Source organism: Triticum aestivum, chromosome 6A, assembly GCF_018294505.1.
Source record: "Triticum aestivum cultivar Chinese Spring chromosome 6A, IWGSC CS RefSeq v2.1, whole genome shotgun sequence".
Classification (NCBI taxonomy): Eukaryota; Viridiplantae; Streptophyta; class Magnoliopsida; order Poales; family Poaceae; genus Triticum; species Triticum aestivum.
The window spans coordinates 616,053,476-616,197,654 of NC_057809.1; the positions used below are offsets into that span (position 1 = coordinate 616,053,476).

At 44.5% G+C, this 144,179-nt stretch overlaps 4 protein-coding genes and 4 pseudogenes across 13 annotated transcripts; 4 read left to right on the forward strand and 4 right to left on the reverse strand.

Moving 5' to 3' along the window:
• Positions 1–26,988: 26,988 nt before the first annotated feature.
• On the forward strand, positions 26,989–29,783 carry LOC123129114 (F-box/FBD/LRR-repeat protein At3g52680). The gene is made up of 4 exons (XM_044549278.1): positions 26,989–27,552; positions 27,923–28,804; positions 28,912–29,064; positions 29,201–29,783. The coding sequence occupies exons 1-4, from the start codon at positions 27,547–27,549 to the stop codon at positions 29,552–29,554; spliced, it is 1,395 nt and encodes a 464-aa protein (XP_044405213.1). The 5' UTR covers positions 26,989–27,546; the 3' UTR covers positions 29,555–29,783.
• A 9,014-nt stretch (positions 29,784–38,797) lies between these two features.
• LOC123131424 (uncharacterized) lies at positions 38,798–40,578 on the reverse strand (annotated as a pseudogene).
• Positions 40,579–42,095: 1,517 nt separating this feature from the next.
• On the forward strand, positions 42,096–44,752 carry LOC123129115 (uncharacterized). The gene is made up of 4 exons (XM_044549279.1): positions 42,096–42,724; positions 42,888–43,781; positions 43,898–44,050; positions 44,170–44,752. Exons 1-4 carry the CDS (start codon positions 42,620–42,622, stop codon positions 44,542–44,544), a joined length of 1,527 nt encoding a protein of 508 aa, XP_044405214.1. The 5' UTR covers positions 42,096–42,619; the 3' UTR covers positions 44,545–44,752.
• Positions 44,753–45,407: 655 nt separating this feature from the next.
• Positions 45,408–49,097, reverse strand: LOC123129116 (uncharacterized). 10 transcript variants are annotated; one of them, XR_006463603.1, is made up of 6 exons: positions 48,394–49,087; positions 47,556–47,699; positions 47,412–47,453; positions 46,155–46,197; positions 45,897–46,059; positions 45,408–45,759 (listed from the first exon to the last, which is right to left on the reverse strand). XR_006463603.1 is itself a non-coding variant. In XM_044549283.1 (6 exons), the coding sequence occupies exons 2-5, from the start codon at positions 48,665–48,667 to the stop codon at positions 45,923–45,925; spliced, it is 597 nt and encodes a 198-aa protein (XP_044405218.1). In that variant the 5' UTR covers positions 48,668–48,847; positions 48,936–49,097; the 3' UTR covers positions 45,408–45,776; positions 45,897–45,922. The 10 variants fall into 10 exon arrangements, 6 of the variants coding, with proteins under 6 accessions (XP_044405218.1, XP_044405215.1, XP_044405217.1 ...); XR_006463602.1 differs by having other exon boundaries at positions 45,408–45,776; XR_006463604.1 differs by having other exon boundaries at positions 45,408–45,776; positions 48,433–49,077.
• Positions 49,098–57,052: 7,955 nt separating this feature from the next.
• LOC123129836 (disease resistance protein PIK6-NP-like) lies at positions 57,053–80,755 on the reverse strand (annotated as a pseudogene).
• Positions 80,756–93,910: 13,155 nt separating this feature from the next.
• LOC123129837 (uncharacterized) lies at positions 93,911–95,351 on the reverse strand. Its single transcript, XM_044549837.1, has 3 exons — positions 95,160–95,351; positions 94,581–95,046; positions 93,911–94,156 (listed from the first exon to the last, which is right to left on the reverse strand). The coding sequence occupies exons 1-3, from the start codon at positions 95,349–95,351 to the stop codon at positions 93,996–93,998; spliced, it is 819 nt and encodes a 272-aa protein (XP_044405772.1). The 3' UTR covers positions 93,911–93,995.
• A 10,098-nt stretch (positions 95,352–105,449) lies between these two features.
• Positions 105,450–107,410, forward strand: LOC123129838 (disease resistance protein Pik-2-like; annotated as a pseudogene).
• Positions 107,411–124,792: 17,382 nt separating this feature from the next.
• On the forward strand, positions 124,793–127,796 carry LOC123129839 (disease resistance protein Pik-2-like; annotated as a pseudogene).
• The last annotated feature ends 16,383 nt before the right edge of the window (positions 127,797–144,179 follow it).

Sequence of the window (144,179 nt, forward strand, 5' to 3'; positions counted from 1 at the left end):
ATGACTATTTATGGAATACATGCCTACATTATATTTATGAACTGGAGCTAGTTCTGTGTCGCCCTAGGTTAAGACTGTTATTTGATGAATATCATCCAACGAATTCACTGATCTAATGCCTACGAGTTTTTCTTGTCCAACTTCAACTAATTTTCTCAAGTTTGAAAATAATTAATGGGTACATCATAGAAGATGTCCAAGATAATATATTTGTATGTGAAAGTTCTTCTCTTGCTCATAGTAATCATTCATGAATTGCTTATATGACCAATATTGTGATTGTCAAGCTTCAATAGATTTCACTTTCTAAACCCAATGTGAAACTACTATTAGGGACAGAAATCACATATTTGACATGAGGGCGAAATCAAATCACAAACTGACCTGCTCTCGAAAAAATTTCACTCTGCTGACCCTTTAGTGTGGCGCCTGACAGCTAGGCGTCGCACACTACTATGCAGCGCCCTTCCCTTGGGCGTCGCACATCCAGCCAGCGTGGCAGCCCAGGTCCAGTTGCGGCCCCACAGACAGCACTGCAGCGCCTAAGGCTTGGGCGCCACACTGTGTAAAGTGCAGCGCCTATCGCTTGGGCGCTGCACATTGACTTAAGCCGCATAGGGCCAGCCCCTCCCAGGTAGTTCTTCCCCCTCTGAGGAAGTTGCTCTCTGTAAAGAGAGCGGCGGTGACGGCGCCCCCTTCGGATCCCCCCCCCCCCACACCCCTCGCAGATCTGAAGTTTTGAGGCCCGGATTCGATCTCCAATCCCTCCTACTAGGTAAACTCCTCTGTTTCCCTTTCTTTTCCTCCGTAAATGCGTTGCAATTTTAGGGATTTGCCCAAGATTAGGTGGAACCTTTGATTTGCTTGGTTTGGATCTTTGTTTGCCCAAGATTAGGTGGAACCTTTGGTCCCCCCCGCCCCCACACTATATGATTCTTGTTAGTGAAACCTAGATTGCAATTTTTTTAGATATATATGAGATGCCTAGTTTCGTAGATAATTATGAGATGTTGAGTTTTGTAGCTATATGTGAGATGTTGAGTTTTTTTAGATATATATTAAATATTGAGTTTATTTGAAATATGAGATGTTGATTTACTTGAACACATATGACATACTAGATATATATGAGAATTTACAATCATTTATTCATTGTGTGAGGAGATGTTGATATTCTTGTAGATGAATACATATGAGATGTTTAGATGAACACATATGAAATGTTGAGTGTTTACCGATATTTGAGATGAACTCATATATGTTTATTGTTTGAAATTTGTAAGGATGGTTTGGCTTCTCGACGATGTCTACGACACGAAACACCGGGCCTACATGACGCGCGAGAAGGAGATGGTAATAACGAGTAATCTAAATATTTTGCAAATTTGCCTTAAGTTGAAATTTGCATGCCCTAAGATTTGTCATTACTTGTTTTTTGCAGAAGCTTGTTTGAAGATTCGGTATCACGGGGTCTCTGGTCCTGCCATGCCTTACGATGAGCGGTACACACCGTACATCAAGCAGGCAGGACTACTCCCATGGATTCAGTTGGTCAGCCGGTCCACGCCGAATCTGAACGCTCCACTGGTGTCCGCTCTTGCTGATCGGTGGAGGCCGGAGACACACAGTTTCCATCTTCGGACTGGGGAGATGACCGTGATGCTCGAGGATGTCTCGTTGATCACCGGTCTTGCTATCGACGGGATGTCTCTCTGTATGAGCATTGATTCTGATGGGTGGCGCGAGCAGATGATTTCTCTTATCGGTATGGCTCCTACCGAGGCTGAGGCTGATGTAGAGGAGGGAGAAGAGAATAAGAAGAGGGAAAGGAAAGCAGCCGGAGCTGCTTTCACGTGGATTCAAAATAACTTTGCGACGTGCCCTCCGGATGCCACTGATGATGTGATCCAGACACATGCTCGTGTCTACATGTGGTACGTTGTGTCGAGGACTTCGTTTCCTGACTCCACTGGCAAGAACGCTCCATGGATGTGGCTGAAGGCATTGACCATCTTCGATAGCAAATGGAGCTGGGGTTCATCGACTCTTGCCTACTTGTACCGACAGGTAGTTGGTCTGTTTTGTGATCAACTCATTTCTTCATTAGCAATGCAAGCTTGCTGTCAAGTTAACATTGTTTTTCTTTCATATGCAGCTAGACGATGCGTGTTGCAGGATCACATATAGTGCAGGCATTGGTGGTAATATGCTTCTACTTTCTGTATGGAGCTGGGAGCGTCTGCCTGTTGGACGCCCAAAGAGCGTCAGGTTTAATCCTTGGTATGAAGATGAAGATGACGAATTACGGCGCCCCACTTGGGCTTACAAGTGGGATGTGGTTTCCGAGATGACGAACGATGTCAATCTCATGTACCAAAAGTACGTTGCCAAGTTAGACACGATTACTGTTGGGGAACGTAGTAATTTCAAAAATTTCCTACGCACACACAAGATCATGGTGATGCATAGCAATGAGAGGGGAGAGTGTTGTCTACGTACCCTCGTAGACCGAAGCGGAAGCGTTGACGCAACGTAGAGGAAGTAGTCGTACATCTTCCCGGTCCAACCGATCCAAGCACCGTTACTCCGGCACCTCCGAGTTCTTGACACACGTACAGCTCGATGACGCGCCCCGGGCTCCGATCCAGCAAAGCTTCGGGGAGGAGTTCCGTCAGCACGACGGCGTGGTGACGATATTGATGTTCAACCTTCGCAGGGCTTCGCCTAAGCACTGCTACAATATGACCGAGGTGTAATATCGTGGAGGGGGGCACCGCACACGGCCAAGGAACGATCACGAAGATCAACTTGTGTGTCCATGGGGTGCGCCCTGCCCCCGTATTTTAAGGAGTGGAGGAGGAGAGGGCCGGCCCTCTCTATGGCGCGCCCTAGGGGAGTCCTACTCCCACCGGGAGTAGGATTCCCCCTTTCCTAGTCCAACTAGGAGTCCTTCCATGTAGTGGGAGTAGGAGACAAGGAAGGGGAAGGGAGAAGGGAAGGAAGGAGGGGGCGCAGCCCCTCCCCCTAGTCCAATTCGGACTAGGCCTTGGGGGGCGCGCGGCCTGCCCTAGGCAGCCCATCTCTCTTTCCCGTATGGCCCAATAAGGCCCAATACTTCTCCCCCGTATTTCCGTAACTCCCCGGTACTCCGAAAAATACCCGAACCACTCAGAACCTTTCCGATGTCCGAATATAGTCGTCCAATATATCGATCTTTACGTATCGACCATTTCGAGACTCCTCGTCATGTCCACAGTCCCATCCGGGACTCCGAACTCCTTCGGTACATCAAAACTCATAAACTCATAATATAACTGTCATCGAAACCTTAAGCGTGCGGACCCTACGGTTCGAGAACAATGTAGACATGACCGAGACATGTCTCCGGTCAATAACCAATAGCGGAACCTGGATGCTCATATTGGCTCCTACATATTCTACGAAGATCTTTATCGGTCACACCGCATAACAACATACGTTGTTCCCTTTGTCATCGGTATGTTACTTGCCCGAGATTCGATCGTCGGTATCTCAATACCTAGTTCAATCTCGTTACCGGCAAGTCTCTTTACTCGTTCTGTAATACATCATCTCGCAACTAACTCATTAGTTGCAATGCTTGCAAGGCTTAAGTGATGTGCATTACCGAGAGGGCCCAGAGATACCTCTCCGACATTCGGAGTGACAAATCCTAATATTGAAATACGCCAACCCAACAAGTACCTTCGGAGACACCTGTAGAGCACCTTTATAATCACCCAGTTACGTTGTGACGTTTGGTAGCACACAAAGTGTTCCTCCGGTAAACGGGAGTTGCATAATCTCATAGTCATAGGAACATGTATAAGTCATGAAGAAAGCAATAGCAACATACTTAAACGATCGAGTGCTAAGCTAACGAATGGGTCATGTCAATCACATCATTCTCCTAATGATGTGATCCCATTAATCAAATGACAACGCATGTCTATGGCTAGGAAACTTAACCATGTTTGATCAACGAGGTAGTCAAGTAGAGGCATACTAGTGACACTCTGTTTGTCTATGTATTCACACATGTATTATGTTTTCGGTTAATACAATTCTAGCATAAATAATAAACATTTATCATGAAATAAGGAAATAAATAATAACTTTATTATTGCCTCTAGGGCATATTTCCTTCAGTCTCCCACTTGCACTAGAGTCAATAATCTAGTTCACATCGCCATGTGATTTAACAGCAATAGTTCACATCACCATGTGATTAACACCCATAGTTCACATCGATATGTGACCAACACCCAAAGGGTTTACTAGAGTCAATAATCTAGTTCACATCGCTATGTGATTAACACCCAAAGAGTACTAAGGTGTGATCATGTTTTGTTTGTGAGAGAAGTTTAGTCAACGGGTCTGCCACATTCAGATCCATATGTATTTTTGCAAATTTCTATGTCAACAATGCTCTGCAAGGAGCTACTGTAGCTAATTGCTCCCACTTTCAATATGTATCCAGATTGAGACTTAGAGTCATCTAGATCAGTGTCAAAATTTGCATCGACGTAACCCTTTACGACGAACCTTTTGTCTCCTCCATAATCGAGAAATATATCCTTATTCCACTAAGGATAATTTTGACCGCTGTCCAGTGATCTACTCCTAGATCACTATTGTACTCCCTTGCTAAACACAGTGTAGGGTATACAATAGATCTGGTACACAGCATGGCATACTTTATAGAACCTATGGCCAACGCATAGGGAATGACTTTCATTCTCTTTCTATCTTCTACGGTGGTCGGGTTTTGAGTCTTACTCAATTTCACACCTTGTAACACAGGCAAGAACTCTTTCTTTGACTGTTCCATTTTGAACTACTTCAAAAACTTGTCAAGGTATGTACTCATTGAAAACTTATCAAGTGTCTTGATCTATCTCTATAGATCTTGATGCTTAATATGTAAGCAGCTTCACCGAGGTTCTTCTTTGAAAAACTCCTTTCAAATACTCCTTTATGCTTTGCAGAATAATTCTACATTATTTCCGATCAACAATATGTCATTTACATATACTTATCAGAAATGTTGTAGTGCTCCCACTCACTTTCTTGTAAATACAGGCTTCACCGCAAGTCTGTATAAAACTATATGCTTTGATTAACTTATCAAAGCGTATATTCCAACTTCGACATGCTTGCACCAGTCCATAGATGGATCGCTGGAGCTTGCATATTTTGTTAACACCTTTAGGATCGACAAAACCTTCTAGTTGCATCGTATACAACTCTTCTTTAATAAATCCATTAAGGAATGCAGTTTTGTTTATCCATTTGCCGGATTTCATAAAATGCGGCAATTGCTAACATGATTCGGACAGACTTAAGCATAGATACGAGTGAGAAACTCTCATCGTAGTCAACACCTTGAACTTGTCAAAAACTTTTTGCGACAATTCTAGATTTGTAGATAGTAACACTACTATCAGCGTCTGTCTTCCTCTTGAAGATCCATTTATTTTCTATGGCTTGCCGATCATCGGGCAAATCCATCAAAGTCCATACTTTGTTCTCATACATGGATCCCAACTCAGATTTCATGGCCTCAAACCATTTTGTGGAATCTGGGCTCATCATCGCTTCCTCATAGTTCGCAAGTTCATCATGGTCTAGTAACATGACTTCCAGAACAGGATTACCGTACCACTCTGGTGCGGATCTCACTCTGGTTTACCTACGAGATTCGGTAGTAACTTGATCTGAAGTTACATGATCATCATCATTAGCTTCCTCACTAATTGGTGTAGTAGTCACAGGAACAGATTTATGTGATGAACTACTTTCCAATAAGGGAGAAGGTACAATTACCTTATCAAGTTCTACTTTCCTCCCACTCACTTCTTTCGAGAGAAACTCCTTCTCTAGAAAGGATCCATTCTTAGCAACGAATGTCTTGCCTTTGGATCTGTGATAGAAGGTGTACCCAACTAACTCTTTGGGTATCCTATGAGGGACATTTACATCTATGCCCCTAACTCGAACCCACTACTCATATTTGCCCCTAATTTTGAAGCATGCTCAAATTTGCCCCTCCGCCGTTAAGTCACTACTCAGAAATGCCCTTCCGTACAGTACTGTAGCACTTTCCGTCCAATGCTGTAGCACTTTCCATCTGCTACAGTACACATGGGCCTTTGACGGTCAAAGGCCTTTGACTGGACGGAAGGGCATTTCTGAGTAGTGACTTAACGACAGAGGGGCAAATTTGAGCATGCTTTGAAATTAGGGGCAAATCTGAGTAGGTGGTTCGAGTTAGGGGCAAAAATGCAAATGGCCCATCCTATGAAGACACATTTCTCCGATTTGGGTTTGAGCTTATCATGTTGAAACTTTTTCACATAAGCATCGCAATCCCAAACTTTAAGAAACGACAACTTAGGTTTCTTGCCAAACCATAGTTCATACGGTGTCGTCTCAACGGATTTTGATGGTGCCCTATTTAACGTGAATGCAGCTGTCTCTAATGCATGACCCCAAAACGATAGTGGTAAATCGGTAAGAAACATCATAGATTGTACTATATCCAATAAAGTACGATTATGACGTTCGGACACACCATTATGCTGTGGTGTTCCAGGTGGCATGAGTTTGTGAAACTATTCCACATTGTTTTAATTGAAGGCCAAACTCATAACTCAAATATTTGTCTCCGCGATCAGATCGTAGAAACTTTATTTTCTTGTCACGATGATTTTCCACTTCACTCTGAAAATTCTTTGAACTTTTCAAATGTTTTAGACTTATGTTTCATCAAGTAGATATACTCATATCTGCTCAAATCATCTGTGAAGGTTAGAAAATAATGATACCTGCTGCAAGCCTTAATATTCATCGGACCACATACATCAGTATGTATGATTTCCAACAAATCTGTTGCTTGCTTCATTGTTCCGGAGAACGGCGTTTTAGTCATCTTGCCCAAGAGGCATGGTTCGGAAGCATCAAATGATTCATAATCAAGTGATTCCAAAGTCCCATCAGCATGGAGTTTTTTCATGCGCTTTACACCAATATGACTTAAACAGCAGTGCCACAAATAAGTTGCACTATCATTATTAACTTTGCATATTTTGGCTTCAATATTATGAATATGTGTATTATTACGATCGAGATCCAACAAACCATTTTCGTTGGTGTGTATGACCATAGAAGGTTCTATTCATGTAAACAGAACAAGAATTTATTCTCTTACTTAAATGAATAACCGTATTGCAATAAACATGATCAAATCATATTCATGCTCAACGCAAACACCAAATAACACTTATTTAGGTTCAACACTAATCCCGAAAGTATAGGGAGTGTGCGATGATGATCATATCAATTTTGGAACCACTTCCAACACACATCGTGTTGGGGATCGTAGCAGAAATTAAAATTTTCCTACGCATCACCAAGATCTATCCATGGAGTATTCTAGCAACGAGGGGATAGGAGAGCATCTACATACCACTTGTAGATCGCAACGGAAGCGTTCAAGAAGAACGTGGATGATGGAGTCGTACTCGTCGTGATCCAAATCACCGATGACCAGCGCCGAACGGACGGCACCTCCGCGTTCAACACACGTACGGTCGGGATGACGTCTCCTCCTTCTTGATCCAGCAAGGGGGAAGGAGAGGTTGATGAAGATCCAGCAGCACGACGGCGTGGTGGTGGATGCAGCAGAGTTCCAGCAGGGCTTCGCCAAGCTTCTGTGAAGAGAGGGAGAGGTGTAACGGGGAGAGGGAGGCGCCAATGCAGCAGGGGTGCGGCTGCCCTCCCTCCCCCCCCCCTTTATATAGGCCCCCTAAGGGGGGGCGCAGCCCTGGAGATGGATCTCCAGGGGGGCGGCGGCCAAGGGGGTGCCTTGCCCCCCAAGGCAAGTGTGGCGCCCCCTGCCCTAGGGTTTCCAACCCTAGGCGTAGGGGAAAGGCCCATGGGGGGCGCACCAGCCCACTATGGGCTGGTTCCCTCCCACTTCAGCCCACGGGGCCCTCCGGGATGGGTGGCCCCACCCGGTGGACCCCCAGGACCCATCTGGTGGTCCCGGTACAATACCGGTGACCCCCAGATCCACCCCGATGGCCGAAACGACACTTCCTATATACAATTCTTCACCTCCGGACCAATCCGGAACCTCTCGTGACGTCCGGGATCTCATCCGGGACTCCGAACAACCTTCGGTTTGCTGCATACTAATATCTTTACAACCCTAGCGTCACCGAACCTTAAGTGTGTAGACCCTACGGGTTCGGGAGACATGCAGACATGACCGAGACGATCTCCGGTCAATAACCAACAGCGGGATCTGGATACCCATGTTGTCTCCCACATGCTCCTCGATGATCTCATCGGATGAACCACGATGTCGAGGACTTAATCAATCCCGTACTCAATTCCCTTCGTCTAGCGGTACGATACTTGCCCGAGATTCGATCGTCGGTATACCGATACCTTGTTCAATCTCGTTACCGGCAAGTCTCTTTACTCGTTCCCGTAACACATCATCCCGTGATCAACACCTTGATCACATTGAGCTCATTATAATGATGTCTTACCGAGTGGGCCCAGAGATACCTCTTCGTCATACGGAGTGACAAATCCCAGTCTCGATTCATGCCAACCCAACAAACACTTTCGGAGATACCTGTAGTGCACCTTTATAGTCACCCAGTTACGTTGTGATGTTTGATACACCCAAAGCATTCCTACGGTATCCGGGAGTTGCATAATCTCATGGTCTAAGGAATGATACTTGACATTCAGAAAAAGCTCTAGCAAACGAACTACACGATCTTTGTGCTATGCTTAGGTTTGGGTCTTGTCCATCACATCATTCTCCTAATGATGTGATCCCGTTATCAATGACATCCCCATGTCCATAGTCAGGAAACCATGACTATCTATTGATCAACGAGCTAGTCAACTAGAGGCTTACTAGGGACACATTGTGGTCTATGTATTCACACATGTATTATGATTTCCGAACAATACAAGTTATAGCATGAACAATAGACAATTATCATGAACAAGGAAATATAATAATCCATTTATTATTGCCTCTAGGGCATATTTCCAACAGTCTCCCACTTGCACTAGAGACAATAGTCTAGTTACATTGTGATGAATCGCACACCCATGGAATTTTGGTGTTGATCATGTTTTGCTCTAGGGAGAGGTTTAGTCAACGGATCTGCCACATTCAGGTCTGTATGTACTTTACAAATCTCTATGTCTCCATTTTGAACACTTTCACGAATGGATTTGAAGCGATGCTTGATATCCCTGGTCTTCCTGTGAAACCTGGGCTCCTTCGCAAGGGCAATTGCTCCAGTGTTGTCACAGAAGAGAGTCATCGGGTCTGACGCATTGGGTATGACTCCTAGGTCGGTAATGAACTCCTTCACCCAGACTGCTTCTTGTGCTGCCTCCGAGGCTGCCATATACTCTGCTTCACATGTAGATCCCGCCACGACGCTTTGCTTGCAACTGCACCAGCTTACTACCCCTCCATTCAAAATATACACGTATCTGGTTTGTGACTTGGAGTCATCCAGATCTGTGTCGAAGCTGGCGTCGACGTAACCCTTTACGACGAGCTCTTCGGCACCTCCATAAACGAGAAACATATCCTTAGTCCTTTTCAGGTACTTCAGGATGTTTTTGACCGCTGTCCAGTGTTCCTTGCCGGGATTACTTTGGTACCTACCTACCAAACTTACGGCAAGGTTTACATCGGGTCTGGTACACAGCATGGCATACATAATAGACCCTATAGCTGAGGCATAGGGGATGACACTCATCTCTTCTATATCTTTTGCCGTGGTCGGACATTGAGCCGTGCTCAATCGCACACCTTGCAATACAGGCAAGAACCCCTTCTTGGACTGATCCATTTTGAACTTCTTCAAAATCTTGTCAAGGTACGTACTTTGCGAAAGACCGATGAGGCGTCTCGATCTATCTCTATAGATCTTGATGCCTAATATATAAGCAGCTTCTCCAAGGTCCTTCATTGAAAAACACTTGTTCAAATAGGCCTTTATGCTTTCCAAGAATTCTATATCATTTCCCATCAATAGTATGTCATCCACATATAATATGAGAAATGCTACGGAGCTCCCACTCACTTTCTTGTAAACGCGGGCTTCTCCATAAGTCTGCATAAACCCAAACGCTTTGATCATCTCATCAAAGCGAATGTTCCAACTCCGAGATGCTTGCACCAGCCCATAGATAGAGTGCTGGAGCTTGCATACTTTGTTAGCATTCTTAGGATCGACAAAACCTTCCGGCTGCATCATATACAATTCTTCTTTAAGGAAGCCGTTAAGGAATGCCGTTTTGACGTCCATTTGCCATATCTCATAATCATAGTATGCGGCAATTGCTAACATGATTCGGACGGACTTCAGCTTCGCTACGGGTGGGAGAGTCTCATCATAGTCAACCCCTTGAACTTGTCGATAACCCTTAGCGACAAGTCGAGCTTTATAGATGGTCACATTACCATCCGCGTCTGTCTTCTTCTTAAAGATCCATTTATTTTCTATGGCTCGCCGACCATCGGGCAAGTCATTCAAAGTCCACACTTTGTTTTCATACATGGATTCTATCTCGGATTTCATGGCTTCTAGCCATTTGTCGGAATCTGGGCCCGCCATCGCTTCTTCATAGTTCGGAGGTTCACCGTTGTCCAACAACATGATTTCCAGGACAGGGTTGCCGTACCACTCTGGTGCGGAACGTGTCCTTGTGGACCTACGAAGTTCGGTAGGAGTTTGATCAGAAGTATCTTGATCATTATCATTAACCTCCTCTTGAATCGGTGCAGGCACCACAGGAACATTTTCCTGAGCTGCGCTACTCTGATTTTCAAGAGGTAGTACTTCATCAAGCTCTACTTTCCTCCCACTTACTTCTTTTGAGAGGAACTCTTTCTCTAGAAAGGACCCGTTCTTGGCAACAAAGATCTTGCCTTCGGATCTGAGGTAGAAGGTATACCCAACTATTTCTTTGGGATATCCTATGAAGACGCATTTTTCTGATTTGGGTTCGAGCTTTTCAGGTTGAAGTCTCTTGACATAAGCATCGCAGCCCCAAACTTTCAAAAACGACAGCTTAGGTTTCTTTCCAAACCATAATTCATACGGTGTCGTCTCAACGGATTTTGACGGAGCCCTATTTAAAGTGAATGCGGCTGTCTCTAGAGCATATCCCCAAAATGATAGCGGTAGATCTGTAAGAGACATCATAGACCGCACCATATCCAATAGAGTGCGATTACGACGTTCAGACACACCGTTACGCTGAGGTGTTCCAGGCGGCGTGAGTTGTGAAACGATTCCACATTTTCTTAAGTGTGTGCCAAATTCGTGACTCAAGTATTCTCCTCCACGATCTGATCGTAGAAACTTGATTTTTCTGTCACGTTGATTTTCAACCTCACTCTGAAACTCCTTGAACTTTTCAAAGGTCTCAGACTTGTGTTTCATTAAGTAGACATACCCATATCTACTCAAATCTTCAGTGAGAGTGAGAACATAACGATAGCCTCCGCGAGCCTCAACGCTCATTGGACCACACACATCTGTATGTATGATTTCCAACAAGTTGGTTGCTCGCTCCATTGTCCCTGAGAATGGAGTCTTGGTCATTTTGCCCATGAGGCATGGTTCGCACGTGTCAAATGATTCATAATCGAGAGACTCTAAAAGTCCATCAGCATGGAGCTTCTTCATGCGCTTGACACCAATGTGACCAAGGCGGCAGTGCCACAAGTATGTGGGACTATTGTTATCAACTTTGCATCTTTTGGTATTCACATTATGAATATGTGTAACATCACGTACGAGATTCATTAAGAATAAACCATTAACCATCGGAGCATGACCATAAAACATATCACTCATATAAATAGAACAACCATTATTCTCGGATTTAAATGAGTAGCCATCTCGCATTAAACGAGATCCAGATACAATGTTCATGCTCAAACTTGGCACTAAATAACAATTATTGAGGTTTAAAACTAATCCCGTAGGTAAATGTAGAGGCAGCGTGCCGACGGCGATCACATCGACCCTGGAACCATTCCCGACGCGCATCGTCACCTCGTCCTTCGCCAGTCTCCGTTTATTCCGCAGCTCCTGTTTTGAGTTACAAATATGAGCAATGGCACCGGTATCAAATACCCAGGAGCTACTACGAGCACTGGTAAGGTACACATTAATTACATGTATATCACATATACCTTTAGTGTTGCCGGCCTTCTTATCCGCTAAGTACTTGGGGCAATTCCGCTTCCAGTGACCAGTTCCCTTGCAATAAAAGCACTCAGTTTCAGGTTTGGGTCCATTCTTTGACTTCTTCCTGGCAACTGATTTACCAGGCGCGGCAACCTCCTTGCCGTCCTTCTTGAAGTTCTTCTTACCCTTGCCTTTCTTGAACTTAGTGGTTTTATTCACCATCAACACTTGATGTTCCTTTTTGATCTCCACCTCTGCAGATTTCAGCATTGAATACAACTCGGGAATGATCTTTTCCATCCCCTGCATATTGTAGTTCATCACGAAGCTCTTGTAGCTAGGTGGGAGCGACTGAAGGATTCTGTCAATGACCGCCTCATCCGGAAGATTAACTTCTAGCTGAGTCAAGCGGTTGTGCAACCCAGACATCTTGAGTATGTGCTCACTGACAGAGCTATTTTCCTCCATCTTGCAGCTAAAGAACTTGTCGGAGACATCATATCTCTCGACCCGGGCATGAGCTTGGAAAATCAATTTCAGATCCTCGAACATCTCATATGCTCCGTGTTGCTCAAAACGCTTTTGGAGCCCCGGTTCTAAGCTGTAAAGCATGCCGCACTGAACGAGGGAGTAATCATCAGTACGTGACTGATGGGCGTTCATAACGTCCTAGTTTTCTGGGAATGGTGCTTCACCTAGCGGTGCTTCTAGGACATAATCTTTCTTGGCTGCAATGAGGATGATCCTCAGGTTCCGGACCCAGTCCGAATAGTTGCTGCCATCATCTTTCAGCTTGGTTTTCTCTAGGAACGCGTTGAAGTTGAGGGTGACATTACCGTGGGCCATTTGATCTACAAGACATATTGTAAAGATTTAGACTAAGTTCATGATAATTAAGTTCATCTAATCAAATTAGTGAATGAACTCCCACTCAGATTTGACATCCCTCTAGTCATCTAAGTGATACATGATCCGAGTCAACTAGGCCGTGTCCGATCATCACGTGAGACGGACTAGTTATCATCGGTGAACATCTCCATGTTGATCGTGTCTTCCATACGACTCATGTTCGACCTTTCGGTCCTCCGTGTTCCGAGGCCATGTCTGTACATGCTAGGCTCGTCAATCCAACCTAAGTGTATTGCGTGTGTAAATCTGGCTTACACCCGTTGTATGCGAACGTAAGGACCTATCACACCCGATCATCACGTGGTGCTTCGGAACGACGAACCTTAGCAACGGTGCACAGTTAGGGAGAACACATTTTTGATATTTAAATGAGGGATCATCTTATTTATGCTACCGTCGTTCTAAGCAAATAAGATGTAAAACATGATAAACATCACATGCAATCAAATAGTGACATGATATGGCCAACATCATTTCGCTCCTTTGATCTCCATCTTCAGGGCGCCATGTTCATCGTCGTCACCGGCATGACACCATGATCTCGATCATCATGATCTCCATCATCGTGTCTTCGTGAAGTTGTCACGTCAACTATTACTTCTACTACTATGGCTAACGCTTTAGCAATAAAGTAAAGTAATTACATGACGATTTAAGTTGACACGCAGGTCATAAATAAATAAAGACAACTCCTATGGCTCCTGCCGGTTGTCATACTCATCGACATGCAAGTCGTGATTCCTATTACAATAACAAGATCATCTCATACATCACATACATGATTCATCACAACTTCTGGCCATATCACATCACAAAGCACTTGCTGCAAAAACAAGTTAGACGTCCTCTAATTGTTGTTGCAAGTTTTTACGTGGCTGTTATAGGTTGCTAGCAAGAACGTTTCTTACCTACATTGAAACCACAACGTGAATTGTCAATCTCTATTTACCCTTCATAAGGACCCTGTTCATCGAATCCGATCCAACTAAAGTGGGAGAGACAGACACCCGCCAGCCACCTTATGCAACTAGTGCATGTTAGTCGGTGGAACCGGTCTCACGTAAGCGTACGTGTAAGGTTGGTCCGGGCCGCTTCATCCCACAATACCGCTGAATCAATATAGGACTAGTAACGGCAAGAAGAATTGACAATTCAACGCCCACAACTACTTTGTGTTCTACTCGTGCATAGAAACTACGCATAGACCTAGCTCATGATGCCACTGTTGGGGATCGTAGCAGAAATTAAAATTTTCCTACGCATCACCAAGATCTATCCATGGAGTATTCTAGCAACGAGGGGATAGGAGAGCATCTACATACCACTTGTAGATCGCAACGGAAGCATTCAAGAAGAACGTGGATGATGGAGTTGTACTCGTCGTGATCCAAATCACCGATGACCAGCGCCGAACGGACGGCACCTCCGCGTTCAACACACGTACGGTCGGGATGACGTATCCTCCTTCTTGATCCAGCAAGGGGGAAGGAGAGGTTGATGAAGATCCAGCAGCACGACGGCGTGGTGGTGGATGCAGCAGAGTTCCAGCAGGGCTTCGCCAAGCTTCTGTGGAGAGAGGGAGAGGTGTAACGGGGAGAGGGAGGCGCCAATGCAGCAGGGGTGCGGCTGCCCTCCCTCCCCCCCTTTATATAGGCCCCCTAAGGGGGAGCGCAGCCCTGGAGATGGATCTCCAGGGGGCGGCCAAGGGGGGTGCCTTGCCCCCCAAGGCAAGTGTGGCGCCCCCTGCCCTAGGGTTTCCAACCCTAGGCGCAGGGGAAAGGCCCATGGGGGGCGCACCAGCCCACTATGGGCTGGTTCCCTCCCCACTTCAGCCCACGGGGGCCTCCGGGATGGGTGGCCCCACCCGGTGGACCCCCGGGACCCATCTGGTGGTCCCGGTACAATACCGGTGACCCCCAGATCCACCCCGATGGCCGAAACGACACTTCCTATATATAATTCTTCACCTCCGGACCAATCCGGAACCTCTCGTGACGTCCGGGATCTCATCCGGGACTCCGAACAACCTTCGGTTTGCTGCATACTAATATCTTTACAACCCTAGCGTCACCGAACCTTAAGTGTGTAGACCCTACGGGTTCGGGAGACATGCAGACATGACCGAGACGATCTCCGGTCAATAACCAACAGCGGGATCTGGATACCCATGTTGGCTCCCACATGCTCCTCGATGATCTCATCGGATGAACCACGATGTCGAGGACTTAATCAATCCCGTACTCAATTCCCTTCGTCTAGCGGTACGATACTTGCCCGAGATTCGATCGTCGGTATACCGATACCTTGTTCAATCTCGTTACCGGAAAGTCTCTTTACTCGTTCCCGTAACACATCATCCCGTGATCAACACCTTGATCACATTGAGCTCATTATGATGATGTCTTACCGAGTGGGCCCAGAGATACCTCTTTGTCATACGGAGTGACAAATCCCAGTCTCGATTCATGCCAACCCAACAAACACTTTCGGAGATACCTGTAGTGCACCTTTATAGTCATCCAGTTACGTTGTGACGTTTGATACACCCAAAGCATTCCTACGGTATCCGGGAGTTGCATAATCTCATGGTCTAAGGAATGATACTTGACATTCAGAAAAAGCTCTAGCAAACGAACTACACGATCTTTGTGTTATGCTTAGGTTTGGGTCTTGTCCATCACATCATTCTCCTAATGATGTGATCCCGTTATCAATGACATCCCCATGTCCATAGTCAGGAAACCATGACTATCTATTGATCAACGAGCTAGTCAACTAGAGGCTTACTAGGGACACATTGTGGTCTATGTATTCACACATGTATTATGATTTCCGAACAATACAAGTTATAGCATGAACAATAGACAATTATCATGAACAAGGAAATATAATAATCCATTTATTATTGCCTCTAGGGCATATTTCCAACACATCATCACTTCACCCTTAACTAGTCTCTGTTCATTCTGCAACTCCTGTTTCGAGTTACTACTCTTAGCAACTGAAACAGTATCAAATACCGAGGGGTTGCTATGAACACTAGTAAAATACACATCAATAATCTGTATATCAAATATACCTTTGTTCACTTTGCCATCCTTCTTATCCGCCAAATACTTGGGGCAGTTCCGCTTCCAGTGACCAGTCCCTTTGCAGTAGAAGCACTCAGTCTCGGGCTTAGGTCCAGAGTTGGGCTTCTTCACTTGAGCAGCAACTTGCTTGCTGTTCTTCTTGAAGTTCCCCTTTTTTCCTTTGCCCTTTTCTTGAAACTAGTGATCTTGTCAACCATCAACACTTGATGCTCTTTCTTGATTTCTACCTTCATCGATTTCATCATCATGAAAAGCTCGGGAGTCGTTTTCGTCATCCCTTGCATACTATAGTTCATCACGAAGTTCTACTAACTTGGTGATGGTGACTAGAGAATTCTGTCAATCACTATCTTATCTGGAAGATTAACTCCCACTTGATTCAAGCGATTGTAGTACCCAGACAATCTGAGCACATGTTCACTAGTTGAGCGATTCTCCTCCATCTTGTAGCTATAGAACTTGTTGGAGACTTCATATCTCTCAACTCGGGTATTTGCTTGAAATATTCACTTCAACTCCTGGAACATCTCTTATGGTCCATGACGTTCAAAACGTCTTTGAAGTCCCGATACTAAGCCGTTAAGTATGGTGCACTAAACTATCAAGTAGTCATCATATTGAGCTAGCCAAACGTTCATAACGTCTGCATCTGCTCCTGCAATAGGTCTATCACCTAGCGGTGCATCAAGGACATAATTTTTCTGTGCAGCAATGAGGATAAACCTCATATCACAGATCCAATCCGCATCATTGCTACTAACATCTTTCAACACAATTTTCTCTAGGAACATATCAAAATAAACATATAAAAGCAACAACGCGAGCTATTGATCTACAACATAGATATGCTAATACTACTAGGACTAAGTTCATGATAAATTAAAGTTCAACTAATCATATTACTTAAGAACTCCCACTTAGATAGACATCCCTCTAATCTTCTAAGTGATCACGTGATCCAAATAAAACTAAACCATAACCGATCATCACGTGAAATGGATTAGTCTTCAATGGTGAACATCATTATGTTGATCATATCTACTATATGATTCATGCTCGACCTTTCGGTCTCCGTGTTCCGAGGCCATATCTGCATATGCTAGGCTCGTCAAGTATAACCCGAGTATTCTACATGTGCAAAACTGGCTTGCACCCGTTGTAGATGGACATAGAGCTTATCACACCCGATCATCACGTGGTGTCTGGGCACGACGAACTTTGGCAACGGTGCATACTCAGGGAGAACACTTCTTGATAATTAGTGAGAGATCATCTTATAATGCTACCGTCAATCAAAGAAAGATAAGATGCATAAAAAGATAAACATCACATGCAATCAATATAAGTGATATGATATGGCCATCATCATCTTGTGCTTTGTGATCTCCATCTCCGAAGCACCGTCATGATCACCATCGTCACCGGCGCGACACCTTGATCTCCATCATAGCATCGTTGTCGTCTCGCCAATCTTATGCTTCTACGACTATCGCTACCGCTTAGTGATAAAGTAAAGCACTACAGGGAGATTGCATTGCATACAATAAAGCGACAACCATATGGCTCCTGCCAGTTGCCGATAACTCAGTTACAAAACATGATCATCTCATACAATAAATCTTAGCATCATGTCTTGACCATATCACATCACAACATGCCCTGCAAAAACAAGTTAGACGTCCTCTACTTTGTTGTTGCATGTTTTACGTGGCTGCTACGGGCTTAGCAAGAACAAATCTTACCTACGCATCAAACCACAACGATAGTTTGTCAAGTTGGTGCTGTTTTAACCTTCGCAAGGACCGGGCGTAGTCACACTCGGTTCAACTAAAGTTGGAGAAACTGACACCCGCTAGCCACCTGTGTGCAAAGCACGGCGGTAGAACCAGTCTCGCGTAAGCGTACGCGTAATGTCGGTCCGGGCCGCTTCATCCAACAATACCGCCGAACCAAAGTATGACATGCTGGTAAGCAGTATGACTTATATCGCCCACAACTCACTTGTGTTCTACTCGTGCATATAACATCAAACCATAAAACCTAGGCTCGGATGCCAGTGTTGAGGAACGTAGTAATTTCAAAAATTTCCTACGCACACACAAGATCATGGTGATGCATAGCAACGAGAGGGGAGAGTGTTGTCTACGTACCCTCGTAGACCAAAGCGGAAGCGTTGACACAACGTAGAGGAAGTAGTCGTACATCTTCCCGGTCCAACCGATTCAAGCACCGTTACTCTGGCACCTCCGAGTTCTTGGCACACGTACAGCTCGATGACGCACCCCGGGCTCCGATCCAGCAAAGCTTCGGGGAGGAGTTCCGTCAGCACGACGGCGTGGTGACGATCTTGATGTTCAACCGTCGCAGGGCTTCGCCTAAGCACCGCTACAATATGACCCAGGTGTAATATCATGGAGGGGGCACCGCACACGGCTAAGGAACGATCACGAAGATCAACTTGTGTGTCCATGGGATGCCCCCTGCCCCCGTATATAAAGGAGTGGAGGAGGAGAGGGCCGGCCCTCTCTATGGCGCGCCCTAGGGGAGTCCTACTCCCACCGGGAGTAGGATTCCCCCTTTCCTAGTCCAACTAGGAGTCCTTCCATGTAGTGGGAGTAGGAGACAAGGAAGGGGAAGGGAGAAGGGAAGGAAGGAGGGGGCGCAGCCCCTCCCCCTAGTCCAATTCGGACTAGGCCTTGGGGGGCGCGCGGCCTGCCCTAGGCAGCCCCTCTCTCTTTCCCGTATGGCCCAATAAGGCCCAATACTTCTCCCCCGTATTCCCGTAACTCCCCGGTACTCCGAAAAATACCCGAACCACTCAGAACCTTTCCGATGTCCGAATATAGTCATCCAATTTATCGATCTTTACGTCTCGACCATTTAGAGACTCCTCGTCATGTCCCCGATCCCATCCGGGACTCCGAACTCCTTCGGTACATCAAAACTCATAAACTCATAATATAACTGTCATCGAAACCTTAAGCGTGCGGACCCTACGGTTCGAGAACAATGTAGACATGACCGAGACATGTCTCCGGTCAATAACCAATAACGGAACCTGGATGCTCATATTGGCTCCTAGATATTCTATGAAGATCTTTATCGGCCAGACCGCATAACAACATACGTTGTTCCCTTTGTCATCGGTATGTTACTTGCCCGAGATTCGATCGTCGGTATCTCAATACCTAGTTCAATCTCGTTACCGGCAAGTCTCTTTACTCGTTCTGTAATACATCATCTCGCAACTAACTCATTAGTTGCAATGCTTGCAAGGCTTAAGTGATGTGCATTACCGAGAGGGCCCAGAGATACCTCTCCGACATTCGGAGTGACAAATCATAATCTCGAAATACGCCAACCCAACAAGTACCTTCGGAGACACCTGTAGAGCACCTTTATAATCACCCAGTTACGTTGTGACGTTTGGTAGCACACAAAGTGTTCCTCCGGTAAACGGGAGTTGCATAATCTCATAGTCATAGGAACATGTATAAGTCATGAAGAAAGCAATAGCAACATACTTAAACGATCGAGTGCTAAGCTAACGAATGGGTCATGTCAATCACATCATTCTCCTAATGATGTGAACCTGTTAATCAAATGACAACTCATGTCTATGGCTAGGAAACTTGACCATCTTTGATCAACGAGCTAGTCAAGTAGAGGCATACTAGTGACACTCTGTTTGTCTATGTATTCACACATGTATTATGTTTCCGGTTAATACAATTCTAGCATGAATAATAAACATTTATCATGAAATAAGGAAATAAATAATAACTTTATTATTGCCTCTAGGGCATATTTCCTTCAATTACGCCTGAGCAGGTAACGAGGTCATTACTTCAGTCATTTCTCATGCTTGCCTGAAAAAAAGTCACCAATTTTGCATTGTTGCCCTATTTCATAGGTGGAATGACAGCCATATGGCGCCGATGACAGACTTGGGTACACCCCGGAGTTTTCCATCAACCCGATGTGCTTGCGGGATAGGGATCTCTGGCTTATGCGGTGCCCACTGATATGCAACTGGGCTGTTGAGTTTCATTTGCCACATCGCGTGTTTCGTCAGTTTGGTCTGTTCCAGCCTCACCCACCGGAATGGGTGGATACGGACAAAGCACTTCATAGGTAAGAGAGTGTATTGACTAAGCATCATCAGTCCTTCTTGATTTTGCTAATGTTTGGTGTTGTACCATGCAGGTTGGACAGGAGAAGGCAACGGAAGATAAAGGACTGGGACAAGCATCATGCTTCGTATGTTACTCGCTTCTAGCTTTGCGTGGAGCAAGCTCGTAGCAATGCACGCGACAAGCTTCGTGAGCATAACTCACTTGCTTTTGATAACTACATACGATGGCTTCTTGAAAATACTCGAGTTGAGATATGCCCGCCGGCATATAATGAGGATATTCTTGAAGAACCCGTAAACTTTGAGGATCTATCAAAGGGGAAGTACAACAGAGATGTCAGGGTAGGGCAAGGAGTCCCTGCTGTTCTGGTGATTAACTATGTGGTAAAGTGTTCCTTCTTTACTTTCCCGTTGGCCGTATTACACATGTTTGAATGGCTAACATGTTCATTCTTTCTCATCCGCAGTGCACCGAGATCAAGAAAGCAGCTGATGAGAGCCAGTCTATTCTGGAGAACACACCGGTTGGAAAAGGCAATGATGATGGTTCACTACGAGCATTCCTCAAGGTACATATCGCATTCACTATGAGAGCCAGTCTATGTTGCGGAGTTTGATATCTTCCACACTTGTTCATGTTACAGCGTCAGGCCAAGAAGTTAAGGCGGTTATCGAATCTTCTCGGTTGCCGTGATCCTGAATTTGATGAACCATCTTGCTCTAGGTCTGGTACACCATCAGACCCCTTATCTGACCATCAAGGGGCCGATGTGAGTTCCTCATATGCTTATCTGGATGATGAGGGTGCGGTCACCCAAGAGGTATGACTAATCCTTTAGATGTGATTCTCACTTGATTGCGACGCCGGTCTTCATCATATTGTTTGATTGTGTGATAGGGCCATGAGCTTGATGATGACATGACTTTGGCGGACGCTTAACTTCGGTCCCCATATGTGTTCAAGCCTAGGCAGCCCAGACGCCGGTACACGCCCAACGACTTTGACAATAGAGGCAACCCAAAGGTGGTCGTAGGGACCTCATGGATGGCTAGCTTGGATGATGAGGCGGAGGCGGAGGCGGAGGAGGAATTGCAGGAAGAGGAGGCTCGTCCACCCAGGAAGAAGAAGATTGCTTGCAGGAATGGCACCAGGAACACACGCGGAAGGCATTAGTGCTTGTGTTTGTTAGTGCTCTTGTAGCCGTTTCATTAGGTTGATGAACTTGTGAGGTTATGTTATATGTTGGTGAACTCTTACTAGTGTGGTATTTGTGTTTGCGAACTAGTAGTAATGTTGAATTGTCCTAAATGATGTGATGTTCAAGTTATTAGTTGTCTTTGTTCAGTATTTGTGTTTACAATAATTTTAGTGATGTTCAAGCAAGTTATGTGAGTGCTGCATGGGCCAAAATGGCATCTGTTTCTGCAGTTTGGCAGTTAACAGCACTGCAGCGCCCAACAGCCAAGCGCTGCACTGTACTGTGCAGCGCCCAACGCTTAGGCGCCGCACCATACACTGCAGCGCCCCTCTCATAGGCGCTGCTCAACTGGCCATGGCTATCCAAAGAGCCACAGAAGGCTTGCAGCACTGACAATCCATGAAAATTACCAAGTCAGAGTGCAGCGCCCAAGAGCCAGGCATGGTCTTCCAACGGATGTGCATTCCAGAACCAACATTATGCCTTCTCTCGAACTCAACAACGTCACTTAGGTCCATCTAATTCAAATCCTTCCTCACTTGGTCCAAGAGCTCCGCATAGCTAGGACTACTCTCAAACACCATGTCAAGCTCATCCGGGTCCGGCTCAACATTGCCTTTCAAAAAGGCCTCTTTATCCACATGATGAACATAAACACATTTTCTCCCCATCCCTATAATAATCAAAAACACACATATATCAAGTAAGTACTTAACAAAAATATTTGCACAAAATACATATGCCATAACATATATATGAATTAATAACCATAACCCTCACATAACAATTACCACAACCCTAACTATAGCATAACCCTAACACCAACATCAAACACACACATAACCCTAACCCTAGCATACTATGAAAGCCTAACCATACCAAATTAGCAAAGAAACATAACATGATTCAACACAAATTTGCAAATCCAAGCCAAAACTAGGGTTTCCCCAAAGTAGCAAGATTTGAGCAAATGTGACAATTCCTATGGATGAAAACGAGGGGATCGGAGGAGATTGCCTTAAGCGAGGGATTGGCTTCGAAATCCACGGTCAAATACTCCGGATTTGCAAGATTTGAGAAGGATTTGAGAGGGGGAGAGGGGAAGAGAGGAGGGGCGCAAGTCTAAGGGTTTGGGTGGGGTGGGGTGTGTGGGGTGGGGTGGGAGGGGAGAGAGGGTGGGGCCAGCCTAAGTGAAACACGGACTGTGCAGCGCCTAAGAGACGGGCGTTGCATATTACAAGTGTGGCGCCTAGGCCTTAGGCGCAGCAGTGCTGTCTGTGGGGCCGCAACTGGACCAGGGCTGCCACGCTGGCAGAAGGTGTGACGCCCAAGGGAAGGACGCTGCATAGTAATATGCGGCGCCTAGCTGTCGGGCGCCACACGAAAGGGTCAGCAGAGTGAAATGTTTTCGAGAGCAGGTCAGTTTGTGATTTGATTTCGCCCTCAGGTCAAATATGTGATTTCTGCCACTATTAGGCATGACATGAACATATAATTTCATCTTAATGATATTCAATTCATTCAATAATTTACTGATAGGATATAAATGAAGCACAAGAGTAAATGACGAGCTACTCCAAAAAGATATAAGTGAAGATCAAACGAGTAGTTAAGTAAATGGGTAACTATTTGAAGACTCTCTCTTATTTAAAAAAATTCAGATCTAAGTATTTTATTAAAAAACAAGCAAAAAAATAAATAAAATAACATTTCAAGAATAGCACAACTCATGTGAAAAAGCAAAAACTTAAGCTCAACCGATACTAACCGATAATTGCTGAAAAAGAAAGGTAGGATGCCTACCGGGGAATCCCCAAGCTTAGATGTTTGAGACTTGTTGGGATATTATCTTGGGATGCCTTGGGCATCCCCAAGCTTGAGCTTTTGTGTCTCCTTAATTTCTTTTATATCAACATTTCCCTAAATCTTAAAAACTTCATCCACATAAAACTATCTTGCTTTTCTGATTGCATTGTTATCTTACCTTGAATTGTTATGAGAAAAAATTCATCGTAATATATGTTATTTCTCTTAATGTTAGTAATGCATTCTTCTAATTGTGCAAATGTGGAGATACTCTATGATATATTAATTTCTCTGACTTTTTATTCATTCAAATGTTCAAATGGACATATATTTATGTTTCCTTTCATAACTTTCCCTATTTCCCACTCCATAAGTCCCGTCCAAGTGTTTCCACAGATCAAACAGATTGATTCATGCTAGGATCGACCAGCGGGCTGCACGCCGGCGGCGACCACACAACGCGATGATCTGGTAGGGAGCGGTCACTAGCCAAGCATAGAACACGGCGGCAGCACGGCGGACGGCCACACAACACGGCGACGGTCGACGGACGCCCACACAATGCAGCGGCGGTCGAAGGATGGCCATACAACTCAGTCGCCGGCGTCCGCCGGCCGGTGCTGGCGGCCAACAGTCCAGAAGGACTCGCAACATGCAATACAACCTCACGTGCTGCCTAGAACTAATGAGCACCACATGTGTATATGATCGGACGTTCATAAAAGATAGAAGTTGTAAATCTGAATAGAGTTCACAAAATTGATAATAAATCACAAATTTAGAAAAGTTCATGAAATTTGTACAAAGTTCACGAAGTTTAAATAATCATGAATTTGAAAAATAAATCAAGGGCTAATAGTTCGTGCATCTGAAAAAGTTCAAAATTGGATAAAATCATGAATTAAAAAAGGGAAATGATTAGCTTCAACCGACTGATGCTTTATCGTTCATCCGCCTCCTCACGCCCGCGACGCGTGTCCGTGTGGGACCAGCTCATTCTTATTCTCACGCCAACGACCACGCCTCCCATTCCCGAAGCTTCTCACTAGAATCGTTTTCCCTTTCGTCTACCCCGTCTTCTCCCATCTCCTCCAATCTCTCTCCTGTGAGCCCGTGCTGCTCCTCCATCTTTCTCATCTCCCCTCCCCTCCATACTGTGGTGTTGCATCGGTTACACTAGACAAGTCTGGCAAGATTCAGATTGACGGTGGCCGGCTGCCTGGCATACCTACTTCAAGGTTCCATGGTTGTAGGCTAGGCCCCAAATGGTACATGTGCATGTCGCTCACCATCGAGCTTTGGATGAAATTCATGACATGATATTACAAGTGCTTCACGTGGAATTTTTGCAACAAAGATCTTGTTGCAGAAATACAGAGAAGAGGTCGTACAGGTTGTTCTAATTTTTGCTACAATGGTCTTGTTGTAGGAATACAAAGAAGTTTTTGGCAACAACGGTCTTGTTGCAGAAATGCAGAGCTGAGATCGAAGATGTTGTTGCAATTTTTGCAACAAGGATCTTGTTGCAGGAATGGAAGAGGCGGGAGATGTTTTTGCATTTTTTGCAACAATGGTCTTGTTGCATGAATTTAGAGAAGAGGCCAAAGATGCTTCTGCAATATTGATTTTGTTGCAACGAAGTTTTGCAACAAGCGTCTTGCTGCAGAAAATAAAGAGAGACAATGGGATGACTCGTGGCATACAATCGGACGGCTCCTGACCTGGCTGATCTTTTAAAAAGATCAGCTGGTGGACACATAGCAGGCCCCATAAAAAAACATGGGCTCAAAATTCATGAATTTTGAAAGAATCACATATTTGAAAAAATCATGAATTTAAAAAAGTTCATTATTTTTAAAATTGTTTACAAAAAATGTAAAGAAAAGCCAAAAAAGAAGAAAAGGGAAAACTGTAAAAGAAAAAGAAACAAAAAGAAGAAAACCAAAGAAAAAACGAAACAAGAACCGATAAAACCCCAACTGGAAAACATACAAAAAACATAAGTATATGGGACGACCCGCTACAAAACCTAGGGTACTGGGGGAGGTGAGGGTGCACCCCGTACGAAAACACCCTTAACTGATGCTTAATGCGTTGAATAGGGATTTGTGCACTGGGCTTGCGCATAGAGGGTTGAGGGGTCGCTATTGGTGGACTTCCCACGCCTTACACGGGGAATAGGATCCACATATATAACACCCTTTTGCTTCAAATTGTCGACATGCCACACATGCGGTTACGCGGATCATTATCGACAAGTGTTGGGCGATTGTTGCCTGGTTTTTTTTACTAGTTTTGAATTATTGGTTTGTGGTAAAAAAAAAGAAACGTCAATATTTATTTTCTTTAAAAATAAACACATCCAAAAATTTGAGAACATATTTTTTTAAACAAAGTAGATTTTTTTAAATTCAAACATGCATTGAAATGTATGTGAGAATTTTTTGAAAAAATCTCACATTTTACATAAAATTTGTGGATGTGTACTTTGGAAGTATGAAATTTTGTTTGAAATATTTCAAGAATTTTGAAAAGGCACAAATTTTGTATGGCAAATAAAACAACAAGAAAAGGAAAACAAAAATGGACCGAAACCTTCTAAAAGGTTCGCAAAACCGGATTCCTTCTGGATGTCTAATTGGGTCAGGTCCCCTCCCCCCCTCCCCCCCCCCCTCCCCCCCCCCCCCCCCCCCCCCCCTCGGCTAGAGAAGGAAACGGACAATGAGCACACCGAGGAAGTGAACGAAACCAGCCAGAAGCAGGGACTTCACCGAGAATTGGGAAAGTGAACATTGTCCAAAAAAAGTTGGTAATGAGTTCCACGTCTTTTCTTGAAATTAACATGAAAATAATTTCATGTAAAAAAATAAAATAACGACACTGCAAATGACCTTGCACCTGTAGGAACTCAAAGAACAACATGAAAGATGTAATGATAATCCTGAATTTGCGCCACCTTACAAGAATGCAAACAGATGGGTGCCAAGCGCCATTGAGGGCCGCCAAATCTGGAGTTTGATGGCGTGTTCGGCGCGCTGCCCTGGCCAAATTCTTTCAACAGTAATGGCTTCACCTTTGGTAAGCTACTTTGTAAGTCTGACAACCAGCATATCAGCGATGGAGTCGTGTCGAGTTATGGTGAAGAGGAGATCCATTATTTATTTTTTCTGGTGTTTGCTGCGGTGGTGCTGGAGGCAAGTAACAAGCGTTGGATTCAAGCTCAAGGGTGCCATCGGTCTTGATTGTAATTTTCTTTCTTGACGGTCCTTTGTGCAAGGGCTAGTTTTCAGATGTCTTTTTACTAGTTTTGTCAGGTCGACATCTTCGTGTGATTTGTATTTTGATCATTTTATATTAATTAGACACATACTACCATAAAAAATATGAAACGAAACAATTTTTTAATTGGAAGCAGCAGAGAGTAGAGAAATACTACAAGCCTTTGTTTTTTTAGAAATAGTACAACCTGGACCTCGAGGACTGAGCAACAATGGCTGCAATTGCACATTGGGCCTTTAACCCATCGGTGCCATCATTCCTCCATCGCAGGCCTTGGTATATGATGGTGATGTTTCTCAAAAAAAAAAAAAACAGTTCGCCCACCCTTAGGGTTCCACCAGAGAGGAAAGGGGATCGGGTGTCAGTTATGCGCCGCCGCCGCCTGCCGTGCGCCGATCTCCCCCCTCTCGCCGTCGCAATTGCCGTCGGATGCCTCGAATGAGGATCCACTGCTGCTTGCGAATAGGCGACCAAATAAGCAGCTCCCCCTTTGGGAGCCGCACTCCCCAATCGAAGCTCTTTAGGGAGCGACGATCCGCAATCAAGCGGCTCCTCTCCGAGCTGCAACCGGCAATCAAAGCAATCAAGCGGCTCCACTCCGAGCCGCAGTCCGCAATCGAAGTAGCTCCCATTTTTAGTGGCTAATCCGGAATCAAAGAAGTCCTTTCCGGATTACAATCAGAAACAGGCCCTCTTTCGAATTCAGTCTCCGAGTTTCCATTGGTGGCGGGGACCTAGCAGATAGTATATATATCTGGCCGGGCGGACACCACGGTACCCGCCAATTTTAAGAGGGGACGAGCAACTCTCTCTTCCCAGCGACCGGCTACCAGATCGGCCTCGGCAAATCCTCCCTCGACATGACGGTGAGTTCGTCCTCCTGTTGTAGATCCTCTTACAACTTCACCGCAGGAAAAAAAAAATCAAGGAATAATAAAAAGTACTGTAGGAACCATAATCATAATTCATGGTCAAAATTTAACCTTTCTGGTGGCGAAATGTCAAAATTGCGTCAGTCTCTTGGAAAGTATGAAATTTTCCAACACTGTGGGTAATTACAGAGAACTGTACTATCAAAATTGTGTGTTTCTGTGGGAAAGTATGAAATTTCTACAATCAAATTTGTGTCTTTCTGTGAGAAAGTATATATTTTATTTTTTGTCTGTGGAAAATATTAAAATTGCACCTGTCTCAGTAAGTAATCAGACTCTGATTTGTTTCCATAATAAAATGTAGGACAATGAAGTTGATAGGCTCAGCAAGTTGCCCGATGACGTTTTGCTCAACATTGTCGAGCGACTTGATATCACCGACGTCGCAAGAACCACCATCCTATCCAGGCGCTGGAAGCAGATCCCTGCCATGCTCTCAAAAATTATCATAACGGTCGGTTCTTTTGAGCCCAAGCGCGGAAGAGGGACAAAATTAACCTCACATGATATAGCTCGGGCCAACACCACCGTGCGGGAAGCAACCAGGAGCATACTAGAATGCAGGACCGGAAGTCTACACACCATTCACCTAATGTCCATGCAATTCTATCTGGGAGATGACTCCATCTTCATTGGCCAGACTGTTGCCAACACCATAGCAACACAAAAAGTTGCTTCGGTTGAGTTCGTAATCTTAACCGAAGTGCGTACCAATTGTTACGTCGATGACCTGCTCAGTTATGGGAAGCGGTTCATGTTATTCTTTGATTCATGTCCAAACGCATTTGGTGGCCTTGCACGCCTCTGGCTAGAGAATTTGAGGTTAGGCGAATCAGACTTCCCCAAAATTTTCAGTATATGCAAGCAACTAGAGTTCTTGCGCCTCTGGCGGTGTGACACGGGGGATCTGTCTTTGCTGGAAGTGGAACACCTGCAACTCCGTGAACTTGTGATTTCGGATAGCAGTCTTGAGAGGGTTGATCTCAAGTGGGTACCAAAGCTCACAGTACTGAAATTTAATGGGTTTTTATCTCGAGATGACCCTTTCTCTTTGGGCTATGTCCCACAGCTCCAGACTGTGAGCATCACTAATGTTGGTCTTTCTTGGCACAAGATGCTCAAGCTAAGTGAGTTGCTTGGTAAAACAGCCATAAGCAACCTGCATTTGAACTTCAGATGTGAAAAGGTTAGTGAAGGTCTGCAACTAATGTTATCAGAATGATGTGTGTCATGGAGATGTTGTAGTCATTATTTTTGGCTAACATAATTCTGCATTATCCCCCTCTTTTGCAGATTTGGGTCAAACCAGAAGGCCGGAAGCAATTGTTACCGGTGTTCCGCAAACTAAGTTTTGTGAATTTGTTCAACATTTCCGAAGAATGCGATCTGAATTGGACGATGTTCATACTCCAAGGCGCACCCACCCTTAAGGAACTGTGCATTACGGTAAATAAACTCTTGTACCGGTTCTTCATCTCTCATTTTTTATTCCAGCACATGTTGAATATGCAAATCGAATTCTCTTTTTCGAAGTTCAAACTTTCCATGACCAGTTAGGAGTTTTTGACCTGATTGAATGCAGGTGCGGGATCATTTATGTGAAATGACAAAGGGGAAGCGGAGGTACATGCATGAGTTTAGCGAGGAGAAGGACAAAGGACTGGAGTGGGAACCATCTGCCCTAGATTTCAATCATCACAGCCTGGCTGAGCTCTGTATCTATGGTTTTCGGGCAGAAGACAAATTTGTGAGGTATGCCAGAAACATCATGGAGGCAGCGGTGAACCTGGTGGCTGTAAACCTGTATAAGAATCCAGGGTGTGAGAAATGCAAGCGCAGGCTTCCAAGTGGGTGGACGTGGACGGAGATGCTGTTGATTAGAGACAAAATCAGCAAGGGTATGCCGTCAAATGTTGGGATTCGCTTCCCGAGTTGACAGGCGACAATTAATATGGATTGGAGGGAGTATCATCTCAAAATACACAGGTTCATTGTTGACGATTAATCAGTGCATACAGCAGTAGCTTTGCAGCGCGAGTGCGTTGTTTTGTCTAAGAAAAAAATTTGCTGTCAGCGACAATTAATATGGATCGGAGGGAGTACTAAGTTGTACAATAATAAGAGTAGCCTTAACAGTAGTGTCAAGTATATTTTTTCCCATTCTCCATTCCTTGTTGGGTTAGCTGCTTCATATAATCTTAAAAGATTTATGATATCAAAACTGAAACAGGATCCACGAAAAGACAAGTGAGAGCTTGTATTGGTTGACCCGACATATAAGCTTAATAATGAGTTGCAAAACTACACATATATAAGCTTAATGTGTTACAAAAAAATTGACCAAGTTCACTACTGTATCACAAATCTACATTTCTCTACCTCCCAGGATTTAAAAAACGTATAGAGAAGATTTATCCGTTGTGGACTCAACAGTGATGGTGCTTTCTCCCTTTCGAGGGTATTGTCGTGGAGCTTAGGTGTACTAGAGCTTTTATGGAAAACTTGATTGTTTATTTATTTTGGAAAATGGAGAACTTGATGTTGACATAGGTAGGGTCTCTAATTCCAAGTCGGTCGATGATCATGGTTGCTGATCGATCGATCCAGCAGAGCAGATAAATAAGACTCTTTGGTTCTATCTCTTCAAAATGTGCGAACGCCCAGAAAATGAAGCACCATGGTCTCTCTTCCGTCCGTCAGGGACGTCGGAAAATGGTGTCAGCATGTGTTTTTTTTTTTTTGAGAAATCTCGCCCACTTTATTGATTCATAACAATGTTCATAGATACAAGGTTTTGATCATGGGGTACCCCAGGCAGCCAAATATGTCGGCCAGGCCTAAGACAGCAACCAAATTTGGTGAGATTATGAGGTTCGAAATTAAACACCCTACGCTCATGGCTAAAACTACAAGAAATAAAAGCATCTCCCGTATGATAGCGCCATGTAGTCCAGCAGAATCATGATTTATGTCCTGATCACCCCTTCACAATCCGAAGCAATGTGTATGCTTTGCAGGTTCAGGTCTGCTGCTAGGGATAGTGCCTCGCGGGCTGCATAGGCTTGAAGAGTTTTAGGGTTTGTTAGGCCGGATCAGCATGTGTATACAAGTGTAGGCAACGTGGATGGGCTGAGTCTGAGAGAACAGCGAGCAGCAGCCGAGATGGGGCGCTGGCATGGCCTGAAATAAAATAAAGTCGACTCGGCCACCTGCTCCTTGGGCCAAACTGAGCAACTCTAGCAGATCCCGCATCTCGCCGATCCGTAAAACGTGTTTGTAATTCGCGGAAAAAGCTTTTGCGGGCCGGCGCGGATGGCCCCAGTTGCAGACCCCGCATAACGGACCCGTAAAAAAGGATATTCGCGAAATATGCTCTTTTACGGGTCGGCTTTGCGGGGACTGATCTGGCGCAGTTCCTCCCAGCCCGGAAAACCTAAATTAGCACCTTAATTTGATCCAACATAATGCATTTCTTTGCTTTTTTAATAACGTTGGATACACAAGACATCACCAAATCTTTGCTAGAATAGCAAGACCAAATAAAACAAAAACCACAGGTATGCATTTTAGAAGATTTTTAACTTCCATAACTGCTCCCACTAGTTGAAGCAATATCTTCTCCATGCACTCATTGTTGATCTGCGGATTCTTAATCTTGCATTCTTCAATGTTCATCTTTGGTTCGAAAGAAGTAGACGTTGCTTCCCCTCTAGTTGCAAATGCAGCCGCATCATTGCCTTTGATTCTACTAAGGAGTGCATGGACGTCTATTAAGTTTCTTTCTATCAATAAATCAATGTATTCACCTTCCCAAAACTAAAATGAGCATCCATCTTCCTACACACATGAATGAGCATGTTCGAAATGAGCTGCCGCAATTGAACCAAAGAACGAGCTATCAAAATGAGCTACCGCAAGTGCACGTACCCCGTCGTTTTCGCATTTGAAGAACACCCATCTGGGGTGCTTCGGCGTGCCTGAAGTTAGCCGCATCACTGTTCGCGTGCAGTCGTCGCACGGTATGAGCGACATCGGCGAGCCACAGAGCCGCTGCGCGAGCGCCAAGCCCGGTGGACGGCCAGACGAATCCATGCCCGCAAATCGTCGGCGGCGCCGGGAGGACGAACCCGTACCTGCATGCGGCGATGCGCCCTTGCCGAGACCGCGGGAGATGCTCCCCGACCACTCCATCGCTTGGCGCAGCCACCGGCGACCGGAAAAGCCAAATCCAGCGGCCCTCGATGAAGGTCCGCAGATCCGCAAATCCGGTGGCCCGCCGGCGCAGGGGGGGAGAGGGGAGGCCTCGTGCGTGTGGTAGCCTTTCGGCGAGCTCTTGCCGGCTGCTTTCGCCGGAATCTTGGGCGGCGGCCCGGCGGCGGCGCAAGGGGGAGAGGGGAGGTGGTTGGTGGGGAAAGCGCGGGCTGAAATGTCCCCCCACCAACCGCTGCGGCAAGGGGGAAACCCATGAATACGCGGGTTGGGGCCGAGAATTTGCCGCGCCCCTCAAAAAAATTTGCAGGCGGAGGCGGGATGCGGTGTTTGATCGGGCAGGTTTTTCCGCCTCGACCCGCATTTTGGCGGTTATTTTGCGGGTCGGGGCGGGATGTAGGGTCTGCTAGAGTTGCTCTCTGAACCCAAACCGCATCTATCTGAAGAATTCAACACTCTGTCGAAAGATTCAGTTAAGTTTGAACCAGCAAGTAAGCGCGCCAAAGTCTCCAGAGCCTCCCAGCTCCTGCAATCCGACGCCCCCCCTCCTTCCGTACCGCTTCCCGGAGTTATGATGGAGTAATCATCGTTGATCTCGGGACGTCGCTCTTCTTCTTCCGGCAAAACGCTCACCCACTTTGTTTTCCTTTTATCCCTTTTTCTTCTCAGTTGTAACTTGTAAGGCTATAGAAGGCAGGGTCCTAGAGACTTGTAGATCATTCTGGATTATTAGGGTTCCCCCCTTTCGCCGCCGGTGTTCCTGGTTGGCTTAGTTCCTCTTGTAACGAGCTCCAGCTATCGAATCCTTCCTCTGAAAGTAATAAGAAAGTGCTAATTTCTGAATGCTGTTCGTCAGAACACCTCGTGTCTGACACAAACACGCCTGTAAGCGCGTTGGTTGGCATAACAAAGCAGTCAAGCAGAACCCAATACTACGTTCGATTCAGTCAGGTTGCCAGTTTGGGAACCACGGTGAGTGGTCGACAGAACGAAATGAAATGTTGTCTCTCTCTCTCTCTCTCTCAGCTGATCAGTCTCTTGCGGTGCTCTCTCTTTCCACGATCATCGTCTTCACTCCAACATTCGTCACCCCACTTATCTCGGCCGTGCCGGTGCCCACCAACTATAAAACCTCATCTTCTTTGCTTGTAAACCTCCTCCTCATCATCATCCATTCATGATCCATCCCTTATATGTGCTCCTGCTCCGGTGCTTGCTCTGTCCACCATTGTCACCGGCCCCTATCAATTTATTTAACTTTCCTGCCTCCTTTCTCCTCACTTCGGGTCCGGATTTCACAGTGTCATCCCGTTTGCATGATAACCCTGGCTGGCATCATCAACTGTCAAAAGCATATAACATTTCAGTAAAGCGTCACAAAAAATAAAATCATCTGCAGCATGCGCTGGTGAACCAATACACTATGAATCTATGATGCTTCAGACAATAAATAAGAAGAAGCCCCGCCTTCATCCTCCTCACAGACATTATCCTGAGCCCACTCTGTAACAAAATGTAGAATGCTAAAAGCATCAGTAATAGCATGAGATACATACAAATATGGTAGGGAAAAAATTGAGGTACCGATAAATAATACCTGCATGGAGAATCACACACAGGTGCATCTTAATCATAACCGAGTCCAGTGTTACCGATTTTCTGCAAATTAACTCTGTTAAATATATTTCAACAAAAAAATATATAGTGCTGAAGACAAAAGGTAAAAAAAAAAAACGGCTACAAAAATCCTCTTGGCATCCATGCTGTACAGAGCTTCAGACCATAAACTGAATGTAACCAGATAATGAGACAGAACTTCAGAGTTTTTCCTACAGTGATAAAACTGTTGAAGACCTCCGCAGGCAGCAATTTGGGGCACGGAAGTGAAGCCTTAGGGCATCTCCAGCCGTTGGCTCCCCAGGGGCGTCTAAAAGCGCCGCCTGGGGGTGAGCCGGCGCAAAAAATGGCCCTGGGGCGAGTCGGTCCCCAGGGCCGCCCCAGGCGCGTATTAAAAAACAAAAAAGAAGAACGTTCGGCGAAGTTATGATAAAAACTAGTTAAATTTCGGCCAAACATTACAAATTTCGGCGAAATTCGTCCAAACATTACATTAACCTAATCTAAAAAAAAGAAAGGGGGAAGTCGTCGCCGCCGTCGCCGCCATCGTCGTCGTCGGCCTTCTCCTCCTTGACGCGGGCGCCCCTACTGGACCCCTGCCCGGCGTTGCCATGGCGAACAGGCGGCGGCGCGTCGTCGTCGCTGCTGTCGCATAGGACGACGACCCCGCCTTCCTCGCGGCCGCGCCGGCGCTCCTCGAAGCGGCGCGCTGGCGCTCCTTCTCCTTCTCGCGGCGCGCCTTCTCCATCGCAATGGAGTCCTGGCGCGCCCATTCGAGGGCGGCGTCGTCGGCGGCGGCGAACTCGGCCTTCACCGGCGCCAGTGGCTCCGTCTTCACCGGCGCCAGCCCCGGCTCCGTCTTCGGCTTGACGAAGCGCGGAGGAGCCCCCGACGAGGGGGCGCGCCGGCCGCCCTCGTTGATGACGATGCTGGCGCTGCTAGTGCGCCGGCCGAGCGGCGTCTCTGCCGCGGGCTCGGCCTTGACGCCGAGCAGCGCCGGAGAGCCGGAGGAGTGGGAAGAAGAACGGGATGACGAGGAGGAAGAAGAGGATGCGCCGAACCTTCTTGGAGCCCATGGCCCGACGCGGCGGTGCTGCGCCGGGGCGGCCGCCCTCGCCGGGGGGTACGCCAACGGCGGGTTGTTGCCGCCCTCGAGGTGCGTGAGCACGCCCTCGAGTGTGCGGCCGGGGACGCCCCGCCAGAGGTAGCGTCCCTCGCTGTTCTGCCGGCTGCCGCCGACCAGCGGCGCGCCGTTGGTGGACGCCAAGCGCTGCTGTTGGCGGTGCTCGAAATACGCCGCCCAGGCCGCGTGGTTGTCGGCGGCGTACTGGGGGAGGGAGAGCTCGGCGTCGGTGAGGGACAGGCGCATGATGTCGACCTCCTCGGCGAAGTACCTCGGGTCCACCGCGGCGTCGGGCACCGGGGGAATGGGCACTCCCCCGGCGCTGAGTCTCCACCCCGTCGGCCCGGCGCGCATGTCCGGCGGCGCTGGGATGTTCGCCTGGAACAGGAGCCACGGCTCCTGTTTGCGCAGTGAACGGCGGCCGAAGCCGTTGGCCGCCGCCGTATCTCCGGGGAAGCGCTCTGCCATGGCGAAGGTGGGGCTGGGCGGGCTCGGAAGAGGTAGAGGGAGGGGCTGGGCGGCGGCGCTCGGGGAGAGAGGAAGGGCTGGACGGCGGCGAGGGGGGGGGCTGGTGTGGGCGCAGGTGAGCGGAGGCCGCCGGCTTTTATAGCCGGGCCGCGCCGTGTGTGCGCGTGCGAGGGAGTGGAGGCGTCGGCGCGCCGTCCCGTGAACGCGCCGCCCGTGAGGAATCAATGGCAAGGCTGACCGGCGGCAGCCTTGCCATTGATTCCCACGGGAACCGAGGCCGTTGGGGGAAGATGAGGCGCCGAGTCGCTGACGCGGCTGGCCCGCGTCTTTTTCGCGCCAAAACAGCTCGCCCCGGCGCCCTCCAGCGCGCCGGGTTCGGCCTGGGTCCGCCGGCGCTGTTTTTGGCCCAAGCCGGCGAAAATCGGGCTCCTGGGGCGCGACTGGGCCGTTTTTTCAGCGCCGGCGCGAAAAAATCGCTTGGGAAGGCCTTCCTGGGGGCGCGGCTGGAGATGCCCTTATGCCACACTGCTGGATAGTACCACCAGCTCAGTAGTGCACCAGCGTGCCAGATCATGGTAAGGAGGAGAAAGGAGGCAACTCTGAAGTAGCGTTTCTGAAGGTACCCCTGACGAAACTGAAGAAACGTGCAGCACTGCCAAGCTGATGGATTCTCTCGTGTGGCCCAACAGTTGGATTTACACAGGCCACTTCTGTGGTTACATGAGGTACTGAATTCCTATGCAACTGACAGCTCTGGACAGAAGGCGCTTCAGCAGTTGGCTTTGCACAGTACTGACGAAGATGGATTTTATGTAGTGGATGGTGTTATTCGGAAAGAGGGCAAGATATGGGTTGGTGCTAATGCAGCTTTGCTGACTAAACTGATCCGAGCTTTTCATGCATCTGCCCTAGAAGGCCACTCAGGCATTCAAACAATATTTCAACAAATTCACAAACTATTTGCTTGGTCTGGGTTCAAAAGAGATGTCACTGAATTTGTACAACAGTGCAAGCTAAACATGAACACTGCTGGACACCTGGCCTTGACTACCACGGGTCCTTGGCAAGACCTCCCTGGAAAGCCCTCTCGCGCCCTCCTTCTAGCAGCGCCATAACAATTTTATAGAAGGTTTGCTAAATCCAATGGCCATTCAGTCCTTTTTGTCCTGGTGGGCAGATATACAAAATGTGCACAGTTCTTTCCTCTGAAACATCCATACACTGCTGCTACAATATCTCAAATATTCTTTGGTATAGTCAGCTTACATGGTATTCCCATATCAATAGTATCAGATAGAGATAAGATTTTGTAAGTACACTTTGTCAAGATTGTCAAAAGACATGATATTCGGTTAGCACTCAGTACAGCTTATCATCCCCAGTCTGATGGCCAGAGCGAGTCATTCAGAGTCTTGAGATGTATTTGCGGCTTGCAGCCAATGCCACTCCCACTCATAAATGGTCTTCTTGGCTGCACATGGCTGAGTTTTGGTATAACTCTTCTCACTATTCCTCACTGGCTTGTTCCCCTTTCAAGGCCTTATATGGTATAGATCCTACTGCCGGTTTTCTACCTGGTTCTCCTACTGATGATAGAACTGAAGTTGGTGCTCTGCTGCAAGACAGAGCAGCTCACTCTGTTCTACTTCAACATCAGTTGGCCTGGGCTCAACACAAGGTGAAGAAGTACGTGGATTTAAAGAGATCACATTGAGAGTTCCAGGAAGGTGACCAAGTGTTCCTCGAACTCCAGCCCTATGCTCAGCATTCTGTCATTAGCAGGCCTTCCCCAAGCTGGCCTTTAAGTATTTTGGGCCATACAAGATCCTCTTCAAGGTTGGTCAATTGGCTTACAAACTGAACTTGGCAGATCATAGACCTGTCTTTGCGGATTTTACCTCCTGGCCTCACCCTGGATTGCCTGCCGGTGGAACTGGAACTGATTCTGGAGCGTTGGCTGGACAAAAGGGACAATGTGCCTCTCCTTCAGGTGCTGGTGAGATGGACCCCGTTACCTGCAAGCATGGCCACTTGGGAGGACCACTCCACGTTGCAGCAACGCTTTCCGGATGCTCCGGCTTGAGGGCAAGCTGGAGCTCAAGCGGGCGACAATATCCAGATTGTGGTAAGGAGGAGAAGAAAAGAGGCAGCTCTGAGAGAGCGTTTCTGAAGATACAGTCAGGCCAGTTAGTCTGAATCGGCTTTGTTTCTCTGAAACTGTCGAAGCGTCCTGTTCAGTAGTGCCGGATGCAAGGAGCGACGTCCATCTTCAGTCTGACGGTCGGTTGGGAACTTATGGCTTCGCTCCCTCGATCTCCAACAGCAACCGTAGATCTTAAATCTGACGGCTACCGCTCATTCACCTGTAGTAGTTTGAATTTACCTTTTGCTTTTTGCCAGTGTCAGGCACCTTTCTCTCTTTTTACCTGCTTGTAAGGCTATAATGTCGAGCCCCGAGATTTATGTATTGGGTTGTAACCCTAGCCGCCATGTTCCGTCTGGCCTAAACCTACCTCCTTAATTTGAGAAGATCTGTGTGATTTGTCTCCACAAATTTGCTATTTTTACACTGAATTCCTGAAATTCTTCGTCAGACCTTAGATCGAGCTTGACAGATACACTCTGACAAAACTGAGAAACGCGCAATGCTGTTAAACCTGAAGCTGAAGCTGGGGCAAAGGTTTCGACCGCTGTGAAGGAAACGGGGAAGGGAAAGACGTCTCTGCCACGTTGACGAGGTCTGGAGTTGTTGGGGTGGGGTCCCGGTGTCAGTGTGAGTGGGAATGATTATAAGCCTGGGTTTTGCTAATTTCTTAAATATGTTCATTATTTGCTTGCACGTGTATTATCATTGTCAGTCCATGTATGTGACAGAACATAAGCAAGGAAAAACTAGAAGGAAAAAAACAAAGTATATTCATTATGACGTGAGAAGTGTGCATAAAGCTTCTCTTCACCTTATGATACATGAAAAGAGATTCCATGGACTCCCTGTGTACTGCAATTCATTTCACATTTTTTTGTTTTTAAAAGGGTGCTTTCGTGATGCAGTTCTCACTGACTAACAGTTTCTGCTGGAAGCAGCAAGGCCATATGTTTAGCCAAAATGTGTTCCCTTTAAAATCTATACTCGATCTGGAGGAAGTTTACTTGGCTCTTCGGTCGCCCATTCAGCACCGGAAGTTCACTGAATGGCTATTTTTCCTGGCTTTCTGCTTCTTTATCTGATTTATTATTGTCATTTTTTTCAGATAAATATTGAACAAGCTGAGAAAACTGTGGAGTTGCTACTACCAATTGACATTACTACTGTAAGGATTAGATTTTCTCCAATGAGTGATGATACTGGCAGTCGTGCTACACATGTATCCATAGCCCAGAGATGTGTTGCACAGTAAAATGCAATCTTGTGGACCTCTTTAAACATGTTTGAAGCCATATATGCTCACGTTTGGGCTCATGAGCATTCAGAGCCTTCTATTGCATCCAACACAATTCAATCTGTCCATCTTGATTAACCTGTTAATGGAATCAGCATGCCCTTTTGCATAGGTTCATCATAATGTTGAAGCTTCGGCAACACCAAGCATTTATCCGAAACTTCCATTTGCCAGAACACTTCACACTAATGTCAAGAGTACACCTAATCCTCCTCAACTCAGTACGATTTCAAAATACACATAATTGAAAAGGTTCACTAGTGACAATTAATCGATGCATACAATGATACAACAGTTCCTATCAACTGCTGCAGCTTGCAGCTTAAGAGCAGTATTTTGACCAAGTACGAAATTCCCCTAAACCCGGGAACTGAATCTGGACGTTCGAAGACAGCATCCCCATGTTGAGTTTGTGGCTAAGCGACGACTTCTCCATCAATGTCCACTCCTGAAGCATGTGCTTGCAGTCCTCACACACTGGACTCTTAAAAAGTTTTATGTCCTCCAGATTCACCGCTGCTTCCATGACATTCCTGACAAAGCGCACGATGTTGTCTTGTGCTTGAAACCTCCCATAGATTCTGAGCTCGGCAAGGTTGTGGTGCTTGAAATCAGGTGCAGATGGTTCTCACTCTAGTCCATTGTCCTTCTCCTCGCTAAACATAAACTTTTTCCTCTGCTCCCCTGTTATCATTTCACATAAATGATCCCGGACCTGCATTTGGTCAGGAATTAAATTCCTAAGCAAGTTTGAACTTCAAAATGAGACAATAAAAATGAGAACCGAATAACCGGTACAAGAGTTCACCAAGATGCTTAGTTCCTTAAGGGTGGGTGCACCTTGGAGTATGAACATTATCCAAGTCAAATCACATTCTTCAGAAATGTTAAGCAAATTCACAAGCGTTAGTTTGTGGAACACCGGTAACAATTGTCTTCGACCTTCCGGTTTGACCCAAATCTGCAAAAGAAGGGGATAATGCAGAATTATGTTAACCAAAAATAGTGACAATAACCTCCACCCACGACATGGACAACAAAACTTACGCACATCACTGACAACATAGAAGACCTTCACTAACCTTTTCGCTTCTGAAGTCCAAATGCAGGTTGCTTATGCCGGTTTTACCCAGCAACTCACTAAACTTGAGCATCTTGTGCCAAGCAAAACCAGTATTAATGATGGTCACAGTCTGGAGCAGTGGGACATAGCCAAGACAGAAGGGGTCATCTTGAGATCTAAATACATTAAATTTCAGTACTGTGAGTTTCGGTAACCACTTCAGATCATCCCTCTTAATAAGCCTGCTACAGGCAATCACTAGTTCACTGAGTTGTGGGTGTTCCACTTCCAACAAAGAGTCGATGCCCATATCACAGTGGTAGAGGCGGAGTAACTCCAGTTGCTTGCATACACTGAAAATTTTGGGGAAGTCTGATTCGCCTAACCTCAAATTCTCTAGCGTGAGGCGTGCAAGGCCACCAAATGTGTTTGGGCACGAATCAAAAAATGACATGAACTGCCTCCCATAATTGAGCAGCCCATTATTGGTAATCTTTTTGCGCACCTTGGTCATGATTGTAAACTCAACTGAAGCAACCTTGGTGTTGGCAACAGTCTGGCCAATGAAAATGGACTCATCTCCCAAGTAGAATTGCATACACAACAGGTGAATGGTGTATGGACTTCCAGCCCTCCTTTCCAGTATGCTTCTGATTGCTTCCAGCACGGTGGTATTGGCCCGAACTATATCATCCGAGGTTAACTTCCTTCTTTCATGTGTAGGCTGAAAAGAACCGGCGGTTATGATAATTTTTGAGAGCATAGCAGGGATCTGCCTCCAACGCCTGGAGAGGATGGTGGTTCGTGCGACATCAGTGATATCAAGTCGCTCGACAATGTTGAGCCAAACGTCATCAGGAAGCTTGCTGAGCCTATCAACTTCATTGTCCTCCTACATTTGATACGGAAACAAATCATAGTTTTTGATTATACAGTTTTCAGAAATTTTGATTATAGAATTTTTATACTTACCATCATGCCGACTGCCGAGGCCCTTCACGGAATCCAGTTGTTCGCCCAAGGAAGTTGCTGGTCTCCTCTTATAATTGGCGGGTATTGCAGTTGCCGCGAGGCCAGATATACACGGATGGCGAGCTCGGGGACTGAATTCGATACAGGACCGGTTTCTGATTGTAATCCAGAAAGGACTGATTTGGTTGCGGATTGCGACTACAAAAGGGAGACTTAATTGCCGGTTGCAGCACGACGGAGCAGAGCTGCTTGATTGTGGATCGAGCTGCTGCTGCTCCTTGGACGACTGGGGACTGCAGGGGGTAGCTGCTTACTTGGCCACCTCTGCTCAAGCACCACTTGATCTTCATACGAGGACTCCAATGGCAACGGCGACGGAGGCTCGGGAAACGGCAGGAGGCGGCGCATTACTGAACTCTGATCCTCTTCTCCTCCCTCATTTTTTTGTTCTTCTCCTCCTCCCTGATTTTTTTTTAAGACAATCTCGCGAAGCTTTATTCAAACCACCATAATGTTTACAGAGATGAAATGAATACCATCCAGTTGGCCCAACCAAACATGACGGCCAAGCCCTAACCTTAATGCGTAATGATGGCACGGATGGGCTAAGGCCCAAAGTACGGTTTCAGCCATTGTTTCGTTCGGTACTCGAGGCCTTGTAGTATTTCTTAAAAAAATCAGTTTCGGACATGGAATTTCTGCTTCCCGGATGCGCATATGCACCTGGATAAATAGGAAAATCAGAAGAAAAAACAATTTTGATCTTTTTTATAAACATGGATGAGTGTTTTACGTGGGTGTGAATTTTCATGATGAAATCACATTCGTGTATGTCTGGGCAAAATATTTGATGCTCCAAAAATACTATTTTTAAAGCATTTTCGAGCAGTAGTTTTGTTACTTTGCTTTAAATCTTCATGATGTGGTTTCATCACAAAAATTTCCACACGGACAGAGAACTAAGAAGGGTTGTCAAAACAATAAAAAATGAATTATTTTTTCTATTTTTTCCGAATTAATTGTGGCCACTGCTACGGATCATCCGGATGATTTCTCTGCGTAACCGTCAGATTCTTCCCCGCGGCCGTTGGATTCGCACTGAAGAAGCAACATGAGTTGCTGCTTTCGAGCATTGGAGGCAAGTAATGAGCATTGGAGTCAAGCTCAACGGTGTCGTCGGTCTTGACTTGACAGTCTTTTGTGCAAAGGCTAGCTTTCATATGCCTTTTTACCTTTTTTTAGGAACATATGTCTTTTTACTAGTTTTGTCACGTTGATGTCTTCGTGTGGTTTATACTTTGATCATTTTATATTAATTAGACACGTACTACCATAAAAAATATGAAAATGAATGCTATTCTTTTTTTTGGGAGTACTTCCTCTGTCCCATAATGTGCAGTGCCAAAAACGTCTTACATTATGTGATGGAGGGAGTAGCAGAGAGTAGAGAAATACTACAAGCTTTTTTTTAGAAATACTACAAGCTGGACCTCGAGGACCGAACAACAAATGGATGCAATTGCACATTGGGCCTTTAGCCCATCGGTGCTATCGTTCCTCCATCACAGGCCTCGGTATACGACGGTGACTACCAGTCCGCCCACCCCTGGGGTTCCACTTCCACCAAGATTCCACCAAGAGAGAGGAAAGGGGATCGGGAGTCAGTTATGCGCCGCCGCCTGTCGTCCACCGATCTCCCCCATCGCGCCGTCGTCGTCGCCGTCGCCGTCGGATGCCTCGAATGAGGATCCACCGGTGCTTGAGCAGAGGCGACCAAATAAGCAGCTCCCAAAGGGGAGCTGCACTCCCCAATCGAAGCAGCGGCAGCTCCATTCCGAGCTGCGACCGGCAATTGAAGCAATCGAAGCGGCTCCCTTTCTTAGCGGCGATCCGGAATCAAAGCAGTCCATTACAATCAGAAACAGGCCCCATTTCGAATTCAGTCTCCGAGTTTCCATTGGTGGCGGGAACCCAGCAGCTATATATACTATCTGGCCGGACGGCACCGCAGCACCGCCAGTTTTCGAAGGAGACCAACTCACGGCAACTCGTGAGCCTTCAGCTTGCCGAATTTCGGAGGGGACGAGCAAACTCCCGTGGCATCCGGCGATGTCGAGCTCTCTTCGCCGGCGACCGGCTGCAAGACCGACGGCCAAGCCATCCGCCAAGGGCCGCCTCAACAGCTCTAACCGATGGTCCTCTCTAGCCAATCTGGTGAGTTGCTTATCATGTATACATCTTTTTTTCATTGCCTGAGATAATCTTTTCTCTGAGTGGTCAAAATGTTTTGTGTGCAAAATAGCACAATCGAGTTTTCGAAATAGCATCATATAGATGCTAATTAATCAACTCTGATTTCCTTTCATGCCAAATACAGGGAGAAGAGGAAGGGCATCATCAGGATGATCGGCTCAGCAGTTTGCCTAATGATTTGTTGCTTAATATCATAGAGCGACTTGATACCACAGATGCCGCAAGAACCGGCATCCTTTCCAGACGGTGGAAGCCAATCCCTGCTATGCTCTCCAAAATTTGTCTGACGGTTGGTTCCTCGGACTGTGACTATGACAGGTCAAAGTTGACCTGTGACCATGTAGTTCGGGCCAATGCCAACATGCTTCAAGCAACCAGGAACTTGCTGGAAAGCAGGACAAGCCTATACCCCATTCATCTCCTGCGCTTGCAGTTTTTCTTGGGAGATGAATCCGATAGCATTGGCCGGGCTGTTGCCAACACCATATCAACAAAAAAGGTTGGATCTGTCGAGTTAACTCTCCTCACAAAGAAGGGAGGCAGCCAATGCTCCCCTGCCGATTTCCTCACTCACGGGAAACAGCTCAAGTCATTTGTTGATGCTTGTCCTAACACATTCGGTGGTCTTTCACGACTGAGCCTAGAGAATTTAAGGCTAGGTGAATCAGATTTCCCTAAAATTTTCAGCATATCCAAGCGATTGGAGTTCCTCCGCTTGTGCAACTGTGACATGGGACTGCTGTCTTTGCTAGAAGTGGAACACCCGCAACTCCGTGAACTTGAGATTCTCAAGAGTGATTTTGAGAGAGTTGATCTGAATTGGCTGCCGAAGCTCACAACATTATCTTTTGCATGTTGGATATCTAAGCATGATCCTTTGTCTTTTGGTTATGTCCCATTGCTCCAGACCTTGAATATCAGTAATACCGCTCTTTCATATCATAAGATGCTCAAGCTAAGTGAGTTACTTGGCAAAGCCGCTATAAGGGACCTGCATTTGAACTTTGAAAGCGAAAAGGTTAGTGAAGGTTGTATATTCTTGTTGATGATGCACGTAATTTTACTTGGTCATGCCATTCTGAGGTTCTAGTCTCTTAGCTGGCTAACATATTCCGCATTCGTCTGAATTTGCAGATTTGGGTTAAACCGGAAGGTCCAAGAGAATTATCTCAGGTGTTCGACAAACTAAGGCTTGTGAGTTTGGCTGACATTTCAGAAGAGTGTGATCTGACTTGGACAATGTTCGTTCTTCAAGGCGCACCCTCCCTTCAGGAGCTATCCATCAAGGTAAATTCTTTGTAGCTAATCTCCCTTTGTGCTGCACGCTCAAGTTTGCTCTGTGCATTGAAGTTACATAAGTTTGTTTGTTTTCTCAAATGTAATTTTGTTTGCCTGATGAAATGCAGGTGTGGGATCATCTATGTGATATGGTCGAGGATGAGGAGCTTAGGAAGAGGCTCAAGTATACCGAGGTGAAGAAGGATGCGTGTGCACAGTGGGAAGCACCTGCATCGGGTTTCAAGCACCACAATCTGACTGTGCTGAGGATCTTTGGGTTTCAGTCAGAGGACAAATTTGTGGATTATATCGCGGGTGTGATAGAAGCATCCGTCAGTCTTGAGGACATATACTTGTATGAGAAGCCAGCATGTGAGACATGTAAGCGCAATACCAAGGACAGGTACCCACGGACAAACAAGGAGAGGATTGCGCTTAGGAACATATTCAACTGGGAGATGTCCTCCTTTGCAAGGATTCACTTTCCGAGTTCAAGAAACTGAAGATTTCGTCATAGGCACGCAAGTGTTTGTTTAGTCGTGTAACTTGTTGGCATATTCGGCAATCAAATTTGTACTACTACTGAAGAATGCCAAGAAACCATGGTAGTAGGGGAAGAACGTTTTAGTACTGTAAGCCAGTGTTTGCTGAAGTTGTTTAGTTTGTTGTTACTGGAATTAATATGTAATCTGATATCATAGTTTTTCCCTATGATGAGATGTAAACCTCTCCTTATGTTTTATAATCGTTTTTCCTTTGTTGGGGTCTAAAACAAAGTTTGTTCAGACTCACGGTATGTATTTGCTGGCAAAACTCCATTGATAGATCTTTTTTCAGTGGCCAATCTATTTCCATGGATGAATCTAGGACGCCCCATATGGCACGGCTGCATTGCTGGTGTTGAAACCGCCCCCATGGCGTCGCGGTAGCTAGTATCTGTAGGTGAAGCGGTGCGAGGAGATGGAGGTACTGGAGGGAGAGCGGGGATAAGGAAATAAGACGGGCGCGGGCTGTGGCGTGTTTTTGATGGTGTGGGATGAGGTGGTTCAACACAGGCACTATGATCGCCAATCAGTCCAAGATTATATTTTCGAGTGTACAGCGAACCAAGGAAATCAAATGCCGAACGAAACCACATGACCACAACTCACAGGAGCTGTCTTGACTACTTCTCAGTAGGAACGAGTGTTGAAGTTAAAAATTCTTGTGAGATTGAGCATGGCTGAAGCAACTGACCAATGACAGTGAACATTCTCTATCAGACAAATTTTAACCAACCACTGTTACAGAGATGACTTGCGTCAGTACTGAACTGTTTACATCAGCGGATAGGCAACATTTAAAGAGCAATAAAATGACAGGCAAATAATCAGAACTGGAATCCATAAGGCACACTGCCAAATATGGCCCGCTCAAGTTACTGGCATTTATGTAATCCGGAGCACACAATATCAAAGGTGGAACTATACATAATCCGTAGCACACAACATAAGGTGGAACTATACATAATCCGTAGCACGCAACATAAGGTGGAACTATACATAATCCGTAGGACGCAACATAAGGTGGAACGATAATCTGCGACCAGCATCACAGGCAAATGTATCAGCAAACGTAAAAGTCTCGGCATAAGATGCTAAAAACTAGAGACTAAAAAAACCGGATGCCCTCAGTTCGGCTGACACTTTCCATCCGTCCCATTTGCTGCTTTCAGACATCTGTTTGCATTTGAGAACTGAAAGAATGAAATAAGGAGGACAATGGCAGTGCATTTGAGAATTGATATAAAGAAATGAGGACAATTAGGTTGCAGTGCTGATAACGTATAAACAATACGTTGTGAAAAGACACAAACCTTGTTGTATTCAGTACTTCCCCCAGTCAGACGTAAGAGCCAAAGACATAATAACCGACGCCATGTTTGGTCTCGACAAGGCACTTCCTAGCTGCCGCCAGCTTCTTCCGCTGACGACGAGTACCTTTCGAGAGCCAGGGGACTTCAATCGTTGTCACCTCGTCTACGAAACAGAATCGCTCAGGTTACAACATCATCAGGTAATAAAATAAAACTGTTACCCAAATAGATGAGAGCATCAGCACAATATTTACTTACAGAACAAGTACAAGCCAATCATTCAGTCGATTGCAGTGTCATTCTGGAAAATAGAATATCCACAGTACCATTTTACTGACACAGTTAAGAAATTACGCCTAGAAAGTTTGAAAATAAGAATAAAATAATCTATGGTCCACTGTCCCAGCAGATTACGGTGCAGATACCAAATAAATTACAATAGAGCAGCAACGTGTATATTCTGAAATAAATGAACCTAGAAAATTACAATTACAGTGCAGATCACAAAAAAATACAACAGAGCAGCAACTTGTATATTCTGAAATAAATGAACCTAGAAAATTACAATTACAGTGCAGATCACAAAAAATTACAACAGAGCACCAACTTGTATATTCTGAAATAAATGAACCTAGAAAATTACAATTAAGGTGCAGATCACAAAAAATTACAACAGAGCACCAACTTGTATATTACAGAGTACTAACCAATAAAAGAACATAGGAAATTACAGTGCAGATCACAAATAAATTATAACAGAGCACCAACTTGTATATTACAGTGTATACAACAGAGATTATCCAGAACAGAATAACAAACCAAGACTGAAACAGCATGAATCTGGGCTTTTATTCAAAAGAGAAGGAAAAATATTATTTTGTAAGAACCAAGATATTACATTTTTACAACTAGAATAGTACACTGAAAAGAACCTTAAAAGTACAGTTCTTGTAACTAGATATTACACCTAGAATATTTATAGAAGTTAAACTGCAAGAAACAAAAGAATTTACACTGATAAGAACCTAGATATTACAAAAGATCAGACTCTAAACACTAGAGAATTTACACTGATAAGAACCTAGATATTACACAAGATCAGACTCTAAACACTAGATATTCCGCCTGCAAGAACACAAAAGTAACAGTTGAAACTACAAGCAAATCAAACACTTAAAGAATTCAAAGTTTGGCATGTGAGTAACATACACCAACAAGACAGAATCTGTATATGGTATTCAAGAAATCACAGGACAAAAAAATGCATGCTCATATGTCAGCAGGTTGGCATATGGCATTGCAAGTAAACAAGTGCTCTGATCTATAATGGTGCCAATAATTCCAAAGCATTTCCATTAAACCTATTTCTGTTAAATAATAATTAAAATTAGAATATACGCCATTTGATGAACAGTATATGATTTCAACTAAGTTTAAAGAGTAGAAAATACTATCAATGATTCAGTGCCAAGTTGAATCAAATCTGAAGGGACAGTTGCTATTGACATGGCTTACCATCAACATATAGAACATACGGCTGGCGATACGAAACACTTCCTACAAAATTGAGAAGACCCACTGAGTTAATACAAATCATCAAGTCAAATGAACAGCACAAAATAGACAAGATTCCAAACCAATATAGCTTCAAACCATTACCCTTAATTCCTGTCAGTCCATGCTCTTTCTCTAGATCATCAGACTCGTCGCTGGCAGAGCCATTGGCCAGCTGCTTGCGAACCCTGGCATACTTCCACTCAGCCACAACTGTCCAGGGGATCTCAGGCTTGGAGGCCATCGCACCTGGAAATGAACACCAAGGTAGAAGGATGAGGAGTTGTAATAAAATTCTGAGCACCGCATATACATTCAGAGCAGGAAAATCAAGCCAATCTGCTTACTACAGGAGAACACAAAGGCTAGGGCAGAACTAAACAGCGGATCTGAGATGTCAAAACAACAAAACTGGTCACCGCACTACCACTAGGTAGGTCTGACAACACCTATCAGGGTACAGATGCTTGAAGCAGGCAACGCAACAGGTCTTCATTCAGTGAAACGAATCAAACAGAAGTGCAACTCAAACCCTAGGCGAGTTGCAACGACACCTATCAGGGCACAGGACTTGCAAGCAGACAAGGCACCGAATGTAGAAAAGCAGTCAACTACAGATCCGTTCAAGCTGCTCCACAAACCCTAGGCGGAATCCAACAACACCTACCAGGGCACACCTACCAGAGCACACAGATCAGATGAGATCGAAGCAGACGAATAGATCAGATCTAATTACTCCTCGAACCCCAAGCCAGATCCGACGAAACCTACCAGGGCACTGGATCCACTAGCAGGCAGGCCACCGGATCTAAAACCAACGCCGTCAAACCGCCCTGATCTGGTCGCTCTACGAACCCTAGGAGGAAGAAATGGTTCCTGACCTTGGGCGTCGACTCGGGGAAGGGGGGGAGGAGCGTCCTAGGAGTAAGAAATGGTTCGTGACCTTGGGCGTCGACTCCGGGGAGAAGAAATGGATCCTGACCTTGGGCGTCGACTCGGGAGAGGGTCGGCTGGGGATGGCGGTCTGCTGAGCCCGCGTCTTCTGGTGAGCCCCACGGATTCGGTCGACTGGTGTGGAAGGGGAACGAGTGATGCGGCGTATATATAGTCGAGGTGAGGCGCCGATTGATCCAGGGAAGCGAGGTGGTACTATCTTGTAGATGGGCCACAGCCGGCTCCAGGCAGGGAAAGAGATCCCTCGGGTAGCAGGCTTCCATCCCAGGGTAATCAAGTTAATCCCGCGCTTAGAACGCAAAGAGCCGGATGCCTTGCCTCAAGATACATACTCCCTCCGTAAATTAATATAAGAGCGTTTAGATCACTAACGCTCTTATATTAGTTTATTTTCATGAGAGGCCTCGGGTATCTTGTAGAACGGAGACAATCGGATGCGTTGCCTGAAGATACATACAAGAACAACACCATTAATAAGAACAGATAAATAAAAAAAGTAGCAAGAGGTAAAACTCGTTCCTCTCCACAGACAAAATAGGAACCGGCAAGCCTCGACTCGAAGTGCCGCTCGTTTGCAGAGGAGGAAGGAGAAGCATGGCGCTCTCTGTTTTGTGTTGTGTGTCTACTAGTAGTAGCCATACAAGTGGGGTGGGGTGGGGTGGGGTGGGGAGGGCAGAGGAGAGGCGAGGCAACAACAACAGAGGGTTGAGGGGGCGAGGCTGGGCTGGTATATATGGAGAAGGCCACGGTCCGAGACGTGCCACGTCGTGCCGCCCACCAACCGGTGGTTGCGCTTCTCCCGCAAAACACGCTGGTAAAGAAGATGCATCTTCGCCGAATACGCGGTCGAACGGCACCTCACACCGACGCGTAGGGCCGTCATGGACTGGCCCCGCATGTTTGGTTTTGGCAGGTCAATTAAGCGAATCATTTTTTTCACATGTAATTTGGCAAGTTATTAAACAGAATTAATTAAAGATTGCCAAAATATGCGGACAGTACACGGCAAAGGGAGTTCACACCGCCCCCTTACACTTACACCTGGGGACGGCATCGACAGGCCCACCTGAAAGCCACTCTCACGCGGAAAAATCGCAGAGTACGGTGCACCGTTGAGATCCTGACGTAAAACCTTTCCAGGTACGATGAGCCCTTGGTGCTGCTTATTCGCTCCGTTACAACCTAGGTGGAGTACCCGCAAGCAAATTAGTTCACTGACATGTGGGATCAGCGTGTCGTCGAGCGGCCCGTGTATTTATTAGTAGCATTGAGATGCGTGATACACGTCATCGATCCGTGAGAACTCTTCTGATTGGTGGACATCTCTGTTTTTTCCGCGACGCGAAATATTTAAAACTCAATGATTATCAACCTCCCACAGAATTGACGAGTGAATAAACACTCGTCGCAAGTAAAACACTCTTAGCATTGATAATATTGACTACCCCATCACTCAACACGGACATACAAAACAGATATATATATATATATATATATATATATATATATATATATGTATATTTGAGTTATTTGCAACGGCATGGCCCCCCTCCCTCCCTTCGGCCGCACCCCCTCCACTCTTTCCCACACTTTCCCGTTGCTGCCGCCGCCGCTGCCATTGCAGCCATGCAGTTCGGACGCGAGCTCGCCCAACCCCTTCCCCTCGGCGCCGGGCTCGGACGCGACCACGGCCACCTGGTTTGCGCACCCACCGGCCGGTTTTGGGGCGAATCCGGTCGGTCTTGAGCTCGGCCGGCTAAGGGAGGCCGGGCCGCGCCATGGACTGGCCGGGCACCTCGCTGGAAGGCCCTGGCAGGGCCGCAAGGCCACATGTAGGCAGTGGCTCCTCCTCTAGCCGCTCGGATCTGCACCGTCGGTGGTCCGCCGGCAGATACACGAATGGCGGCCGGCCGGGCTCGGTGCTTGCCCAAAAGCTCGTCGGCGCACCGTTGTCACTCATTAAGTGCGACCATTGCCCAAGGATGGTCGTGTGCCGCGTGTCTACAACGTTGGAACATCCCGGATGGGTGTTCATCAAGTGCTTAAACGATGGGGTATGCGCTTTTTTTAGCGTCGGTTTGTGCTCTAGATTTAACTAGTTGTGCTAACTTCAAATTTTGTTGTGTGGAATGGATGCAAGTTTTGGTATTGGGAAGAAGAGTACATCGATATATTGATAGAGAGAAATTTAGTATATGTTCGTGCACTTTTAGCTAGCATAGAGGCCGTAAATGAGACAAGTGCACTTGTTGCTAGATTAGAGGCTAGACACGAGACTAGGTCTGAGGAAGCAACATCTACTTCTGGCTTGAAGAAAAAAGGAGGATGCCAGATCGAGCCTCCTCCACAGATCAGCAATGAGTATATCGAGAAGGCCCTAACCCAACTCAAGGGGGCAGTTATGTAAGTTGGCTATCTTCTAAAATGTATTCTTGTTGTTTTTATTTTCTTTGGTCTTGTTTTACTAGTTAAAACGTGATGATGCATTTTTCATGTACCAAAAATGAATGATGAAATAAAGTTAAGGACTTGCAAAGAAATAATACGCGGACAGGATGCGGCCGGGATGCGTCCGCGCGGTGGGCGCACGGCCACCGCATCCCAGAACAGGCCCGGACACGACCCCAAATCCCTACCCAAACGGATAGAAACCGGATAAAACGGATGTCCGTTTGAGGTCGCGCGGTGGAGTTGGCCTAAATAGTTTAGAGTAGATACCGTTCCCAAATCGTAGATCTGAATCCTTATTTGTAACTCTAGTCTAGAATCGATACCCAACTTTGGTATACCTGACCCCTTGGATCCTACTGTAATTTAGATCTGTCCCCTTGGATCTTCTGCAACTCTACTTTAGAAGAATCGAAAAGAGTCTTGATTTGGTAGACTTTGCGTTGATGATTTGGAACTTTATTTTCCGGATTCGCTAGATAATCCAGTCACTGAACCCTCATCTTAGACAAAGGGTGGGCGGTGTTGTGTTTCTTTATTTTTCTACATGCAAGTTTTTATCCCGAACCAGGGTAGATGGTGTTATCCATCGGCGGTTCTAATCTCTTCTCCTCCCAAATTGTACATCTGACCCTGTCTCGAGATTATAACTTTCGTACATCTGATTTTTTTTCTTGCAGATCTCATGCAAGGTCCTATGGAACCCCGGATAATTAATGGAGTCGAAATCGTTTTTGGCACTAGAAGTGAATGTGATGTCCCAAGCTGGGAGTGTCCTCATTGCCATCAGAAGATGAAAACTATAAGATTCCTTGTGTTTGATTTCCCACCATTGTACTGTGTTGGCTGTAAATCTACCATATGAATTTGTTTCTTCATCTATTTTTCTTTTGTTACTTTGTTTCTCTCGAATGAAACTTATAACTTGTTTCTTGTAGAACCCAAATAACTTTAGTTTAAACCTTGCAACTGTCTTGATGAATGGAATTTCGATTGTGGGTGAAGTCAAAGAACAGAAAATCAAAGTAGGCGATCCTGGTAAGTTCTTTTGTGCATTTCAAATCTGTCGTACAACATCTGTTCTACCTATGGTAGTTTTCGTTCTTCCTCCTGACCAATTTTGTGCTGATTAACTCTTCACTGTCCTAATTCTTGTTTGTAGTAATGTGCTAGTTTTATATTTTAATATTTATTATGAATGCCTATAAATTATCTAGTAATATATGTAAGTGATTTCTTTTATCGTAAATGCTCTTATGTTGTGTATAACCTACTCATTCTTGTTCTGTTTTTGTGCAGGTGAATGTGTGGCATATGCAGTAGCTCAACTGACTGAGATGATGAACAGAATAATGATTGCGTGCTCTAGCGAGGAACCTGTATTAAGTGTGGCTAACACTTATTGTGTTCCAGAACACTTCATTAGTCGTTTTGATGAAGAGTTCCCTTTCAGAACTACTGGTGGCGGTGTTCACAAAATTCTGCGCATGCTTTCAATGCTTTTGGCAGTGCTATTCCTGTTTTTTGTAATGTTACTGGTTACTGAACTACCAAGGGAGCAGTGCTATTCCTGTTTGGGATGTAGCTAAATTGGGCCTCCTATTTTTTTTTGCTACTACTTTGATATTAAGCTGTAAGTTGGTTATTTGATTGGAAGTATTAGCTTGATTCATTGTCAACTTCACTCCTCTCATACATGACACTTGACAACTTGTGGAAACAATATACATTAGAAACCTAGCGGACAGATATGCTGGCGCCCGGCGGACACATACATGCAGTCTTTTGAAATTCATATATACTAAACTTTAATACTTGTTTATAATTATTTGTGTTAAATCGCAAATATTGAATCGTGATAATTTCAAATCAATTTTCAAAGTTATATATTTTGATATATTGAATCTTAAAACATAATTACCTAAATCCAAATGTAAAAAGAAATGACAAATCACATGCTTCTTGAATAATTTGTGACACTTCCATAAATATACTGCATATTTGTTTTGCATATTCTTAAATATATTAGTTGACATCTCAAAAGGAAATTAGTAGACACTCTAACGGTGATGGGTATAAGAAATATCATTATAGTGATATATACTTAGACATGGATGCAAATAGAAAAATCTAGAGTATATGGAAGGGTTGGGATTCTTACAACCGAATGATGTCTTATTAGGATGTAAGGAATTGGGGCCCTCAAGTGCAGAGGTTTGTAACAAAAAATAAGTTTCCAATGAGAGCTAAGTATTTGAGGATGTAGAAGTTTTCTACACCAATAATTAATTCCGCAATACTAACAAAACATTATTTGTGACCCCAACAATTGCAACAGGGGTGTCAACCTTACTAGCTTTGCTAATTGTACTATATATTAATTAATAAAGTGGTAATAAGTATTTTCGTATCTTTGTATTTTTGGAATAAATAATAACTGGAAAGTAAATATCCATATTACCCTAGTTGGTTTAGATAATCTATGACAGAATCATGGAGATCACTAATGTTCAGTTACTTGGAATTTTCAGGCATAATTAGGGATGTCTTTTATCAACTCCAACATAGGAAAAAGTCTGCATTAGGTTGACCACTAAGAATTTACACTGACGAGTGGGGCCGTGCTAGACTATGTCGCCCGTTGGACCTGAAAATTGGGGCCGCATCGGAAGGTGCCGCTGTTCGCCCATTGGGCCGTGGTTAGACTATTGGGCCCTGCGCGCGCCGCAACGACAGAAGCCTGCTATGCATGCACGACATGTCTAGCTAGTCTGCTATGAATGCACGTAGCTGAGCATGCCTGCATGCGCCGCTGCCCGTCGCCACGATGCGCTGACCGGCTTCTTTCTGCACGCGAGCCGCCACGGACACCCGTCCCAGTACTCGGAGCATCGTCGGCATGGAGGGTCGGCGCGCTCATCCTCTCCATCGAGGCGGTGTCCCAGGTGACCGCTATGGGGGGAGTAGGAGCCGCCTGCCCACACCCCACCCCAACCTCGGCACTGGCCCCGGTGCCTCGAACACCTGTCGCCGCGGGCACCATCGGGCTGGGCGCCCTCTCCACCGAGGCGGCCCCCGAGTGCCCACTGCAGGGTAGTCACAGACGAGGGCCTCCTGCGCAACAGTATCCATAACAGCAGTCGCCCGCGGCGTAAATCTCTCCGGCCCGAAAATCACCCTAGGCGGAGTGCGATGCGTCCGTGACCCACAATCAAGAGGCAACAACGGCGGTAACTCAAGCTCTGCTGGATCGTCCAGCTCCACTCTGTTGCTCCAAAGATGACTGGGAGCCAAATATGAAACAAAAGAACCAAAATGAACTGCATTCATCGGTGTCGTGGAGGATGACGCGCCCTTGGCAGAATTATCTGCCTTATCAGTCTGCGGATTAGACCTCTTGGCCGTGTCCCAAGATTTGTCCTCAGTCCCCTTGTTCTGATCCCCGAGGGTCCACCCCCCTCAGTAGTGTCCATAATCTGATGCTCACCAGTCTCCTCGTGTGTCACCGTATCGTCAATCTCAATCTCTAACTCATATGTGACCCCGGCATGTGTCCACTTGACCACTTCCGGCACAAACTCAATACTTACCACACTAGCAAGTAATCTCGCAACCCCATGCATGGGCACGAGTAAATGGCATGTCCACCTTCTCAGTCTTGCCAATGAGGGAACCCAAGCTCCATGTGACTAAGAAATTATTAAGCGGCTTAGGTGGAGCACCCGAAAAACGAACCCAAATGTGTTCCAATGGTGTGCCCTGAGGTTCTTTCTGTTTCCACTCGTCAAACTCGAAGATGATGCTAGTACTCGAAACTCTGCACATGCCGAATTTCAGGATATGTAATTGATCGTCCTTAGTGGGAAACTCTACCTTGTACGTCTGGTTCTCCAACCTGACAAGGTTCCACTGAAAGTTACCTGATGCCAACTCACGCAGCTGCTGCACAATCTATGCTTCAGTCATGACACCAGTAGTCACCTTGACCACTCCTGGGAAAGATCCCTCCAGTGCCTGTATCGATGGTGCCACCTCCGGTGACACAAAAAACATAAGCTCCTGGCAAGACACCCCGTATATCGAGACTGCCGGTTTGGGTCCAGAAAGCAAAGGACACTCACCGGTCACATGTTGTGATTTAAGACAGTGATCGCACAACTCCTTAGTGTATTCGGCCACAAACTGTCCTGGCTCACCGCACCTATAGGAAGTCAGCTTTTTTCTTTTTGATTGCCCACTTAGATAATTTTTCAGCTTCAGCCTTGTCACTGCCTTCGTCAGATACAACTTCGTTTGCATTGGACTTCCTTGGACCGGTGGTAGGTATCTTCACAGCTGCCAAAGCCCAAACAGCGTCCGCCGCAACCGCCGGCAGAGGGGGCGTCGCCACCACGTCGGCCTCCACCTCCTCTGCTGCTTCGGCCGGCGGCGGCGGAGGTCTCGGTGGGGCTAGTATCTGCAATGAACATTTCAATGAAGACATCCTTTCATAGCAGCCGCACACACACTTGTCCTGAGATTTTTCACTAGTCGCTGCATATGTAGTAGTCCCTCCGATCCAAAATAAGTGTCGCAAGTTTGAAATTAGATTAGTTCGACCTTAGTTCAAAACTGTGACACTTATTATGGATCAGATGGAGTAGTTTTTATTGATTTGTGTTATACTTGTCGAGCATATGGTTATTCTATATGGAGTATATGGTTATTCTATATGTTAGTGGGACGTTTGCCGCCCCAGTGCGGGTCAAGCAGTCTCTTGGCAAGATGATGTTGCTGCTTCTCATTTTTCTTTTCTGGTCTTGCTTTTATAGTTTGTAGAAGACATTGGTTCCGTTGATGCATGAAATCCGAGAGGAGCCCTCTTTTTAAAATACAAAAGTATATGTAATTTCTCAATAGATATGATCCGATGGGTGGATGTGATCCATGTATATATGCAGCTTCATTGCTTCTGCAAATTGTGGGTGGATGTGATGCGATGTATAAATACAGACTTCAATGAACCTATGCTCATATATAGCATTATCTATCTATCCGCAAACAAAAAAGAAAAATCTTCCATTGCCGTCTCAGTTCATCATTTGGACGTTCAGTCAACTCGGTTTATACCGAAAGCGACACAGTCAAGGCCATCCGCTGTTGTTACCTGTGAGATGTAATCTTGATGTTTTCTGTATCTGCATGTTTATTTTCTTACTGCATGTAGTAGTGTGTCTGTGCGGAGGTACGTGCGTACAAGTTGGATGTTTCAGTTCTGAGAGCATGCATAGAGAGTCCAAGCTGTGGCGTTTCAGTTCTGAGAGCATGCATGGAGAAAGTCCAAGCTGTGGCGTGAAGCTAGCTTGCCGTGTGAGACGGTGATGCATGAAGCTCTGAAGCCAACGACCTGCACAAGTTGGAGCTGATGGACAGGAGTTCTGTGTGGCCTTGTGAAGAGGTCTGTAGTATAGTAGATGTGGTCAATTCTTGTTAGCTGGATGTGTGCGTGTGTTAGTGGCCTTGGTAAGTGCGTGCATGTGCTAGTTTGTTGGTTGTGTTAGTGGGCAAGTGTGCGTGCGTGCGTTGTACTTAGGTGTGGTAAAGAAAGGAACTGAGATAATCAAATACATGTTACTCCATTGTTCTTGAGTTGGCTATGTGAAGCATGCAGCCGTGAGAAAAAGGAGCTGAGAGAGTCAGCGCTCACATTACCAGCTACTCCCTTCGTTCCCAAATATTTGTATTTATAGAAATTTCAACAGATGACTACGTACGAAGTAAAACGAGTGAATCTATACTCTAAAATATGTCTACATACATCTGTATGTTGTAGTCCACTTAAAATGTTTAGAAAGACAAATATTTAGAAATGAAGGGAGTACAACTTAGGCAGCATGTCATCCACAAAAGGCATAGTCTGGGCCAAACCAACAGCTCACTTAGGAGCCCGTCTTCTTCACAGGTAACAACAAAAAAGATGAGATAGTTTGCAGAATTATGCTCACGTTACACATAGAAGCTGCTTTATTTGGCACTCCAGTGGTCCAGTTCACACACATGAAAAACCACAGTACAAATAAATGCTCGGTCGAGTCTGAACTCTGAACATAATTTAGCTAGTCACACACACACACACAGTTTTTTTTTCTTTTTTTGCTAGTGACACTCCGATTAAGGCCGTGGAAAACGAACAGGAGCAGCAGCCCCCTAAGATGCTCACCTCAGATCCACCACTCCACTACAACTTTGATCTGATTGGAGTTGGGGTGAGTCTTGAGCTGCTTCACCGCACGTTCCATTTTCGGGTGGTCTTTAACACCACTGAGCCTGGCCTCTTTAAGGTTGTCCAAGTTCTCGAGGCCAACAATGCTCATCTTCTTGTCAAAAAAAAAGTAACACGAGCGTCTCCAGCATTGGCATTGATCTTTTCTCGAAAGTGAGCTTGCTCGAACATCCGATCACCTTCAGGATCCTCAGCACCAGGAACTTGTGTTCGGGGCGTGCAACCAGTTCTCCTCCGTCTTTGCACTCAATGTCTTTTAGACGGACATTCGCCAGTTTGGGCACCTTACACAAGACATCAAGTAACTTGTCCCCATCAAGTTCTTTTGTCTTTCCCACTTCAATCCTTGTGAGGTGTGTGAGTGATGAGATCCAGTCGGGCAATTGGCTAATGTCTCGGCCAAACACACCAAGGCATTGGAGAAATGGCGGCGGCGTGGAGACGGCATCGAGAAACTTCAAACGGCTCACACTCCCCTCGAATTTCAGATTTAGCAATAGGAGACTTCCGCATGGATTATAATACTGAGCAACTACAACTGCGTCAGCTTACCAATCTCTTGAGCAACCGATGGAACATCAAGGACTCCTGTGTCCACCTCGCGCAATGCTTTCATCTTCGAGATCCCTCGAGGCAGATTCCAACTATTGGCCCATAGGCGCTCTAGTTTGCTTAACTTTATCACAGTCCGTGGTAACTTCTTGATGAGAGTGTTGTACATCAAGAGTCTCCAAGTGCTCTAGATTGCCAACTTTGCGAGGCATTATTTTGACTCCTGTACCCCTCAAGCTCAAGAACCTGAGAAGATACAGACGGCAGACATCTCTCATGTGTTTGTTTCTCATGGATGTGCAATCTTCCAGGTCAAGTACCCTCAGCAATTTGAACTCACCTAGGCGATCCAGCAGCTTGGCAAGGCCAACACGTTGAAATGTGGTCAATGACCGGACATGCTGTAGCTTCATCGCTTCAACACCATGCCTTGAATGATGATGCTCGTCATGGTCGTTATCATGGATGGAGAGGCGGCGGACCTTGCCATGTCCATCTGTCTTCCCTTCAAATTCACACCCTACCAAGCTAACAAAGTTAGACTCATGGGATTTGGACACCATGACCTCAAGGATCATGTCGTGCACCCGGCACCCCTGTACCTCCACTTCTCTAGAATCTTTTAACTGGTACACAAACTTGTCTAGTTGAATCATATTCCTACTTATCAACTCGTTGAAGTATTCTTCTGCAACCTCCAACAAAGTCAAGCCCCGTTTCTCAGTGACCAGACCTTCAGCAATTGAGTAAATGGCACCGGCGGTCCGAGAACTTGCGCTACTGGTGCACTTAAGTCACCGTACTTGCAAACCGGAAAAACCCGTCATAGAACTTGCATTAGGGGTGCAGATAGGTCACACAGGTCATCTGAACCGGCTAGCTGCCCGGTTTTCTCCTTCTAACGGTCAAGCGCGATAAATTTGTTCACGACTTTAAAAATATATGTGATTCGTGACTTTAAAAAAATGTTCGTGAACGATAAATTTGAAAACTATTTGTTCACGACTTTAAAAAATGTTCGCGGACGGTTCAAAAAATATATTTGTGATCCGCAACTTTAAAAAAATGTTCGCGAACGGTAAATTAAAAATATTTGTGATTAGTGACTTTAAAAAAAATGTCCAGGAACGAAAAATTTGAAAATGTTTTTGAATGATAAATTTAAAAATGTTCGGGAATGATTAATTTGAAAAGTATTTATTCACGGCATTAAAAAAAGGTCGAGAACAATAAATTTGAAAAATATTTTGATTCGTGAACATTTTTTTAAAGCTGTGAACATTAAATAAATTGTGATTCACGACTCTAAAATTTTTTCGTGAATAATAAATTAAAAAATATTTATTAAAAATATTTATGATTCTTGACTTTAAAAAAATATTTGTTCACGACTTTAAAAAATGTTCGCAAATGATAAATTTGAAAAATATATGTGATTTGCGAACATTTGTTTTAAGTGGTGAACATTTAAAAAAATGTTTGTGATTCATGACTTTAAAAAAATTGTTCTCGGACGATAAATTAAAAAATATTTATTAAAAATATTTGTGATTCATGACTTTAAAAAAATGTCCAGGAACAAAAAATTTGAAATGTGACCTATTTGCACCCGCAACGCAAGTTCTATGACGGGTTTTTTCTCGAAAATAGGACAGCTGGCCGGTTCAGATGGCATATGTGACCTATCTGCACCCGCAATGCAAGTTCTATGACGGGTTTTTCCAGTTTACAAGTACCGTGACTTAAGTGCACCCGCACCGCAAGTTCTCAGACCACCAGTGCCATTTACTCTCATCTTTATAAATACTCCGTCTATCGGGAATATACCCCGCGGTAAATCGGCCGGATGTATAACCCGGCTGGAAAATGGTGCTTCATTGATGACCCGTCCGGAGCTTGGCGACTCATGGCTATCCCGCCCTGGATTGGCGTAACCCGGCGGGTGGGTCAGACGGATGACAAGGCCCAAGGCCTAGAAGGCCGGTTCATGTTATGGTGGGCCGGTTTAAAAGAAAAGGCATAAGGAATATTCCCATACAAAGGAAGGCTCCACTTATAATAGAGTAATTCTAATCGTAATAGGACTAGTCATGTAACCCGCCCCTTCAACATATATAAGGAGAGGCAGGGCTCCCAAAAGAGGGACAAGTAAAGAAGAAACAATCTCTAGGGCTAGACACAAAGAGCCGGTTTACCGGCGACTTCCTCATGATGATAATGAGACCTAGCCACCAACAGCATGTAGGGTTGTTATCGGATGATGTTTCCCGGGGCCCGAAGCTGTCTAAATCCTCGTCTTGTGTGTTGATCCGCCCTGCGTCTCTCATCCCAATCAACCCCTCTCAAGCTATCACATAGATGTGTTGGCTTCACGACTAAGTCCTGACACTAAAGACATCTGACGTGACAATTTCACGACAGTTAGCGCCCACCGTGGGGCTTGCGCATAGTGGTGTTGAGTTCTTGGAGGGATTCTTTTTAGGAATCAAGAAGTTTGTGATTTTCCGGATGAAGATGAGCCGGTTTAGAAAAGATCGGCATCAACTTCAAGTGTATTGGTTTAGATTGATAATCTGAGAGATTTGAGTATAAGGAAAAATTATGATTGGATCGGTGCGCCACCGCATGCGACTTGTCATTCCGCCGGTCCGGAGGCAGATTAATTTTGAGAGTGCTACCGTGAGAAGCCGGGATGAATATGGTTTTCCAAAGAGACACGCTCGAATCCATCAAGCAATAGGGGTTCGATCAGCTACATGTAACGGCTGGGAGGAGGACACGGAAAGCGGATACGGCCTCAGACTCTGCCATCACGTCACAGTCGCGCCCCTAAACCGTCGTCTCCACGGTGGCCGGACCCAAGCCATCCCCTCCGGGCCGGCCCTGTTACTCCCCGCCGCCACTCTCTCGGGATCCATCCCGCAGCCACCTGGTCTCCCTGGATTTTAACGCCGGCCAATACCCACCGAATTCCATCGATCCATCCATCCAACCGCATCTCCCAGCGCCCACCTCCTCACCCCCGAGCAGCTCGCGAGGCACCGGCCTCCTCAGCTCCTCCGGCCCTGCAGCAACCTCGCCGGAGCTGCACCCGCGTCACCGTCGGCGACCACCTCCATCAGGCCGGACCCCGCACCCCCCGTTGCTTCTCCTTCTCCCGTTCCATCTGGTTCCCTCTCTCACTTGCTCTCTGTCTTCTCCATGGAGACCCGCAGGAACATCGCTACCATGGTCGACCTCGACGTGCCTCGCCACCGTCGGGTATGGAAGGGTCGACCTCGGTTTTGCCTCCCCGCCTCCTTCGATGCACCACCAGGAGCCATTGAAACCTCGCGCCGCCCCGTCTTGCGAGCACACCGGCGCCTTGGACCGATGCCACCAAGAGCCCCGGCGACCCCTCCTGGACCTGCTCCTGCCGCCAAGTTCCCCGCCGCCGTCGCGAGTCCCATGCCGTCGGCCTTCCCTGCGACCTCAACATCAAGTTCCCCTGCCTACATCGCCTGAAGCCGTCGCCCCGCCGCCAAGTCCCAACACGCGCCTGCGAAGGCTCTGCTTCGCCGCGCCGCCGCACGCAGACCCCTCTGCTCTCCCGCGCCTCCGCCTCGACCTCCGCCTCGCCAAGTCCAGCCGACGACCGAGGCCGCACCCTCAGCTCCGAGCCGACCGCTGCCCTGCGCCTCGTCCGCCTCGCCGGGTTCCTCGCCAAGTCCCGCGTCGGCCTCTGCTTTGCCCTGCCGCCGCGCCTTCGTTCTGTCTCCTGGTGAAGGAGACGACCAGCAGCCAAACCGCATCGAGCGACGACCGCCTCGCTGCGTTGACCGCGCCCTTCCTTCGCCTACGTGGACCGCAGCCACGCCTCCGGCCCAGCCTGGCTTCAGCCCAGCGCCCCCCTGCCGGCCTTCCTCTCCATCGCGTGGGCTCAGCCCCTCTATTCCGGTGCTGGCAAGGATGGTGATTTGCATTCATCTGTCTGCGTTCTGACTGCACCACCTGCTACTAGAAGTGGAGATATATTCTGCCAGTTTACAATGCCACGGCCGAATCATCAGTTGTCCGGGCCAATTAGGTGTTATCGCCCTTATATATTTTATCAGTATATGTTAATTCCTCTAAGTACCATTACACTGCTCTATTGGTGTTTTTTGTATACAGGTAAAATTACTGTTATATTACGGGTATAGAGCACACACGTGCAACATTTTACAATGGCGTTTTCCTCCATGTCACGTTACCCGATGAACAGACGGCCGGTTCATGCGTCTGCACCGGTTTATAAAGGCGGAGGACAACTTGCTCGTCCGTACCGGTTTACGACGTCGCGGCCGGCTCATTTATCTGTTCCCGTGGCCGACTCGGCCATGGTTGATTTCAACTTCACCTAGTGATCATCCACTTCATGGCGGATTATTTCCGGCCTGGCACATCAGGTGATATCCATCTAAATATATTTTATTGGCACATATTATTTTTGTCAAAGAGCAGTTTATCTTTGCCTTGGTCTGCAATATTGTTGATGCAGGACAATTGTTCACTACATCAAAACGACGTGGTTAACTCGCCCGTCCGCGCCGGTTTACAACACCGCGGCCGGTTCATCTGTTTGAGCCGCCTCTGATGCTGAGGTCGTCTTTTCCGTTCGCCACTCGCGGCCTGATCTACATCAAAACACCGGGCCGTACCTGTCTGCATGAGTATAAAGCCAGTCATTGCTCGGGTAGCCCAGTTTTCTTTCAAATTGGAGGCAAATTATCTTCAAACCGCCGTCTGCACTGGGTGGAACAATGGGCATGAGCACAAGTCGCCGCCACTACAGTTTCGTTAACTCCAAGCAGCTATTTGGAAGGAACCATTGGCCGAGTTGCTAACACGGCTCTTATGGGATCATTTATAACCCGCCGCAGTCACCTCAACCTTCTGTGAATTCACATCGTGCTATCAACACCAATGACATACAAATTATGCGGGTTTATATCACAGGCAAATATAAAGAATCTCAAGCCAACTCATCGAGTCACCTTGAGACTCGGGGGCTACGATGACATGACTCAGCAAATCTTGTGAGTTTCAGCAAATTTAAGAACCCCCGGACGGTGGAGGGAAAGATAACCCGGTCTCGGAGGCTACTGTTATATTGATGAAAATTTCAAGGCCGTCAGAAAATTTCTGGCTTAGAAAGTATGTGACAGTTACAAAATCCCGGTTCAATGAAGAAGTTCTGGGTCATCAGAAAGGATTCCGGTTTAAAACGGCTCAAGGGAAGTCAGTCTCACTAAAGCTCTCAAATATCCGGTTTACAATCCGGTTCAAGGGAAATCTGTCTCCCACAAAGCTCTGAAGCTCTTAAATCCGGTTTTAGAATTTCCGGTTCAAAAAGAATTAACTTCTCGCAAGTTCGAGTTTAAAGGCCGTCAGAAAATTTCCGGCTGAAAATGAAGATTCCGGTTTAAGATCCGGTTCAAGGGAAAGATGTCTCCCATAAAGCTCTGACGCTCTCAATATCCGGTTCAAAATCCCGGTTCAAGAAGAATTTTTCTCTTGCAAAAAGTTAAAAGGTTGCTGAAGAAGACCTGCTGCCATGATGCGCGGTTCAAACATGGGTATCCTGCCTTATTGGCTTATCATATTATTAATCACTTGGGGGCTTGGTCGTGTCCGAACCATAGCTACACCAGAAAACTACTTAGGGGCCAACGATAGTGTTGCAAAAGAACAACTCAAACATAGGCACCCGCTGAGCACAGCTCAAAACGTTACTTGGGGATTCTTTGCTATCCCAATGAACTTAGAATCTATACTTGTAATGGGCTATCAAGCCATGGCTTGGAAGCCTGGTGTATACACCTAAAACCCCGGGTTAACCTGCCTCTTTAAGTAAGTCACGCCGCCCAGGTAAACCTGGTATGACCCTTCGAAATTTGACAAGTTACTCTAAAATGTAGACCCTGAACTTGTCAAGTTAAAACGATGATTGGTTAAGGATTGCGGACTATCTTAAAAGGCTTTGCAAAAATGGTTTAACTCAGTGGCCTGGCAGCCCATGAAAAGCCTCGAATTTAGGGCCTGGCATCCCGTGAAAAGCCTCGACTACAACGGTTTTTATTTTCCTTTGCTAAGTTTTCTTTGTTTTCATAAGATTTATGATGTTTTCAAACCGGTGTTCATCAACCCGGTTCGGCTGTCAACTACAAGTTGTCAGTACATGATCAGTTATAGTCCGGTGTTTATTAACCCAGTATGGTTTCGACTATAAGTTGCCAGTATTATATATGGAGTATCTGGTATTTATTACAACCCGCTACGGTTTTATTATAAACCGGCAAGAGATGGGAGGAGTTATCAGTACTCAAAATTTGGGTTATCACCCTTACTGCAAAAAGTTGGTAAACCAACGATGTGATTCAATGTCACAGGTATGATATGTTTCATATTTGATTATTCTTAAGTGCAGCCTTGGTTATAAACCCGAGTTATATGTTGGGCATTATGACCCGTCCGGCGGTAAACCGCCAGGACATTTTAAACTTGTTGTATGCAGAAACAGATTGAATAAAGCATGATTATAAGTCACCGACGTTTATTAACCCGGCCTGGCTTTCGACTATAAGTTGCCAGTATGATGATAAAGTATCCAGTATTTATTAACCCGGACTGGCCTGGTTTTGATTATAAGTCGCCGGTATATATTTGGATTGCGCCATTGGAATCATGCGCTCATAAATCATTGGATTATATTATTAAAATCTTCAAATAGCCAACATGGCTGGATTTTATTATGGTTATCAGTAACCAGTGTTATGATTAAGGTTTTCAAAGTCGCTTTAGCGCAATATCTATTATCACTGGTAGAAAAAGGGCCTTCAGTCCCGGTTCGTAAGGGCCATTAGTCCCGGTTCTGGAACCGGGACTAAAGGGTCGGTACTAATGCCCTGACCCTTTAGTCCATGTTCAATCCAGAACCGGGACTAAAGGCCCTCCACGTGGCCGGTCCACCTTTAGTCCCGGTTGGTAACACCAACCGGTACTAAAGGAAATTTTCTGTTTTTTTTTGATTTTTTTTGAATTTTTTTATTTTCAAATTTTTGAATTATTTTAACCTCTAATCTCTAATCACCCCTCAATTTAATCTCTAATCACACCTCATCATTCCAAATCATCTAACTTCCCGAATGGTCACCCATCCTCTCACTACTCCAGCCTGAGCACGCTTAACTTCCGGGTTCTATTCTCCCTTGTTTCCAAGTCTGCACTTGTTATTTTCCTGACAATAGTAAGATGTCAATCCTATTAACCCTCAGGAATTTAGCTTGAGCATGAAGTCACATATTTCACTGTTTGAGTTTGAAACTATTGTTCTAAAAACATTATTTTTTTAGTAACACTAATATTTCTTGAATAAGTAGTTTGACCATTGTTTGACCACAGTTTGACCATAGTTTGACCAGATTTGACCAAAATTCAAAAAAGGTGAAATAATTATTTAATAACACTAATATTCTTGAATAATTATTTAGTAACACTAATACTTCTTGAATAAGTAGTTTCACCATAGTTTGACCAGATTTACTGAAAATTTAAAAAAACTGAAATTTGAGCATAACTTTTTTTCTTTTTGGAATTTGAGGATTCTACAATTTTGCTAACAGGCCGTAGGCGGTCTCCATCGGATGTAACTTTTCGAGTAGATGATTTTTCATATAAAAAACTTTTTAATCTGAGTTTGTATGCAAAAGTTATGCCCATTTTACAAATTCCACAGAGATTTTGTAAATAAAGTCGAAATTCATATTTGTAAATTTTTCCAACAACTAGACCACATATCACATGGGAAACTTATTTTTTATTGATATTTCCATCATTTTCTTTTTTTTTTCTAAAACTGAAAAGGCGGTCCACGGGGGGGGGGGGGGGGGGGGGGGAGGGGGGGGAGTTTGAAAATGGGACCTTTAGTACCGGTTCGTGCCATGAACCGGTACTAATGCCTCAAAGCCCATTAGTCCCGGTTGGTGCCACCAACCGAGACCAATGCACATCGCACCCTTTAGTCCCGGTTCGTGCACTGGTAGAAAAAGGGCCTATAGTCCCGGTTCCTGAACCGAGAGTAAAGTGTCGGTACTAATGCCCCGACCCTTTAGTCCCGGTTCAATCCAGAACCGGGACTGATGGGCCTCCACGTGGGCAGTGCGCAGAGCCCAGGCAGGAGACCCTTTGGTCCCGGTTGGTGGCACCAACCGGGACCAATAGGCATCCACGCGTCAGCATTTCTGTGGCTGGGGTTTTTGTTTTTTTAAAGGGGGGGGGTTGGGGGTTTTAGGGGGTTAATTTAGGTGTTTCATATATTGTGTTAGCTAGCTATAATTAATAGAGAGAAGTGTCCTCTCTTATGTCCGTGCTTGGTCGACGCTACGTACTATACATACGTATAGAGAGGACTAGACACGCTGGCTAGCTAGTAAGCAAACGAAGGAAACAGAAGATCGTGATGAACATATATGCATACAGAGAGAAGTGATATCAACCACCTCTCTTTCTCCGAGAGATTGGTCGAACAACAAGTTCTCGTATATCTATCTGACACTACCGGCTACATATATACAATAATTATCTCTTACAAATATAATCATACGGACTCAGGGTCAACATAGAATTCTCCGTCTTTAGGGATCACGTGGTCAAGAAAGAATGCCGCCAATTCCTCTTGAATTGCTCGCATGCGAGCTGGTGCTAGGAGTTCATCCCGCTTCCGAAACATCTAATTTAAAGAAGGGGGTCAATACATATATATATGAATGAATGAAACTCAACACAAATGATGGTAATAAAATAAAATTGTGAATGTTGTTATTTACGTACTTCATATTGTTCGTCGGTGTAGCCCCGCTCACAGGTCGTGTGGCGGATGAACTCGCAAATATAGTATCCACAGAAATCATTCCCTTGTTCCTGCCACAACCACTTTACAAGAAATAGAGGTTAATTAAACTGATAAGCAAGAATGCCAAATGGTATTGATGAAACTAGCGCTTGAATGACTAGTAGATGCGCTTAAAATGCTACTATAGCTAGTACTTACTTTCGGGTGTCTAAATTGCAGCTCCTTTGGCAGTCCCGGAGCTTTTCTGGTGAATTTTCTCCAAACCCTGCCGGATAAAGGAAAAAATTACTTGATATATCAGGAAATGAACAAAGTTGCTGATATGGTGGATAATGATCGATTTAACTTACTTCTCGAGTATTTGAGTCATGTCTGCATAGTCCTTGGGATCTTTTCATCTTGAGTCTAAGACGGTTACTAGTCCCTGCTCAAGCTTAATATGTAGGAGAATATAGTGGAAATTGCACACGCATGCATAACTCATCAATTACATTACTATAACCTTGACTAATATATAAGGGAAACCGATTATGCACAAGACAGTAACACTCACTTGAAGTTGTAAGGAAAGAGTATTATATCTTTGTTTTGATTTATTATCAACGATTGTAGCATGCTGGCCTCGGTTTCTGCGGCATGAAATTTAACCTGAGTTGCATCTATGAGATATGTGTTAATGAACCCAATATCACCGACTTGTCTTTTCTTCAATTCGACGATCTTCAATCTGCATAATATAGTGAGGATGATTATAAATACATGCAATGAAAGAGCTAAGCTATATAGAGAAACTTAATGACAGAAGTAGTACTACTTACAGACAGTAGCAGGCGACCGTTGTTTTATCGAGGGCCAATTGATTGAAAAACTGATAGAACTCCTCAAATGGAACAGGCAACAGATCAATTCCAACGAGGTCATGCTCCTTTTTAACTTTCACATACAAAGTACTCCTCCCCCCAGAGTCTCTGCTGATTTTCAAGTACCAATCATGCAATCTTCGCATCATCGTTGATAGAGATCTTTCATCTTTGACGAGAGGCTTCCCGTACTCGTATCTTTGTATCTGCATGTCCATGGGTTCATAATGTACTTCGTCGGGCAGGTAATCTGCAAGATTGCTATAACCGGGCACCATCCTCGGATCATTAGCTACGTTGTGGCTAGGCACCTTGAGCGGGGGGGGGGGGCACGATTGCTTCGCTTGTTCGCCGAGCTGGGCAATTTGTTTCCCAGCTCGTCATTCTTTCAGCCTTTGATCACTGACAGTACTTCTCGACCGCTCCGCTTCGGCAAATTCCTTTCCAATAATGCAGTCATAGTTTCCTTTCGGCGGATCAGACTTCGGTGGTTTTGTCAGGGCAGCCAGCGTGCGCTTCACTTTCACCCGATCTACCTTCTCCTCCGGAGGTGGATGTTTCTTTGCTTTCACCCCTTCAAAGAATTTCCTCACTTCTTCTCGTGCGATCTCGGCGTTCTCCTCCTGGGTCCTCTTGTATGGTAACTTCTCTGGAGGCTTTAGAGAAGGACCGAATCTGTATGTCCTCCCGCCTCTGGTTGTACTGCTAGACGCCGACCGAGCAGACGGAGCGGTTGTCTTCTTTACTTGCTTAAGAGGCGGAGGAGAAGGACTACGACACGCCGGAGCAGCTGGAGCGGCGGCAGGTCTCTTCCGCCCTTGCTGACAAGGCGGAGAAGGAGGAGGCTGGCTGCTCGGGCACGTCGGCGCAAGCGAAGAAGGAGGCGGAGTGCCGCCACGCGCCGGAGAAGGAGCCGGCTGAGGGCCCTGATCGTCACTCGCCGGAGGAGGAGGCGGTGGAGGAGGCGGAGTGCCCTGACTCGCCGGAGGAGGAGGAGGCGGAGGCGTCCAGTTCGGAAGGTTGATGAGCTCCTTCCGCCATAGGCATGGAGTCTTCAGAGCAGACCCCAGCCGAGTCTCCCCTTCACCGGTAGGGTGGTCAAGCTGGAGGTCCTCAAATCCCTCCGTTATCTCATCCACCATCACCCTAGCATATCCTTCTGGAATCGGCCGGCAGTGAAAAGTTGCGCCGGGTTCAGTAGGATAAACAGAGCCAACAGCCGCCTTGACCTTCAAATTCATCCATTGCGTCATAAGGTGGCAATTTTGAGACTCCGTTATAGCATCCACGGGATAGCTGGCAGGAGCCGTCAAGGCATGCTCCGGCTGAAGCAGCTCGGTGCAAGCCACGCTGCTTCTGCGCTGAGATGGTGGGGTAGCTTCGGGGGAGGCTTCGGCAGTACGTTTGCTGCGATTTGCTTCTCGTTCCTCTATCGCGTCTACCCTTGCTTGCAGCGCCTGCATTTGGGTCTGCAGCACTTTTTTCCTCCTCTCATGGGATTTGTAACCGCCTGCGTCCGGAAACCCAACCTTCCACGGAATGGAGCCTGGCGTGCCTCGTGTCCGTCCAGGGTGCTCAGGATTCCCGAGGGCCATTGTGAGCTCATCGTTCTCTTTGTCTGGAAAGAACGTCCCTTCCTGCGCTGCTTCGATATACTGCTTAAGCTTACTGACTGGTATGTCCATTTGATCGTTCGTCCAAATGCACTTCCCTGTTACAGGGTCCAAGGTTCCGCCAGCCCCGAAGAACCAAGTCCGGCAATGGTCTGGCCAGTTAATTGTCTCTGGTTCGATCCCTTTATGAACCAGATCATTCTCAGTCTTGGACCACTTAGGCCGGGCTACGAGGTAGCCACCTGACCCCGTGCGATGGTGAAGCTTCTTCTTCGCAGCATTTTACTTGTTTATCACCGACATCTTCTTACTCTTTTCCGATGTCTTGTGGGCCACAAATGCGGGCCAGTGATCTCTGATCTTCTCATATCTGCCCTTGAATTCTGGTGTCTCATTATTTTCGACAAACTTATTCAGCTCTTTCTTCCACCTCCTGAATAGTTCTGCCATCCTCTTCAGAGCAAAAGACTTGATTAATTTCTCTTTAACCGGGTTCTCTGGATTATCCTCTGGCGGTAGGGTGAAATTTGACTTCAGCTCAGTCCAAAGATCATTTTTCTGCATATCATTAACATAAGACACCTCAGGGTCTTCTGTAGCCGGCTTAAACCATTGCTGGATGCTTATCGGGATCTTGTCCCTAACCAAAACCCCGCACTGAGCAACAAATGCACTCTTTGTCCGGAGGGGTTCAATAGGTTGGCCGTCAGGCGCGATTGCTATGATCTCAAACTTTTCATCCGAGCTCAACTTTTTCTTCGGGCCTCGTCTCTTTACCGAAGTTGTGCTCGATCCGGAGGGCTAGAAAAAAGAACAAAGACTTAATTAATATGTGTACATACCAAAACAATGAATGCATCAATCAGCTAGTCAGCATAGGCTTAACTAATATATATACCTGGCCGGACTCGGTTCGGTCACCGGAGCCGTCATCACGGTCTCCTTCTTGCACCGGCATTGGGTCACCGGAGCCGTCCTCATGTTCTTCTTCTTGCACCAGCATTAGGTCACCGTAGCCAGCTTGTTCACCCTCTCCTTCCAGACCATCGGTTTCATTGAGAAACAACGAGATGACACCACTTCCTTCTGCGATTATGTCCCTCAACAACGCTTCTTTTGTTGCTTCGTCTAGGGCGGTGTCCATAGTTTCTACAAATATTTACAACATGGCAATTATTATTCAAACATGACAGATGGATATATTAGTGCCAAACGTAGAACTAGCTACCTAATCATAGTAAGCTATCGGGAGGGGGTATATATCGACAACGACGACACTACATCTATGTCCCTCGACGACCCTCGTTCCCAATAAAAAAAGAGGAAGAAGAAGAAAAAAAGAGGAGCAGAAAGAATAGAGGATAAGAACTCCTCTATTCTTTCTTCTCCTCTTTTTTTTTCTTCTTCCTCTTCTCTTTTTATCCTCTTCTTCCTCTCATGTTCGAGAGGATCGCCGAGGGGTCGGGAGGTTGCCTAGTGTCAAAGGATTCAACAAAACCATGTCTTCATCATTAGGCGAAAGTAACATGTGCATGATGGTACGAAGCTCTTCAAAGTTGTTCCGGAACGGAGTCCCAGATAGGATAATTCGCTTTTTGGTACAAAGTTCAGAAAGAGCCTTCCGAATATCGCTATTTGGAAGGCCTTTACTGAATTCGTACCAAAAGGTGGATTATTCTATCCGGGACTCCATTCCAGAACAACTTTGCAGAACTTCGTACCAACATGCCCTGGTTACTTCCGGCTAATGATGAAGGCATGGATTTCTTCAATACTTTGACACTAGGAAACCTCTCTCGACCCCTCGGCGATCCTCGACCCCTCGAACCCTCGATGACCGTGAAACCCTCGACCCCTAGACCACCCTCTTCTTCCTCTCATGTTCGAGAGGATCGCCGAGGGGTCGGGAGGTTGCCTAGTGTCAAAGGATTCAACAAAACCATGTCTTCATCATTAGGCAAAAGTAACATGTGCATGATGGTACGAAGCTCTTCAAAGTTGTTCTGGAACGGAGTCCCAGATAGGATAATTTGCTTTCTGGTACAAAGTTCAGCAAGAGCCTTCCGAATATCGCTATTTGGAAGGCCTTTGCTGAATTCGTACCAAAAGGCGGATTATTCTATCCAGGACTCCATTCCAGAACAACTTTGCAGAACTTCGTACCAACATGCCCTGGTTACTTCCGGCTAATGATGAAGGCATGGATTTCTTCAATACTTTGACACTAGGAAACCTCTCTCGACCCCTCGGCGATCCTCGACCCCTCGAACCCTCGACGACCCTGGAACCCTCGACCCCTAGACGACCCTGCTGGAACCCTCGACCCTCGACCCTATAGAACCCTCGAACCCTCGACCCTGAAACCCTCGATCCTTGGCCCCTTAACGACCCTCTACCCTCTACCCTAGTTCCCGACCCTCGACCCCTCGGCGATCCTCGACACCCTCGTTCCCGATAAAAATTAAGAAGAATAAGAAGAAGAAGAAGAAGAAGAAGAAGAAGAAGAAGAAGAAAATAGAGGAGAAGAAGAAAGGAATAGCTAGAGGATAAGATCGAAGAAAAAAAAGAAGAAAAAAAAGAGGAGAAGAAGAAAGGAATAGTGGAGAAGAAGAGAAAATAGAATACTCTTCTTTTTCTTCTTTTTTCTTCTTCTTATTTATTTCTCCTCTTCTTTTCGGTAGAGGAAACCCTAAATAGCAAGTATCGTGGGTGTGAGATACATGTGGCGGTCGGTGTCGGACACTACATCCACGTCCCACAAGTGACGTGGGCGTCGAAGCCCACGCCACTTGTGGGATGTGGATGTAGTGTCCGACACCGACGGTACATGTATCTCACACCGACGATACTTTCTATTTAGGGTTTCTCCTCTACCGCTCGGCGACCCTCGACGACCCTCGTTCCCGATAAAATAAAGAGGAAGAAGAAGAAGAAAAAAATGAGGAGAAGAAAGAATAGAGGAGAAGACTTCCTCTTCTTCCTCTCCTCTTCTTCCCCTTCTTCCTCGCCTCTCTCATGAATGTCCGGCGTTCTCGCCCCCCCCATGTGTCGAAGAAAAAAAAGAAGAAAAAAAGAGGAGAAGAAGAAAGGAATAGAGGAGAAAAGAGAAAATAGAATATATATATATATATATATTCTATTTTTCTCTTCTTCTCCTCTATTCCTTTCTTCTTCTCCTCTTCTTTTTCTTCTTTTTTCTTCTTCTTATTTATTTCTCCTCATCTTCCTCTCCCCTCTCGGCGACCCTAGACCCCCTCTCGACCCTCGACCCCTAGGCGACCGTCGACCCCCTCTCGACCCTCGACCCCTCGGCGACCCTCGACGACCCTCGCTCCCGATAAAAAAAGAGGAAGAAGAAGAAAAAAAGAGGAGAAGAAAGAATAGAGGAGAAGAAATCTCTTTTTTTTTTTCTTCCTCTTCTTTTTTATCCTCTTCTTCCTCTACCGCTCGGCGACCCTCGTTCCCGATAAAAAAAAGATGAAGAAGAAGAAAAAAAAGAGGAGAAGAAAGAATAGAAGAGCTTCTCCTCTATTCTTTCTTCTCCTCTATTCTTTCTTCTCCTCTTTTTTTTCTTCTTCCTCTTCTTTTTTATCCTCTTCTTCCTCTCATGTTCGACGACCCTCGACCCCGATAACATTTTTTCCCCGATAACATTTTTTTCTCCGAGATAGTTAGTGTTCCCGAGTGAACCGGAGGGGGACATTGGTCATATCGGATTCGTCATATTTTCTATGAATGTTCTATATACATACATCCATCGATATCATTCCATACATACATATACATCTACATTATATATGAACAAAAAAAATATCAAAATTCATCATACATACATCTACAGTATATATGAACAAAAATTATAAACTTTCTCCCCAACTCATACATACATACATACATCTAAATCATATCAATATTTTGCAAATTAAGGAGCAGGGAAGGAAGGAAGGGGGGAGGATGGGGCGGTATCTACCTCTCCCGGAGGGATCGGGGAGGAGACGCGGGCGGCCGGCGTCGGGGGCGATGGCGACGAGGACGGGCTCGGGGTCGGCGAGGGCGATGGCGGGGCGCGCTCGGCGGCAGCGGACGGGCTCGGGGGCGCAGGGGGTGCTCGGGGGCGGCGGACGGGCAGCCGGCAACGACGGCGAGGCAGGGCGCGCTCGGGGGCAGGGCAGGGGCAACGGCGAGGCGAGCAGAGGGGCAGCCTGGCGGCGTCATCGGGGCGGGATTGAAGAACTGAACCAAAATTTTCACAAGTGCTGTATATATAGACGGAGCATTGGTCATGGTTCGTGGCACCAACCGTGACCAATGCCCCCCTTTAGTCCCGGTTGGTGCCACCAACCGGGACCAAAGGCCTCTTTTCAGTAGCCCAAAGGGCGGGAAGCGGCGGCCTTTGGTCCCGGTTGGTGGCACCAACCGGGACTAAAGGGGGCATTGGTCACGGTTGGTGCCACGAACCGTGACCAATGCCCCATTTAGTCCCGGTTGGTGCCACCAACCGGGATCAATGGCCTTGTGCTGCCCCACGCCCAAAAGTTTAGTCCCACATCGCTAGCTGAAGGGCGTCGGCACTGGTTTATAAGCGCTGGTGTGCCTCCCCATTAGAGCTCCTCTCTAATGCAGGCTTCCGGGCCTAAACTTGCTACTGCCTGTGGGCCTATTGGACCTTCTGCGGGCCTGAATCCTGGCCCATGTAGGGTTTCTAGTCGTATTCAGGCCGTGGAGGCCCAGTAGGAGGCATTTTTTTTGGTTTTTTCTTTTTTATTTCTACATTTTTTGGTTTTTTATTTTTTTATTTCTACTTAAAACTAAATACTTACAGTTTTTTAGTGATTTCTTTTTGCTTTTAGGTCACAAAAATTATAAACTTTCTGTTAGTGCCATTAGTTTTAAATTTTGAATAGTTTAAATTTGAATTTTTAAAAATTTGTGTGAATCACTAGTTTATGAATAACTTTACTATAAAAATAGAATTTTTTTGCTATTTATTTTTTATTTATACTTACAACTAAATACTTATAGTTTTTAGTGATTTCTTTTTGCTTTTAGGTCACAAAAATTATGAACTTTCTGTTAGTGCCATTAGTTTTAAATTTTGAATAGTTTAAATTTGAATTTTTAAAAATTTGTGTGAATCACTAGTTTATGAATAACTTTACTATAAAAATAGAATTTTTTTCTATTTATTTTTTATTTATACTTACAACTAAATACTTATAGTTTTTTAGTGATTTCTTTTTGATTTTAGGTCACAAAAATTATAAACTTTCTGTTAGTGCCATTAGTTTTAAAATTTTGAATAGTTTAAATTTGAATTTTATAAAATTTGTGTGAATTACTAGTTTATGAATAACTTTACTATAAAAATAGATTTTTTTTTCTTCTTTGCTATTTATTTTTTATTTATACTTACAATTAAATACTTATAGTTTGATTTTAGGTCACAAAAATTATATTCTTTTTGCTATTGAAGAATATTATAGTTTTATTTTAGTTGATCATAACATAATATTTTAATTGATTGTTTTTATTTTCATAAAAGTTTTGTAGTTTATTCGGTTTGCTATTAATTCATTCTTTGAGCTAAATGACTCTGAAATTGGAAAGCATTTCAAAATGAACTCTGAAAAGGTTGAAAGTTGGCATGGTATCATCATTTCACCCACATAGCATGTTCCAAAAAGTAGAGAGGGTTACGAGACAAACATGATGCACTTCGTGTACAAAATGGACAATCACTTTCGAAATATCAAAGTTTCGAACCATAAGACATGAAAGCATTTCAAATGAACTCTGAAAAAGTTGAAAGTTGGGATGGTATCATAATTTCACCCACATAGCATGTGCATGTACAAAACGGACAATGGTATCATGTTCGTCTGTTACAAATTTGGCATGGTATCATCATAATAGTTGTGGGATAAAGTCTTCACTTTTTCTTCGCTTGTGTCATTTGCTTATTGCGCCATAACCATGGATAATCTTCATTGTTTATCAGGATGCTTGGGTCAGCCTTGACATTGAAGGGAGGAATTTCATGAAACTTTTCATAATCTTCAGACATGTCTGTCTTGCCGTCCACTCCCAGGATGCCCCTTTTTCCTGAAAGAACTATGTGGCGCTTTGGCTCATCGTATGATGTATTCGCTTCCTTATCTTTTCTTTTTCTCAGTTTGGTAGACATGTCCTTCACATAGATAACCTGTGCCACATCATTGGCTAGGACGAACGGTTCGTCAGTGTACGCAAGATTTGCCTCACCTTTGAAATGCTTGCCTTTCTTTCGACATTAATGGTTGGTCGGAAGAAATCGACGATGGCCCAGGTACACATTCTTCCTGCATTTGTCCAGGTATATACTTTCAGTGTCATCTAAACAATGCGTGCATGCGTGGTATCCTTTGTTTGTCTGTCCTGAAAGGTTACTGAGAGCGGGCCAATCATTGATGGTCACGAACAGCAACGCCTTAAGGTTAAATTCCTCCTGTCTGTGCTCATCCCACGTACGTACACCATTTCCATTCCACAGCTGTAAAAGTTCTTCAACTAATGGCCTTAGGTACACATCAATTTCGTTGCCGGGTTGCTTAGGGCCTTGGATGAGAACTGGCATCATAATGAACTTCCGCTTCATGCACATCCAAGGAGGAAGGTTATACATACATAGAGTCACGGGCCAGGTGCTGTGATTGCTGCTCTGCTCACCGAAAGGATTAATGCCATCCGCGCTTAAAGCAAACCATACATTCCTTGGGTCCTTTGCAAACTCATCCCAGTACTTTCTCTCGATTTTTCTCCACTGCGACCCGTCAGCGGGTGCTCTCAACTTCCCATCTTTCTTTCGGTTCTCACTGTGCCATCGCATCAACTTGGCATGCTCTTCGTTTCTGAACAGACGTTTCAACCGTGGTATTATAGGAGCATACCACATCACCTTCGCAGGAACCCTCTTCCTGAGGGGCTCGCCGTCAACATCACCAGGGTCATCTCGTCTGATCTTATACCGCAACGCACCGCATACCGGGCATGCGTTCAGATCCTTGTATGCACCGCGGTAGAGGATGCAGTCACTAGGGCATGCATGTATCTTCTCCACCTCCAATCCTCGAGGGCATACGACCTTCTTTGTTGCGTATGTACTGTCGGGCAATTCGTTATCCTTTGGAAGCTTCTTCTTCAATATTTTCAGTAGCTTCTCAAATCCTTTGTCAGCCACAGCATTCTCTGCCTTCCACTGCAGCAATTCCAGTACGGTACCGAGCTTTGTGTTTCCATCTTCGCAATTGGGGTATAACCCTTTTTTGTGATCCTCTAACATGCGATCGAACTTCAGCTTCTCCTTTTGACTAATGCATTGCGTCCTTGCATCGACAATGACCCGGCGGAGATCATCATCATCGGGCACATCGTCTGGTTCCTCTTGATCTTCAGCAGCTTCACCCGTGGCAGCATCATTGGGCACATCGTCTGGTTCCTCTTGTTCTTCACCAGCTCCCCCCGTTGCAGCATCACCGTATTCAGGGGGCACATAGTTGTCATCGTACTCTTCTTCTTCGCCGTCTTCCATCATAACCCCTATTTCTCCATGCCTCGTCCAAATATTATAGTGTGGCATGAAACCCTTGTAAAGCAGGTGGGAGTGAAGGATTTTCCGGTTAGAGTAAGACCTCGTATTCCCACATTCAATGCATGGACAACACATAAAACCATTCTGCTTGTTTGCCTCAGCCGCATCGACAAATTGTTTTCTTCTTCAACTAAATTTAACCTCTCGACAATAGGGTCGGTTGGCATTTCCGATTCACATACATCCTAGATAAATAAAATCTATGTCACGTTGGTCGGCATAATTTTCATAAACAATAAATGAACCAATAGTTATAAAGATAATATACATACCAAATCCGAATCATAGACAGGACGAGGGCCGATGGGGGCGGATACCAAAACCATCGCACTATATAAGATGCAATAATAAATGTAAGAAAATGGTACAAGTATCTATCTATATAAACATACAAGTAAGAATATTTTTCCTTTCAGAAAGAAGAGAAGAACAAGAGGCTCACCACGGTGGTGTCGGTGATGAGATCGGCGCGGGTGATCGACGGCGGTGAAGACGGGGACGGGGCATGACGGACCGCTAAATCTAGACAAATATTGAGGAAAATGGAGCTTGGAGGTCGAGCTTCGAGAGGAGAAAGCTTAAGTAGTGTGGCTCGGGCATTCCATCGAACACCTCATGTGCATAGGAGGTGAGCTAGAGAACCACAAAGCCCTCTCCCCCTCGGCCAGAAAAAACAGAGCACGAACCGGGATAAATGCACCCATTGGTCCCGGTTCTGGACTGAACCGGGACTAATGGGCTTACCCGGCCTGGACCAAAGCCCCCTTTTCTACTAGTGTAGGTTATCAATGGATATGATTTATTCTACAATTGAAGGAATAGTTCCGAGTCGCTGCAGGCTGACGACCAGGCACTTGGGGGCTACATTATTCAAATTGAGATTACATCAAATATTCAAGTCCCATGTCACTGCCAGCATGCACCATGGCACTTGGGGGCTAATGCAAAATTATTGTTTGCTCACCTTATTGAAGACCCGACTCATCACATTGTAATGAGCCGGCCCTTGGGAGCTACCAATTGCTCTTGTTAACAATTCAAGGTACACAAGTCTTAAACCATTATATTGAAGTATCCACTGCTCAGTTGGTAAAGCACAAAGCATAAGGAATATTCCCCTACAAAGGAAGCAAGACTAGGACTCCACTTGTAATAGAGTAATCCTAATCCTAATAGGACTAGTCATGTAACCCGCCCCTTCAACATATATAAGGAGGGGCAGGGCTCCCAAAAGAGGGACAAGCAAAGAAGAAGCAATCTCTAGGGCTAGACACAAAGAGCCAGTTTACCGGCGACTTCCTTATGATGATAATGAGACCTAGCCACCAACAGCATGTAGGGTTGTTACCGGATGATGTTTCCCGGGGCCCGAAGCTGTCTAAATCCTCGTCTTGTGTGTTGATCCGCCCTGCGTCTCTCATCCCAATCAACCCCTCTCAAGCTATCATATAGATGCGTTGGCTTCACGACTAAGTCCTGACACTAAGGACATCTGCCGTGACAATTCCACGACACCCTCCGTTTCTAAATATAACTTTTTTTGGACATTTCAAATGGACTACAACATACAGATGTATGTAGACATATTTTAGAGTGTAGATTTATCATTTTGCTCTATATGTAGTCACTTGTTGGAATCTCTAGAAAGACTTGTATTTGGGAACGGAGGGAGTAGTACTATCCCGTCCAGAAATAAATGTCACTCGAACCGATATATCTAGCAGCGTTTGAGTGTCATTTATTTCTGGGCAGAGGGAGTAATACTCCCTCCGTTCCTAAATATATGTCCTTTTAGAAATTTCAGTATAGATTACATAGGAAACAAAATGAGTGAATCTATACTTTACATCCGTATGTAATCCATATTAAAATCTCTATAAAAGACATATGGTTGGGAACGGAGGGAGTATAACGTAAGGGTGAATCAAAATCAATTCTGATATCAATATAAGTATCCCAAACCCAGGGCTCAGTTTCTCAAGGAGTCTGTAATTCTCTTAGTCTTCATAACATGTGCACCAATGCTAGCAGCCATTTCAAAATACACACAAACACTTAAACTTTTCCAGTTTTTAGTAAATTTACTACAAGTGACAAAAATGGTTGATTGAGCAACGGTAAATAGGGATTTTGAATTGCTCGTTGCAAAATAAAAATCAATGACCTCTTCGTACATTGCTTAACATAGGAGTAGTAGAGTAGAGAAAACACAAACAAATTCAAAATGATTGAAAAGTTTTTGCAGCTTTTTTGGGGGAGTGGGGTGGTGTTCGACTTTGGACATTCGATCTTTAGAAAACAATGCTCCTTGTGTGCTATTTTCTGTACGTCTCGGCACTTGAGGGCCCCAATTCGTTACATCCTAATAAGACATCATTCGGTTGTAAGAATCCCAACCCTTCCATATACTCTAGATTTTTCTATTTGCATCCATGTCTAATTATATATCACTATAATGAAATTTCTTATACCCATCACCGTTAGAGTGTCTACTAATTTCCTTTTGAGATGTCAACTAATATATTTAAGAATATGCAAAACAAATATGCAGTATATTTATGGAAGTGTCACAAATTATTCAAGAAGCATGTGATTTGTCATTTCTTTTTTACATTTGGATTTAGGTAATTATGTTTTAAGATTCAATATATCAAAATATATAACTTTGAAAATAGATTTGAAATTATCACGATTCAATATTTGTGATTTAACACAAATAATTATAAACAAGTATTAAAGTTTAGTATACATGAATTTCAAAAGGCTGCATGTATGTGTCCGCCGGGCGCCAGCGTATCTGCCCGCTAGGTTTCTAATGCATATTGTTTCCACAAGTTGTCAAGTGTCATGTATGAGAGGAGTGAAGTTGGCAATGAATCAAGCTAATACTTCCAATCAAATAACCAACTTACAGCTTAATATCAAAGTAGCAGCAAAAAAATAGGAGGCCCAATTTAGCTACATCCCAAACAGGAATAGCACTGCTCCCTTGGTAGTTCAGCAATCAGTAACATTACAAAAAACAAGGGGCGTCCCAGCAACACAAGATCCTTTCGCATGCTCAATACCATAACTGACGAAAACGACGCCTCAAGTACCATCCATGAAAGACATACCGCCTGTTACGTGCAGCAAGGATGATGTCCCCTTCTTCTTGTGGGGTGATGGTCAAATCAGTCGGTATGTTATCCACAAGATAATCATTAGGGTCATGATTAGCAACTATAGAACAGAAAAAAAATCAGTTAATCACAGGTACATAATCGACAGACTGAAGAATATGAAAAGATGCAGCCAATGAAATAACAGAAAACAAACAAACTGTGAAGCTTTGTTATAAGCTCGGCATGCTTACAGAGAAATAACAGAAAACATAATGGATTTTGTTTCAGGATACCAGACTACAGTTGCAACTCTTGAAGAGGCAAAAAATGAGGCTTTGCAAAAAATTATGCAAGACAACTATTATGACCTAGAAAAATATTTTGACCTATCAAACAATTAGTATTAAGTATTATCATTGTTTATTGGGCAGAGATTGTGTTGCAAGACAGATCTGAAGCTTTGCAAAATTTGGTTCTACATGGGGGAGTACAAAGATCGTAGGAAGTTGTCCAGATTATATTTAAGAGAAGAAATTCATACCAAAGAGTTTAGGAGGCAGCCCATGATCATTCTGTCTAGAAACCTTGAAGAAATTAGTGAAGCAAGCACTATCGGCGGTGATTTTTCCATATCCTCCGAGTTGACTCTTTTTGTTCCAGTTGAACAAAGATCGCCACCCTTCAGCACTTCCCACCTGCCTGCAAAAGGCTGTTCCTGCTGAATCTAGTGCAAAGTAAGCCCTATGTCCCTGTTCTGATATCACTCCAACTAGCACAACAACATGAGCAGAAACATCCTCCCCATCAGCAATAAGTTGAGCAACAACAGAGGCAGGCATAGCTGTGTAGTATTGAAAATATTGCAGTTGTTCATATCCAACACCATCAAAGAAGGTAGCAAGCACAGCATTGCCATCAGCAATTTTCCGACAAACTTCCTCGAAATCATCACAGTGAATGGCCAGGATTTCACCACCAGTGAAGTGATGACTCACACTTTTAGTTGACTGCATGGTTGACTGCATGGATTCAAATCCAATGATGTTACAGCAAGTGGTGGATAGCAAGTGATTTCAAAAATATTTCACAAAAAAAAACGCTGTGGACATCAAGTAATAGAGTCAGAAGCATACCATGGATTCCATTGGAACTCCTGCCAAAAGCATTGAAAGCATGCGTAGAATTTTGTGGACACCGCCACCAGTAGTTCTGAAAGGGAACTCTTCATCAAAACGACTAATGAAGTGTTTTGGAACACAATAAGTGTTAGCCACACTTAATACAGGTTCCTCGCTAGAGCACGCAATCATTATTCTTTTCATCATCTCAGTCAGTTGAGCTACTGCATATGCCACACATTCACCTGCACAAAAACAGAACAAGAATGACTAGGTTATACACAACATAAGAGCATTTACGATAAAAGAAATCACTTATATATATTACTAGATGATTTATAGGCATTCATGACAAATATTAAAAATATAAAACTAGCACATTACTACAAACAAGAATTAGGACAGTGAAGAGTTAATCAGCACAAAATTGGTCAGGAGGAAGAACGAAAACTACCATAGGCAGAACAGATGTTGTACGATAGATTTGAAATGCACAAAAGAACTTACCAGGATCGCCTACTTTGATTTTCTGTTCTTTGACTTCACCCACAATCGAAATTCCATTCATCAAGACAGTTGCAAGGTTTAAACTAAAGTTATTTGGGTTCTACAAGAAACAAGTTATAAGTTTCATTCGAGAGAAACAAAGTAACAAAAGAAACATAGATGAAGCAACAAATTCATACCATAGATTTACAGCCAACACAGTACAATGGTGGGAAATCAAACACAAGGAATCTTATAGTTTTCATCTTCTGATGGCAATGAGGACACTCCTAGCTTGGGACATCACATTCACTTCTCGTGCCAAAAACGATTTTGACTCCATTAATTATCCGGGGTTCCATAGGACCTTGCATGAGATCTGCAAGAAAAAAAATCAGATGTACGAAAGTTATAATCTCGAGACTGGGTCAGATGTACAATTTGGGAGGAGAAGAGATTAGAACCGCCGATGGATAACACCATCTACCCTGGTTCGGGATAAAAACTTGCATGTAGAAAAATAAAGAAACACAACACCGCCCACCCTTTGTCTAAGATGAGGGTTCGGTGACTGGATTATCTAGCGAATCCAAAAAGTAAAGTTCCAAATCATCAACGCAAAATCTACCAAATCAAGACTCTCTGCGAATCCGGAAGCTGCTGGAGCGGGGGAGGGAGAGAAGCCGTTGTGGGGGGTATTTATCTGCGTTATGATGATGCGGGGAGGGCCTGGACAGCCGTTGGATCTAGGGCAAAATGGGCGGATGCGGTGGCGTATTCAGAGTATGGGGCGTGGACGGCGGGCGTGGACGGGGTTACAATAGATCCTTTCGCAACTTTGAATTTCATGGTGAGTCGAGTAAATAAAATACAAGAGTATATTTACTATAATATTAAAGAACGGTCGATTTCATAGTTCTCCATAAGTCATCCTGTTTATATCCGTTAATTTTATTGTAACTATGAAGATTGACGATTGAGATTTTCCAAAATAAACGAAGGGTCATGAGGTGTCTTCAGGTCGCATCGCTGGTTCTGTCCGCTTGTCCAACACGTAACTAACACCGTAAAGCTAATCCCCTTTGATTTTCTCCTTCCAAATCCCCTTGCCAGATCCTTTTCGAAAAAAATCCCCTTTCCAGATTTCTTCTCAAATTGAAAAACACGAGGTCAGCAAGATGTAGCCATTGGAGGGCGAGCATAAGCTCCACGTTACCGGCAGAGGACGAGCCAGCCGGCCCGAGGTTCGCCGACGACGAGTTTGACCACTTCCCTAGGATGACGCATGGCTTACCATGACGATCGGCGTAGGCGGGCACCTCCGCGGCTGCGGCTTCGTCCTGATACTGTGGAAGCACGGCCTCACTGCGGATCACGTCGTCGATGCCTTCATGGTGGATGCCAATCCACCACGGGGAGTGCCGTGGTATTTTCACGGCAGATGTCCTCTTAGGACTTAGTCGCGAGGCCATCAGCGTCGAGTGGTAGATCAAAGGGGTTAAACGAGAGACACAATGATTACCCAGATTCGGCCCCTCTCGGTGGAGGTAAAAGCCTACTTCTGCTTGGATTGCATTGATGATCTCGATTACAAGGGTTTCGCGTGGCTAACCTAGCAATCGAGGGGTTCTAACTTGATCTTTCTGACCGTAGGGCTCCCCTTTATATATAGGGTGAGACAAGGGGCGTACATTAGAGTTCGGGCCGGAAACATGATCCGTGCCCAAGTCTTTCTTGTCCTCTAAGGAATAATACAATGGCGGTTCGCAAGTAGGCTTCTGTCGGCACGTCATGGGCCGGCCCATCCAGCGGGCGGCTTATCCTTCTGGGCGAGTCTCCTGGAGGTCTTCGGCCCACCTGGCCTGGTCCATCTTGTAAGTCCCCATCAGCATTGACCCGGCCCTAAACGGGCGGGTTATATCCTGTGATTATAACCCCGACATTAGCCCTCAGGTTGACTTGGATTCATTCATGACAACCTTCAAAACCATTGTCCTATGCAGCTCGGCAAGCAAAATCAAGGTGACTTCACTTGGCTTCTATAAGTGAATTGGTGCTTGTAGCTTGTAGTTATGCTTGGTTTCCCTTAATGAAAATCAGAGGACAGTTTCAATTTAATCTCTAATCACCCCTCATCATTCCAAATCATCTAACAACCCGAACGGTCGCCCATCCTCTCACTACTCCAGCCTGAGCACGCTTAACTTCCGGGTTCTATTCTCCCTCGTTTCCAAGTCTGCACTTGTTGTTTTCCTGACAATAGTAAGATGTCAATCCTATTAACCCTCAGGAATTTAGCTTGAGCATGAAGTCACATATTTCACTGTTTGAGTTTGAAACTATTATTCTAAAAAACATTAATTTTTTAGTAACACTAATATTTCTTGAATAAGTAGTTTGACCATTGTTTGACCATAGTTTGACCAGATTTGACCAAAATTCAAAAAAGGTGAGATAATTATTTAATAACACTAATATTCTTGAATAATTATTTAGTAACACTAATACTTCTTGAATAAGTAGTTTCACCATAGTTTGACCAGATTTACTGAAAATTTAAAAAAACTGAAATTTGAGCATAACTTTTTTTCCTTTTGGAATTTGAGGATTGTACAAATTTGCAAACAGGCCGTAGGCGGTCTCCATCGGATGTAACTTTTCGAGTAGATAATTTTTCATATAAAAAACTTTTTAATCCGAGTTCGTATGCAAAAGTTATGCTCATTTTACAAATTCTAGAGAGATTTTGTAAATAAAGTCAAAATTCATATTTGTAAATTTTTCCAACAACTAGACCACATATCACATGGGAAACTTATTTTATTTTATTTTTATTGACATTTCCATCATTTTCTTTTGTTTTTTCTAAAATTGAAAAGGCGGTCCACGGGGGTGGGGGGGGGGGAGTTTGAAAATGGGACCTTTAGTACCGGTTCGTGCCATGAACCGGTACTAATGCCTCAAAGCCCATTAGTCCCGGTTGGTGGCACCAACCGGGACTAAAGGTCTAACCTTTAGTACCGGTTGGTGCCACCAACCGGGACCAATGGGCATCGCACCCTTTAGTCCTGGTTCGTGGCACGAACCGGGACTAAAGGGCCCAGGTGAACCGGGACTAATGCCTTAGCCGCACGAACCGGGATAAATGCACCCATTGGTCCCGGTTCTGGACTGAACCGGGACTAATGGGCTTACCCGGCCTGGACCAAAGCCCCCTTTTCTACTAGTGTATGTTATCAATGGATATGATTTATTCTACAATCGAAGGAATAGTTCCGAGTCGCTGCAGGCTGACGACCAGGCACTTGGGGGCTACATTATTCAAATTGAGATTACATCAAATATTCAAGTCCCATGTCACTGCCAGCATGCACCATGGCACTTGGGGGCTAATGCAAAATTATTGTTTGCTCACCTTATTGAAGACCCGACTCATCACATTGTAATGAGCCGGCCCTTGGGAGCTACCAATTGCTCTTGTTAACAATTCAAGGTACACAAGTCTTAAACCATTATATTGAAGTATCCACTGCTCAGTTGGTAAAGCACAAAGCATAAGGAATATTCCCCTACAAAGGAAGCAAGACTAGGACTCCACTTGTAATAGAGTAATCCTAATCCTAATAGGACTAGTCATGTAACCCGCCCCTTCAACATATATAAGGAGGGGCAGGGCTCCCAAAAGAGGGACAAGCAAAGAAGAAGCAATCTCTAGGGCTAGACACAAAGAGCCAGTTTACCGGCGACTTCCTTATGATGATAATGAGACCTAACCACCAACAGCATGTAGGGTTGTTACCGGATGATGTTTCCCGGGGCCCGAAGCTGTCTAAATCCTCGTCTTGTGTGTTGATCCGCCCTGCGTCTCTCATCCCAATCAACCCCTCTCAAGCTATCACATAGATGCGTTGGCTTCACGACTAAGTCCTGACACTAAGGACATCTGCCGTGACAATTCCATGACACCCTCCGTTTCTAAATATAACTTTTTTGGACATTTCAAATGGACTACAACATACAGATGTATGTAGACATATTTTAGAGTGTAGATTTACTCATTTTGCTCTATATGTAGTCACTTGTTGGAATCTCTAGAAAGACTTGTATTTGGGAACGGAGGGAGTAGTACTATCCCGTCCAGAAATAAATGTCACTCGAACCGATATATCTAGCACCGTTTGAGTGTCACTTATTTCCGGGCAGAGGGAGTAATACTCCCTCCGTCCCTAAATATATGTCCTTTTAGAAATTTTAGTATAGATTACATAGGAACTAAAATGAGTGAATCTATACTTTACATCCGTATGTAATCCATATTAAAATCTCTATAAAAGACATATGTTTGGGAACGGAGGGAGTATAACGTAAGGGTGAATCAAAATCAATTCTGATATCAATATAAGTATCCCAAACCCAGGGCTCAGTTTCTCAAGGAGTCTGTAATTCTGTTAGTCTTCATAACATGTGCACCAATGCTAGCAGCCATTTCAAAATACACACAAACACTTAAACTTTTCCAGTTTTTAGTAAATTTACTACAAGTGACAAAAATGGTTGATCGAGCAACAGTAAATAGGGATTTTGAATTGCTCGTTGCAAAATAAAAATCAATGACCTCTTCGTACATTGCTTAACATAGGAGTAGTAGAGTAGAGAAAACACAAACAAAATTCAAAATGATTGAAAAGTTTTTGCAGCTTTTTTGGGGGAGTGGGGTGGTGTTCGACTTTGGACATTCGATCTTTAGAAAACAATGCTCCTTGTGTGCTATTTTCTGTACGTCTCGGCACTTGAGGGCCCCAATTCGTTACATCCTAATAAGACATCATTCGGTTGTAAGAATCCCAACCCTTCCATATACTCTAGATTTTTCTATTTGCATCCATGTCTAATTATATATCACTATAATGATATTTCTTATACCCATCACCGTTAGAGTGTCTACTAATTTCCTTTTGAGATGTCAACTAATATATTTAAGAATATGCAAAACAAATATGCAGTATATTTATGGAAGTGTCACAAATTATTCAAGAAGCATGTGATTTGTCATTTCTTTTTACATTTGGATTTAGGTAATTATGTTTTAAGATTCAATATATCAAAATATATAACTTTGAAAATAGATTTGAAATTATCACGATTCAATATTTGCGATTTAATACAAATAATTATAAACAAGTATTAAAGTTTAGTATATATGAATTTCAAAAGACTGCATGTATGTGTCCGCCGGGCGCCAGCGTATCTGCCCGCTAGGTTTCTAATGCATATTGTTTCCACAAGTTGTCAAGTGTCATGTATGAGAGGAGTGAAGTTGGCAATGAATCAAGCTAATACTTCCAATCAAATAACCAACTTACAGCTTAATATCAAAGTAGCAGCAAAAAAAATAGGAGGCCCAATTTAGCTACATCCCAAACAGGAATAGCACTGCTCCCTTGGTAGTTCAGCAATCAGTAACATTACAAAAAACAAGGGGCGTCCCAGCAACACAAGATCCTTTCGCATGCTCAATACCATAACTGACGAAAACGACGCCTCAAGTACCTTCCATGAAAGACATACCGCCTGTTACGTGCAGCAAGGATGATGTCCCCTTCTTCTTGTGGGGTGATGGTCAAATCAGTCGGTATGTTATCCACAAGATAATCATCAGGGTCATGATTAGCAACTATAGAACAGAAAAAAAATCAGTTAATCACAGGTACATAATCGACAGACTGAAGAGTATGAAAAGATGCAGCCAATGAAATAACAGAAAACAAACAAACTGTGAAGCTTTGTTATAAGCTCGGCATGCTTACAGAGAAATAACAGAAAACATAATGGATTTTGTTTCAGGATACCTGACTACAGTTGCAACTCTTGAAGAGGCAAAAAATGAGGCTTTGCAAAAAAATTATGCAAGACAACTATTATGACCTAGAAAAATATTTTGACCTATCAAACAATTAGTATTAAGTATTATCATTGTTTATTGGGCAGAGATTGCGTTGCAAGACAGATCTGAAGCTTTGCAAAATTTGGTTCTACATGGGGGAGTACAAAGATCGTAGGAAGTTGTCCAGATTATATTTAAGAGAAGAAATTCATACCAAAGAGTTTAGGAGGCAGCCCATGATCATTCTGTCTAGAAACCTTGAAGAAATTAGTGAAGCAAGCACTATCGGCGGTGATTTTTCCATATCCTCCGAGTTGACTCTTTTTGTTCCAGTTGAACAAAGATCGCCACCCTTCAGCACTTCCCACCTGCCTGCAAAAGGCTGTTCCTGCTGAATCTAGTGCAAAGTAAGCCCTATGTCCCTGTTCTGATATCACTCCAACTAGCACAACAACATGAGCAGAAACATCCTCCCCATCAGCAATAAGTTGAGCCACAACAGAGGCAGGCATAGCTGTGTAGTATTAACAATATTGCAGTTGTTCATATCCAACACCATCAAAGAAGGTAGCAAGCACAGCATTGCCATCAGCAATTTTCCAACAAACTTCCTCGAAATCATCACAGTGAATGGCCAGGATTTCACCACCAGTGAAGTGATGACTCACACTTTTAGTTGACTGCATGGTTGACTGCATGGATTCAAATCCAATAATGTTACAACAAGTGGTGGATAGCAAGTGATTTCAAAAAGATTTCACAAAAAAACGTTGTGGACATCAAGTAATAGAGTCAGAAGCATACCATGGATTCCATTGGAACTCCTGCCAAAAGCATTGAAAGCATGCGCAGAATTTTGTGGACACCGCCACCAGTAGTTCTGAAAGGGAACTCTTCATCAAAACGACTAATGAAGTGTTCTGGAACACAATAAGTGTTAGCCACACTTAATACAGGTTCCTCGCTAGAGCACGCAATCATTATTCTGTTCATCATCTCAGTCAGTTGAGCTACTGCATATGCCACACATTCACCTGCACAAAAATAGAACAAGAATGACTAGGTTATACACAACATAAGAGCATTTACGATAAAAGAAATCACTTACATATATTACTAGATGATTTATAGGCATTCATGACAAATATTAAAATATAAAACTAGCACATTACTACAAACAAGAATTAGGACAGTGAAGAGTTAATCAGCACAAAATTGGTCAGGAGGAAGAACGAAAACTACCATAGGCAGAACAGATGTTGTACGACAGATTTGAAATGCACAAAAGAACTTACCAGGATCGCCTACTTTGATTTTCTGTTCTTTGACTTCACCCACAATCGAAATTCCATTCATCAAGACAGTTGCAAGGTTTAAACTAAAGTTATTTGGGTTCTACAAGAAACAAGTTATAAGTTTCATTCGAGAGAAACAAAGTAACAAAAGAAAAATAGATGAAGGAACAAATTCATACCATAGATTTACAGCCAACACAGTACAATGGTGGGAAATCAAACACAAGGAATCTTATAGTTTTCATCTTCTGATGGCAATGAGGACACTCCCAGCTTGGGACATCACATTCACTTCTCGTGCCAAAAACGATTTCGACTCCATTAATTATCCGGGGTTCCATAGGACCTTGCATGAGATCTGCAAGAAAAAAAATCAGATGTACGAAAGTTATAATCTCGAGACTGGGTCAGATGTACAATTTGGGAGGAGAAGAGATTAGAACCGCCAATGGATAACACCATCTACCCTGGTTCGGGATAAAAACTTGCATGTAGAAAAATAAAGAAACACAACACCGCCCACCCTTTATCTAAGATGAGGGTTCGGTGACTGGATTATCTAGCGAATCCGGAAAGTAAAGTTCCAAATCATCAACGCAAAATCTACCAAATCAAGACTCTCTGCGAATCCGGAAGCTGCTGGAGTGGGGGAGGGAGAGAATCCGTTGTGGGGGGTATTTATCTGCGTTATGATGATGCGGGGCGGGCCTGGACAGCCGTTGGATCTAGGGCAAAATGGGCGGATGCGGTGGCGTATTCAGAGTATGTGGCGTGGACGGCGGGCGTGGACGGGGTTACAATCGATCCTTTCGCAACTCTGAATTTCATGGTGAGTCGAGTAAATAAAATACAAGAGTATATTTACTATAATATTAAAGAACGGTCGATTTCATAGTTCTCCATACGTCATCCCGTTTATATCCGTTAATTTTGTTTTAACTATGAAGATTGACGATTGAGATTTTCCAAAATAAACGAAGGGTCATGAGGTGTCTTCAGGTCGCATCGCTGGTTCTGTCCGCTTGTCCAACACGTAACCAACACCGTAAAGCTAATCCCCTTTGATTTTCTCCTTCCAAATCCCCTTGCCAGATCCTTTTCGAAAAAAAATCCCCTTGCTAGATTTCTTCTCAAATTGAAAAACATGAGGTCAGCAAGATGTAGCCATTGGAGGGCGAGCGTAAGCTCCACGTTATCGGCAGAGGACGAGCCAGCCGGCCCGAGGTTCGCTGACGACGAGTTTGACCACTTCCCTAGTGTGATGCATGGCTTACCATGACCATCGGCGTAGGCGGGCACCTCCGCGGCTGCGGCTTCGGCCTGATACTGCGGAAGCACGGCCTCGCCGCGGATCACGTCGTCGATGCCTTCATGGTGTATGCCAATCCACCACGGCGAGTGCCGTGGTATTTTCACGGCAGATGTCCTCTTAGGACTTAGTTGCAAGGCCATCAGCGTCGAGTGGTAGATCAAAGGGGTTAAACGAGAGACACAATGATTACCCAGATTCGGCCCCTCTTGGTGGAGGTAAAAGCCTACTTCTGCTTGGATTGCATTGATGATCTCGATTACAAGGGTTTCGCGTGGCTAACCTAGCAATCGAGGGGTTCTAACTTGATCTTTCTGACCCTGGGGCTCCCCTTTATATGTAGGGTGAGACAAGGGGCGTATATTAGAGTTCGGGCCGGAAACATGATCCGTGCCCAAATCTTTCTTGTCCTCTAAGGAATAATACAATGGCGGTTCGCAAGTAGTCTTCTGTCGGCACGTCATGGGCCGGCCCATCCAGCGGGCGGCTTATCCTTCTGGGCGAGTCTCCTGGAGGTCTTCGGCCCACCTGGCCTGGTCCATCTTGTAAGTCGCCATCAGCATTGACCCGGCCCTAAACGGGCGGGTTATATCCTGTGATTATAATCCCAACATTAGCCCTCAGTTTGACTTGGATTCATTCATGACAACCTTCGAAACCATTGTCCTATGCAGCTCGGCAAGCAAAATCAAGGTGACTTCACTCGACTTCTATAAGTGAATTGGTGCTTGTAGCTTGTAGTTATGCTTGGTTTCCCTTAATGAAAATCAGAGGACACTTTCAATTTAATCTCTAATCACCCCTCATCATTCCAAATCATCTAACTTCCCGAACGGTCACCCATCCTCTCACTACTCCAGCCTAAGCACGCTTAACTTCCGGGTTCTATTCTCACTCGTTTCCAAGTCTGCACTTGTTGTTTTCCTGACAATAGTAAGATGTTAATCCTATTAACCCTCAGGAATTTAGCTTGAGCATGAAGTCACATATTTCACTGTTTGAGTTTGAAACTATTGTTCTAAAAAACATTAATTTTTTAGTAACACTAATATTTCTTGAATAAGTAGTTTGACCATTGTTTGACCATAGTCTGACCAGATTTGACCAAAATTCAAAAAAGGTGAAATAATTATTTAATAACACTAATATTCTTGAATAATTATTTAGTAACACTAATACTTCTTGAATAAGTAGTTTCACCATAGTTTGACCAGATTTATTGAAAATTTTAAAAAACTAAAATTTGAGCATAACTTTTTTTCCTTTTGGAAATTGAGGATTCTACAAATTTGCAAACAGGCCATAGGCGGTCTCCATCGGATGTAACTTTTCGAGTAGATGATTTTTCATATAAAAACTTTTTAATCCGAGTTCGTATGCAAAAGTTATGCCCATTTTACAAATTCCAGAGAGATTTTGTAAATAAAGTCGAAATTCATATTTGTAAATTTTTCCAACAACTAGACCACATATCACATGGGAAACTTATTTTATTTTATTTTTATTGACATTTCCATCATTTTCTTTTGTTTTTTCTAAAACTGAAAAGGCGGTCCAAGGGGGGGGGGGTTGAAGATGGGACCTTTAGTACCGGTTCGTGCCATGAACCGGTACTAATGCCTCAAAGCCCATTAGTCTCGGTTGGTGGCACCAACCGGGACTAAAGGTCTAACCTTCAGTACCGGTTGGTGCCACCAACCGGGACCAATGGGCATCGCACCCTTTAGTCCCGGTTCGTGGCACGAACCAGGACTAAAGGGCCCAGGTGAACCGGGACTAATGCCTTAGCCGCACGAACCGGGATAAATGCACCCATTGGTCCCGGTTCTGGACTGAACCGGGACTAATGGGCTTACCCGGCCTGGACCAAAGCCCCCTTTTCTACTAGTGTGTGTTATCAATGGATATGATTTATTCTACAATCGAAGGAATAGTTCCGAGTCGCTGCAGGCTGACGACCAGGCACTTGGGGGCTACATTATTCAAATTGAGATTACATCAAATATTCAAGTCCCATGTCACTGCCAGCATGCACCATGGCACTTGGGGGCTAATGCAAAATTATTGTTTGCTCACCTTACTGAAGACCCGACTCATCACATTGTAATGAGCCGGCCCTTGGGAGCTACCAATTGCTCTTTTTAACAATTCAAGGTACACAAGTCTTAAACCATTATATTGAAGTATCCATTGCTCAGTTGGTAAAGAACAAAGCATAAGGAATATTCCCCTACAAAGGAAGCAAGACTAGGACTCCACTTGTAATAGAGTAATCCTAATCCTAATAGGACCAGTCATGTAACCCCCCCCTTAAACATATATAAGGAGGGGCAGGGCTCCCAAAAGAGGGACAAGCAAAGAAGAAGCAATCTCTAGGGCTAGACACAAAGAGCCGGTTTATCGGTGACTTCCTTATGATGATAATGAGACCTAGCCACCAACAGCATGTAGGGTTGTTACCGGAGGATGTTTCCCGGGGCCCGAAGCTGTCTAAATCCTTGTCTTGTGTGTTGATCCGCCCTGCGTCTCTCATCCCAATCAACCCCTCTCAAGCTATCACATAGATGCGTTGGCTTCACGACTAAGTCCTGACACTAAGGACATCTGCCGTGACAATTCCACGACACCCTTCGTTTCTAAATATAACTTTTTTTGGACATTTCAAATGGACTACAACATACAGATGTATGTAGACATATTTTAGAGTGTAGATTTACTCATTTTGCTCTATATGTAGTCACTTGTTGGAATCTCTAGAAAGACTTGTATTTGGGAACGGAGGGAGTAGTACTATCCCGTCCAGAAATAAATGTCACTCGAACCGATATATCTAGCAGCGTTTGAGTGTCATTTATTTCCGGACAGAGGGAGTAATACTCCCTCCGTTCCTAAATATATGTCCTTTTAGAAATTTCAGTATAGATTACATAGGAAACAAAATGAGTGAATCTATACTTTACATCCGTATGTAATCCATATTAAAATCTCTATAAAAGACATATGTTTGGGAATGGAGGGAGTATAACGTAAGGGTGAATCAAAATCAATTCTGATATCAATATAAGTATCCCAAACCCAGGGCTCAGTTTCTCAAGGAGTCTGTAATTCTATTAGTCTTCATAACATGTGCACCAATGCTAGCAGCCATTTCAAAATACACACAAACACTTAAACTTTTCTAGTTTTTATTAAATTTACTACAAGTGACAAAAATGGTTGATCGAATAACGCTAAATAGGGATTTTGAATTGCTCGTTGCAAAATAAAAATAAATGACCTCTTCGTACATTCCTTATCATAGGAGTAGTAGAGTAGAGAAAACACAAACAAAATTCAAAATGATTGAAAAGTTTTTGTAGCTTTTTTGGGGGAGTGGGGTGTTGTTCGACTTTGGACATTCGATCTTTAGAAAACAATGCTCCTTGTGTGCTATTTTATGTACGTCTCGGCACTTGAGGGCCCCAATTCCTTACATCCTAATAAGACATCATTCGGTTGTAAGAATCCCAACCCTTCCATATACTCTAGATTTTTCTATTTGCATCCATGTCTAATTATATATCATTCTAATGATATTTCTTATACCCATCACCGTTAGAGTGTCTACTAATTTCCTTTTGAGATGTCAACTAATATATTTAAGAATATGTAGTATATTTATGGAAGTGTCACAAATTATTCAAGAAGCATGTGATTTGTCATTTCTTTTTTACTTTTGGATTTAGGTAATTATGTTTTAAGATTCAATATATCAAAATATATAACTTTGAAAATAGATTTGAAATTATCACGATTCAATATTTGTGATTTAACACAAATAATTATAAACAAGTATTAAAGTTTAGTATATATGAATTTCAAAAGACTGCATGTATGTGTCCGCCGGGCGCCAGCGTATCTGTCCGCTAGGTTTCTAATGCATATTGTTTCCACAAGTTGTCAAGTGTCATGTATGAGAGGAGTGAAGTTGGCAATGAATCAAGCTAATACTTCCAATCAAATAACCAACTTACAGCTTAATATCAAAGTAGCAGCAAAAAATAGGAGGCCCAATTTAGCTACATCCCAAACAGGAATAGCACTGCTCCCTTGGTAGTTCAGCAATCAGTAACATTACAAAAAACAAGGGGCGTCCCAGCAACACAAGATCCTTTCGCATGCTCAATACCATAACTGACGAAAACGACGCCTCAAGTACCTTCCATGAAAGACATACCGCCTGTTACGTGCAGCAAGGATGATGTCCCCTTCTTCTTGTGGAATGATGGCCAAATCAGTCGGTATGTTATCCACAAGATAATCATCAGGGTCATGATTAGCAACTATAGAACAGACAAAAAAATTAGTTAATCACAGGTACATAATCGACAGACTGAAGAATATGAAAAGATGCAGCCAATGAAATAACAGAAAACAAACAAACTGTGAAGCTTTGTTATAAGCTCGGCATGCTTACAGAGAAATAACAGAAAACATAATGGATTTTGTTTCAGGATACCAGACTACAGTTGCAGCTCTTGAAGAGGCAAAAAATGAGGTTTTGCAAAAAATTATGCAAGACAACTATTATGACCTAGAAAAATATTTTGACCTATCAAACAATTAGTATTAAGTATCATCATTGTTTATTGGGCAGAGATTACGTTGCAAGACAAATCTGAAGCTTTGCAAAATTTGGTTCTACATGGGGGAGTACAAAGATCGTAGGAAGTTGTCCAAATTATATTTAAGAGAAGAAATTCATACCAAAGAGTTTAGGAGGCAGCCCATGATCATTCTGTCTAGAAACCTTGAAGAAATTAGTGAACCAAGCACTATCGGCGGTGATTTTTCCATATCCTCCGAGTTGACTCTTTTTGTTCCAGTTGAACAAAGATCGCCACCCTTCAGCACTTCCCACCTGCCTGCAAAAGGCTGTTCCTGCTGAATCTAGTGCAAAGTAAGCCCTATGTCCCTGTTCTGATATCACTCCAACTAGCACAACAACATGAGCAGAAACATCCTCCCCATCAGCAATAAGTTGAGCCACAACAGAGGCAGGCATAGCTGTGTAGTATTGACAATATTGCAGTTGTTCATATCCAACACCATCAAAGAAGGTAGCAAGCACAGCATTGCCATCAGCAATTTGCCAACAAACTTCCTCGAGATCATCAAAGTGAATGGCCCGGATTTCACCACCAGTGAAGTGATGACTCACACTTTTAGTTGACTGCATGGATTCAAATCCAATAATGTTACAGCAAGTGGTGGATAGCAAGTGATTTCAAAAAGATTTCACAAAAAAAACGTTGTGGACATCAAGTAATAGAGTCAGAAGCATACCATGGATTCCATTGGAACTCCTGCCAAAAGCATTGAAAGCATGCGCAGAATTTTGTGGACACTGCCACCAGTAGTTCTGAAAGGGAACTCTTCATCAAAACGACTAATGAAGTGTTCTGGAACACAGTAAGTGTTAGCCACACTTAATACAGGTTCCTCGCTAGAGCACGCAATCATTATTCTGTTCATCATCTCAGTCAGTTGAGCTACTGCATATGCCACACATTCACCTGCACAAAAACAGAACAAGAATGACTAGGTTATACACAACATAAGAGCATTTACGATAAAAGAAATCACTTACATATATTACTAGATGATTTATAGGCATTCATAACAAATATTAAAATATAAAACTAGCACATTACTACAAACAAGAATTAGGACAGTGAAGAGTTAATCAGCACAAAATTGGTCAGGAGGAAGAACGAAAACTACCATAGGCAGAACAGATGTTGTACGACAGATTTGAAATGCACAAAAGAACTTACCAGGGTCGCCTACTTTGATTTTCTGTTCTTTGACTTCACCCACAATCGAAATTCCATTCATCAAGACAGTTGCAAGGTTTAAACTAAAGTTATTTGGGTTCTACAAGAAACAAGTTATAAGTTTCATTCAAGAGAAACAAAGTAACAAAAGAAAAATAGATGAAGGAGCAAATTCATACCATAGATTTACAGCCAACACAGTACAATGGTGGGAAATCAAACACAAGGAATCTTATAGTTTTCATCTTCTGATGGCAATGAGGACACTCCCAGCTTGGGACATCACATTCACTTCTAGTGCCAAAAACGATTTCGACTCCATTAAGTATCCGGGGTTCCATAGGACCTTGCATGAGATCTGCAAGAAAAAAAATCAGATGTACGAAAGTTATAATCTCGAGACTGGGTCAGATGTACAATTTGGGAGGAGAAGAGATTAGAACCGCCGATGGATAACAGCATCTACCCTGGTTCGAGATAAAAACTTGCATGTAGAAAAATAAAGAAACACAACACCGCCCACCCTTTGTCTAAGATGAGGGTTCAGTGACTGGATTATCTAGTGAATCCGGAAAGTAAAGTTCCAAATCATCAACGCAAAATTTACCAAATCAAGACTCTTTTTGATTCTTCTAAAGTAGAGTTGCAGAAGATACAAGGGGACAGATCTAAATTAGAGTAGGATCCAAGGGGTCAGGTATACCAAAGTTGGGTATCGATTGTAGACTAGAGTTACAGATAAGGATTCAGATCTACGATTTGGGAACTGTATCTACTCTAAACTATTTAGGCCAACTCTACCGCGCTACCCCAAACGGACGTCCGTTTTGTCCGGTTTCTGTCCGTTTGGGTAGGGATTTGGGGTCGTGTACGGGCCTGTTCCGGGATGCGGTGGCCGTGCGCCCACCGCGCGGACGCATCCCGGCCACATCCTGTCCGCGTATTATTTCTTTGCAAGTCCTTAACTTTATTTCATCATTCATTTTTGGTACATGGAAAATGCATCATCACATTTTAACTAGTAAAACAAGACCAAAGAAAATAAAAACAACAAGAATACATTTTAGAAGATAGCCAACTTCCATAACTGCCCCCTTGAGTTGGGTTAGGGCCTTCTCGATGCACTCATTGCTGATCTGTGGAGGAGGCTCGATCTGGCATCCTCCTTTCTTCTTCAAGCCAGAAGTAGATGTTGCTTCCTCAGACCTAGTCTCGTGTCTAGCCTCTAATCTAGCAACAAGTGCACTTGTCTCATTTACGGCCTCTATGCTAGCTAAAAGTGCACGAACATGTACTAAATTTCTCTCTATCAATATATCGATGTACTCTTCTTCCCAATACCAAAACTTGCATCCATTCTACACAACAAAATTTGAAGTTAGCACAACTAGTTAAATCTAGAGCACAAACCGACGCTAAAAAAAGCGCATACCCCATCGTTTAAGCACTTGATGAACACCCATCCGGGATGTTCCGGCGTTGTAGACACGCGGAGCACGACCATCCTTGGGCAATGGTCACACTTAATGAGTGGCAACGGTGCGCCGGCGAGCTTTTGGGCAAGCACCGAGCCCGGCCGGCCGCCATTCGTGTATCTGTCGGCGGACCACCGACGGTGCAGATCCGAGCGGCTAGAGGAGGAGCCACTGCCTGCATGTGGCCTTGCGGCCCTTCCAGGGCCTTCCGGCGAGGTGCCCGGGCAGTCCATGGCGCGGCCCGGCCTCCCTTAGCCGGCCGAGCTCAAGACCGACCGGATCCTCCCCAAAACTGGCCGGCGGGTGCACAAACCAGGTGGCCGTGGTCGCGTCCGAGCCCGGCGCCGAGGGGAAGGGGTTGGGCGAGCTCGCGTCCGAACTGCACGGCTGCAATGGCAGCGGCGGCGGTGGCGGCAGCGACGGGAAAGAGTGGGGAAGAGTGGAGGGGGTGCGGCCGGAGGGAGGGAGGGGGCGGATAGAAAAAGGCCCGTCTTGTGCCATCGACGGGCGGGCCAGGGGAGGACACGCGCAGACGACCCGCGTGTCCGCGCGGTGTCCGTTTCACCCCAAAACCAGCGCAAGTTTGGGCCGGGGATGGGTCGAAAGCGGACACAAAGCGGACAAATGTCCGTTTGCTCCCGCGCGTTGGGCCGCCTTTTTTGTCTCTTTTACCCCAAACGGACGGGGCCGGACAGGATAGGGTCGCGCGGTGGAGTTGGCCTTAGAGATCACGGATTCAGATCTACGACTTGAGAACCAGGGGGAGGGGATAGAATGGGATAAAAACCTCCAGTGGAACAAACAGCCCACGGCTCCGGGGGGCGGCTGAAGCTGCTGGAGCGGGGGAGGGAGAGAAGCCGTTGTGGGGGGTATTTATCTGCGTTATGATGATGCGGGGCGGGCCTGGACAGCCATTGGATCTAGGGCAAAATGGGCGGATGCGGTGGCGTATTCAAAGTATGGGGCGTGGACGGCGGGCGTGCAGCGGGGTTACAATCGATCCTTTCGCAACTCTGATTTTCATGGTGAGTCGAGTAAATAAAATACAAGAGTATATTTATAATATTAAGGGACGGTAGATTTCATAGTTCTCCATACATCATCCTGTTTATATCCGTTAATTTTGTTTTCACTATGAAGATTGACGATTGAGATTTTCCAAAATAAACGAAGGGTTATGAGGTATCTTCAGGTCGCATCGCTGGTTCTGTCCGCTTGTCCAACACGTAACCAACACCGTAAAGCTAATCCCCTTTGATTTTCTCCTCCCAAATCCCCTTGCCAGATCCTTTTAAAAAAAATCCACTTGCCAGATTTCTTCTCAAATTGAAAAACATGAGGTCAGCAAGATGTGGCCATTGGAGGGCGAGCGTAAGCTCCACGTTACCGGCAGAGGACGAGCCAGCCGGCTCAAGGTTCTCCGATGGCGAGTTTGACCACTTCCCTAGGATGACGCATGGCTTACCACGACGATCGGCGTAGGCGGGCACCTCAGCGGCTGCGGCTTCAGCCTGATACTGCGGAAGCACGACCTCGCCGCGGATCACATCGTCGATGCCTTCATGGTGGATGCCAATCCAACACGGGGAGTGTCGTGGTATTTTCACGGCAGATGTACTCTTAGGACTTAGTCGCGAGGCCATCAGCGTCGAGTGGTAGATCAAATGGGTTAAACGAGAGACACAATGATTACCCAGATTCGGCCCCTCTCGGTGGAGGTAAAAGCCTACTTTTGCTTGGATTGCATTGATGATCTCGATTACAAGGGTTTCGCGTGGCTAACCTAGCAATCAAGGGGTTCTAACTTGATCTTTCTGACCGTGGGGCTCCCCTTTATATATAGGGTGAGACAAGGGGCGTACATTAGAGTTCGGGCCGGAAACATGATCCGTGCCCAAGTCTTTCTTGTCCTCTAAGGAATAATACAATGGCGGTTCGCAAGTAGGCTTCTGTCGGCACGTCATGGGCCGGCCCATCCAGCGGGCGGCTTATCCTTCTAGGCAAGTCTCCTGGAGGTCTTCGGCCCACCTGGCTTGGTCCATCTTGTAAGTCGCCATCAGCATTGACCCGGCCCTAAACGGGCGGGTTATATCCTGTGATTATATCCCCAACATTAGTCCTCAGGTTGACTTGGATTCATTCATGACAACCTTCGAAACCATTGTCCTATGCAGCTCGGCAAGCAAAATCAAGGTGACTTCACTCGGCTTCTGTAAGTGAATTGGTGCTTGTAGCTTGTAGTTATGCTTGGTTTCCCTTAATGAAAATCAGAGGACACTTTCATGGAATGGTGGGACAAGGCTCGGAAGTCCTTTCATGGTAAGCTCAAGAGAGGGTTTGACTCGTTTGTCATCTTGACCGCGTGGCATCTATGAAAGCAAAGAAACGCAAGAGTGTTCAACAGGATCGATCAAGCGCGCACGGACACTAACCTTGTCCAGCTCATCCATGAGGCGATCAAGCTTTGGAAGAAGGCGGGTATAGGAGTTGAGGGCTTAGATAGATTTGTGAGAGAGTAATCTTTTGTGTCTTCTTTCGGAGTTGGAGTTCTGTGTATCCCGTCTTAGCACGGGTTCTTGTAAAACATTCTTTCTTCCTTCTATAAAAATACGGTACACTTTTGGTGTACTCTCGAAAAAAAATCAGAAGGGAAATCCCCTTTTTTCTTTAAAACAGGTGAGTTCATTCGTGCAAGGACAAGAACCGCCTTCAGAAGTGTTAGAGCATCGACAACTGGCCTCCTCGAATCCTTCCTTAAACGTCTACAGAAGTGTCGGATCATGAAAAAAAGGAAAAAAGTGATTTAATCGAACCTCTCTATCATTTTTATACATTCGGGCTATCCACGGACCCTCGTACCGAGACCAAAATGTAGGTAGTACATGAGGGCTCGCGGGCGCCTGGTCTGTTCACCACATAAGACGCGAACTATTCTTTCTTTTCTTTTCACTCTCTTCATCTCATCAAGCACATGCAAGTGATCGAACGAGAAAATATAAGTATGTCCACATGAACGGACAAATAGGAACGTGTCCGCGGGGGCAGATTTGCTAAGTCCATTTGCAGATGCTCTTACCGCTGTGCAAGTGACAAAGCGTTAGTACTACGGTGTACGGGAGAGGTAGATCGGACAGGGGTACCCATCGGACAGTGGCGCAGGTGTACGGGAGAGGTAGATCGGACAGGGTTACCCATCGGACAGTGGGCGCCACTGGAACGTGGTGCCACCGAGTGCGAGTAGTAGAGCATGTGCCATTTTAAACTTGTTGTATGCAGAAACAGATTGAATAAAGCATGATTATAAGTCACCGACGTTTATTAACCAGGCCTGGCTTTCGACTATAAGTTGCCAGTATGATGATAAAGTATCCAGTATTTATTAACCCGGACTGGCCTGGTTTTGATTATAAGTCTCCAGTATATATTTGGATTGCGCCATTGGAATCATGCGCTCATAAATCATTGGATTATATTATTAAAATCTTCAAATAGCCAACATGGCTGGATTTTATTATGGTTATCAGTAACCAGTGTTATGATTAAGGTTTTTAAAGTCGCTTTAGCGCAATGTCTATTATGTTATCAATGGATATGATTTATTCTACAATCGAAGGAATAGTTCCGAGTCGCTGCAGGCTGACGACCAGGCACTTGGGGGCTACATTATTCAAATTGAGATTACATCAAATATACAAGTCCCATGTCACTGCCAGCATGCACCATGGCACTTGGGGGCTAATGCAAAATTATTGTTTGCTCACCTTATCGAAGACCCGACTCATCACATTGTAATGAGCCGGCCCTTGGGAGCTACCAATTGCTCTTGTTAACAATTCAAGGTACACAAGTCTTAAACCATTATATTGAAGTATCCACTGCTCAGTTGGTAAAGCACAAAGCTCTTAACCTTGTGGACGTGGGTTCAAGCCCCATGATGGGAGTTGCATCATATGACATTCTTTTCAAAGAAGTATATATAAAGTCACAGTTCAGTATTATCTTACTAAGCCGGCCCTTGGGGGCTACATGTTGCTGCTCCAGTTTACAAGATTATACCTACAAAGTCTCTGTTCACATAATGACCCGACACTTAGGGGCTAATGCATATTTCTTTTTTCTGAGGACAATTCTATGATGACCCGGCTACACTATTATGACTATAGCCGATTCATGGGGGCTACACAGATGGATTTTATTTAAAGCCATGGTGATAAGTCCCGAATTATTCATGCGGATTAAACCGACCCTTGGGGGCTACAGGTGATATGAATATAATGGAGGAACATCTTCAAGTTCTTAGTTCTTGGATATCATATTTTCAGTTCTGGCTTGGATAGCTCAAGAAAATCAAGTACATAATCCGGTGTGAGCAACAATCATGACCCGGCATCATTTGTTTATAATCCGGAGATCTTGGCAATCATAAACCGGCAAGTCCTACATCTTCAAGCCGGCTGAAAATCAAGATGAGTATTTCAAAACCAATATTTTTGTCAAGCTGGAGTTTTGGAAGCCGATTCAAATGGATTGTTTCTTATAATACTTCTCTACAAGAGACCAATATCAGTAAATGGATTATGAAACTGGCTTATTAACCCGGATTTTCTAGAAGAAAGAAATGACAAGGATTTAAGGATGATCAAGAGCCGGTTTACAAGAATTCTTAACCCGGAGCACAATCTGTCAAATTTGTTCTGGTGTTTATTTTGCAGGATCAGTTTAACATGGATGAATCCAAATTAAACTAGGGGCTAATGTCGGGGATATACCCCGCGGTAAACCGGCCGGATGTATAACCCGGCTGAAGAATGGTGCTTCATTGGTGACCCGTCCGGAGCTTGGCGACTCATGGCTATCCTGCCCTGGATTGGCGTAACCCGGCGGGCGGGTCAGACGGATGACAAGGCCCAAGGCCTAGAAGGCCGGTTCATGTTATGGTGGGCCGGTTTAAGAGAAAAGGCATAAGGAATATTCCCCTACAAAGGAAGCAAGACTAGGACTCCACTTGTAATAGAGTAATTCTAATCCTAATAGGACTAGTCATGTAACCCGCCCCTTCAACATATATAAGGAGGGACAGGGCTCCCAAAAGAGGGACAAGCAAAGAAGAAGCAATCTCTAGGGCTAGACACAAAGAGCCGGTTTACCGGCGACTTCCTTATGATGATAATGAGACCTAGCCACCAACAGCATGTAGGGTTGTTACCGGATGATGTTTCCCGGGGCCCGAAGCTGTCTAAATCCTCGTCTTGTGTGTTGATCCGCCCTGCGTCTCTCATCACAATCAACCCCTCTCAAGCTATCACATAGATGCGTTGGCTTCACGACTAAGTCCTGGCACTAAGGACATCTGCCGTGACAATTCCACGACACCCTCCGTTTCTAAATATAACTTTTTTTGGACATTTCAAATGGACTACAACATACAGATGTATGTAGACATATTTTAGAGTGTAGATTTACTCATTTTGCTCTATATGTAGTCACTTGTTGGAATCTCTAGAAAGACTTGTATTTGGGAACGGAGGGAGTAGTACTATCCCGTCCAGAAATAAATGCCACTTGAACCGATATACCTAGCAGCGTTTGAGTGTCATTTATTTCCGGACAGAGGGAGTAGTACTCCCTCCGTTTCTAAATATATGTCCTTTTAGAAATTTCAGTATAGATTACATAGGAAATAAAATGAGTGAATCTATACTTTACATCCGTATGTAATCCATATTAAAATCTCTATAAAAGACATATGTGTGGGAACGGAGGGAGTATAACGTAAGGGTGAATCAAAATCAATTCTGATATCAATATAAGTATCCCAAACCCAGGGCTCAGTTTCTCAAGGAGTCTGTAATTCTGTTAGTCTTCATAACATGTGCACCAATGCTAGCAGCCATTTCAAAATGAGTCCCGCTTCGGTACAACCCCCCTCCAAAACGTATAAAGGACAATATAGTCTTTTCACGCATCGTATCCTTTTTCATAAGCAGGTTCGGTTGCATGCCGTATGTATGAGGAGCCCATTTATGTGCTAACACCCACAGGTTGGCCCATTAATATTTTTTTTAATATTCAAAACAGATGCGGGTAGTGTGATTCGAACTCATTACCACATTGTATTCATACAGTGCACTAACCAAGTGGTAGAGCTGACGCTGGCGTACAGACTAGAACTTTTCTTATTCTTATGCTATAAACAACTCGTGAACAACCTATGTACCCATGCGTTCTACAAATGTTTCTCGGCCGCAGCTGTGCCCTCAGACGTGACGTAAACAAGAAAGGCAACACCTTGTTTAAATTTTTTTTCCGGTTTTGTCTAGCCATTTTTCTACTGTTTTTTTCTCGATCTTCTTCTCTTTTTTCATTTTCTTTTCCTTTCTAAAATTCACGAAATTTTTGTAAAATCCAGAAATTTTCATAAATTCATGAACTGTGTTTTAAGTCCGTGTCTAATTTCTTAAACTTGTGAACTTTTTCTGAAATCACTGATTTTTTGCAAATACATGAACGATTTTCAGATCCACGAACCTGTCTCAATTTTTACAAACTTTTTCTAAAACCCATGATTTTTTTTCCAAAAACTCGTGCGAACAATCTATGTCCGAGCGAGAGGAAAGATGAACGAGAAGGAAATAGCCATCATAAGCATCGGTCTTCAATGTACTCTTTGTTTAGGATATGGACTGCTACCATGAATATTCACTAGTTTCGAACTAGGAAGGTTCATACAAACAGTTCGTATTCTTCAAAATGAGAGCATTGATGACTGTTGTATTGTTTTAAAATTAACTTTTTTTGGTTCTTGTATTATTTGTCCTGTGACACATTTTTTGTCACGTAGCATTTTTTCACATCCATCAAGTGGATCCATTTATTTCCCGTAGTATTCTATCATCATGGCAAGCATCCATGCCAAGTTTTATTATGTTTTGTTATTCTATGTATTTTCTAGGGTTTTCTCAGTGGAAAGTCCCTAAAATACTTACCGCACGTGACGCAACGTATGTTTACTGTCCGAATTCATTCAATTTTTGCGTGGAGTACTAGGGTGACCATATTTATTCATATTTATCGCAATGTTACAAAATGTGCAGCATATTTATTTATTTATTCATATTTTTCAAAAAGTTTGAAAATATCAAAAAATGGTCGCATTTTTAGAAAAAAATCAGATTTTTAAAATTGTTTGTATTTCCAAATATTATTCTGAATTTTAAAAAAATCTTGGTTTTCAAATTTATTCAGAGTTTAAACTCTGTTCTACTTTTCGGAAAAATTGTATGCATGTTAAAAAAATCAATTTTGAATTTATTTTGCGTTCAAAAAAGTCACGTTCAAAATTCTAAAAAATTGTTCAGCTATGTCGCTGTTAATAGTCTTAAGATACCGCGCTGCTCCTTTGTCATTATAGTTGGGTCAGTGGTTGGCTCATTTTCCTGAGAGTGCAAGGTCCTATGTTCAATACCTGATGCGTGCACATTTTTTTAGGATTTTCCAGTGTTTCAGATAGACCGACTTGCTGTTGGGCCGGCCCAGGCTACTGTTTTTTTTTGCAGGGAGCCCAGGCTACTGTTAGCCGCTGTTTATTTTCGCGAGCTGTCTCAAAAATAAACGTCGCTAACGTATTTTTAAAAAAAGACCATCACACCCTTTATTGTAAAGGGGTATGAAGAAATCTCCTCCGTTGATGTGTTTAAGGGGGGTTGTACCGAAGCGGAAGTGTTTCAAAATACACACAAACACTTAAACTTTTCCAGTTTTTAGTAAATTTACTACAAGTGACAAAAATGGTTGATCGAACAACGGTAAATAGGGATTTTGGATTGCTCGTTGCAAAATAAAAATCAATGACCTCTTCGTACATTGCTTATCATAGGAGTAGTAGAGTAGAGAAAACACAAACAAAATTCAAAATGATTGAAAAGTTTTTGCAGCTTTTTTTGGGGGAGTGGGGTGGTGTTCGACTTTGGACATTCGATCTTTAGAAAACAATGCTCCTTGTGTGCTATTTTCTGTACGTCTCGGCGCTACTGTTTCATTGGAAGCTGAACATTTTTTATGAAGGCCCAGCTGTACATGTACTCAGAATCAATGCCCTCGGTATCCTCGATCCAAAGAAAAATACTTAAAACATGGGTACACTATTGCAACACATAGACCAATTAAGAACCTTTAACTGCCGTTTGCAGAGAAACAAGAGTTCTTTTTTTCTTCTGTAAAAAGAAACAAAGTCCTTAATTTTCTGTGAATGTTGTTAGTATTTCTGTTTTAACAACTATTTCTAATTATTTTTTTGCACATACACAAACTTTCTAACTCCAAGCATGCATACGTCGAATAAAACCAGGTATCTCATTGTGATCGATGATGTATGGAGCCTACCAGCCTGGGAAGCTATCTGGAACATATTTCCAAAGAGTAATTGCGGCAGCAGAATCACTGTGACAACTCGGATAAAGGAAGTGGCTGTGGCAGCTAGTGCCGACTTTGTCCATCACATGGAGCCCCTAGAAAGAGAAGCATCTGAGAAACTATTTGTCAAAAGAGTGTTTAGCTCCACAAAGCTGGGCGATTGCCCCACAGAACTTAAAGAAACCATGGATATAATTTTGAAAAAATGTGGTGGGTTGCCGTTGGCCATCGTTAGCATCGCCAGCCTTCTGCCAAGCTCTACGTCAGCTGAGAGCATAGATATGTGGAAACAAGTTTCTAGATCAATTGGTTCTCATATGGAAAGCAACCGTACCCTCGAGGGGATGAGGCAGTTGATTAAACTCAGCTATGACTACCTACCTCATTATTTGAAGGCTTGCATGATGTATGTGAGCATTTTCCCGGAGGATTATATGATTGCCAAGGATAGACTGCTATAGAGATGGATTGCTGAAGGTCTGGTCACTGAGAAACGGGGCTTGACTTTGTTGGAGGTTGCAGAAGAATACTTCAACGAGTTGATAAGTAGGAATATGATTCAACTAGACAAGTTTGTGTACCAGTTAAAAGATTCTAGAGAAGTGGAGGTACAGGGGTGCCGGGTGCACGACATGATCCTTGAGGTCATGGTGTCCAAATCCCATGAGTCTAACTTTGTTAGCTTGGTAGGGTGTGAATTTGAAGGGAAGACAGATGGACATGGCAAGGTCCGCCGCCTCTCCATCCATGATAACAACCATGACGAGCATCATCATTCAAGGCATGGTGTTGAAGCGATGAAGCTACGGCAGTCCGGTCATTGACCACATTTCAACGTGTTGGCCTTGCCAAGCTGCTGGATCGCCTAGGTGAGTTCAAATTGCTGAGGGTACTTGACCTGGAAGATTGCACATCCATGAGAAACAAACACATGAGAGATGTCTGCCATCTGTATCTTCTCAGGTTCTTGAGCTTGAGGGGTACAGGAGTCAAAATAATGCCTCGCAAAGTTGGCAATCTAGAGCACTTGGGGACTCTTGATGTACAACACTCTCATCAAGAAGTTACCACGGACTGTGATAAAGTTAAGCAAACTAGAGCGCCTATGGGCCAATAATTGGAATCTGCCTCGAGGGATCTCGAAGATGAAAGCATTGCGCGAGGTGGACACAGGAGTCCTTGATGTTCCATCGGTTGCTCAAGAGATTGGTAAGCTGACGCAGTTGCAGTTGCTCAGTATTATAATCCATGCGGAAGTCAGTGATGGGTGTTTGACAAACCTTGCCTCCTCCCTGAGCAAGACAAGCAGTCTCCTATTGCTAAATCTGAAATTCGAGGGGAGTGTGAGCCGTTTGAAGTTTCTCGATGCCGTCTCCACGCCGCCGCCATTTCTCCAATGCCTTGGTGTGTTTGGCCGAGACATTAGCCAATTGCCCGACTGGATCTCATCACTCACACACCTCACAAGGATTGAAGTGGGAAAGACAAAAGAACTTGATGGGGACAAGTTACTTGATGTCTTGTGTAAGGTGCCCAAACTGGCGAATGTCCGTCTAAAAGACATTGAGTGCAAAGACGGAGGAGAACTGGTTGCACGCCCCGAACACAAGTTCCTGGTGCTGAGGATCCTGAAGGTGATCGGATGTTCGAGCAAGCTCACTTTCGAGAAAAGATCAATGCCAATGCTGGAGACGCTCGTGTTACTTTTTTTGACAAGAAGATGAGCATTGTTGGCCTCGAGAACTTGGACAACCTTAAAGAGGCCAGGCTCAGTGGTATTAAAGACCACCCGGAAATGGAACGTGCGGTGAAGCAGCTCAAGACTCACCCCAACTCCAATCAGATCAAAGTTGTAGTGGAGTGGTGGCTCTGAGGTGAGCATCTTAGGGGGCTGCTGCTCCTGTTCGTTTTCTATGGCCTTAATCGGAGTGTCACTAGCAAAAAAAGAAAAAAAACTATGTGTGTGTGTGTGTGTGTGTGTGTGTCACTAGCTAAATTATGTTCAGAGTTCAGACTCGACCGAGCATTTATTTGTACTGTGGTTTTTCATGTGTGTGAACTGGACCACTGGAGTGCCAAATAAAGCAGCTTGTATGTGTAACGTGAGCATAATTCTGCAAACTATCTCATCTTTTTTGTTGTTACCTGTGAAGAAGACGGGCTCCTAAGTGAGCTGTTGGTTTGGCCCAGACTATGCCTTTTGTGGATGACATATGCTGCCTAAGTTGTACTCCCTCCATTCCTAAATATTTGTCTTTCTAAACATCTTAAGTGGACTACAACATACAGATGTATATAGACATATTTTAGAGTATAGATTCACTCGTTTTACTTCGTACGTAGTCATTTGTTGAAATTTCTATAAATACATATATTTGGGAACGAAGGGAGTAGCTGGTAATGTGAGCGCTGACTCTCTCAGCTCCTTTTTCTCACGGCTGCATGCTTCACATAGCCAACTCAAGAACAATGGAGTAACATGTATTTGACTATCTCAGCTCCTTTCTTTACCACACCTAAGTACAACGCACGCACGCACACTTGCCCACTAACACAACCAACAAACTTGCACATGCACGCACTTACCAAGGCCACTAACACACGCACACATCCAGCTAACAAGAATTGACCACATCTACTATACTACAGACCTCTTCACAAGGCCACACGGAACTCCTGTCCATCAGCTCCAACTTATGCAGGTCGTTGGCTTCAGAGCTTCATGCATCACCGTCTCACACGGCAAGCTAGCTTCACGCCACAGCTTGGACTTTCTCCATGCATGCTCTCAGAACTATAAAAGCAAGACGAGAAAAGAAAAATGAGAAGCAGGAACATCATCTTGCCAAGAGACTGCTTGACCTGCACTGGGGCGGCAAACGTCCCACTAACATATAGAATAACCATATACTCCATATAGAATAACCATATGCTCGACAAGTATAACACAAATCAATAAAAACTACTCCATCCGATCCATAATAAGTGTCGCAGTTTAGAACTAAGGTCGAATTAATCTAATTTCAAACTTGCGACACTTATTTTGGATCGGAGGGACTACTACATATGCAGCGACTAGTGAAAAATCTCAGGACAAGTGTGTGTGCGGCTGCTATGAAAGGATGTCTTCATTGAAATGTTCATTGCAGATACTAGCCCCACCGAGACCTCTGCCGCCGCCGGCCGAAGCAGCAGAGGAGGTGGAGGCCGACGTGGTGGCGACGCCCCCTCTGCCGGCGGTTGCGGCGGACGCTGTTTGGGCTTTGGCAGCTATGAAGATACCTACCACCGGCCCAAGGAAGTCCAATGCAAACGAAGTTGTATCTGACGAAGGCAGTGACAAGGCTGAAGGTGAAAAATTATCTAAGTGGGCAATCAAAAAGAAAAAAGCTGACTTCCTATAGGTGCGGTGAGCCAGGACAGTTTGTGGCCGAATGCACTAAGGAGTTGTCCGATCGCTGTCTTAAATCACAACATGTGACCGGCGAGTGTCCTTTGCTTTCTGGACCCAAACCGGCAGTCTCGATATACGGGGTGTCTTGCCAGGAGCTTATGTTTTTTGTGTCACCGGAGGTGGCACCATCGATACAGGCACTGGAGGGATGTTTCACAGGAGTCGTCAAGGTGACTACTGGTGTCATGACTGAAGCATAGATTGTGCAGCAGCTGCGTGAGTTGGCATCAGGTAACTTTCAGTGGAACCTTGTCAGGTTGGAGAATCAGACATAAAAGGTAGAGTTTCCCACTAAGGACGATCAATTACATATCCTGAAATTCGGCATGTGCAGAGTTCCGAGTACTAGCATCATCTTGGAGTTTGACGAGTGGAAACAGAAAGAACCTCATGGCACACCATTGGAACACATTTGGGTTCGTTTTTCGGGTGCTCCACCTAAGCCGCTTAATAATTTCTTAGTCACATGGAGCTTGGGTTCCCTCATTGGCAAGACTGAGAAGGTGGACATGCCGTTTACTCGTGCCCATGCATGGGGTTGCGAGATTACTTGCTAGTGTGGTAAGTATTGAGTTTGTGCCGGATATGGTCAGGTGGACACATGCCGGGGTCACATATGAGTTAGAGATTGAGATTGACGATACGGTGACACACGAGGAGACTGGTGAGCATCAGGTTATGGACACTACTGAGGGGGGTGGACCCTCGAGGATCAGAACAAGGGGACTGAGGACAAATCTTGGGACACTGCCAAGAGGCCTAATCCGCAGACTGATAAGGCAGATAATTCTGCCAAGGGCGCGTCATCCTCCACGACACCGATGAATGCAGTTCATTTTGGTTCTTTTGTTTCATATTTGGCTCCAAGTCATCTTTGGAGCAACAGAGTGGAGCTGGACGATCCAGCAGAGCTTGAGTTACCGCCGCTATTGCCTCTTGATTGTGGGTCACGGACGCATCGCACTCCGCCTAGGGTGATTTCCGGGCCGGAGAGATTTACGCCGCGGGCGACTGCTGTTATGGATACTGTTGCGCAGGAGGCCCTCGTCTGTGACTACCCTGCAGTGGGCACTCAGGGGCCCAGCCCGATGGTGCCCGCGGCGACAGGTGTTCGGGGCGCCGGGGCCGGTGCCGAGGTTGGGGTGGGGTGTGGGCAGGCGGCTCCTACTCCCCCCATAGCGGTCACCTGGGACACCGCCTCGATGGAGAGGATGAGCGCGCCGACCCTCCATGTCGGCGATGCTCCGAGTACTGGGACGGGTGTCCGTGGCGGCTCACGTGCAGAAAGAAGCCGGTCAGCGCATCGTGGCGACGGGCAGCGGCGCATGCAGGCATGCTCAGCTATGTGCATTCATAGCAGGCTAGCTAGACATGTCGTGCATGCATAGCAGGCTTATGTCGTTGCGGCCCGCGCAGGACCCAATAGTCTAACCACGGCCCAATGGGCGAACAGCGGCACCTTCCGACGCGGCCCCAATTTTCAGGTCCAACGGGCGACACAGTCTAGCACGGCCCCACTCGTCAGAGTTAACGGTCAAAGGACTGACCCAACGGCTTCCACCGTTTGCGACCATTTCTGAAGGTTACAGACAAGAGAGTGGAGAAAATGAGCAAATGTTAAGAGCGTGGAGATGAATGAGTATGGCTAAGGAACCAGGGGCACAGATGTAAAAATCCCTTAAAAAATATAGATTGAAGTATTTGAGTGGACCATACATTTTTCAATTTCTCAGGTTTCCAAATTTTCTCAATTGCTGGTTGAAACCAAAAGGATGATAAAACTTTTCTTTTTCTTGATATATCATCTTGATCAGTTCACGTTGATCCTTCCGATGGCTCAATTTTTGTGTCAATGAGTACTATCAAGATGGATTTAATTGTGTGCCAAAATGGGCAAGAGAAATTCATAAATATGGGTGATGCCAAATATTATTGATTAGAGTGTTTCCAAGCACAAAACATGTTAATGTATCTAAAAAACAAGTGTAAATTCTTAGTGGTCAACCTAATGCAAACCTTTTCGTATGTTGGAGTTGATAAAAGACATCCCTAATTATGCCTGAAAATTCCAAGTAACTAAACATTAGTGATCTCCATGATTCTGTCATAGATTATCTAAACCAACTAGGGTAATATGGATATTTACTTTCCAGTTATTATTTATTCCAAAAATACAAAGATATGAAAATACTTATTACCACTTTATTAATTAATATATTGTACAATTAGCAAAGCTAGTAAGGTTGACACCCCTGTTGCAATTGTTGGGGTCACAAATAATGTTTTGTTAGTATTGCGGAATTAATTATTGGTGTAGAAAACTTCTACATCCTCAAATACTTAGCTCTCATTGGAAACTTATTTCTTGTTACAAACCTCTGCACTTGAGGGCCCCAATTCCTTACATCCTAATAAGACATCATTCGGTTGTAAGAATCCCAACGCTTCCATATACTCTAGATTTTTCTATTTGCATCCATGTCTAATTATATATCACTATAATGATATTTCTTATACCCATCACCGTTAGAGTGTCTACTAATTTCCTTTTGAGATGTCAACTAATATATTTAAGAATATGCAAAACAAATATGCAGTATATTTATGGAAGTGCCACAAATTATTCAAGAAGCATGTGATTTGTCATTTCTTTTTACATTTGGATTTAGGTAATTATGTTTTAAGATTCAATATATCAAAATATATAACTTTGAAAATAGATTTGAAATTATACGATTCAATATTTGCGATTTAACACAAATAATTATAAACAAGTATTAAAGTTTAGTATATATGAATTTCAAAAGACTGCATGTATGTGTCCGCCGGGCGCCAGCGTATCTGTCCGCTAGGTTTCTAATGCATATTGTTTCCACAAGTTGTCAAGTGTCATGTATGAGAGGAGTGAAGTTGGCAATGAATCAAGCTAATACTTCCAATCAAATAACCAACTTACAGCTTAATATCAAAGTAGCAGCAATAAAAATAGGAGGCCCAATTTAGCTACATCCCAAACAGGAATAGCACTGATCCCTTGGTAGTTCAGCAATCAGTAACATTTCAAAAAACAAGGGGCGTCCCAGCAACACAAGATCCTTTCGCATGCTCAATACCCTAACTGACGAAAACGACGCCTCAAGTACCTTCCATGAAAGACATACCGCCTGTTACGTGCAGCAAGGATGATGTCCCCTTCTTCTTGTGGAGTGATGGTCAAATCAGTCGGTATGTTATCCACAAGATAATCATCAGGGTCATGATTAGCAACTGTAGAACAGACAAAAAAAATCAGTTAATCACAGGTACATAATCGATAGACGGAAGAATATGAAAAGATGCAGCCAATGAAATAACAGAAAACAAACAAACTATGAAGATTTGTTATAAGCTCGGCATGCTTACAGAGAAATAACAGAAAACATAATGGATTTTGTTTCAGGATACCAGACTACACTTGCAGCTCTTGAAGAGGCAAAAAATGAGGATTTGCAACAAATTATGCAAGACAACTATTATGACCTAGATAAATATTTTGACCTATCAAACAATTATTATTAAGTATTATCATTGTTTATTGGGCAGAGATTACGTTGCAAGACAAATCTGAAGCTTTGCAAAATTTGGTTCTACATGGGGGAGTACAAAGATCGTAGGAAGTTGTCCAGATTATATTTAAGAGAATAAATTCATACCAAAGAGTTTAGGAGGCAGCCCATGATCATTCTGTCTAGAAACCTTGAAGAAATTAGTGAACCAAGCACTATCGGCTGTGATTTTTCCATATCCTCCGAGTTGACTCTTTTTGTTCCAGTTGAACAAAGATCGCCACCCTTTAGCACTTCCCACCTGCCTGCAAAAGGCTGTTCCTGCTGAATCTAGTGCAAAGTAAGCCATATGTCCCTGTTCTGATATCACTCCAACTAGCACAACAACATGAGCAGAAACATCCTCTAAGTTGAGCCACAACAGAGGCAGGCATAGCTGTGTAGTATTGACAATACTGCAGTTGTTCATATCCAACACCATCAAAGAAGGTAGCAAGCACAACATTGCCATCAGCAATTTGCCGACAAACTTCCTCGAAATCATCATAGTGAATGGCCCGGATTTCACCACCAGTGAAGTGATGACTCACACTTTTAGTTGACTGCATGGATTCAAATCCAATAATGTTACAGCAAGTGGTGGATAGCAAGTGATTTCAAAAAGATTTCACAAAAAAAACGTTGTGGACATCAAGTAATAGAGTCAAAAGCATACCATGGATTCCATTGGAACTCCTGCCAAAAGCATTGAAAGCATGCGCAGAATTTTGTGGACACCGCCACCAGTAGTTCTGAAAGGGAACTCTTCATCAAAACGACTAATGAAGTGTTCTGGAACACAATAAGTGTTAGCCACACTTAATACAGGTTCCTCGCTAGAGCACGCAATCATTATTCTGTTCATCATCTCAGCCAGTTGAGCTACTGCATATGCCACACATTCACCTGCACAAAAACAGAACAAGAATGACTAGGTTATACACAACATAAGAGCATTTACGATAAAAGAAATCACTTACATATATTACTAGATGATTTATAGGCATTCATAACAAATATTAAAATATAAAACTAGCACATTACTACAAACAAGAATTAGGACAGGGAAGAGTTAATCAGCACAAAATTGGTCAGGAGGAAGAACGAAAACTACCATAGGCAGAACAGATGTTGTACGACAGATTTGAAATGCACAAAAGAACTTACCAGGATCGCCTACTTTGATTTTCTGTTCTTTGGCTTCACCCACAATCGAAATTCCATTCATCAAGACAGTTGCATGGTTTAAACTAAAGTTATTTGGGTTCTACAAGAAACAAGTTATAAGTTTCATTCGAGAGAAACAAAGTAACAAAAGAAAAATAGATGAAGGAACAAATTCATACCATAGATTTACAGCCAACACAGTACAATGGTGGGAAATCAAACACAAGGAATCTTATAGTTTTCATCTTCTGATGGCAATGAGGACACTCCCAGCTTGGGACATCACATTCACTTCTAGTGCCAAAAACAATTTCGACTCCATTAATTATCCAGGGTTCCATAGGACCTTGCATGAGATCTGCAAGAAAAAAAATCAGATGTACGAAAGTTATAATCTCGAGACTGGGTCAGATGTACAATTTGGGAGGAGAAGAGATTAGAACCGCCGATGGATAACACCATCTACCCTGGTTCGGGATAAAAACTTGCATGTAGAAAAATAAAGAAACACAACACCGCCCACCCTTTGTCTAAGATGAGGGTTCAGTGACTGGATTATCTAGCGAATCCGGAAAGTAAAGTTCCAAATCATCAACGCAAAATCTACCAAATCAAGATTCTTTTCGATTCTTCTAAAGTAGAGTTGCAGAAGATCCAAGGGGACAGATCTAAATTAGAGTAGGATCCAAGGGGTCAGGTATACCAAAGTTGGGTATCGATTCTAGACTAGAGTTACAGATAAGGATTCAGATCTGCGATTTGGGAACGGTATCTACTCTAAACTATTTAGGTCAACTCCACCGCGCGACCCCAAACGGACGTCCGTTTTGTCCGGTTTCTGTCCGTTTGGGTAGGGATTTGGGGTCGTGTCCGGGCCTGTTCCGGGATGCGGTGGCCGTGCGCCCACCGCGCGGACGCATCCCGGCCACATCCTGTCCGCGTATTATTTCTTTGCAAGTCCTTAACTTTATTTCATCATTCATTTTTGGTACATGGAAAAGCATCGTCACATTTTAACTAGTAAAACAAGACCAAAGAAAATAAAAACAACAAGAATACATTTTAGAAGATAGCCAACTTACATAACTGCCCCCTTGAGTTGGGTTAGGGCCTTCTCGATGCACTCATTGCTGATCTATGGAGGAGGCTCGATCTGGCATCCTCCTTTCTTCTTCAAGCCAGAAGTAGATGTTGCTTCCTCAGACCTAGTCTCGTGTCTAGCCTCTAATCTAGCAACAAGTGCACTTGTCTCATTTACGGCCTCTATGCTAGCTAAAAGTGCACGAACATGTACTAAATTTCTCTCTATCAATATATCGATGTACTCTTCTTCCCAATACCAAAACTTGCATCCATTCAACACAACAAAATTTGAAGTTAGCACAACTAGTTAAATCTAGAGCACAAACCGACGCTAAAAAAGCACATACCCCATCGTTTAAGCACTTGATGAACACTCATCCGGAATGTTCCGGCGTTGTAGACACGCGGCGCACGACCATCCTTGGGCAATGGTCGCACTTAATGAGTGGCAACGGTGCGCCGGCGAGCTTTTGGGCAAGCACCGAGCCCGGCCGGCCGCCATTCGTGTATCTGCCGGCGGACCACCGACGGTGCAGATCCGAGCGGCTAGAGGAGGAGCCACTGCCTACATGTGGCCTTGCGGCCCTTCCAGGGCCTTCCGGCGAGGTGCCCGGGCAGTCCATGGCGCGGCCCGGTCTCCCTTAGCCGGCCGAGCTCAAGATCGACCGGATCCTCCCCAAAACCGGCCGGCGGGTGCGCAAACCAGGTGGCCGTGGTCGCGTCTGAGCCCGGCGCCGAGGGGAAGGGGTTGGGCGAGCTCGCGTCCGAACTGCACGGCTGCAATGGCAGCGGCGGCGGTGGCGGCAGCGACGGGAAAGAATGGGGAAGAGTGGAGGGGGTGCGGCCGGAGGGAGGGAGGGGGCGGATAGAAAAAGGCCCGTCTTGTGCCACCGACGGGCGGGCCAGGGGAGGACACGCGCAGACGACCCGCGTGTCCGCGTGGTGTCCGTTTCACCCCAAAACCAGCGCAAGTTTGGGCCGGGGATGGGTCGAAAGCGGACACAAAGCGGACAAATGTCCGTTTGCTCCCGCGCGCTGGGCCGCCTTTTTTGTCTCTTTTACCCCAAACAGACGGGGCCGGACAGGATAGGGTCGCGCGGTGGAGTTGGCCTTAGAGATAATGGATTCAGATGTACGACTTGAGAACCAGGGGGAGGGGATAGAATGGGATAAAAACCTCTAGTGGAACAAACAGCCCACGGCTCCGGGGGGCGGCGGGGGGCGGCTGAAGCTACTGGAGCGGGGGAGGGAGAGAAGCCGTTGTGGGGGGTATTTATCTGCGTTATGATGATGCGGGGCGGGCCTGGACAGCCATTGGATCTAGGGCAAAATGGGCGGATGCGGTGGCGTATTCAGAGTATGGGGCGTGGATGGCGGGCGTGCAGCGGGGTTACAATCGATCCTTTCGCAACTCTGATTTTCATGGTGAGTCGAGTAAATAAAATACAAGAGTATATTTATAATATTAAAGGACGGTAGATTTCATAGTTCTCCATACATCATCCTGTTTATATCCGTTAATTTTGTTTTAACTATGAAGATTGACGATTGAGATTTTCCAAAATAAACGAAGGGTTATGAGGTGTCTTCAGGTCGCATCGCTAGTTCTGTCCGCTTGTCCAACACGTAACCAACACCGTAAAGCTAATCCCCTTTGATTTTCTCCTCCCAAATCCCCTTGCCAAATCCTTTTAAAAAAATCCCCTTGCCAAATTTCTTCTCAAATTGAAAAACATGAGGTCAGCAAGATGTGGCCATTGGAGGGCGAGCGTAAGCTCCACGTTACCGGCAGAGGACGAGCCAGCCGGCTTGAGGTTCTCCGACGGCGAGTTTGACCACTTCCCTAGGATGACGCATGGCTTACCATGACGATCGGCGTAGGCGGGCACCTCAGCGGCTGCGGCTTCGGCCTGATACTGCGGAAGCACGGCCTCGCCGCGGATCACGTCGTCGATGCCTTCATGGTGGATGCCAATCCAACACAGGGAGTGTCGTGGTATTTTCACGGCAGATGTCCTCTTAGGACTTAGTCGCGAGGCCATCAGTGTCGAGTGGTAGATCAAAGGTGTTAAACGAGAGACACAATGATTACCCAGATTCGGCCCCTCTCGGTGGAGGTAAAAGCCTACTTTTGCTTGGATTGCATTGATGATCTCGATTACAAGGGTTTCGCATGGCTAAGCTAGCAATCGAGGGGTTCTAACTTGATCTTTCTGACCCTGGGGCTCCCCTTTATATATAGGGTGAGACAAGGGGCGTACATTAGAGTTCGGGCCGGAAACATGATCCGTGCCCAAGTCTTTCTTGTCCTCTAAGGAATAATACAATGGCGGTTCGCAAGTAGGCTTCTGTCGGCACGTCATGGGCCGGCCCATCCAGCGGGCGGCTTATCCTTCTAGGCGAGTCTCCTGGAGGTCTTCGGCCCACCTGGCTTGGTCCATCTTGTAAGTCGCCATCAGCATTGACCCGGCCCTAAACGGGCGGGTTATATCCTGTGATTATATCCCCAACATTAGTCCTCAGGTTGACTTGGATTCATTCATGACAACCTTCGAAACCATTGTCCTATGCAGCTCGGCAAGCAAAATCAAGGTGACTTCACTCGGCTTCTGTAAGTGAATTGGTGCTTGTAGCTTGTAGTTATGCTTGGTTTCCCTTAATGAAAATCAGAGGACACTTTCATGGAATGGTGGGACAAGGCTCGGAAGTCCTTTCATGGTAAGCTCAAGAGAGGGTTTGACTCGTTTGTCATCTTGACCGCGTGGCATCTATGAAAGCAAAGAAACGCAAGAGTGTTCAACAGGATCGATCAAGCGCGCACGGACACTAACCTTGTCCAGCTCATCCATGAGGAGATCAAGCTTTGGAAGAAGGCGGGTATAGGAGTTGAGGGCTTAGATAGATTTGTGAGAGAGTAATCTTTTGTGTCTTCTTTCGGAGTTGGAGTTCTGTGTATCCCGTCTTAGCACGGGTTCTTGTAAAACATTCTTTCTTCCTTCTATAAAAAATACGGTACACTTTTGGCGTACTCTCGAAAAAAAATCAGAAGGGAAATCCCTTTTTTTCTTTAAAACAGGTGAGTTCATTCGTGCAAGGACAAGAACCGCCTTCAGAAGTGTTAGAGCATCGACAACTGGCCTCCTCGAATCCTTCCTTAAACGTCTACAGAAGTGTCGGATCATGAAAAAAAAGGAAAAAAGTGATTTAATCGAACCTCTCTATCATTTTTATACATTCGGGCTATCCACGGACCCTCGTACCGAGACCAAAATGTAGGTAGTACATGAGGGCTCGCGGGCGCCTGGTCTGTTCACCACATAAGACGCGAACTATTCTTTCTTTTCTTTTCACTCTCTTCATCTCATCAATCACATGCAAGTGATCGAACGAGAAAATATAAGTATGTCCACATGAACGGACAAATAGGAACGTGTCCGTGGGGGCAGATTTGCTAAGTCCATTTGCAGATGCTCTTACCGCTGTGCAAGTGACAAAGCGTTAGTACTACGGTGTACGGGAGAGGTAGATCGGACAGGGGTACCCATCGGACAGTGGGCGCCACTGGAACGTGGTGCCACCGAGTGCGAGTAGTAGAGCATGTGCCATTTTAAACTTGTTGTATGCAGAAACAGATTGAATAAAGCATGATTATAAGTCACCGACGTTTATTAACCAGGCCTGGCTTTCGACTATAAGTTGCCAGTATGATGATAAAGTATCCAGTATTTATTAACCCGGACTGGCCTGGTTTTGATTATAAGTCTCCAGTATATATTTGGATTGCGCCATTGGAATCATGCGCTCATAAATCATTGGATTATATTATTAAAATCTTCAAATAGCCAACATGGCTGGATTTTATTATGGTTATCAGTAACCAGTGTTATGATTAAGGTTTTTAAAGTCGCTTTAGCGCAATGTCTATTATGTTATCAATGGATATGATTTATTCTACAATCGAAGGAATAGTTCTGAGTCGCTGCAGGCTGACGACCAGGCACTTGGGGGCTACATTATTCAAATTGAGATTACATCAAATATTCAAGTCCCATGTCATTGCCAGCATGCACCATGGCACTTGGGGGCTAATGCAAAATTATTGTTTGCTCACCTTATTGAAGACCCGACTCATCACATTGTAATGAGCCGGCCCTTGGGAGCTACCAATTGCTCTTGTTAACAATTCAAGGTACACAAGTCTTAAACCATTATATTGAAGTATCCACTCCTCAGTTGGTAAAGCACAAAGCTCTTAACCTTGTGGACGTGGGTTCAAGCCCCATGATGGGAGTTGCATCATATGACATTCTTTTCAAAGAAGTATATATAAAGTCCCAGCTCAGTATTATCTTACTAAGCCGGCCTTTGGGGGCTACATGTTGCTGCTCCAGTTTACAAGATTATATCTACAAAGTCTTTGTTCACATAATGACCCGACACTTAGGGGCTAATGCATATTGCTTTTTTTTAGGACAATTCTATGATGACCCGGCTACACTATTATGACTATAGCCGATTCATGGGGCTACACAGATGGATTTTATTTAAAGCCATGGTGATAAGTCCCGAATTATTCATGCGGATTAAACCGACCCTTGGGGGCTACAGGTGATATGAATATAATGGAGGAACATCTTCAAGTTCTCAGTTCTTGGATATCATATTTTCAGTTCTGGCTTGGATAGCTAAGGAAAATCAACTACATAATCCGGTGTGAGCAACAATCATGACCCGGCATCATTTGTTTATAATCCGGAGATCTTGGCAATCATAAACGGGCAAGTCCTACATCTTCAAGCCGGCTGAAAATCAAGATGAGTATTTCAAAACCAATATTTTTTTCAAGTTGGAGTTTTGGAAGCCGATTCAAATGGATTATTTCTTATAATACTTCTCTACGAGAGACCAATATCAGTAAATGGATTATGAAACTGGCTTATTAACGCGGATTTTCTAGAAGAAAGAAATGACAAGGATTTAAGGATGATCAAGAGACGGTTTACAAGAATTCTTAACCCGGAGCACAATCTGTCAAATTTGTTCTGGTGTTTATTTTGCAGAATCAGTTTAACATGGATGAATCCAAATTAAACTGGGGGCTAATGTCGGGGATATACCCCGCGGTAAACCGGCCGGATGTATAACCCGGCTGAAGAATGGTGCTTCATTGGTGACCCGTCCGGAGCTTGGCGACTCATGGCTATCCTGCCCTGGATTGGCGTAACCCGGCGGGCGGGTCAGGCGGATGACAAGGCCCAAGGCCTAGAAGGCCGGTTCATGTTATGGTGGGCCGGTTTAAGAGAAAAGGCATAAGGAATATTCCCCTACAAAGGAAGCAAGACTAGGACTCCACTTGTAATAGAGTAATTCTAATCCTAATAGGACTAGTCATGTAACCCACCCCTTCAACATATATAAGGAGGGGCATGGCTCCCAAAAGAGGGACAAGCAAAGAAGAAGCAATCTCTAGGGCTAGACACAAAGAGCCGGTTTACCGGCGACTTCCTTATGATGATAATGAGACCTAGCCACCAACAGCATGTAGGGTTGTTACCGGATGATGTTTCCCGGGGCCCGAAGCTGTCTAAATCCTCGTCTTGTGTGTTGATCCGACCTGCGTCTCTCATCACAATCAACCGCTCTCAAGCTATCACATAGATGCGTTGGCTTCACGACTAAGTCCTGGCACTAAGGACATCTGCCGTGACAATTCCACGACACCCTCCGTTTCTAAATATAACTTTTTTTGGAAATTTCAAATGGACTACAACATACAGATGTATGTAGACATATTTTAGAGTGTAGATTTACTCATTTTGCTCTATATGTAGTCACTTGTTAGAATCTCTAGAAAGACTTGTATTTGGGAACGGAGGGAGTAGTACTATCCCGTCCAGAAATAAATGCCACTTGAACCGATATACCTAGCAGCGTTTGAGTGTCATTTATTTCCGGACAGAGGGAGTAATACTCCCTCCGTTCCTAAATATATGTCCTTTTAGAAATTTCAGTATAGATTACATAGGAAACAAAATGAGTGAATCTATACTTTACATCCGTATGTAATCCATATTAAAATCTCTATAAAAGACATATGTGCGGGAACGGAGGGAGTATAACGTAAGGGTGAATCAAAATCAATTCTGATATCAATATATGTATCCCAAACCCAGGGCTCAAATTCTCAAGGAGTCTGTCATTCTGTTAGTCTTCATAACATGTGCACCAATGCTAGCAGCCATTTCAAAATGAGTCCCGCTTCGGTACAACCCCCCTCCAAAACGTATAAAGGACAATATAGTCTTTTCACGCATCGTATCCTTTTTCATAAGCATGTTCCGTTGCATGCCGTATGTACGAGGAGCCCATTTATGTGCTAACACCCACAGGTTGGCCCATTAATATTTTTTTTAATATTCAAAACAGATGCGGGTAGTGTGATTCGAACTCATTACCACATTGTATTCATACAGTGCACTAACCAAGTGGTAGAGCTGACGCTGGCGTACAGACGGCGGGCGGGTCAGACGGATGACAAGGCCCAAGGCCTAGAAGGCCGGTTCATGTTATGGTGGGCCGGTTTAAGAGAAAAGGCATAAGGAATATTCCCCTACAAAGGAAGCAAGACTAGGACTCCACTTGTAATAGAGTAATTCTAATCCTAATAGGACTAGTCATGTAACCCGCCCCTTCAACATATATAAGGAGGGGCAGGGCTCCCAAAAGAGGGACAAGCAAAGAAGAAGCAATCTCTAGGGCTAGACACAAAGAGCCGGTTTACCGGCGACTTCCTTATGATGATAATGAGACCTAGCCACCAACAGCATGTAGGGTTGTTACCGGATGATGTTTCCCGGTGCCCGAAGCTGTCTAAATCCTCGTCTTGTGTGTTGATCCGCCCTGCGTCTCTCATCACAATCAACCCCTCTCAAGCTATCACATAGATGCGTTGGCTTCACGACTAAGTCCTGGCACTAAGGACATCTGCCGTGACAATTCCACGACACCCTCCGTTTCTAAATATAACTTTTTTTGGACATCTCAAATGGACTACAACATACAGATGTATGTAGACATATTTTAGAGTGTAGATTTACTCATTTTGCTCTATATGTAGTCACTTGTTAGAATCTCTAGAAAGACTTGTATTTGGGAACGGAGGGAGTAGTACTATCCCGTCCAGAAATAAATGCCACTTGAACCGATATACCTAGCAGCGTTTGAGTGTCATTTATTTCCGGATAGAGGGAGTAATACTCCCTCCGTTCCTAAATATATGTCCTTTTAGAAATTTCAGTATAGATTACATAGGAAACAAAATGAGTGAATCTATACTTTACATCCGTATGTAATCCATATTAAAATCTCTATAAAAGACATATGTGTGGGAACGGAGGGAGTATAACGTAAGGGTGAATCAAAATCAATTCTGATATCAATATAAGTATCCCAAACCCAGGGCTCAGTTTCTCAAGGAGTCTGTAATTCTGTTAGTCTTCATAACATGTGCACCAATGCTAGCAGCCATTTCAAAATGAGTCCCGCTTCGGTACAACCCCCCTCCAAAACGTATAAAGGACAATATAGTCTTTTCACGCATCGTATCCTTTTTCATAAGCATGTTCCGTTGCATGCCGTATGTATGAGGAGCCCATTTATGTGCTAACACCCACAGGTTGGCCCATTAATATTTTTTTTAATATTCAAAACAGATGCGGGTAGTGTGATTCGAACTCATTACCACATTGTATTCATACAGTGCACTAACCAAGTGGTAGAGCTGACGCTGGCGTACAGACTAGAACTTTTCTTATTCTTATGCTATAAACAACTCGTGAATAACCTATGTACCCATGCGTTCTACAAATGTTTCTCGGCCGCAGCTGTGCCCTCAGACGTGACGTAAACAAGAAAGGCAACACCTTGTTTAATTTTTTTTCCGGTTTTGTCTAGCCATTTTTCTACTGTTTTTTTCTCGATCTTCTTCTCTTTTTTCATTTTCTTTTCCTTTCTAAAATTCACGAAATTTTTGTAAAATCCAGAAATTTTCATAAATTCATGAACTGTGTTTTAAGTCCGTGTCTAATTTCTTAAACTTGTGAACTTTTTCTGAAATCACTGATTTTTTGCAAATACATGAACGATTTTCAGATCCACGAACCTGTCTCAATTTTTACAAACTTTTTCTAAAACCCATGATTTTTTTTCCAAAAACTCGTGCGAACAATCTATGTCCGAGCGAGAGGAAAGATGAACGAGAAGGAAATAGCCATTTCCTCTGCTTGTCATAAGCATCGGTCTTCAATGTACTCTTTGTTTAGGATATGAACTGCTACCATGAATATTCACTAGTTTCGAACTAGGAAGGTTCATACAAACAGTTCGTATTCTTCAAAATGAGAGCATTGATGACTGTTGTATTGTTTTAAAATTAACTTTTTTTGGTTCTTGTATTATTTGTCCTGTGACACATTTTTTGTCACGTAGCATTTTTTCACATCCATCAAGTGGATCCATTTATTTCCCGTAGTATTCTATCATCATGGCAAGCATCCATGCCAAGTTTTATTATGTTTTGTTATTCTATGTATTTTCTAGGGTTTTCTCAGTGGAAAGTCCCTAAAATACTTACCGCGCGTGACGCAACGTATGTTTACTGTCCGAATTCATTCAATTTTTGCGTGGAGTACTAGGGTGACCATATTTATTCATATTTATCGCAATGTTACAAAATGTGCAGCATATTTATTTATTTATTCATATTTTTCAAAAAGTTTGAAAATATCAAAAAATGGTCGCATTTTTAGAAAAAAATCAGATTTTTAAAATTGTTTGTATTTCCAAATATTATTCTGAATTTTAAAAAAATCTTGGTTTTCAAAATTTATTCAGAGTTTAAACTCTGTTCTACTTTTCGGAAAATTTGTATGCATGTTAAAAAAATCAATTTTGAATTTCTTTTGCGTTCAAAAAAGTCACATTCAAAATTCTAAAAAATTGTTCAGCTATGTCGCTGTTAATAGTCTTAAGATACCGCGCTGCTCCTTTGTCATTATAGTTGGGTCAGTCTAGTGGTTGGCTCATGTGCAAGGTCCTATGTTCAATACCTGACGCGTGCACATTTTTTTAGGATTTTCCAGTGTTTCAGATAGACCGACTTGCTGTTGGGCCGGCCCAGGCTACTGTTTTTTTTTTGCAGGGAGCCCAGGCTACTGTTAGCCGCTGTTTATTTTCGCGAGCTGTCTCAAAAATAAACGTCGCTGACGTATTTTTAAAAAAAGACCATCATACCCTTTATTGTAAAGGGGTATGAAGAAATCTCCTCCGTTGATGTGTTTAGGGGGGGTTGTACCGAAGCAGAAGTGTTTCAAAATACACACAAACACTTAAACTTTTCCGGTTTTTAGTAAATTTACTACAAGTGACAAAAATGGTTGATCGAACAACGGTAAATAGGGATTTTGAATTGCTCGTTGCAAAATAAAAATCAATGACCTCTTCGTACATTGCTTATCATAGGAGTAGTAGAGTAGAGAAAACACAAACAAAATTCAAAATGATTGAAAAGTTTTTGCAGCTTTTTTTGGGGGAGTGGGATGGTGTTCGACTTTGGACATTCGATCTTTAGAAAACAATGCTCCTTGTGTGCTATTTTCTGTACGTCTCGGCGCTACTGTTTCATTGGAAGCTGAACATTTTTTATGAAGGCCCAGCTGTACATGTACTCAGAATCAATGCCCTCGGTATCCTCGATCCAAAGAAAAATACTTAAAACATGGGTACACTATTGCAACACATAGACCAATTAAGAACCTTTAACTGCCGTTTGCAGAGAAACAAGAGTTCTTTTTTTCTTCTGTAAAAAGAAACAAAGTCCTTAATTTTCTGTGAATGTTGTTAGTATTTCTGTTTTAACAACTATTTCTAATTATTTTTTTGCACATACACAAACTTCCTAACTCCAAGCATGCATACGTCGAATAAAACCAGGTATCTCATTGTGATGGATGATGTATGGAGCCTACCAGCCTGGGAAGCTATCTGGAACATATTTCCAAAGAGTAATTGCGGCAGCAGAATCACTGTGACAACTCGGATAAAGGAAGTGGCTGTGGCAGCTAGTGCCGACTTTGTCCATCACATGGAGCCCCTAGAAAGAGAAGCATCTGAGAAACTATTTGTCAAAAGAGTGTTTAGCTCCACAAAGCTGGGTGATTGCCCCACAGAACTTAAAGAAACCATGGATATAATTTTGAAAAAATGTGGTGGGTTGCCGTTGGCCATCGTTAGCATCGCCAGCCTTCTGCCAAGCTCTACGTCAGCTGAGAGCATAGATATGTGGAAACAAGTTTCTAGATCAATTGGTTCTGATATGGAAAGCAACCGTACCCTCGAGGGGATGAGGCAGTTGATTACACTCAGCTATGACTACCTACCTCATTATCTGAAGGCTTGCATGATGTATGTGAGCATTTTCCCGGAGGATTATATGATTGCCAAGGATAGACTGCTATACAGATGGATTGCTGAGAGTAAATGGCACTGGTGGTCTGAGAACTTGCGTTGCGGGTGCACTTAAGTCACGGTACTTGTAAACTGGAAAAACCCGTCATAGAACTTGCATTGCGGGTGCAGATAGGTCACATATGCCATCTAAACCGGCCAGCTGTCCTATTTTCGAGAAAAAACCCGTCATAGAACTTGCGTTGCGGGTGCAAATAGGTCACATTTCAAAATTTTTGTTCCCGGACATTTTTTCAAAGTCACGAATCACAAATATTTTTAATAAATATTTTTTAATTTATCGTCCGAGAACAATTTTTTTAAAGTCATGAATCACAAACATTTTTTTAAATGTTCACCACTTAAAACAAATGTTCGCAAATCACAAATATTTTTCAAATTTATCATTTGCAAACATTTTTTAAAGTCGTGAACAAATATTTTTTTAAAGTCAAGAATCATAAATATTTTTGAATTTGTCATTCGCGAAATTTTTTTAGAGTCGTGAATCACAATTTTTTTAATGTTCACAGCTTTAAAAAATGTTCATGAATCAAAATATTTTTCAAATTTATCGTTCTCGACCTTTTTTTAATGCCGTGAATAAATACTTTTCAAATTAATCATTCCTGAACATTTTTAAATTTATCATTCAAAAACATTTTCAAATTTTTCGTTCCTGGACATTTTTTTAAAGTCACTAATCACAAATATTTTTAATTTATCATTCGCGAACATTTTTTTAAAGTTGCGGATCACAAATATATTTTTTGAACCGTCCGCGAACATTTTTTAAAGTCGTGAACAAATAGTTTTCAAATTTATCGTTCACGAACATTTTTTTAAAGTCACGAATCACATATATTTTTAAAGTCGTGAACAAATTTATCGCGCTTGACCGTTAGAAGGAGAAAACCGGGCAGCTAGCCGGTTCAGATGACCTGTGTGACCTATCTGCACCCCTAATGCAAGTTCTATGACGGGTTTTTCCGGTTTGCAAGTACGGTGACTTAAGTGCACCCGTAGCGCAAGTTCTCGGACCGCCGGTGCCATTTACTCGATTGCTGAAGGTCTGGTCACTGAGAAACGTGGCTTGACTTTGTTGGAGGTTGCAGAAGAATACTTCAACGAGTTGATAAGTAGGAATATGATTCAACTAGACAAGTTTGTATACCAGTTAAAAGATTCTAGAGAAGTGGAGGTACAGGGGTGCCGGGTGCACGACATGATCCTTGAGGTCATGGTGTCCAAATCCCATGAGTCTAACTTTGTTAGCTTGGTAGGGTGTGAATTTGAAGGGAAGACAGATGGACATGGCAAGGTCCGCCGCCTCTCCATCCATGATAACGACCATGACGAGCATCATCATTCAAGGCATGGTGTTGAAGCGATGAAGCTACAGCATGTCCGGTCATTGACCACATTTCAACGTGTTGGCCTTGCCAAGCTGCTGGATCGCCTAGGTGAGTTCAAATTGCTGAGGGTACTTGACCTGGAAGATTGCACATCCATGAGAAACAAACACATGAGAGATGTCTGCCGTCTGTATCTTCTCAGGTTCTTGAGCTTGAGGGGTACAGGAGTCAAAATAATGCCTCGCAAAGTTGGCAATCTAGAGCACTTGGAGACTCTTGATGTACAACACTCTCATCAAGAAGTTACCACAGACTGTGATAAAGTTAAGCAAACTAGAGCGCCTATGGGCCAATAGTTGGAATCTGCCTCGAGGGATCTCGAAGATGAAAGCATTGCGTGAGGTGGACACAGGAGTCCTTGATGTTCCATCGGTTGCTCAAGAGATTGGTAAGCTGACGCAGTTGCAGTTGCTCAGTATTATAATCCATGCGGAAGTCAGTGATGGGTGTTTGACAAACCTTGCCTCCTCCCTGAGCAAGACAAGCAGTCTCCTATTGCTAAATCTGAAATTCGAGGGGAGTGTGAGCCGTTTGAAGTTTCTCGATGCCGTCTCCACGCCGCCGCCATTTCTCCAATGCCTTGGTGTGTTTGGCCGAGACATTAGCCAATTGCCCGACTGGATCTCATCACTCACACACCTCACAAGGATTGAAGTGGGAAAGACAAAAGAACTTGATGGGGACAAGTTACTTGATGTCTTGTGTAAGGTGCCCAAACTGGCGAATGTCCGTCTAAAAGACATTGAGTGCAAAGACGGAGGAGAACTGGTTGCACGCCCCGAACACAAGTTCCTGGTGCTGAGGATCCTGAAGGTGATCGGATGTTCGAGCAAGCTCACTTTCGAGAAAAGATCAATGCCAATGCTGGAGACGCTCGTGTTACTTTTTTTTGACAAGAAGATGAGCATTGTTGGCCTCGAGAACTTGGACAACCTTAAAGAGGCCAGGCTCAGTGGTATTAAAGACCACCCGGAAATGGAACGTGCGGTGAAGCAGCTCAAGACTCACCCCAACTCCAATCAGATCAAAGTTGTAGTGGAGTGGTGGATCTGAGGTGAGCATCTTAGGGGGCTGCTGCTCCTGTTCGTTTTCTATGGCCTTAATCGGAGTGTCACTAGCAAAAAAAGAAAAAAATTGTGTGTGTGTGTGTGTGTGTGTGTGTGTGTGTGTGTGTGTGTGTGTGTGTGTGTGTGTGTGTCACTAGCTAAATTATGTTCAGAGTTCAGACTCGACCGAGCATTTATTTGTACTGTGGTTTTTCACGTGTGTGAACTGGACCACTGGAGTGCCAAATAAAGCAGCTTGTATGTGTAACGTGAGCATAATTCTGCAAACTATCTCATCTTTTTTGTTGTTACCTGTGAAGAAGACGGGCTCCTAAGTGAGCTGTTGGTTTGGCCCAGACTATGCCTTTTGTGGATGACATATGCTGCCTAAGTTGCACTTCCTCCATTTCTAAATATTTGTCTTTCTAAACATTTTAAATGGACTACAACATACAGATGTATATAGACATATTTTAGAGTATAGATTCACTCGTTTTACTTCGTACGTAGTCATTTGTTGAAATTTCTATAAATACATATATTTGGGAACGAAGGGAGTAGCTGGTAATGTGAGCGCTGACTCTCTCAGCTCCTTTTTCTCACGGCTGCATGCTTCACATAGCCAACTCAAGAACAATGGAGTAACATGTATTTGACTATCTCAGCTCCTTTCTTTACCACACCTAAGTACAACGCACGCACGCACACTTGCCCACTAACACAACCAACAAACTTGCACATGCACGCACTTACCAAGGCCACTAACACACGCACAAGAATTGACCACATCTACTATACTACAGACCTCTTCACAAGGCCACACGGAACTCCTGTTCATCAGCTCCAACTTATGCAGGTCGTTGGCTTCAGAGCTTCATGCATCACCGTCTCACACGGCAAGCTAGCTTCACGCCACAGCTTGGACTTTCTCCATGCATGCTCTCAGAACTATAAAAGCAAGACCAGAAAAGAAAAATGAGAAGCAGGAACATCATCTTGCCAAGAGACTGCTTGACCTGCACTGGGGCGGCAAACGTCCCACTAACATATAGAATAACCATATACTCCATATAGAATAACCATATGCTCGACAAGTATAACACAAATCAATAAAAACTACTCCATCCGATCCATAATAAGTGTCGCAGTTTTGAACTAAGGTCGAACTAATCTAATTTCAAACTTGCGACACTTATTTTGGATCGGAGGGACTACTACATATGCAGCGACTAGTGAAAAATCTCAGGACAAGTGTGTGTGCGGCTGCTATGAAAGGATGTCTTCATTGAAATGTTCATTGCAGATACTAGCCCCACCGAGACCTCTGCCGCCGCCGGCCGAAGCAGCAGAGGAGGTGGAGGCCGACGTGGTGGCGACGCCCCCTCTGCCGGCGGTTGCGGCGGACGCTGTTTGGGCTTTGGCAGCTATGAAGATACCTACCACCGGTCCAAGGAAGTCCAATGCAAACGTAGTTGTATCTGACGAAGGCAGTGACAAGGCTGAAGGTGAAAAATTATCTAAGTGGGCAATCAAAAAGAAAAAAGCTGACTTCCTATAGGTGCGGTGAGCCAGGACAGTTTGTGGCCGAATGCACTAAGGAGTTGTGCGATCGCTGTCTTAAATCACAGCATGTGACCGGTGAGTGTCCTTTGCTTTCTGGACCCAAACCGGCAGTCTCGATATACAGGGTGTCTTGCCAGGAGCTTATGTTTTTTGTGTCACTGGAGGTGGCACCATCGATACAGGCACTGGAGGGATCTTTCACAGGAGTGGTCAAGGTGACTACTGGTGTCATGACTGAAGCATAGATTGTGCAGCAGCTGCGTGAGTTGGCATCAGGTAACTTTCAGTGGAACCTTGTCAGGTTGGAGAATCAGACATACAAGGTAGAGTTTCCCACTAAGGACGATCAATTACATATCTTGAAATTCGGCATGTGCAGAGTTCCGAGTACTAGCATCATCTTGGAGTTTGACGAGTGGAAACAAAAAGAACCTCAGGGCACACCATTGGAACACATTTGGGTTCGTTTTTCGGGTGCTCCACCTAAGCCGCTTAATAATTTCTTAGTCACATGGAGCTTGGGTTCCCTCATTGGCAAGACTGAGAAGGTGGACATGCCGTTTACTCGTGCCCATGCATGGGGTTGCGAGATTACTTGCTAGTGTGGTAAGTATTGAGTTTGTGCCGGATGTGGTCAAGTGGACACATGCCGGGGTCACATATGAGTTAGAGATTGAGATTGACGATACGGTGACACACGAGGAGACTGGTGAGCATCAGGTTATGGACACTACTGAGGGGGGTGGACCCTCGGGGATCAGAACAAGGGGACTGAGGACAAATCTTGGGACATGGCCAAGAGGCCTAATCCGCAGACTGATAAGGCAGATAATTCTGCCAAGGGCGCGTCATCCTCCACGACACCGATGAATGCAGTTCATTTTGGTTCTTTTGTTTCATATTCGGCTCCCAGTCATCTTTGGAGCAACAGAGTGGAGCTGGACGATCCAACAGAGCTTGAGTTACCGCCGCTATTGCCTCTTGATTGTGGGTCACGGACGCATCGCACTCCGCCTAGGGTGATTTCCGGGCCGGAGAGATTTACGCCGCGGGCGACTGCTGTTATGGATACTGTTGCGCAGGACGCCCTCGTCTGTGACTACCCTGCGGTGGGCACTCGGGGGCCCAGCCCGATGGTGCCCGCGGCGACAGGTGTTCGGGGCGCCGGGGCCGGTGCCGAGGTTGGGGTGGGGTGTGGGCAGGCGGCTCCTACTCCCCCCATAGTGGTCACCTGGGACACCGCCTCGATGGAGAGGATGAGCGCGCCGACCCTCCATGCCGGCGATGCTCCGAGTACTGGGACAGGTGTCCGTGGCGGCTCGCGTGCAGAAAGAAGCCGGTCAGCGCATCGTGGCGATGGGCAGCGGTGCATGCAGGCATGCTCAGCTACGTGCATTCATAGCAGGCTGGCTAGACATGTCGTGCATGCATAGCAGGCTTCTGTCGTTGCGGAGCGCGCAGGGCCCAATAGTCTAACCATGGCCCAATGGGCGAACAGCGGCACCTTCCGATGCGGCCCCAATTTTCAGGTCCAACGGGCGACATAGTCTAGCACGGCCCCACTTGTCAGAGTTAACGGTCAAAGGACTGACCCAACGGCTTCCACCGTTTGCGACCATTTCTGAAGGTTACAGACAAGAGAGTGGAGAAAATGAGCAAATGTTAAGAGCGTGGAGATGAATGAGTATGGCTAAGGAACCAGGGGCACAGATGTAAAAATCCCTTAAAAATATAGATTGAAGTATTTGAGTGGACCATACATTTTTCAATTTCTCAGGTTTCCAAATTTTCTCAATTGCTGGTTGAAACCAAAAGGATGATAAAACTTTTCTTTTTCTTGATATATCATCTTGATCAGTTCACGTTGATCCTTCCGATGGCTCAATTTTTGTGTCAATGAGTACTATCAAGATGGATTTAATTGTGTGCCAAAATGGGCAAGAGAAATTCATAAATATGGGTGATGCCAAATATTATTGATTAGAGTGTTTCCAAGCACAAAAGATGTTAATGTACCTAAAAAACAAGTGTAAATTCTTAGTGGTCAACCTAATGCAGACATTTTCCTATGTTGGAGTTGATAAAAGACATCCCTAATTATGCCTGAAAATTCCAAGTAACTGAACATTAGTGATCTCCATGATTCTGTCATAGATTATCTAAACCAACTAGGGTAATATGGATATTTACTTTCCAGTTATTATTCATTCCAAAAATACAAAGATACGAAAATACTTATTACCACTTTATTAATTAATATATTGTACAATTAGCAAAGCTAGTAAGGTTGACACCCCTGTTGCAATTGTTGGGGGTCACAAATAATGTTTTGTTAGTATTGCGGAATTAATTATTGGTGTAGAAAACTTCTACATCCTCAAATACTTAGCTCTCATTGGAAACTTATTTCTTGTTACAAACCTCTGCACTTGAGGGCCCCAATTCCTTACATCCTAATAAGACATCATTCGGTTGTAAGAATCCCAACCCTTCCATATACTCTAGATTTTTCTATTTGCATCCATGTCTAAGTATATATCACTATAATGATATTTCTTATACCCATCACCGTTAGAGTGTCTACTAATTTCCTTTTGAGATGTCAACTAATATATTTAAGAATATGCAAAACAAATATGCAGTATATTTATGGAAGTGTCACAAATTATTCAAGAAGCATGTGATTTGTCATTTCTTTTTACATTTGGATTTAGGTAATTATGTTTTAAGATTCAATATATCAAAATATATAACATTGAAAATAGATTTGAAATTATCACGATTCAATATTTGCGATTTAACACAAATAATTATAAACAAGTATTAAAGTTTAGTATATATGAATTTCAAAAGACTGCATGTATGTGTCCGCCGGGCGACAGCATATCTGCCCGCTAGGTTTCAAATGCATATTGTTTGCACAAGTTGTCAAGTGTCATGTATGAGAGGAGTGAAGTTGGCAATGAATCAAGCTAATACTTCCAATCAAATAACCAACTTATAGCTTAATATCAAAGTAGCAGCAAAAAAAATAGGAGGCCCAATTTAGCTACATCCCAAACAGGAATAGCACTGCTCCCTTGGTAGTTCAGCAATCAGTAACATTACAAAAAACAGGAATAGCACTGCCAAAAGCATTGAAAGCATGCGCAGAATTTTGTGGACACCGCCGCCAGTAGTTCTGAAAGGGAACTCTTCATCAAAACGACTAATGAAGTGTTCTGGAACACAATAAGTGTTAGCCACACTTAATACAGGTTCCTCGCTAGAGCACGCAATCATTATTCTGTTCATCATCTCAGTCAGTTGAGCTACTGCATATGCCACACATTCACCTGCACAAAAACAGAACAAGAATGACTAGGTTATACACAACATAAGAGCATTTACAATAAAAGAAATCACTTACATATATTACTAGATGATTTATAGGCATTCGTAACAAATATTAAAATATAAAACTAGCACATTACTACAAACAAGAATTAGGACAATGAAGAGTTAATCAGCACAAAATTGGTCAGGAGGAAGAACGAAAACTACCATAGGCAGAACAAATGTTGTACGACAGATTTGAAATGCACAAAAGAACTTACCAGGGTCGCCTACTTTGATTTTCTGTTCTTTGACTTCACCCACAATCGAAATTCCATTCATCAAGACAGTTGCAAGGTTTAAACTAAAGTTATTTGGGTTCTACAAGAAACAAGTTATAAGTTTCATTCGAGAGAAACAAAGTAACAAAAGAAAAATAGATGAAGGAACAAATTCATACCATAGATTAACAGCCAACACAGTACAATGGTGGGAAATCAAACACAAGGAATCTTATAGTTTTCATCTTCTGATGGCAATGAGGACACTCCCAGCTTGGGACATCACATTCACTTCTAGTGCCAAAAACGATTTCGACTCCATTAATTATCTGGGGTTCCATAGGACCTTGCATGAGATCTGCAAGAAAAAAAATCAGATGTACGAAAGTTATAATCTCGAGACTGGGTCAGATGTACAATTTGGGAGGAGAAGAGATTAGAACCGCCGATGGATAACACCATCTACCCTGGTTCGGGATAAAAACTTGCATGTAGAAAAATAAAGAAACACAGCACCCCCCACCCTTTGTCTAAGATGAGGGTTCGGTGACTGGATTATCTAGCGAATCCGGAAAATAAAGTTCCAAATCATCAACGCAAAATCTACCAAATCAAGACTCTTTTCGATTCTTCTAAAGTAGAGTTGCAGAAGATCCAAGGGGACAGATCTAAATTAGAGTAGGATCCAAGAGGTCAGGTATACCAAACTTGGGTATTGATTCTAGACTATAGTTACAGATAAGGATTCAGATCTACGATTTGGGAACCGTATCTACTCTAAACTATTTAGGCCAACTCCACCGCGTGACTCCAAACGGACGTCCGTTTTGTCCGGTTTCTGTCCGTTTGGGTAGGGATTTGGGGTCGTGTCCGGGCCTGTTCTGGGATGCGGTGGCCGTGCGCCCACCGCGCGGACGCATCCCGGCCGCATCCTGTCCGCGTATTATTTCTTTGCAAGTCTTTAACTTTATTTCATCATTCATTTTTGGTACATGGAAAATGCATCATCACATTTTAACTAGTAAAACAAGACCAAAGAAAATAAAAACAACAAGAATACATTTTAGAAGATAGCCAACTTCCATAACTGCCCCCTTGAGTTGGGTTAGGGCCTTCTCGATGCACTCATTGCTGATCTGTGGAGGAGGCTCGATCTGGCATCCTCCTTTTTTCTTCAAACCAGAAGTAGATGTTGCTTCCTCAGACCTAGTCTCGTGTCTAGCCTCTAATCTAGCAACAAGTGCACTTGTCTCATTTACGGCCTCTATGCTAGCTAAAAGTGCACGAACATGTACTAAATTTCTCTCTATCAATATATCGATGTACTCTTCTTCCCAATACCAAAACTTGCATCCATTCTACACAACAAAATTTGAAGTTAGCACAACTAGTTAAATCTAGAGCACAAACCGATGCTAAAAAAAGCGCATACCCCATCGTTTAAGCACTTGATGAACACCCATCCGGGATGTTCCGGCGTTGTAGACATGCGGCGCACGACCATCCTTGGGCAATGGTCGCACTTAATGAGTGGCAACGGTGCGCCGGTGAGCTTTTGGGCAAGCACCGAGCCCGGTCGGCCGCCATTCGTGTATCTGCCGGCGGACCACCGACGGTGCAGATCCGAGCGGCTAGAGGAGGAGCCACTACCTGCATGTGGCCTTGCGGCCCTGCCAGGGCCTTCCGGCGAGGTGCCCGGCCAGTCCATGGCGCGGCCCGGCCTCCCTTAGCCGGCCGAGCTCAAGACCGACCGGATCCGCCCCAAAACCGGCCGGCGGGTGCGCAAACCAGGTGGCCGTGGTCGCGTCCGAGCCCGGCGCCGAGGGGAAGGGATTGGGCGAGCTCGTGTCCGAACTGCACGGCTGCAATGGCAGCGGCGGCGGCAGCGACGGGAAAGAGTGGGGAAGAGTGGAGGGGGTGCGGCCGGAGGGAGGGAGGGGGGCGGATAGAAAAAGGCCCATCTTGTGCCACCGACGGGCGGGCCAGGGGAGGATACGCGCAGACGACCCGCGTGTCCGCGCAGTGTCCGTTTCACCCCAAAACCAGCGCAAGTTTGGGCCGGGGATGGGTCGAAAGCGGACACAAAGCAGACAAATGTCCGTTTGCTCCCGCGCGCTGGGCCGCCTTTTTTTGTCTCTTTTACCCCAAACGGACGGGGCCGGACAGGATAGGGTCGCGCGGTGGAGTTGGCCTTAGAGATCACGGATTCAGATGTACGACTTGAGAACCAGGGGGAGGGGATAGAATGGGATAAAAACCTCCAGTGGAACAAACAGCCCACGGCTCCGGGGGGCAGCGGGGGGCGGCTGAAGCTGCTGGAGCGGTGGAGGGAGAGAAGCCGTCGTGGGGGGTATTTATCTGCGTTATGATGATGCGGGGCGGGCCTGGACAGCCGTTGGATCTAGGGCAAAATGGGCGGATGCGGTGGCGTATTCAGAGTATGGGGCGTGGACGGCGGGCGTGCAGCGGGGTTACAATCGATCCTTTCACAACTCTCATTTTCATGGTGAGTCGAGTAAATAAAATACAAGAGTATATTTATAATATTAAAGGACGGTAGATTTCATAGTTCTCCATACATCATCCTGTTTATATCCGTTAATTTTGTTTTAACTATGAAGATTGACGATTGAGATTTTCCAAAATAAACGAAGGGTTATGAGGTGTCTTCAGGTCGCATCGCTGGTTCTGTCCGCTTGTCCAACACGTAACCAACACCGTAAAGCTAATCCCCTTTGATTTTCTCCTCCCAAATCCCCATGCCAGATCCTTTTCAAAAAAAAAAATCCCTTTGCCAGATTTCTTCTCAAATTGAAAAACATGAGGTCAGCAAGATGTAGCCATTGGAGGGAGAGCGTAAGCAGAGGACGAGCCAGCCGGCTCGAGGTTCTCCGACGGCGAGTTTGACCACTTCCCTGGGATGACGCATGGCTTACCATGACGATCGGCGTAGGCGGGCACCTCAGCGGCTGCGGCTTCGGCCTGATACTGCGGAAGCATGGCCTCACCGCGGATCACGTCGTCGATGCCTTCATGGTGGATGCCAATCCACCACGGGGAGTGTCGTGGTATTTTCACGGCAGATGTCCTCTTAGGACTTAGTCACGAGGCCATCAGCGTCGAGTGGTACATCAAAGGGGTTAAACGAGAGACACAATGATTACCTAGATTCGGCCACTCTCGGTGGAGGTAAAAGCCTACTTCTGCTTGGATTGCATTGATGATCTCGATTACAAGGCTTTCGCGTGGCTAACCTAGCAATCGAGGGGTTCTAACTTGATCTTTCTGACCCTGGGGCTCCCCTTTATATATAGGGTGAGACAAGGGGCGTACATTAGAGTTCGGGCCGGAAACATGATCCGTGCCCAAGTCTTTCTTGTCCTCTAAGGAATAATACAATGGCGGTTCGCAAGTAGGCTTCTGTCGGCACGTCATGGGCCGGCCCATCCAGCGGGCGGCTTATCCTTCTAGGCGAGTCTCCTGGAGGTCTTCGGCCCACCTGGCCTGGTCCATCTTGTAAGTCGCCATCAGCATTGACCCGGCCCTAAACGGGCGGGTTATATCCTGTGATTATATCCCCAACATTAGCCCTCAGGTTGACTTGGATTCATTCATGACAACCTTCGAAACCATTGTCCTATGCAGCTCGGCAAGCAAAATCAAGGTGACTTCACTCGGCTTCTGTAAGTGAATTGGTGCTTGTAGCTTGTAGTTATGCTTGGTTTCCCTTAATGAAAATCAGAGGACACTTTCATGGAATGGTGGGACAAGGCTCGGAAGTCCTTTCATGGTAAGCTCAAGAGAGGGTTTGACTCGTTTGTCATCTTGACCGCGTGGCATCTATGAAAGCAAAGAAACGCAAGAGTGTTCAACAGGATCGATCAAGCGCGCACGGACACTAACCTTGTCTAGCTCATCCATGAGGAGATCAAGCTTTGGAAGAAGGCGGGTATAGGAGTTGAGGGCTTAGATAGATTTGTGAGAGAGTACTCTTTTGTGTCTTCTTTCGGAGTTGGAGTTCTGTGTATCCCGTCTTAGCACGGGTTCTTGTAAAACATTCTTTCTTCCTTCTATAAAAATACGGTACGCTTTTGGCGTACTCTCAAAAAAAAATCAGAAGAGAAATCCCTTTTTTTCTTTAAAACAGATGAGTTCATTCGTGCAAGGACGAGAACCGCCTTCAGGAGTGTTAGAGCATCGACAACTGGCCTCCTCGAATCCTTCCTTAAACGTCTACAGAAGTGTCGGATCATGAAAGAAAAGGAAAAAAGTGATTTAATCGAACCTCTCTATCATTTTTATACATTCGGGCTATCCACGGACCCTCGTACCGAGACCAAAATGTAGGTAGTACATGAGGGCTCGCGGGCGCCTGGTCTGTTCACCACATAAGACGCGAACTATTCTTTCTTTTCTTTTCACTCTCTTCATCTCATCAATCACATGCAAGTGATCGAACGAGAAAATATAAGCGTGACAAAGCGTTAGTACTACGGTGTACGGGAGAGGTAGATCGGACAGGGGTACCCATCGGACAGTGGGCGCCACTGGAACGTGGTGCCACCGAGTGCGAGTAGTAGAGCATGTGCCATTTTAAACTTGTTGTATGCAGAAACAGATTGAATAAAGCATGATTATAAGTCACCGACGTTTATTAACCAGGCCTGGCTTTCGACTATAAGTTGCCAGTATGATGATAAAGTATCTAGTATTTATTAACCCGGACTGGCCTGGTTTTGATTATAAGTCTCCAGTATATATTTGGATTGCGCCATTGGAATCATGCGCTCATAAATCATTGGATTATATTATTAAAATCTTCAAATAGCCAACATGGCTGGATTTTATTATGGTTATCAGTAACCAGTGTTATAATTAAGGTTTTTAAAGTCGCTTTAGCGCAATGTCTATTATGTTATCAATGGATATGATTTATTCTACAATCGAAGGAATAGTTCCGAGTCGCTGCAGGCTGACGACCAGGCATTTGGGGGCTACATTATTCAAATTGAGATTACATCAAATATTCAAGTCCCATGTCACTGCCAGCATGCACCATGGCACTTGGGGGCTAATGCAAAATTATTGTTTGCTCACCTTATTGAAGACCCGACTCATCACATTGTAATGAGCCGGCCCTTGGGAGCTACCAATTGCTCTTGTTAACAATTCAAGGTACACAAGTCTTAAACCATTATATTGAAGTATCCACTGCTAAGTTGGTAAAGCACAAAGCTCTTAACCTTGTGGACGTGGGTTCAAGCCCCATGATGGGAGTTGCATCATATGACATTCTTTTCAAAGAAGTATATATAAAGTCCCAGCTCAGTATTATCTTACTAAGCCGGCCCTTGGGGGCTACATGTTGCTGCTCCAGTTTACAAGATTATATCTACAAAGTCTCTGTTCACATAATGACCCGACACTTAGGGGCTAATGCATATTGCTTTTTTCTGAGGACAATTCTATGATGACCCGGCTACACTATTATGACTATAGCCGATTCATGGGGGCTACACAGAAGGATTTTATTTAAAGCCATGGTGATAAGTCCTGAATTATTCATGCGGATTAAACCGACCCTTGGGGGCTACAGGTGATATGAATATAATGGAGGAACATCTTCAAGTTCTCAGTTCTTGGATATCATATTTTCAGTTCTGGCTTGGATAGCTCAGGAAAATCAACTACATAATCCGGTGTGAGCAACAATCATGACCCGGCATCATTTGTTTATAATCCGGAGATCTTGGCAATCATAAACCGGCAAGTCCTACATCTTCAAGCCGGCTGAAAATCAAGATGAGTATTTCAAAACCAATATTTTTGTCAAGCTGGAGTTTTGGAAGCCGATTCAAATGGATTATTTCTTATAATACTTCTCTACAAGAGACCAATATCAGTAAATGGATTATGAAACTGGCTTATTAACCCGGATTTTCTAGAAGAAAGAAATGACAAGGATTTAAGGATGATCAAGAGCCGGTTTACAAGAATTCTTAACCCGGAGCACAATCTGTCAAATTTGTTCTTGTTGGGGAACATAGCAGAAATTCAAAATTTTCCTACGTGTCACCAAGATCTATCTATGGAGAGACCAGCAACGAGGGGAAGGAGAGTTGCATCTACGTACCCTTGTAGATCGCTAAGCGGAAGCGTTCAAGTGAACGGGGTTGATGGAGTCGTACTCGTCGTGATCCAAATCACCGATGACCAAGTGCCGAACGGACGGCACCTCCGCGTTCAACACACGTACAGCCCGGTGACGTCTCCCACGCCTTGATCCAGCAAGGAGAGAGGGAGAGGTTGAGGAAGACTTCATCCAACAGCAGCACAACGGCGTGGTGGTGGTGGAAGAGCGTGGCTATCCTGCAGGGCTTCGCCAAGCACCACAGAAGAGGAGGAAGAGAGAGATGCAGGGCTGCACCAACGAGAGATTGAATCGCGTGTTGTGGGCAGCCCCCTAGGCCTCATATATATAGGGGAAGGGGAGGGCTGCGCCCCTTCTAGGGTTTCCCACCCCTAAGGGGGGGCGGCAGCCCTAGATGGCCAAGGGGTGGCGGCCAAGGGAGGGGAGAAGGGGGAGGCGCCCCTAGGGTGGGCCTTAAGGCCCATCTGGACCTAGGGTTTGCCTCCTCCGACTTCCCCTGCGCCTTGGGCCTTTGTGGGAGGCGCACCAGCCCACTAAGGGGCTGGTCCCTCACCACTCTTGGCCCACGCAACCTTCTGGGGTTGGTGGCCCCACTTGGTGGACCCCCGGGACCCTCCCGGTGGTCCCGGTACGTTACCGATAAACCCCAAAACTCTTCCGGTGACCAAAACAAGACTTCCCATATATAAATCTTTACCTCCGGACCATTCCGGAACTCCTCGTGACGTCCGGGATCTCATCCGGGACTCCGAACAACATTCGGTAACCACATACAAACTTCCTTTATAACCCTAGCGTCATCGAACCTTAAGTGTGTAAACCCTACGGGTTCGGGAGACATGCAGACATGACCGAGACGTTCTCCGGTCAATAACCAACAGCGGGATCTGGATACCCATGTTGGCTCCCACATGTTCCACGATGATCTCATCAGATGAACCATGATGTCAAGGACTTAATCAATCCCGTATACAATTCCCTTTGTCTATCGGTACGATACTTGCCCGAGATTCGATCGTCGGTATCCCGATACCTTGTTCAATCTCGTTACCGGCAAGTCTCTTTACTCGTTCCGTAACACATCATCCCGTGATCAACTCCTTGGTCACATTGTGCACATTATGATGATGTCCTACCAAGTGGGCCCAGAGATACCTCTCCGTCACACGGAGTGACAAATCCCAGTCTCGATTCGTGCCAACCCAACAGACACTTTCAGAGATACCCGTAGTGTACCTTTATAGCCACCCAGTTACGTTGTGACGTTTGGCACACCCAAAGTATTCCTACGGTATCCGGGAGTTGCACAATCTCATGGTCTAAGGAAATGATACTTGCCATAAGAAAAGCTTTAGCATACGAACTACACGATCTAGTGCTATGCTTAGGATTGGGTCTTGTCCATCACATCATTCTCCTAATGATGTGATCCCGTTATCAACGACATCCAATGTCCATGGTCAGGAAACCGTAACCATCTATTGATCAACGAGCTAGTCAACTAGAGTCTTACTAGGGACATGGTGTTGTCTATGTATCCACACATGTATCTGAGTTTCCTATCAATACAATTCTAGCATGGATAATAAACGATTATCATGAACAAGGAAATATAATAATAATAAATTTATTATTGCCTCTAGGGCATATTTCCAACAGTCTCCCACTTGCACTAGAGTCAATAATCTAGTTCACATCTCCATGTAATTAACACTCACAGGTCACATCGCCATGTGACTAACACTCAAGAGTTTACTAGAGTCAGTAGTCTAGCTCACATCACTATGTGATTAACACTCAATGAGTTCTAGGTTTGATCATGTTGCTTGTGAGAGAGGTTTTAGTCAACGGGTTTGAACCTTTCAGATCCGTATGTGCTTTACAAATCTCTATGTCATCTCCTAGATGTAGCTACCACGTTCTATTTGGAGCTATTCCAAATAACTGTTCTACTAGGAGCTATTCTAAATTGTTGCTCCATTATACGTATCTGGTATCTCTACTCAGAGCTATCCGGATAGGTGTTAAGCTTGCATCGACGTAACCCTTTACGACGAACTCTTTTTACCACCTCCATAATCGAGAAAATTCCTTAGTCCACTAGTTACTAAGGATAACATTGACCGCTGTCCTGTGATCCATTCTTGGATCACTCTTGTACCCCTTGACTGACTCATGGCAAGGCACACTTTAGGTGCGGTACACAGCATAGCATACTGTAGAGCCTATGACTTAAGCATAGGGGACGACCTTCGTCCTTTCTCTCTATTCTACCGTGGTCGAGCTTTAACTTCATACCTTACAACTCAGGCAAGAACTCCTTCTTTGACTGATCCATCTTGAACACCTTCAAGATCATGGCAAGGAATGTGCTCATTTGAAAGTACCATTAAGCGTTTTGATCTATCCTTATAGATCTCGATGCTCAATGTTCAAGTAGCTTAATCCAGGCTTTCCATTGAAAAACACTTTCAAATAACCCTATATGCTTTCCAGAAATTCTACATCATTTCTGATCCATAATATGTCAACAACATATACTCATCAGAAATTCTATAGTGCTCCCACTCACTTCCTTGGAAATACAAGTTTCTCATAACCTTTGTATAAAACCAAAATCTTTGATCATCATCAAAGCATACATTCCAACTCTGAGATGCTTACTCCAGTCCTTAGAAGGATTGCTGGAGCTTTGCATACTTATTAGCATCTTTCAGGATTGACAAAACCTTCCGGTTGTATCACATACAACCTTTCCTCAAAAATCATCGAGGAAACAATGTTTTGACATCCTATCTGCAAGATTTCATAAACAATGCAGTGACTGCTAATATAATTCCAACAGACTCTTAGCATCGCTACGAGTGAGAAAGTCTCATCGTAGTCAACTCCTTGAACTTGTCGGGAAACTTCTAACGACAAGTCGAGCTTTCTTAATGGTGACATTTACCATCATTGTCCATCTTCCTTTTAAAATCCATCTATACTCAACAGCCTCACAGCCATCGAGCTGTTCTGTCAAAGTCTACACTTTGTTTCCATACATGGATCCTCTCTCGGATTTTATGGCCTCGAGCCATTTATCGGAATCCGGGCCCACCATCGCTTCTCCATAGCTCGTAGGTCCATTGTTGTCTAGCAACATGACTTCCAAGACAGGATTATGTACCATTCTGAAGTAGTACGCATCCTTGTCATCCGACGAGGTTTGGGAGTGACTTGATCCGATCATCAAGTCTCCACCATCCTCCCACTCAATTCTTTCGAGAGAAACTTTTCCTCGAGAAAGGACCCGATTCTAGAAACAATCCCTTATTGCTTTCGGATCTGAGACAGAAGGTATACCCAACTGTTTTGGGTGTCCTATGAAGATGCATTTATCCGCTTTGGGTTCGAGCTTATCAGCCTGAAACTTTTTCACATAAGCATCGCGGCCCCAAACCTTTAAGAAATGACAGCTTAGGTTTCTCTAAACCATAGTTCATACGGTGTCATCTCATCGGAATTACGTGGTGCCCTATTTAAAGTGAATGTGGTTATCTCTAATGCCTAACCCATAAACTATTGTGGTAATTCGATAAGAGACATCATGGTATGCATCATATCCAATAGGGTGCAGTTATGATGTTCGGACACACCATCACACTATGGTGTTCCAGGCTGTATCGGTTGTGAAACAATTTCCACAATGTCTTAATTTTGTGCCAAACTTGTAATTCAGATATTCATCTCTATGATCATATCATAGATATTTTATCCTCTTGTCACAACGATCTTTCAACTTCACCCTGAAATTACTTGAACCTTTCAATAATTCAGACTCGTGATTCATCAAGTAAATATTCTCAACATCTACTCAAATCATCTATTTAGTAAAAACATAACGATATCCACTACACGCCTCAGCACTCATTGGACTGCACACATCAAAATGTATTACTTCCAGCAAGTTGCTTTCTAGTTCCATTTTACTGAAACCGAGGCTTTCAGTCATCTTGCCCATGTGGTATGATTTGCATGTCTCAAGTGATTCAAAATCAAGTGAGTCCAAACGATCCATCAACATGGAGCTTCTTCATGCGTTTTATACCGATATGACTTACGTGGCAGTGCCACAAGTAGGTGGTACTATCTTTTGGCATGAACATGTGTATCACTACGATCGAGATTCAATAAACCATTCATTTTAGGTGTAAGACCATTGAAGGTATTATTCAAATAAACAGAGTAACTATTATTCTCCTTAAATGAATAACCGTATTGCAATAGACATAATCCAATCATGTCTATGCTCAACGCAAACACCAATCTCAATGGTAGAGGGAGCGTACGATGCTTGATCATATCAACATTGGAAACACTTCCAACACATGTCGTCAGCTCACCTTTAGCTAGTCTCCGTTTATTCCGTAGCTTTTATTTCGAGTTACTAACACTTAGCAACCGAACCGGTATCTAATACCCTGGTGCTACTAGGAGTACCAGTAAAGTACACATCAACACAATGTATATCTAATATACTTCTATCGACCTTGCCAGCCTTCTAATCTACCAAGTATCTAGGGTAATTCCGCTCCAGTGGCTGTTCCCCTTATTACAGAAGCACTTAGTCTCGGGTTTGGGTTCAACCTTGGGTTTCTTCACTAGAGCAGCAGCTGAATTGCCGTTTCATGAAGTATCCCTTCTTGCCCTTGCCCTTCTTGAAACTAGTGGTTTCACTAACCATCAACAATTGATGCTCCTTCTTGATTTCTACTTTGTGGTGTCAAACATCGCGAATAACTCAAGGATCATCATATATGTCCCTGATATATTATAGTTCATCACGAAGCTCTAGCAGCTTGGTGGTAATGACTTCGGAGAAATATCACTATCTCATCTGGAAGATCAACTCCCACTCGATTCAAATGATCGTTGTACTCAGACAATCTGAGCACAAGCTCAACAATTGAGCTTTTCTCCCTTAGTATGTAGGCTAAGAAAATCGTCGGAGGTCTTATACCTCTTGACGTGGGCACGAGCCTGAAATCCCAATTTCAGCCCTCGAAACATCTCATATGTTTCGCGACGTTTCAAAATG

Excerpts from the sequence above, each read along its gene's own strand:
- LOC123129115 (XM_044549279.1), top strand. The coding sequence starts at position 42,620 with ATGTCGAGCTCTCTTCGCCGGCGACCGGCTGCAAGACCGACGGCCAAG. Across the intron at positions 42,725-42,887 it reads GGTCCTCTCTAGCCAATCTG|GGAGAAGAGGAAGGGCATCA; the intron begins GTGAGTTGCTTA and ends TGCCAAATACAG. Across the intron at positions 44,051-44,169 it reads TTCAGGAGCTATCCATCAAG|GTGTGGGATCATCTATGTGA; the intron begins GTAAATTCTTTG and ends GATGAAATGCAG.
- LOC123129116 (XM_044549283.1), bottom strand. The coding sequence starts at position 48,667 with ATGGAAGCCTGCTACCCGAGGGATCTCTTTCCCTGCCTGGAGCCGGCT. Across the intron at positions 47,700-48,393 it reads CCCCGGAGTCGACGCCCAAG|GTGCGATGGCCTCCAAGCCT; the intron begins GTCACGAACCAT and ends GTTCATTTCCAG. Across the intron at positions 47,454-47,555 it reads TGGACTGACAGGAATTAAGG|GAAGTGTTTCGTATCGCCAG; the intron begins GTAATGGTTTGA and ends TCAATTTTGTAG.
- LOC123129837 (XM_044549837.1), bottom strand. The coding sequence starts at position 95,351 with ATGATGAACAGAATAATGATTGCGTGCTCTAGCGAGGAACCTGTATTA. Across the intron at positions 95,047-95,159 it reads GAGTTCCAATGGAATCCATG|TCAACTAAAAGTGTGAGTCA; the intron begins GTATGCTTCTGA and ends GAATCCATGCAG. Across the intron at positions 94,157-94,580 it reads GCTGCCTCCTAAACTCTTTG|TTGCTAATCATGACCCTGAT; the intron begins GTATGAATTTCT and ends TCTGTTCTATAG.
- LOC123129114 (XM_044549278.1), top strand. Across the intron at positions 28,805-28,911 it reads TGAACTTCAGATGTGAAAAG|ATTTGGGTCAAACCAGAAGG; the intron begins GTTAGTGAAGGT and ends CCTCTTTTGCAG. Across the intron at positions 29,065-29,200 it reads TTAAGGAACTGTGCATTACG|GTGCGGGATCATTTATGTGA; the intron begins GTAAATAAACTC and ends GATTGAATGCAG.